The sequence below is a fragment of the Saccopteryx leptura genome, chromosome 3 (genome assembly GCF_036850995.1).
Source record: "Saccopteryx leptura isolate mSacLep1 chromosome 3, mSacLep1_pri_phased_curated, whole genome shotgun sequence".
Lineage (NCBI taxonomy): Eukaryota > Metazoa > Chordata > Mammalia > Chiroptera > Emballonuridae > Saccopteryx > Saccopteryx leptura.
The window spans coordinates 214,158,211-214,298,258 of record NC_089505.1 but is presented as its reverse complement, the minus strand read 5'-3'; the positions used below and the strand labels follow the sequence as shown (position 1 = coordinate 214,298,258).

The window sequence follows — 140,048 nt, the reverse complement described above, 5'->3', positions numbered from 1 at the left end:
TAGCTCAGTTGATTTGAGCATTGGCCCCAGATGGATATTGCCAGATAGATCCCAGTTGGGGTGCATGTGGGAGTCTGTCTCACTGTCTCCTTTCTTTTCACTTAAAAAATAGAAGTTAGATTCTCCACACTTAAGAAAGCTAGTGCCTGACCAGATGGTGGTGCAGTAGATAGAGCATCAGACTGGGATGCAGAGGACCCAGGTTCGAGACCCTGAGGTCGCCAGTTTTAGTGTGGGCTCATCTGGTTCAAGCAAAAGCTCACCAGCTTGAACCCAAGGTTGCTGGCTTGAGCAAGGGGTTACTCGGTCTGCTGAAGGCCCACAGTCAAGGCACATATGAGAAAGCAATCAATAAACAACTAAGGAGCTGCAACAAAGAATTGATGCTTCTCATCTCTCCCTTCCTGTCTGTCTATCCCTATCTATCCCTCTCTCTGACTCTCTCTCTGTCTCTGTAAAACACACACACACACACACACACACACACACACACAAAGAAAGCTAGTGATATAGCTCATATGTATAAAGTTTGAGACTTTCTTCACATTATTAGTTTTTATTAACTGCTAGAAAATAAAAGATGTTTGATTCTTTGTCTCAAATAAAGAAGAAAAAGTTGGATAGCATTACTACAAATTTTCTGAAATAAAAAAAGGTGGGCACATCACCTCAAGAGAGAGGCTGTGATTTTGGTGGTTTTGTCCCTCTTGTTGATAAGGTGGTCTTTGGAATTTTTAAGCTACTTACAAGAAATGAGAGTTAAGGATATTGAGAGAGTACCCTAGTCCATCTAAGCTGCTGTAACACAATAACAAAGACTGGATGGTTTATGAACAATAGAAATTTATTTTTCATAGTTCTAGAGGCTGGAAAGTCCAAAATCAAGGTGCCAGCATGATTGGTTCTGGTGAAGACCCTCTACCTGGTTTATAGCCAGGGCCTTCTTTTTGTGACCTCACTGGGTGGAAGGCATTAGAGATCTCTCTGAGTCTCTATTATAAGAACACTAATCCTATTCATAAAGGCTCCACACTTATTACCTAAATACCCCCCTAATTCCCCACCTCTTATTATCATCACTTTTGAAAATTAGGATTTCAACATAGGATTTTGGTGGTGGTAGGAAACACAAACATTCAGAACATAGCAGTGAATAATATTTGAATATTATTTACTTTTGTTTTCAGCAGAAAAATAAAAATAATTTTACTATAGAACAATTTTCCTGTGCCTTTTAAAGTTGTATTATCACTAATATTAGAATAACCTGTTCATTATTCTTGGGGTGGCAGAAACAAGATAATGAATTTAACCCCTGAATCTTAACTAAAACTTTCTCCTAAAACACTCATATACTGTTTTAGGCAGTTTTGGAAGAGAGGACAAAATAAAATGGTACATCCCCTGTATTTAGGGGTCTGAAACAGTGTGGAAAACCATGTTAAAAATATATATTTGACACGGATTAAAACAGCAAGAAAGACTTTATTCAAAACTGTTGCCATAGTGGACCGAGATAAAGATCAAGCTCAACTCAGAATAGAAAAAGGATGGGTGAGGATTTATAGCTAAGGAGCAGGGGAAGGAAATCAGGAGATGAAAAATTACTAAGAGGAGACACTAAGAGCTGGGGAATTCTTATTGGACTGACTTAACAGGATTCTTTCTGAAGAATGTTCAAGGACTTTAGAAACAAGGGTGGGAGGAGAGGAACTTGATCAGATATCAAGTGGCTGATCAAATACCAAGGATGGGAGGATGACTTAGCAAAAGTCTTTGCTAAAACTAGGCTGGGCAGACCAAAGCAGAGCTAACACCAAGGTTTAGGCCTAGTTAAGAAGAGATCTTCATAGGAGGCTGACTAAAGTTTGGTCAAGGAGAAAGTCTTTGCCAATGCCATGCAAATAAACAATTCCAAGAAAATGGAATAAAAACCAAAAGCAGTGATAATAGAAAAGAAAAAATAAAGATGGAAGAAATGAAAGGAAAGAAGGAAGAAGGAAGGAAGGAAGGAAGGAAGGAAGGAAGGAAGGAAGGAAGGAAGGAAGGAAGGAAGGAAGGGAGGGAGAAAAGAAAAAAGTGATACTAAACATTGTATGGCTACTCTGAAAGTTCCCTTTAAAATTTTTCTCCCCACACCTCTTTGATTTTTAGGAAGCTAACAAAACCAACCTCTCTCTTTATTCACATCTAACCAGCCATGCAAGTTCCTCTCCTCACTCTTCCCTGAACACACTGGTCATTCCTGTTAATCATTCCCTCTACTGATGACTTTCCCAGGATCTTTATTTCCAGATATCTCCATCTTTTCTCACAAAGAAACACTTGGCTTTTCTTATCTTATTAAATTCTTCATTTTCTACCTGTTTCCAAAACACACGCAGACACACACACAGACGCACACCATGTCTCTAACATCTTCAGATGCAGAAGGAAGGAATAACTTTAATATTTTTAAATTAGTTATCAATAATTAATATTTCTCTAGCAGAAACATTGAGTTTGAAGTGTTTTTGGGGCTCCAACTAGAGCAATCCAAAGGCAGCCAGGTGGGATTGAGAGAGGAGTCTGTGGTCAGCTGCATGGGGGCAAGGGGGTTCATGCTGGAGAATTTTGCAAGCTGCAAGAAAAAAGCAGATAGACTTCCATGAGGAACACCAACTTGGAAGGGCAGGTCAGGACCAAGAAAAAATTTTTAAAAGGTATGCCCAAAAGGAGGAGAAGAAACCAAGCACAAAGAACACCCTGACACTAACCATAGAGGTTTGGAGGAAAGAATAAATGTCAGTGTCAGAAGCTGTAGAGGAACCAAACACAAGAAAGATTGAAAGTGTCTATTAGGTTTGGCTGCCAATGGGTGAGGTGAGTGTGTGGAAGGTGGGATAAGGAAGTAGGGGAAGAAATGTGGGGAGTGGGAAGAATTCACACATTCCACAAACAACCTGGGCAGGGAAGCAGGATGGTGTTCACTCCATGGTTGACAAAAAGACAATGTTGACAGGATTGCACTGTGGAGGGAATGAATAGTCAGGTTAGCAGGTCAGATACAAGTAAGAGTGAGAGAGTTCATGGACTGAAGAAAAACAGCCCTGTAAACCACAGAGACATCATCTTGGATGAAGGTAGGCAGAGCCATGCAGCATGGACAAGTCTATTCAAACCAGTTTGTTCAGGTTGAAGTCAGAAGTATAGGATGGTTCCACATGGCTGCTGACTTGCTGAAAGTAGGAAGTGCTCAGTAAAACAGGAGCTTCCTGAGATGGTGGAGGGCCTTGAAGGGTGTCAGGGACAGAGGTCAGGGATTAAAGTCACTGTATTACTACTCCCATTGGTGGTTCTTTCTGATAAGAACTATGGTTGAGAAAAGGAGCAGGATAAAGCCACTGCCTTTCAAGATGTGTTCTTCCCCCTCACCTTCCTTTCCTTTGCCCACAAAGCCCCTGAACAGTCTCCCCATCTCTGGCCTCTGGAGGCACTTTTCTAAAAAGCAAACCTGATTATGTCATTTTCATGCTAATAACTTCACCAGCACCTTGCCTATGAGATAAAGAATCAATTTCCAAGCAGCACATGTAAAACACAACATGACCTGCTTTGGCACTCTCAGGTATTATCTAGATTTCTTCCCCAGAGACACCCTCCCTGATCACCAGCATAATAAAACCCATCCCTCCCTCCAGACTACTGCAACAGGTAGCCGTCATCTCTCACAGTATTCATCTGATACGACTTCATCTCAGTGGACTCCTCTCTCATTTACTCTCTGGTCACACTCTGAAAGATAGCTATTGTCCTCTTGTTTTACAGATGGACAACAAAAACCCACATTGCTTGAAATAGTAGTTCTTACTATTAATGAGTAAGCATTAGAAGAGTAATTTATTCCTGACTAGTTTGCACAGTGGATAGGGTGTTGGCCCAGCATATGAACATCCTGGGTTCGATTCCTGGTCAGGATACATAAGAATAGTGAACATCTCCTTCTGCCTCCTTCCCTCTCTGCTTTCTCTCCCTTCTTCCTTCTCACAGCCAGTGGCTCCATTGGTTTAAGTGTCTGCTCTGGGTTGCTGAGGATAGCTCAGTTGATCAGAGGTCATCAGCCGCAGGCACTAAAAATAGCTAGGTTGATTGAGCACCAGCCCTAGTAAGAGTTTTCTGGGGGTATCCTGGTTTGAGAGCATGGGGAAGTCTGTCTGATTATCTCCCCTTCTAATGAAAAAAAAAGGAATTTATGCACTGATGTGGAGTGTCTCAAAGACTCTGATTGTCCCAATATCACATGCTGTTGCCTCATAGAAAGAAATGAGAGCCCATCAGGACAATCTCAAGTGTCTGAAGGGTCTCTTCTTCTAAACATTTTACATTAGTTCTTTTTCAGAGCTCTATTTTTTTTTTGTCAGAGATTGAGGATTACTCCCCACCCCTAGTTGGTTAAAACTATAATTTCAACTATCTTTGGTTGATAATGAATTAAAATTTCACTGACCAAAGCTTTGGGTGGGAAAAGGAAAAAGAGAAGAAAATGCTGGGAAAGGTAGGTGTCAAATTTGGCAAATATCTTGAGCCCCTCTACTCTTCACCTTTTCCACAAAATGCTCAATGCACTATAAATAAATTTATTTTCTAACCACCATTTTTTTTTGTAAACTGAAGACTACAGGCACACAGAAATATAATTTTGCTAGTTAAGTGGTGCATCTAATATTACAAAATATTTTATGAAAAGAAATTATTAGCAATTTATTTTAAAAATTATTTAAGCTCTTTTCTCAGCTTACATTTTCTGCTTAAGAAGTCTAATAAAAAAATGTACGATCATCTTACCTTTAGTTCTTGTTCTTAAGATGTAAACAAAAAAAAAGAGGAAGAAATTTCAAGTCATTTCAATGACTGCTGGCTTTTCTATTTGAAGAAAATTATGTGAAGATATCCATTTTCAATGAGTTCTACTATATCTCTTCTAGCCAGAGAGATAATTGGAGAAGACACAACAGCAAGTTAACTCTTTCAAGTTTGGAAATAATGAGTTATATACCTGGGAAAAAAAGAAAATATTTAGTATTTTGTAAAGAACGACTGTTTTTGTCAAATCCATGGTTATATGGAGGGAAATGAACATACCGTAACTACCTCTGTCAGCAGAAGGAAGTGCCCTGAAGATGGAGCATTGAAGATTCTGACACGTTCTTTGACTAGACAAGGTTTGTGGTTACGTTTAGTTGAAAAATGACTAAGCCTATTTCCTGTAAAAACTATTAGCCCTCTGTTGGTCAAATAAGTTTGTAAATATGATATATATGTTTGCTTGCTTATAGTTTCCATTGGGTATGGGGGACAGGCTATAAGCAGTCAGGGTCATTAGAGCCTAAGGCTTAGTTTTAAGACTAAGCTTTTCTCCACACCCTTGACTGTTGCCTGATAGGGGGTGGTGCACTCTCATGAGGAATCCCATTATGCCTCAGATAAGTGACTTTGTATCAGAGACTTCCTTGTTTGTATATTGGATAAAAGGTTTTGATTTCTACACTATAAAATGGGGCAGAGGAGCCCATGCAGGAGGAGAGTAGAATAAGGCCACGTGGAGGAGAGGAGAAGCAGCCAAGATGGCGGAGTGCTGAGGGAGAAGCCAGTTTGTGCAGAGTTAGTGCAGAGAGAAGGAGATGGGGAACAGAGGTGGATAAGGCTGGTGAGGTAGAAACCTTTGATTCTAGGAAACTCGCATAAGTCAGTGGCTTTGGGAGCCCTGAATGGAAAGGGAAGTGTTTTCCCACTGTGTGTATTTCTTGCCTGCTGGGTGCAAGGTAGGATTAAAGTTAATGGCCCAACAGTTCTTTGCTCCATTGTTTCATTACCATCTGTGCAAATCAAATGTGAACCTGCATGGGCCAGGCAGCTGTGATGGTGGCTGTGGCTACTGGCTTTACATTCTCAATTTTTCAACTACAGGTTGTTTTTTTGTTTGTTTTTTGTTTGTTTATATGGCCTCGTACAGCTATCCCAAATATAAAAATTTAACCTTGAAAATATAAACTAAGCTCTTTTTGTGATTAATGTCCTAATTTTGAGAGAGAAAAATATGTATCTCCAATACCATTTAAATAAAGCAATAATTTATTGCCACAGAAAGGGAAATGATCTAAAATGACCAAAGGTTTGTTTGTTTGTTTGTTTTTTGTACTTGTTTATTAAGAGAAAGCTTCCAACTATAACATATAATTAAAAATCACTGTTCTTTGATAGAGAAACTAAAATAATTTAATAAAAACCATGCTGCCCAGAAAGAACTTTATGGCCCTGGCCAGTTGGCTCCGTGTGTTATAATGTACCACACCTCAGCCTCCTTCCTTCTCCCTGCACAACTGGCTTCTCACTCAGCATCCCACCATCTTGGCTGCTTCTCCTGGCCTCCTCCATGTGGCCTTTCTCTGCTCTCCCCTCTAATGCTAATCTCAGGAACCGAGAGAGCAAGCTCCCGGTCTGCCCCACTTTATACTGCAGAAATCAAAACCTTTAATCCAATATACAAAACAGGGAAGTCTCTAATACAAAGTCACTTATCTGAGGCATGATGGCATTGCACCACCCACATCAAAAAGCGTGGGAAAGGCTTAGTCCTAAAACCAAGCCCCAGGCTACAAGGATTCTGCCTGCCCACAGCCCGCCCCCAACACACATTAATATCACCTGGGCGATGGGTTTCCATGTGGGCAGTGCCATCTTTAACAAAGTGAGCATAATATATTTTATCTGCCCAACAGATATAAAGTACCTTACCCCAGATTCTGAAAGGCACTGTACCTTACTTTATCGGATTTACATAGAGACACTAGGTCCAGATGAATTTGAAGAGTTTTATTAAAGGAGGAGATTTATTAAATATGCCGCTGCATATGGTTGACATGGGGCATAGCAGACCCCAATCGTGTGCGCTGAGTATATTTCAGAGGCCCTTTGACCACATACAGGTTGGGGGATGTAAGGCCAGGAGCCGCCATCGTGGCCATTCACATGCAGGTTCCCATTGGATTCGGGCAGACGATAAAGAAATGGCAGAGTCAGAGGACGGGGGGCCATCCTATTTATTGGTGTCTCACCAAGACAGGCAAACCACAAAAGAAGACAAGGGAAAAGCAGAAAACCAGCTCTTCCCATGAAGGGCAAGGAATCAGGGAAGCCCTTGCAATTGTGATAGCAGGAACTGTGTGTCCAAGCTCCTGGTCTGTCCCACTTTATAGTGTAGAAAACCAAAATCCCTTAATCCAATATACAAACAAGGAAGTCTCTGATACAAAGTCACTTATCCAAGGCATAATTGGATTCCTCATGAGAGTGCACCACCCAGATCATACAATCAGTCAAGGGTGTGGGGAAAAGCTTAGTCCCAAAACCAAACCTTAGGCTACAATGACCTGGCCTGCTTATAGCCTGTACCCCACACCCAATATAAGTCACAAGTGAGCAAACATATATATCATATTTACAAACTTATTTGACCAATATTCCACCCCTTTTGCTTGCTTTACAATCTAAACCACAGGCATCTTCCATGATGGTCACTGTGCAAGGAGTAGGATACATTGCATAAACAGAAATAGTACCAACTACAACAATAGGATTAACAGATCAAAAACTATGGGCGAAATGAGAGAGCTGTCAGTGGCACCAAGAGAGACAAATCTTCTCCCTCTGGCAGAATACAGGCCAGAGTTTTGTCTGCAGACAGCACCGTAGCTGGCACCAGAGGCCACCCTGAGCGGGCATACCAAACCTTATTGGCCAATACACCAGCATCTTCTGGTTCTATGTGTAGTAAAATAGGGGAACTCATTATTGGCCATAAAGAAATTACAAAGGTGCCCTTCAAAATGCTGTCCCCTTGAGCACTTAAGGGATAATACACTTCTACCTTAGGTGGCCAGGTGCTGGTTGCCCAAGGAGTTAACTGGAGGTCCACCCATCTAACCCCTTTCCCCATGGTGCCAACAAGGCCACCCATCTCAGATAGGTTGCCATAGGCGCTCTGTCCGCTGCCACAAGCCCCATCCAAACCCCTCCGAGGTTACATGAACATCCAGCTCACAGGGCCTGGCAGGATCAAACACATTCAAGGTCTGTGCCACCTTGACAGCTCTCTTAGCAGCTGCAAATGAACCTTGCGCCTGCTCAGTCCAATCCCAGCGAATCCCCTTTCGAATAAGGTTGCACAAGGGGCGTAGTAACTGAGCCAAATGCAGTATAAATGCTCGCCAATACCCCAACAAACCTAAGAATTCCTGTAACTGTTTTACCGTAGTGGGCACGGGGTATGCTTGAATCTTATCTATAACTGCGTCAGGGATAACTTTTGTCTTACCCGACCAGACAACTCCCAAGAATTTAACAGATAACCCAGGTCCTTGTAATTTGTTCTCGTTAACTGCCCAGCCACATGCTTTCAAATGGGATAGCAGGGTAGGGACTGCTTGCTCCAATTCTGAAAGAGAATCACTAGTTAGCATAATATCATCAATATAATGGTACATGCGGACTACCTCTGGCTGTTTCCATTTAGCCAGGTCAGCAGCCACCAGCCCATGGCACAAGGTGGGGCTATGCAAATAGCCTTGGGGTAACACTGTAAAGGTCCATTGTCTCCCTTCCCAACTGAAGGCAAATTGGTCTTGACTCTCTGCGGCTATATCAATAGAGAAAAAAGCATTGGCCAAGTCTGCCACAAAGTGGTATGTCCCCAACTCATGGCTTAGCCGATCCATCATGTTAGCTATCGAAGGAACAGCAGCGTGCAAAGGGGGAACAACTTTATTAAGTTCCCTGTAATCTACTGTCATTCTCCAGGTTCCATCTGCTTTGCGCACAGGCCATACTGGGGAGTTGTAAGGACTGTGTGCTGGCCGGATGATCCCCACCTTTTCTAGTTCAAGGATTGTCCCTGTGACTTCTTCATAACCACCTGGCAGGCGGTACTGCTTGGTGTTAGTCACGCGCCGAGGGACGGGTAATTGCAAAGGAGAATGTGATGCATGTCCCCACAATACTGCCTTCACAACCCTGATCCGCAGCCTGAACTCCCCAGCTGTAGTTTCCAACCACAGTCCTTGCAAGACATCTACCCCCAAAATATATTCAGGAATAGGAGATACATACACCTTATATGGCTTAGGAGGCAGTCACCCTATCCCCAATGGAATAGTTATTGGCTTCACTTGAACAGTTTGGCCCCCATAACCGTCAATGGCCACTGGGGTCCCAGCAAACCGCTCTGGGTTTCCATAGAGAAGGGAACATTCTGCACCTGTATCCACCAAGGCCAACACCTGTTGTACATTGGAAGGGGACCAGTGGATAGCCAGTTCCACATGTGGCCTTCGGTCCCCGCCCATCCCCGTTAGACGGGTCCCTCGGCCCTTTTCCTATTCAAACTGGTACAGTGGGTCTTGGGAGTTCCCCTCTCCCTCGGCCGTCTCTATCATATAATCTTGTAACCGAGCTGTGCGTGCACCAAACGTTTTATTGGTAGCTGCTGGGGCCTTTCGTCTCAGTGGCTGGAACTTCTGTTCTGGTTTAAGCTGCCGCCAAAGCTCCAAAAGAATTTTATTAGACTGGCCATCCAATTTCCCCTTATCTGCTCCAGCCGCAATCAAGTCTACCCACATCTGTGTTCTGGTAACCTTTACAGGCCCGTTTCCCTTGTTAGTTGGGGGGAAATATAGGCAGCAGCCCTCACTGCTTTATGATCCCGAGCAGCCTCCAGCTGCTACCATCTGTGTAACTGCATTGATGGGCTGCCCCACATAGGGGCCCAAGATAGCCACAAGTGACCCAAAAAGGGCTGACGGGGAGCTAGCAAAAACAAATTCCCTCATTTTGGCCGTAAACACTTCCTCGTCTGGCCCACGAGACCCAGGGTTGAAAACAGCATTTTTCATACCTAGTTCTCGAAGGACCTTTACTAACTCACTGTAGCACTGCCACCGACTCATTGCCCCCCGCAGTTCTCCAGCATTCTTCCAGACCATACGAATGGCAGCCATCACCCATTCTAATAGGGTATGGTCTCCTGGGTTGCCATGGCAGTTCTGAAGATGCTGCCTCAAGGAAGAGTGTGTGGTAATGGTGGCCAATTTCTCCATCTCTGTTCTGGAGAGCATGATGCCATCCACCCCTATATCCCATAATCGTAGTAACCAGGCTACCAGGGATTCAGTAGGTTTCTGCCTAAATTGTGCCCCCAACTCCATCAGCTCTGCCTGGGTATAGGGCCGGACCACAGAGTGTTCCATTACCTGGGCTGGAGGTTGTGGCTGCCCCTGAGGGACTCTTTGTTGCTGGGTTTTTAACTTCTTGGCGACAACTGGTCGGGCTCTCAGTGTGCGTATGGCAGCTTCAGCCTGAGCCTTCTCATCCTCAGAAGAGGAGTCGCAAGCGCCTGCTCCCGCTGACTCAAAGCCAATCCACCGGCACGGATGCTGCTGCTCCTTTGGTGACCATTTAGGCTCCTGTGGCTGCTGGCTTTTGGCCAGAAGCTGAGACTCAAGCTCTTGAATCCGCAGTTGTTTCTCCAACAACTGCCGGTGAACACGTTCAACTTCCAGGGTAAACTGCAACTCGTGAACCCATAATTCCTTCTCCAGTGCTCGCTCCAATTCCAGCCTTTTCTGCCGTTCTATTTTCAATTCATACTGAAGCTTTTGACCTCGGGCAGTTTCCTCTTGAGTAAAAAACATGTAGCCCATGGCCCCTAAAAGGACAGCCATGGGGAGACAGAGCAGCAACCAGTACTCTATCCCACCCATCAAGGGTGGTGGCTCCATACCAATCTCTGAATCCTGCTGGAAACTACGCCAGTTGTAAGGCCAGGAGCCGCCATCATGGCCATTCACATGCAGGTTCCCATTGGATTCGGGCAGACGATAAAGAAATGGCAGAGTCAGAGGACGGGGGGCCATCCTATTTATTGGTGTCTCACCAAGACAGGCAAACCACAAAAGAAGACAAGGGAAAAGCAGAAAACCAGCTCTTCCCATGAAGGGCAAGGAATCAGGGAAGCCCTTGCAATTGTGATAGCAGGAACTGTGTGTCCAAGCTCCTGGTCTGTCCCACTTTATAGTGTAGAAAACCAAAATCCTTTAATCCAATATACAAACAAGGAAGTCTCTGATACAAAGTCACTTATCCAAGGCATAATTGGATTCCTCATGAGAGTGCACCACCCAGATCATACAATCAGTCAAGGGTGTGGGGAAAAGCTTAGTCCCAAAACCAAACCTTAGGCTACAATGACCTGGCCTGCTTATAGCCTGTCCCCCACACCCAATATAAGTCACAAGCGAGCAAACATATATATCATATTTACAAACTTATTTGACCAACAGGGGATCATGACAGCATGACACAATCATTAACAAGATTATAACATTTGTCTAGGGCAGAAGTCCCCAAACTTTTTACACAGGGGGCCAATTCACTGTCCCTCGGACCATTGGAGGGCTGGACTATAAAAAAACTATGAACAAATCCCTATGCACACTGCACATATCTTATTTTAAAGTAAAAAAACAAAACAGGAACAAATACAATACATAAAATAAAGAACAAGTAAATTTAAATCAACAAACTGACCAGTATTTCAATGGGAACTATGAGCCTGCTTTTGGCTAATGAGATGGTCAATGTTCGGTTCCATATTTGTCACTGCTAGCTGTAACAAGTGATATGATGTGCTTCTGGAGCACGTGACACGTGCATCCTGCATCACTAGAAGTAGTACTGTACATGAGCGCTGCCGTGCATTGCGGCGCCGCCACATATAGTATTCCAGGTCAGTGCTTCTCTCACTGACCACCAATAAAAGAGGTGCCCCTTCCAGAAGTTCTGCGGGGGCCAGATAAATGGCTTCAGGGGGCCGCATGTGGCCTGAGGGCCGTAGTTTGGGGGACCCTGGTCTAGGGGATTTACAAAGAACGTTAAAACTTTCAAGGTAATACAACCAAATCAAAGACATTCACAAATCCTTTTAGTATCTATTTCTCCTCCTTTGCCTAGAGGTACATGTTAATATCAGATTCCAGGAAGGGAGGGAGAGCTAAGATCAGTGTGGGGTGGTATGTAAAGTTTGCCTCTTATTGAAAGCAAAAGGGAGTTCTTCAGATAACCTTAATCCTTTCAGAGAATTTAAAACCAAATGACTCTAGTCATCCTTGCAAGTCAGGAGACTTCTATATTCTTTTCCCTTCATTTTCCAAAGAAAGGACAGGAAAGCCTGACCTTTTCCTCCTAGAATATTGTTGGGCAGATAAAATATATTATGTGCACTTTGTTAAAGATGGCACTGCCCACATGGAAGCCCGTCGCCCAGGTGATATTAGTTGCCCTTCTTGCTTGGGATGAGCATGATTATATTCATGTGTTTTGAGGGAGGGCTTTCACCTCAATGGTTTTAAAAGGAAGAGAGATCATGTTGTTCTGAGGGAAGAGGGATTACATTCTGGGAGGAGAGCAGAGAAGGGCTATGTGGAGGAGAGGAGAAGCAGCCAAGATGGCAGAGTGCTGAAGGAGAAGCCAGTTTGTGCAGAGTTTGTGCAGAGGAAGGAGATGGGGAACAGAGGTGAATATGGCTAGTTAGCTAGAAACCTTTGATTCTAGGAAACTCGGATAAGTCAGTAGCTTTGTGAGCACTGAATGAGTGCATTTTGGAACCCAGTTTGTGTTTTTACTTGCCCACCAGGTGCAAGTTAGGATTAAAGGTAATGGTCCACCAGTTCTTGGCTCCATTGTTTCATTACCTAATTTTCCGAATCTAATGTGAACCTGCATGGGCCAGGTGGGTGTGATGGTGGCTGTGGCTACTGGCTTTACAAATGCAAATGAAGAATAGGTCCACTTTGAGAATAAGGCAACATTAGAGTTTGCTTGAAGTGAGGTTGTGAGGATGGAAAAGGAAAATAGCAATTATAACTAGAAATGAGCTGAAAACATTTCCACACCAGTCATGAATCTGCTGGGTTGCAAAAGAATGTGAGGTTTTTTCTGGCTTATTTCTAGAGAGGTCACAGAGCTGCTGAGAGGACACACTGGCATGGGATGCTTAAGCTTCAGAGTGTCATGTGGGAGCAGCAGTGACAAGAATAAAGGCAGTGCCTGACCTGTGGTGGCGCAGTGGATAAAGTGTCGACCTGGAAATGCTGAGGTCGCCGGTTCGAAACCCTGGGCTTGCCTGCTCAAGGCACATATGGGAGTTGATGTTTCTAGCTCCTCCCCACCTTCTCTCTCTATCTCTCTCTCCTCTGTCTCCCTCTCTCCCTTTCTCTCTCCTCTCTAAAATGAATAAATAAAATTAAAAAAAAAAAAAGAATAAAGGCAGTGGACCTGGAATCTGGAGAGAGATATGAGTAGGATGGAAGGGAAAAGTAACATAAAGGTATCTATGACATGTAACAGTTGGATTGAACTGGATTGAAGTGATTTGGAATGTGGGAGCTATCCTGATGCATTCCTTCAAGCTGAAGCAGAAGTTATTTAGAAAGGTGTTTCTAATGTGAGTTTGATCACTGGAATAAAATATGAGTAGGGACTGCAGAAGATGAAGTATCCTGGTACATTGTGGAGATAGTCTCCAAAAATGGCTGCTGTCACTTCCTCTGGTTCTTTTCATGTTCCTTCTGCTTTTCTTTTCTTTTTTTTATCTTATTTTTATTAATTTTAATGCAGTGACATTGATAAATCAGGGTACATATGTTCAGAGAAAACATCTCCAGATTATTTTGACATTTGATTATGTTGCATACCCATCACCCAAAGTCAAATTGTCTTCCATCACCTTCTATCTGGTTTTCCTTATGCCCCTCCCCACCCCCCACCCCACCCACCATTACCATCACATTTCTGTCCATGTCTCTGAGTCTCATTTTTATGTCCCATCTATGTATGGATTCATATAGTTCTTAGTTTTTTCTGACTTACTTATTTCACTCTGTATAATGTTATCAAGGTCCGTCCATGTTATTGTAAATGATCTGATGTCATCATTTCTTATGGCTGAGTAGTATTCCATAGTATATATGCCTTCTGCTTTTCATGCTGAGACATGGAGTCTATTTTTCCTGTCCTTGAATCTAAGCAAACTGTGACTCTTTTAAGCAGAAAAATGCATTGGAAGTGACACTGTCAGCTAGTTTCCCAAAGCTCTTCAGCTTCCTCTTTCAAACACAGTATAAGAATCCAAATATTCTGTAAGCAAGTTCAAGCTAGCTATAGAAAGCAGTTTTAAAAACATGGGGGGGGGGGGAGAAATCTAGTTAGTCTCCAGTAGCTCTAACCATCCCAGCTTTAGACATGGGAGAAAAGAGCATATTAGATGTTCCAGCAAACACCACATAGAGCAGGGGAAAGTGGTATAGCTGAGCCCAACATAGATGGCAGAATTATGAGAAATAATAAACCAGAATTATGAGAAATAAATTTAGGCTTGTTAGACAGCAATAAACAACTGAAACACATACTAATGTGGTAAGGTACCAAAGAATTGCAAAAATTAATATAAGTATTTGTAAAGCCAGTAATCAGGGCCAGGGCCACTATCACAGCCGCCTGGCCCATGCAGGTTCGCATTGGATTCGGACAGTCGGTAAAGAAACAGCGGAGCCAAAAGCTGATGGGCCATAGCCTTTAATCCTACCTTGCACCCGGCGGGCAAGTAAAAACATACACTGGGCTCCAAAACCCAGTCACACTCAGTGCTCACAAAGCCACTGACTTATCCGAGTTTCCTAGTGTTGGGCGGATAAAATGTATTATGCTCACTTTGTTAAAGATGCCGTCGCCCAGGTGATATTAATGTGTGTTGGGGTGGGCTAAAGGCAGGCAGAATTGTTGTAGCCTGGGGCTTGGTTTTGGGATTAAGCCTTTCCTACCCTTTTTGCTGTAGGGCGGTACAATCCAATCATTCCTCAGAGAAGTGACTTTGTATTAGAGACTACCCTGTTTTGTATATTGGATTAAGAGTTTGGATTGCTACACTATAAAATGGGGACGAAGTGGGAGCTTGGCCGCTTGGTTCCTGAGGTTAGCATTATAGAGAGGAGAGAGTAGAGCCAGCAGCGGAAGGAGGCCACGTGGAGGAGGCCAGGAGAAGCAGCCAAGATGGCGGAGTGCTGAGTGAGATGCCAGTTTGTGTAGAGTTTGTATCTGGGATAAGGAAGGAGATGGGGAACTGAGGAGAAGAAGGCTGGTGAGCTAGAAACCTTTGATTCTAGGAAACTCGGATAAGTCAGTGGCTTTGTGAGCACTGAGTGTGACTGGGTTTTGGAGCCCAGTGTATGTTTTTACTTGCCCGCCGGGTGCAAGCTAGATTAAAGACTATGGCTCACCAGTTTTTGGCTCCATGGTTTCTTTACCGACTGTCTGAATCCAATGCGAACCTGCATGTGAATGGCCCTGATGGCGGCTCCTGGCTTTACACCTAGAATCAAAGGTTTCTAGCTCACCAACCTTATTCTCCTCAGTTCCCCATCTCCTTCCTTCTCCCAGATACAAACTCTACACAAACTGGCATCTCACTCAGCACTCTGCCATCTTGGCTGCTTTTCCTGGCCTACTCCACGTGGCCTCCTTTAGCTGCTGGCTCTACTCTCTCCGCTCTCTCATGCTAACCTCAGGAACCAAGGGGCTGAGTCCCGTTCTGCCTCCCTTTTATAGTGTAGAAATCCAAACCCTTAATCCAATATACATAATAGGGAAGTCTCTAATACAAAGTCACTTCTCTGAGGCATGATAGGATTGTACCGCCCTACAGCAAAAAGGGTGGGAAAGGCTTAATCCCAAAACCAAGCCCCAGGTTACAACCATCTCCAACACACATTAATATCACCTGGGCGACTGCCTCCTCATGTTATCTTTAACAAAGTGAGCATAATACATTTTATCCGCCCAACAGTATTTTAGGAGAGAAAGTCAGGTTTCTTGCCCAATCCTTTCTTTAGAGAATGGAGGGAGAAGGATATGGGAGTTTCCTGACTTACAAGGAGGACTGGATCATTTAGTTTAGCTATATTTCTCTGAAAGGAGTAAGGTTATCTGAACTACTTCTTTTCCCTTTCAACAAGAGACAAAATTTACATACCACCCTACACTGATTTTAACTCTCCCTCCCTTCCTGGAATCCTGAGAGTAAGGTATACCTCTAGGCAAAGAAGGGGAAATAGACACTAAAAGATTTATGAACGACATCACTTTGATATGTAAAACGACATCACTATTGTGTTACCTTAAAAGTTTTAACGTTTTTTGTAGATCCTCTGGACAAATATTATAAGCTTGTTAATTATTGTGTCATGCTGTTATGCCCCCCCCCCACCTTTATGTAATAAAAAGTATATAACCAGCCTCAGTTATATTTGACACTGCATGATTTGGGTCAGCTATACCCCATGTACGTCATATGCAACCGGTTTATTAATAAAACTCCTCAAAAATTCATTTGGACTTGGTGTCTCTACGTAAACCCGCAGAAGTAAGGTACAGTACTTTACAATACTACCATGAGACAAATAAATTCTATTTCACTCAGAGTAAATAGCTAGGAATAATAATAATGACTTCATGTTGTGAACTCATGTTGAATCATTTTATTTATGTCTATTATTATCTCAGAAAAGTGATGTAAGAATAAATAAAATGCAGTCTTTACCCTCAAAGAGATTATATTTTGGGGAGAGAGATAAATAATTACAATACATAATAATAACTCCAATATAGCAACCATTTGCTAAACAGCTACTATATTCAAGGTCTTTTGCAGTCATGGTATGTTGCCTTTCAGAAGTGAACAGTCTAGGTGGGGAAAGAGGGGTAAGACTTTTGAAGATCATTTCTTATGTGGTTAATGCTAAAGAGGCATGGGCAGCCAGACCATAGGGCAGAGCTCCTGGCCAAACTGTGCACTCAGGGATGAATCAGAGAGAAATTACTAAATTTTCATTAAATATTTTTTCTAAACTGACATGTAGATGGTTAAATTAATCATATCTGTAGTATCTTCAAATGTTCTTCCCTAGACATTTATTTATTTAATCCCTCTTCCACCAACTGCTGTTTGACTTTTCTCAGAACATAGTTTCTTAAATAACCATTCTTAAATGATGGTTCTTTTCTCTCCCAGACCCTTTGAATCACTGATTTTCAGACATTATATGTTCCACTTTTTTTTTTTTAAATCCCCAACTCTGAATGCCATGGCCTCACAGTATAATATCACCCACTACCAGTGTTGTTAAGATTGTCCCCAAATCCCTGGTCATTCCACTTCATTCCCTGAAAACATTAGCTCCTCATGCACTCTTACTCTCATCAGAAATCTTCCTGTTCTGATTCATGCTAATTTTAGTAATCACATAAATTAAATGGAACACACTCTTCCCCTTTTCCAAATGGCTTGTCCTCCACTTCAACTTCAGGAATTTATTCATATGGTCACATCCTAGACTTGCCATTACTAATATTTGCCAGGCATCCCACTCCCTAATATTATCCATTTCAAGCATCCCACTCCCTGATACTTACCTCCTATTAGCTTATTTCCTGAAATACACCAATTTTAATTCAACTGTAACCAACAAGGTCACAAAAGCTTATATTGATCTACCAAATTTTTAATGACCTCCCCCATGCTTGCATATTCCCACTTGAATTCTATTATTATTCATTATTATCACTCTCTTGCATATACCATTAGTTCACTTGCCAATCCCTTACTTTATAGTACTAGCTTGAAAAATACTAACCCTTATCTCTCTTTGCACATACACAACTTGACATGGCTAGAGAAAACACACAGCTGTGCCAATTAGCCTCGCTCACAATTAAAGGAGATGTCAATGCTTCTTGGCAACTATACTATATTTTTCTAGTTTATTTGGTTTCCCATTTTTTATAAAACAATTTTGTAGTGTTTCCTTTCATCTAAAATCTCCTCTCTCATCCACTGTCCCAGCTGATGATTGGGAAAACTACAGCAAGCAGGAGACAATTTCTACAAGCACTCTCCAAAGTATCTATCCACCCATCTACAAGAAATAGAGACACAGGTAAGGCAGTTTCCAAGGAGCTATCATAGAGAATACAGATCATGAGTAGAACTTGCTGGCTGAATATAAAACATGGGAGGAAGAGAATCGATATACAGTAGTCCCACTTTATCCACAGGGGATATGTTCCAAGACACACAGTGGATTTCTAAAATCATGAGTAGTGATGAATGCTCTATATACTATGTTTTTTCCTATACTTACTTACACATATACCTATGATAAGTTTTAATTTGGCACAGTAAAATGTTAACAATAGAACTTATAAAATAAAACAATTATAACACTATGCTTTAATAAATGTTATGTATATGTTGTCTCTCTTTCATAATCAGATGTTACTGAGTGGATACACTGGAAAAAAAGATAATTTGCATCCCTAGCTGGACAAAGTAGGATAGCATGAAATTTTACCACACTACTCAGAGCAGCAGGACAACAAACAATTTAAAACTTACGAATTGTTTCTGCGATTTTCTTTCTTTTTTAATTTTTTAAATTTATTTCTTAATTCCAGAAAAGAGAAACAGAGAGGGGTGGGGGAGAAAAGGGAGAGGATCAGGAAGCATCAACTCCCACATGTGCCTTGACTGGTCAAGTCCAGGTTTTTGAACTGGCGACTTAAGAGTTCCAGGTTGATGCTTGATCCACTGCGCCACCACATGTCAGGCCTGTTTCTGCAATTTTCTACTTTATAATTGGCTTCAGTTAACTAAAACCATGAAAAGCAACACTGTGGATTAAGAAAAACTACTGCAGAGGATGCTCAGATTCCTGCTTGATTATCAGGTAAAAAATGGTTTTATTATTCAAGACAGAGAGTGTGGTAGGAAGTGTAAGCTTAGAGAAACTAGAGTAAGTTCAGTATAAATAGTTGAGTCTTAGATGCAATGTACATCTTTAAATAAAGTTACCCAATGTATAGCTGAATATATAATTCTAGATTCAGAAAAGAAATCTCAGATAGTCAGAGAGATTTTTATCTATAGGTTAGCTGAGGTAACAGGCAAGGAGGATGTGCAGTATGAGAGAAAAGAAGATTCCAGGGACCTAGTGAGTTTTAAAGGAAGAAGACCTGGGACAGAGAAATAGAATCCATGAAAGCTGTGAAAAAAAGAAACATAAAATAGTGCTATGAGAACCAGAAGGCAATGATTTCACAAATCAAAGGGTGGTTTCAGGAAGAAAAGAGAGGTGAACAGTGTTGAATACAACAGAGAAATCAAACAAAATCGTCGAAAGTTTCCATTAGATTTGGCCATCCAGAGACTGCAGACCCAGAAGGTGGTGGAGTGTGATAGATAGTCACCAAACGGAGTGGAGATTAATGAGAAGGCAAAGGGTAGCCTGCCTTTTAAAGAACCTGATCTTGAACAAAGATATAATCTGTTGACTTCCTAACAATGAAAGGTGTACCTTACCCCACCCTCCACTACCACAAACTCATTTTCTTTTCCTTTATTTAGCCTCCAAATATAGCTATATCATAATTTTAGTTAAAGTTTTAGTGTTTGCACTATTATGACCAGGTAACTATTATTTATAAGAGAACCATGTAGTGCTATTTGACTGCATTTCTCTGCATGCACCAAGTTTTATTTCACTTGAAGCTAATACTTACTTTTTTTATTAGATTTCTCCTTATCTTTTATTAATTCACTTCTAAACTTTCCACCAGAAGTATAAATTACTGTCCAATGCATTCAACACTTAAGGAAATCTATCTACCTGAAAACATTCTTCCACTCAAATATAGCTTATCTACATTTGTCATCCTTAAATTTCCATTTAACATTTTTACCACTTTTCTAGGTTGGATCACTTATATCTGAACACTAAACTGTTTTCTTCTTAGAGAATGCTCTCTTTTTCTTTTTGGAGGTATACTTTTTCCAGTAGACCCCAGAAAAAGTGTACATGGGAGGTAAATATCTCTCTCTCTCTCTCTCTCTCTCTCTCTCTCTCTCTCTATATATATATATATATATATATATATATATATATATGAAAATCTCTCTTTTGTTCTATTTGCCTTTATATATATATATATATAAGATTATATATATATATATATAATCTCTCTTTTGTTCTATTTGAATACTTACTTGGTTAAATATAAAACTCTAAGGATCACATTATTTTTACTTCTAATATTAAGGACATTTCTTTATTCACTTTGTAGAGTAATTGGTAACTCTTTCAATCTGTAAACTCATGTCCTGTAATTTTGAGATAGTTTCTTTAATTATTTTTAAAATTGTTTTATTTCTTGATTTTCATTTTATAGGGTGTCTGCTTATTCTAATTTTATAGATATTCTTTTACATTAATTTAGGCTAACATCCTTGTTCTTTTTTTCATTTGCAATTTATTTAGCATTTTGTTCCACATTCTCAGTGACCTCTTATCAATCTCCAACCTTAATAGTTTGCTTTCCACTTTTTTTAAATTTCCTACTCCACTTTATTATGTTCTAATGTAATATCATATGTTTCTCTAAGAATATTGAAGTTTGTTTTTAAATATATTTTTTCTTTGGCTTATCTCCATTTCCTCCAAGGTCCATTTTGTGGTTAATCTTGACCAGTCATAGTAAAGAATTTTCTCAAATGTGTAGTGATTTTTCACTGTTTGCTAATATTTAAAAATATTTAAAGATTGCAAGATACACACACACAAACTGTCAATGGGTTTTTTGCTCTTACTTAGAAGCAAATATGTAAATTCTTAAATAAAATGTTAGTGAATTAAATGCCTAACATAACTTCTTTTAAAAAATATACTAGGATGAAGCAGAATTTTTTTCAGAAATGCAAGAATGGTTTGATATTATTAAAACATTAATATTTTCTAAGAAAAATGTTATTGATAATATCCATAGCTTCAGAAAAGTCATTGGATAAAAGGCAATATCAATTTATGTTTAAAAAATAAATAAATAAGCCCTGGCCCGATGGCTCAGTGGGTTAGAGCATCATCCTAAGGCGCAGAGGTTGCCAGTTTGATTCCTAGTCATATCATATACAGGAACAGGTCGATATTTCCTGTCTTTCTATCTCTCTCCTTTTCTCTCTCACTGGAATCAATGAAAAAATAATAATGGAAGGAAGGAAGGAAGAAAGGAAGGAAGGAAGGAAGGAAGGAAGGAAGGAAGGAAGGAAGGAAGGAAGGAAAGAAGGAAGGAAGGATCAATTTATGTTAAAATTAATAAAATTGGAACTGATAAAATTTGCTTAATTCAATTAACTACAAATGTGTACATATGATATAGATGTATAAAATAGTACTCTGCTTATTGGGAAAACACTAGGGCCTTCTCACTAAAGTCAAGAACAAGACAAGGATATCTATATTTATTATTATTTAACATTTATTGGAGGCTTAATTACAAATGTGATTAAATAAGAAAAAGTAGTTACAGACATTTCTGAGGAACAGAGATCTCTAAAAACACAATATAAAGGCCTATTTTTTAAATGTTTGCCCTATGTTATAACCTGAAGTTGTAACAATTATATCAGTGGGGTGTCTCCTTGCTATGTCTGTGTGCATCCTTCCATAAGAGAGGCCATAAGAAGATAAAAGCTGGTTCTCACAAGCCTCACGGAGAGTTACAGGTGTTGGTCTCAGAGTCCCAGCATGCGGTGTGATCACTATCAGTGTGGCATGCAGGTGGGGCTGGAAGGTCCTTGTGTCCTGCGCACACAGCACACACATCCTGTTTCCTGTTAGATATGTGGCTTGGTCATTCTCTGAATAACCTTGTATTGCTCATGAGCTAGGTTCTCAGAGTAACCTCCACTCAAAATGATGGCTTCCCCCAACACCTCGGTCTCTTCCCTCAGAGCTGCACTTCAGACCAAAGTGACAAATTATTTTTCTCTGAGTATTTAAAGCTATGTTTTAGTTCATTCTTGTACACTGGTTTTGCCAGTGTGCCACTTTAGACAAAGATGTTGATAGATTCAGAGAAGCTCACCTTTCTGCTTCTTGCAGAGATAGTCCTGGTAAGCCCACCATTCAGCCATTCAGCATCGCTATAAGGTGAGCTGCTAGTACCTGTCAGTGCCCAACTACCCATCCCTTGGCAGATGACACAGTGGGCATGCTCCAGTCAAATGCACATTTTCATCCTGTGGAGTGCTATTTCCTCCCTCCATCCTTACCCTAGTAGCCCAGAAGAAAGCCTGAAAATTCTTTGTACTCATTTTTTTGTCCTCTGAGCCAGTTCTAAGCAGTTCTGTGTTCTCTTGGAAGGACTGTGTCCTAGGCAGTCCTAGTAGAAAGTGCCTCCCTGCGAAAGTGTCCACAGTCTCCAAGAACTTATCAGGTGCCCCTGTTCAACAAGGATTTATGAAGAGAGAACATAATAGGGTCTTTCTTTGCTTTAAGAAAGTATAACTTGAACAAATGCTTCCAGTACATAACAGATACATAAGAGGTATTTCTTCATACATCTTACAGAGTTGGTTATTCACTGATTCTCTGAAATAAACTCCACAATTTATGGACTTCTAAAGTTATAGAAGACATAATTTTATTCTATCAGTAAAAGTTACTCATTGGTCTTAGTTGAAAATGTTTACACTTAAATTTAAAATTATGCATATTAATTTACAGGCATGTGAAGACCTCATATGTGTGCCTACTATTAAGTGGCTTTGTAGGAGAGGGAAGGGAATTCTTTTTCTGCTCCTGGATCAAAGATAAAAATGAAGAAAGTAGGCACAAAGTAACCTGATACTAAAAAAAGATTGGTGGAGAGAGACAAGATGGCACTGGAGTAGGCGGACGTACCAGCATCTACCTCCCAGAACCAAAGTGGATTAAAAACTAATTTTATGAACTATCAGCTGGAAAAACCAATTTTGGACTAAACTAAAAGGACTCTTCAACCAAGGAATGCTGAAGAAGCCACACAGAGACTGGTAGGAAAAGCGGAAACGCGGAGAGGGCTGCCCAGCTTCTCGGAGCGAACAGCAGCAGGGAGAGGCTCACGTGGCGGGAAGTGAGCTTAGCAGAGGGGAAAAGGTCCTAAGCCCCAGGAACAAAGCCCCAGCCTGCAGCCCCAGAGCCCAGAAGAAGCGTAAGGACAGTATTTAGCTGGAAACAAGTCAGGATACTATTTGAGAGAGAGTCTGATTTCTCAGACCCAGGATCCTTCTTAAAGGGACCGCGCAGAACATCTCTCTCACAAACACTCACCCGGGGCTCCTGGGGACGGAGGGAGAGGGGAGAGAACCACAGTAACAGGAAAAGAGTGCAATCTAGGAGGCATAGGGAGAAACATTTTGGGAGATAGCCACCCTAACCCCTGGGACGAGTCACTCCCCAAAGCTGAAGTGAATATTTCCCCCGGAAACAGCAATACCAGCAAAGGGAAGCAGGAGAGCAGCCAAACAAGCTCCCCCGCAGCATTCAGAGCAGAGTAGCATAGAAGGAGGGAGATTTCGGGTCTACAGTAGTGAGTCTTAGGGTCCGAGCTGCAACGCCCCCACCCACGCAGCTGAGGGCACACCGGAGAGCGGGCGGCAGCGGGAGACAAAAGCGCGGTTCTGCTGGCAGGGGCGGAAGCCGGCTGGCCACCAGTGGGCTCAGGTGTGAGCTCAATCTTGCCCAGCTAGGGAGAAGGGGGTGTGCAAAAGCGGCCAAGCTCAGCTGCCGGCAGCCTGTAATCCAGCCTCCGGGAGAAGGGCGGGAAACCTGGAAAGGGTAGAAACCAGCCCCGGAGAAAAAGTAGAGGAGCACATCCCTGCCCCACCCGTGCAACCCAGGCTTGCGGTCTGACTTGGTAGCCGGCTCCTCCCGCGGGGGTGGAGCCAAAAACCCAGAAGAGGCGGAGTTCTGCTACGGAGCTGAGCTTGAGCACGCAGCCCTGCCGACAGTAGAGCCAAGGCTAGCAGCTGTTCCTTGAGTGGGATCATCCTGCAAAGGCAGGGCGAAAGCTTGGAAACAGGCGGAGACCCGCAGCTGAACAAAGGTGCTCGCCAGTGTTCTCAGGGACCAAGCATAACGTCACACACAGGGGCAGGGCAAAGGCCAAGGCCACCAACCCTTGTGCCCCCAAGCACGTGATCACAGCCACTCCCGTGAAGAGAAAATGCGGAGGCAGAGAAATACAACACAAATAAACCAAGAGAAATTCCCAGAAAAGGACCTAAGTGAATCAGATATAACCAAATTACCAGATGCAGAGTTTAAAATAATGATTGTTAGGATGCTCAAAGATATTAGAACCACCATAGATGGCCATTACGAAAAACTAAATAAAGAGATAACAAATATAAAAAAGGACATTGAAATAATAAAAAAGAATCAGACAGAAATGACAAATACAATATCTGAAATAAAGAATACAATGGAAGGAATTAAAAGCAGGATGGATGAAGCAGAGAATCGAATCAGTGAGTTAGAGGACACAATAAATAAAGGCATGGAAGCAGAGCAGAAAAAAGAAAAGAGACTCAAAAAGTCTGAGGAAACTCTAAGAGAGCTCTGTGACAACATGAAGAGAAATAACATCCGCATCATAGGGGTTCCTGAAGAAGAAGAGAAAGAACAAGGGATAAAGACTTTGTTCAAACATATTATAGCGGAAAACTTCCCCCAATTAAGGCAGGAAAACATTTCACATGTTCAGGAAGCACAGAGAACTCCATTAAGGAGAAACCCAAAGAAACCAACACCAAGACACATCATAATTAAATTACCAAAGCTAAATGATAAAGAGAAAATATTAAAAGCTGCTAGAGAAAAAAAGACTATCACCTACAAAGGAGCCCCTATAAGGATGACTTCTGATTTCTCAACAGAAACACTTGAGGCCAGAAGGGAATGGCAAGAAAGATTCAAAGTAATGCAGAACAAGAACCTACAACCAAGACTACTTTATCCAGCAAGGCTATCATTTAAAATTGAAGGAGAAATAAAAAGCTTTACAGACAAAAAAAAAAACTCAAGGATTTCACTGCAACCAAACCAAGGCTGCAAGAAATGCTAAGGGACCTGTTGTAAACAGATCAAAGGAAAAAAAGAATATAGCAAAAGAGAAAAACAGTATTAAAGAAAAAAAAATGGCAATAAACAATTACATATCAGTAATAACCTTAAATGTTAATGGATTAAATGATCCGATCAAGAGACACAGGGTAGCTGCATGGATAAGAAAACAGGACCCATGCATATGCTGTCTACAAGAGACACACCTTAAATCAAAAGATGCACACAGACTGAAGATAAAAGGATGGAAAAAAATATTTCACGCAAATGGAAATGAAAAAAAAGCTGGGGTAGCAATACTTATATCAGACAAAATGGACTTTAGAACAAAGACCATAGTTAGAGATAAAGAAGGTCACTACATAATGATAAAGGGAGCAATCCAAAAGGAAGATATAACCATTATATATATCTACGCACCTAATACAGGAGCACCTAAATATATAAAGCAGACTTTGATAGACTTAAAGGGCGAGATCAACAGCAATACTATAATAGTAGGAGATTTCAATACCCCATTAACATCATTAGATAGATCCTCAAGAAAGAAAATTAACAAAGAAACAGCAGACTTAAAGGACATACTAGATCAACTCGATTTAATAGATATCTTCAGAACCTTTCACCCTAAAACAGCAGAATATACATTCTTTTCAAGTGCTCATGGTACATTCTCTAGAATAGACCACATGTTAGGGCACAAAAGCGGGCTCAACAAATTTAAGAAGATTGAAATCATATCGAGCACTTTCTCTGATCACAATGGCATTAAACTAGAAATCAACCACAATAGAAAAATTGAAAAACATTCAAACACTTGGAAACTAAATAGTACGTTATTAAACAATGAATGGGTTAACATGGAGATCAAAGAAGAAATTAAAAAATTCCTAGAAACAAACGATAATGAGCATACATCAACTCAAAATTTATGGGACACAGCAAAAGCAGTCCTGAGAGGGAAGTTTATAGCATTACAGGCATACTTCAAGAAGCTAGAAAAAGCTCAAATAAACAACTTAACCCTGCATCTAAAAGAACTAGAAAAAGAACAGGAAGTAAAGCCCAGAGCTAGTAGAAGGAAGGAAATAATAAAGATCAGAGCAGAAATAAATGACATAGAGGCTAAAGAAACAATACAAAGGATCAATGAAACCAGGAGCTGGTTCTTTGAAAAGGTAAACAAGATTGATGAACCTTTAGCAAGACTCACCAAGAAAAAAAGAGAGAGGACTCAAATAAATAAAATTAGAAACGAGAGTGGAGAAATAACAACTGACACAACAGAAATACAAAATATTGTAAGAAAATACTATGAAGAACTGTACGCCAAAAAACTAGACAACCTAGATGAAATGGACAAATTCCTTGAATCATATAATCTTCCAAAAATCAATCTGGAAGAATCAGAAAACCTAAACAGACCAATTACAACAAATGAGATTGAAACAGCTATCAAAAAACTCCCAAAAAAGAAAAGTCCTGGGCCTGATGGCTTCACAAGTGAATTCTACCAAATATTCAAAGAAGAACTAACTCCTATCCTTCTCAAGCTATTTCAAAAAATTCAAGAAGGAAGACTTCCAAACTCCTTTTATGAGGCGAGCATAATTCTGATTCCAAAACCAGGCAAAGACAACACAAAAAAAGAAAATTATAGGCCAATATCCCTGATGAACTTAGATGCAAAAATTCTCAATAAAATATTAGCAAACCGGATCCAGCAATATATGGAAAAAATCATACACCATGATCAAGTAGGATTTATTCTTGGGAGGCAAGGCTGGTACAACATACGCAAATCAATCAACGTTATTCATCACATAAACAAAAGAAAGGAGAAAAACCACATGATAATTTCAATAGATACAGAAAAAGCATTTGATAAAGTCCAGCACCCATTCATGATCAAAACTCTCAGCAAAGTGGGAATACAGGGAACATACCTCAACATGATAAAGGCCATCTATGACAAACCCACAGCCAACATCATACTCAATGGGCAAAAATTAAAAGCAATCCCCTTAAGATCAGGAACAAGGCAGGGGTGCCCCCTTTCACCACTCTTATTCAACATAGTTCTGGAAGTCCTTGCCACAGCAATCAGACAAGAAAAAGAAATAAAAGGCATCCAAATTGGAAAAGAAGAAGTAAAACTATCATTATTTGCAGATGACATGATATTGTATATAGAAAACCCTAAAGTCTCAGTCAAAAAACTACTAGACCTGATAAAAGAATTTGGCAAGGTGGCAGGATATAAAATCAATACTCAGAAATCAGAGGCATTTTTATACACTAATAATGAACTGTCAGAAAGAGAAATCAGGGAATCAATCCCCTTTACCATTGCAACCAAAAAAATAAAGTACCTAGGAATAAATCTAACCAAGGAGATTAAAGACTTGTACTCGGAAAATTATAAAACATTGATAAAAGAAATCAGGGAAGATACGAATAAGTGGAGGCATATACCGTGCTCATGGTTAGAAAGAATAAACATCATTAAAATGTCTATATTACCCAAAGTAATTTATAAATTCAATGCAATACCAATGAAAATACCAATGACTTACTTCAAAGACATAGAACACATATTCTAAAAATTTATATGGAACCAAAAAAGAACACGAATAACCTCAGCAATCCTGAAAAGGAAGAAAAAAGTGGAAGGTATCACACTTCCAGATATCAAGTTATATTATAAGGCCATTGTACTCAAAACAGCATGGTACTGGCATAAGAACAGGCATATAGATCAATGGAACAGAACAGAGAACTCAGAAATAAACCCACAGCTCTATGGACAACTGATATTTGACAAAGGAGGTAAGACAATACAATGGAGTAAAGACAGCCTCTTCAACAAATGGTGTTGGGAAAACTGGACAGCTACCTGCAAAAAAATGAAACTAGACCACCAACTTACACCACTCACAAAAATAAACTCAAAATGGATAAAAGACTTGAATGTAAGCCATGAAACCATAAGCATCTTAGAAGAAAACATAGGCAGTAAGCTCTCTGACATCTCTCGCAGCAATATATTTGCTGATTTGTCTCCACAGGCAAATGAAATAAAAGACAGGATAAACAAATGGGACTTTATCAAACTAAAAAGCTTCTGCACAGCTAAAGACAATAAGAACAGAATAAAAAGACAAACTACACAATGGGAGAATATATTTGACATAGCGTCTGATAAGGGGTTAATAACCAAAATTTATAAAGAACTTGTAAAACTTAATACCAGGAAGACAAACAATCCAATCCAAAAATGGGCAAAAAAAATGAATAGACACTTTTCCAAAGAGGACACACAGATGGCCAATAGGCATATGAAAAAATGTTCAACATCACTAATCATTAGAGAAATGCAAATTAAAACCACAATGAGATATCACCTCACACCAGTCAGAATGGCGCTCATCAACAACACAACACAGAATAAGTGCTGGCGAGGATGTGGAGAAAAGGGAACCCTCCTGCACTGCTGGTGGGAATGCAGACTGGTGCAGCCACTGTGGAAAACAGTATGGAGATTCCTCAAGAAATTAAAAATCGAACTGCCTTTTGACCCAGCTATACCACTCTTAGGAATATACCCCAAGAACACCATAGCACTGTTTGAAAAGAAGAAATGCACCCCCATGTTTATGGCAGCATTGTTCACAATAGCAAAGATTTGGAAACAGCCCAAGTGTCCATCAGAGGACGAGTGGATTAAAAAGCTTTGGTATATATATACTATGGAATACTACTCAGCCATAAGAAATGATGACATAGGATCTTTTACAACAACATGGATGGGCCTTGATAACATTATACTGAGTGAAAGAAGTAAATCAGAAAAAACTAAGAACTATACGTTTCCATACATAGGTGGGACATAAAGATGAGACTCAGAGACATGAACAACAGTGTTGGGGTTACAGGGTGGGGGGAGGAGGGGGAGTGGGTTGGGGGAGGGGAGGGGCACAAAGATCATGGCTTTTCAGCATTTGCCATATTCCCCACTTAATCTATAGACAGACAGCAAATATTTACATATGGTGTTCCCACTATAAAGACTGCTGTCTTAGGGACAAATGCTGATAAACTATTTCAGCAGTTCCTCCTTCTTCAAAGACTTATATGTCAACATAGAGCTCCATGTTTCATAGGACATACTCAAGCTCACTCCATGCTCCCTGGAGCTTAAGCACAAGGGAATGCCCCCCCCCACCTTTTTTTTTTTTTTGAGTATTTTTTCTTTTATTTATTTATTTTTTTGTATATTTCTGAGGATGGGGATGGGGAGGCAGTCAGACAGACTCCTGCATGTGCCTGACTGGGATCCACCTGGCATGCCTACTGGGGGGAATGCTCTGCCCATCTGGGGTGTTGCTCTGTTAGGACCGGAGCCATTCTAGTGACTGGAGCAGAGGTCATGGGGCCATCCTTAGTGCCCAGGGTGGATTTGCTCCAGTGGAGCCTTGGCTGTGGGCGGGAGGAGAGAGACGAAGAGAAAGGAGAGGGGGAGGAGTGGAGAGGTAGATGGGCGCTTCTCCTGTGTGCTCTGGCCAGGAATCGAACCCGGGAATCCTGAACACCAGGCCAATGACTCCGACGGGTCTACCATATCATGCTTTTTACTTAAAAAAAAAAAATTTACATTTCTTTTGAACAGGAGACACCAGACCTTTTTCGCCTGCAAACTACTACCTTCTTTATTAGATCTAGCTAATAACACTGTTCTGTCTTTTTTCCAAATAGCTCCAGATATATGGAAAAGATTTATATAGGCAGATGGGGATCCTCAAACCCTTCAGCGAGATCTTCTGAGAATGGCTTTTAAGATACCTAGAGGCAGAAAAAGCCCAAGAGAGATCAGGGGAACTACCAGCTTTTAGGATACACCCTTAAAGGCTCCAACACCCCAAAGGGGTCTCATAGGATGCCATCTGGGTCCTGCTTCAATAGTGGAAAGGAAGGTCATTGAGCTAAAGCCTGCCAGGCTTACACGCCTCTGCTGTGAGGAAACAGGGACACTGGAAGGTGGGCTTCCCCCTCGCTCCTCTAAGGGAGGGTTCAGTCTCTTCCAGCCCTGCTCCAGCCACCTATGACCTAACCTTGCACAGAAAGCTGGGGTTTGCCACTGAAGGCTGAAGGTGCGCAGGGCCGTGGGCCCCATCTACGATACTGTGGACGAGCCTAGGGTATTTCTTCCAAGAAGCAGGTAAACTGATCTCATTCGCACAAGGGCCACTTAACTATATTTTGCCTGAATAGTCAGGTTTTTTATTCTTCCCTCAAAGATCTCTGTTGTGGGTGTTGATAGTCCTATTTTCTGCTGCTTTGCTTAATATATAGTGTTTCCTTTATCCCTCCTACCTCAATGCCCCACTCATATTTCGGGCTGGGACCTACTCCTAATTTAGAGCTCTCTTTCCTCCTTTTGCCAACTTGTATTATGAATTTACCTTTGCCACCCAGCTTAGTGTATCCCAAGGTTCTCTTTACCAGGCCACAGTCACAGAGCTCCAGGGAAAAGCAACCTGGTCTTATCTCTCCAGGCAGAGGAGAACAGAAGCTCCATATCCACGCATGCTGCAAATGGCATTTTCCAGTCTACCTGAATCATTACCAGCTAGAAGCAGCGGTCATTGGGACTTGGACATGAGCTGCAAAGTATAGAATGGTGACAACAATTCCAGTGCCATGCGGACTTTTCCTGTAGGGAACTTTCCTGGACTCCTGCTCCCTGTGACAGCTCCTAACAGACTGAACTGTGGTTGGGTTGCATTTTTCAGGGATTTGGCATGGTGATGGGGCCATCTTGGACTTGGGGAACATGTTAAGGACACTACTCTTTTAGGGATTCTTGCAGTATGGGCCAAGAGTTTGCTTAAAGGCTTTTAATCACTGTAAAAAAAATAGAGGACTGGATGAAGAAGATGGGGCACATATACACCATGGTATATTATTCAGCTAGGAGAAATGGTGACATCAGATCACTTATAGTGGAATGGTGGACTCTTGGTAGCATTGTGTGGGGTGAAATAAGCGAATCAGAAAAAAACAGGAACTGCAGGATTCCATATATTGGGGGGACATAAAAGCGAGACTAGGAGGCATGGACAGGAGTGTGTTGGCTATGGGGGGTGGGGGGAGGGAAGGAGGGAGAGGGGGAGGGGGAAGGTACAGAGAGAACTGGATGGAGGGTGGCGGAGGATGATCTCTTTTCGGGTGATGGGTATGCAACAGAACTAAATGACAAGATAACCTGGAAATGTTTTCTTTGAATGTATGTACCCTGATACCCTGATTTATTGATGTCACCCCATTAAAATAAAAATTTATTAAAAAAAAAAAAAAAGAAAACATTAAAACCATATAAAATAAATATAAGAATATTTAGAATAAAACACTGTATGGCCTAAAACTAAATAAATTACATTTTAATAAAAACAAAACAAAACAAAAAAAACAAACATTAAAAAAAAAAAAAAAGATTGGTGTAGGATGACCCATACCTTTCTAAAATAGGTGAAAATCTACATTGAGAACAAGGATTAGAATCTTAAAATGAAACATACTAAAGTCATTAGACCAATGGTTCATTAATATATTTTAAAGCATATCTTTAATATGTACATTTAACACAAACAATAAAAATGCATATAATACATTTTGAAGTATACATAATAAACAAAGCATATTTTTATATGTATTAGAGACTATAATGATAACAATAAAATTTCTCCAATCATATATTTTCACATGTGAAACATGTCAATAATTCAGTTCTTTAATTTTTAGCCATACAAGAAGAACACAAAACTGTAAGCTCCACAATGATTAAATCACTTTCTGACACTGAAAATATCATTATTTCCTAATTTTTAAAAGCTGTTTAAAACAGTCTCTGCTTCAAACTTTTCTGGAAAATTTATACTGCACACATATGCTCTAATCAGCCTTCCAAATATTTTTCTTTGTTTCCCCATTTAAAAGAAAATTATTTAGAAAATTAAATGTAATGGGGAGACACTGATCAATGAGTATGTAGGTTTCAGGTAAACATTTCTATAGCATTAGAACTGTTGATTGTACCAACGTTTTTCTTTTCCTCTAAGGCCGGTGTTTATGTCTCACTGAATGTTTTCCTGGACCAACATGAATGAAGCCACCAAGAAGGCCCACAGTTCTGGGCTCATGTTAGGCAAACAGATATATGTCTTCTAATGTCAAAAATTGCATGTGTCCAATGAAAAAACATTTTTGGCCTTACTGGTATACTTCTCCTATTTACTTCTCTCTGTATACTGATGTCCTCAAGTATAACTGTCTCTTCTCCTGATCTCTTTTCTTTTTTGCTCTCTGGCTTCCATTCTACTCCACTGCTAAAAAAAAATTGATCTAAGTCATACTTAAGAGCAACAACAACAGTAATAACAACACTTACAGAGTGTTAAATCTGGGCTAAGAACTGTTGTAAATACTTTATTTATTCATGTGAAGTAGGTGTGATTATTATAAATTCTAATTTTACAGATGAGGAAACTGAGATACAGATCTGTTAGAAAAGAATTCAGAGATCACAAAAGTGAGTAGCAATCCCAGGATTTGATCTCAAGCATCTTAGTCGCACAGTTCACACACCAAACCACTCTACCATGCTGCTTCCACCTAACAGCATTGTAGTAAATAACTTTTAAAAATCAAGCAAGTAACCATCATTTCTTGTTGCTTAATAGCTTATACCCATCGCATATATAAACATTTATGTAAAATCAACAAGTTTTTTTGATCAATTTTGAAGACCTGGAGAATTATTTGAATTAAAATTTGTATTTCTCATAAAAGATAAAAAGTTGTTTTAGGTTGCTTTTAAGAAGTTCCCACAAATGAGACCCAATTAAGCATGGCCTGTGCCGTGTCTTCATGGGGCTCCGAGAACTACAGGCCTGCATCTGTGGTTGCAACACACTAAACACATCCTGAAGCCATGGCCCCATGACAGCAGCTCACACCTCACTCCTCGCTCTGCACACAGCCTGCCAGCAACCTCCCACATCCCATGGGCTGTCCATCGTGTCTAGAGGTAGGTAACTATCGTGCAAGAGTGATGGTGATGACATCATTCCAATTACTATGTTGCCTCTGGCTCATAGAAAATGCCACTTCATAAACTTAAATTCCTTTCGTTTAATTGTTAGCAAAAAAATTCTCAAAGATGTGCCTTTGTTGTAAGGCATAAGTTATTTTGCATAATTCCCAATCTCAATGTCCAGTTATAGAAGAGGGAGAAACAAGAGACCTGTTTCTTTTAAATTTCAAGGTCTTTTGAAAATACATGACCACAGCTCATGTTCAGTCATCCCTGGCAACCTTCCGATAGTTCATCACCAAACTATGAGTAGGATTTTCAAAGAGTAGAGTTAAATGTTTTGAATGATGCCCTTGGTTATGAACAGGCTCATCCACTCGATCTCCAGTGTCAGAAGTTCTTTCTAACACTCAGCCTTTCTAAATATCAGGACAGTGAAAGCATAGGCAAGACTTCTGGTTCATCACCACAAGGCTTGACCATTTTTGCAGGCATCAAATAAAGAAGATTTTTCCAGAACCTTGAGTTATAAGACAAAGATTTATCAGCCTTCCACTTCAGAACTCTATGAGATTTCAAAAGCTTTAATGATTGAGGCAAGAATGTGAAATCACTGAAGGGTGTAAATTCAATTAATATTATTTTAATTTTCCTTTCCACCAGTGCTTCATGGAGTCCACTTTCAAGTTCATACCTGACTTCATTAGACATGTAACTTTTACTTAAGACAATGATTAGTCTTCGACTTTTCTCTATCAGTGAATGGATTTCATCAACAACAGCTGAAAATGCAAGATGTGGAATATTCATTTAAGAGAACTGAAAAGGTGAGCATAAAGAAAAAATCACTTTGCACAGTCTAATTCCATATTATTAACTCCACCAATAAGTTTTTCTTTAAGACAAATCATTTATTCTCAATTTTATATGTCCATTTAAAGCAAATATCTAGGTAACAATAATAATGAATACTTACTTATCACTTACTCTATGCTACACCCTTTACTATGCCATTTTATGTACATTAACTCATCTAATCATCCTAATGACCCTATAAAGAAAGTATCATACTTGTTTTAAAGATGAGGAAGTCAGAGCACAGAGTGGTTAAATAATTCATACAGAGTCACACAGCTAGTAAATGGCAGAAGCAGAATCTGACCCCATGGTCTGGTTCTCAATTACTTGTTTCTAACTATTATACTATCTAGCCTTTAAATGTGTATGTAGGAGCATGTTAAAATCAGGACTTAGAAAGAAAAAAATAAAACACTGTCATTATTTTATATGAGGGTCTGACACATTCTTTCTGTAAAAAGTCTGATAATAAATATTATAGGGTTTGCAGTTTAGTAAGCTTGGGTCACAACAACTCACCTCTGCTGTGGTAACTTAAAAAAGCAAACCAGGACAACATGTAAGAAAATGTTTGTAGCTGTGCTTCAACAAAGGTGGCAGGTTCTTAGTGACCTATGGATTGTAAGTACATTGCCAGCCTCTGTTGTAGACCTCTATCCCTGTTCAAATAGAGGTTTTAGGCCCTGGCTGGGTGGCTCAGTGGCAGAGCCTTGTCCTGGAGCATAGATGTCCCGGGTTCAATTCCCAGTCAGGGCACACAGGAGAAGAGCCCATCTGCTTCTCCACCCTTACTTCTCTTGCTTCTCTTTCTCTCTATCTTTCTCTCTTCTTCTGCTGAAGCCATGGTTCAAAAGGAGCAAGTTGGCTCCAGGTGCTGAGGATGGCTTCATGACCTCTGCCTCAGGCACTAAGAAGAGCTCAGTTGCTGAACAATGGAGCAACACCCCAGATGGGCAGAGCATCAGCCCCTACTAGGTTCGCCAGGTGAATTTCGGTCAGGGTGTGTGCAAGAGTCTGTCTCTCTGCCTCCCCTCCTTTCACTGAATTAAAAAAAAAAAGATATTTTTAACCAAAACTCATTATAACTGAGGACAAACATTATTTTTATCTAAGAACTAAGAGGAAATCTATTTTTTCAAAATGACTACTGGATAATAATGGTAAAATAATAATGGAAAGTCAAGCAATAACACTTTCTGTGTGCTCAGAAAGACTTGACACACAAAAATACCACAGCATTGTATGCATCTGATAATTTGGCATATTATTCCCTTTGAGATGTTCAATATAACTAGGCAGTAGTATATAATATCTTTCTAATTTGTGAGATAAGAAAGAGAAGGCACAGTCATTTTTAAATTTACTGCCATATATTTAATGCCTAGTTCAGAATTTGGCACAGGAATGGCACTCAGTAAATGATGGATAAATGAAAAAAGGATGGTAACAATGAAGACATTTGTGTTACATCATTTGCAACACATCAACACCTATGACACCAACTTTCAAAGATTTGCTCTGAAAAACCAGAGAAAACATGGAAATGTTACTATCTTTGATTCTAACTGTGCTTTGCTTCGTGGTATGTGTGATGGCCATTTGTATTCATACACTAATTTAAAAATTGAATTCCATAACTCAAATATGATATGAACCAATCTTCCTTTATTTATTTTTTTCCAGCTGTCTTATGTCCTACTTTAATTTTATCACCCATGTCAACAGAATAAATAACAAGCATTTTCTGTGTTTATCATCCAAAAAATGATGTATTAAACTAGGATCTGGTGATACTATACAAAATATTATCAAAAGAAGTATTCTTAACTACTGTGGGGTATTTCTAAATAAATGCCTCATGATAAAACCAGTTTTGGGCCTGGTGCTAGAAATGGAATATTCAGTCCCTTTCCCCAAATTTCAGAGGACTGTGGAGTTCAATGAATAAATAGGGTCCCAGAGAAGCCATTATTTGGAACAGTGTAGTGAGTTGATTTTCTAACTATTCATTATATTAATTTGCCTGGTTCCTGGCTTGAGGACCATGTTTAGTCGGTTTTTTTAAAGTAAAACAAGGTTAAGCTCAGCTATCCATCTTACAAAAAGAAAGTATCCACTAGTTTTCTATGAGGCATTCTTTTTCTTACCTCCTCCAGGCACAACATCCCTTTCAAATATGCATAATTTATACCCAAAATGTTTTTCCAACACCCTGGGCAAAATCTCCACAGCAAAAGTGTGTTCCTCTCCATGCTCAGGCCGACATTCTCTTAGGTAAGACACAAAAGCATCGTATGTCTTTCCATCTAGGAGATAAGGTTTATTCTTTTAATGAGTGTGTAAATGAAAGTTTAGCTCAAATTTCAGTGAAAGTCACAAAAAATGGGAATGGAATTACTGAAAAAGAAAAGTTAAAAACAGCATCCTGGCCCTGGCCAGTTGGCTCAGCAGTAGAGTGTCGGCCCGGTGTGTGGAAGTCCTGGGTTTGATTCCTTGCCATGGCGCACAGGAAAAGCACCCATCTGCTTCTTCACCCTTCCCCTTCTCCTTCCTCTCTCTCTCTTTCCCTCCCTCAGCCAAGGATCCATTGGAGCAAAGTTGGCCTGGGTGCAGAGGATGGCTGCATGGCCTCCGCCTCAGGTGCTAGAATGGCTTGATCCACAGCGGAGCGATGGCTCAGATAGGCAGAGCATCGCCCCCAATAGACATGCCGGGTGGATCCCCATCGGGGCACATGCAGGAGTCTGTCTGACTGCCTCCTGCTTCTAACTTCAGAAAAAGATGAAAAACAAAAACAAAAACAACCCCCCCCACAAAAACCCAGCATCCTTCCGTCTACACTCATCAAATAGTACATATTAAGTACATATTAAATGTATGCAGTTCTTTGTATATTAATTGCACCTCAATGTAGCTGTTAAGAAAAATATTTTTGACAGTAAAATTGAAAAGCAAGAATGTTTAGGCAATTCCTAATACCCCTCAAATATTCTTTTGTTCTATAATTATTTTTTATGCATTATTCTTTATCTCTGAATTTTTAAATATCAAAAATAAGGAGTAAGTTCAATTATTATTGAAGACAAAAATATAGCATCCTCAAACCTTGTATGCTAATTGAGCAACCAATTAGCAAATGCTTTAACATGGCGGGAGACACAGACAAGACCATATAACACAAACAAAAGAATCAAAATAATCTTATCAGAGAATAAGAAATGATATTTGACATGCTTTCTAAAGGAAGGAAATTTTGAGTCAGGTTCTAAATAATATAATACATGCTAATTGGGATAGTAGATGAAAAGAAAAGTGGTAGAGGAAATGAATTATCTTTGTTCCATGGTCAATTTGTTAGGTGATAGAGTTAAATTTATGCTTAGGTCTAATATTGAGATTTAATAAATTTGCTACTGAGTTGAAGACTAAATATTATTAGATCCTTCATGAAAATGCAATAGGGTGAAACCATTTTAGGTCCATGTTTATGATACTTCGTTTATGCTCAACAGCCCAACCCAGTTTCTTTAAGAGAATCAAGGCTCACAAAACAATACTTTGTTTCTGGTAAAAGCTTCTTCAGTTCTACTGTAGCACTGTGACTCAGCAGTTTAAATCAGAACCTATTATTGATGCAAAGCAATTGTTTTGCAGAAGTGTATGTATGTGAATGATTGGACATTTTGGCTAAAATTGCAAATTAACATTCATATCAAAAATAGGTTAAAAATTGGTAAAAATACAATCAACAACAACAAAAAGTTGGGAAAATGGAGCCAGTTCTTAATATAATCAGTAAATGGGTCACCTGGATAATTCCATTAGAATGCTGTGAGATATAGTTTTCTATTAGTACATGAGCTAGTGTTTTCAATAGTAAAGTCATCATATCAGTGATTGAAACAGGCACCAAGACATGAGAAATAAATTAAGTATACTTTTTAAAAAGGTATATTTTTCTCATAATCATAATGTAACTAATTGCAATAAATTGTAAAGATAATTCAGTCAAATTTATATTGTGATGTAGCTTTCTTACCCATGAAAAATAAGTTTTTTCAACTATTAGCTTTCAAATTCATTTTTTCAAGCAGATAGGCCAATTTATACTGTAATTTACTTTCAACCCAATAATGAAAGTGTTGATGGCTTTAATAACTGACAAAGTAAAGTGCCCCATATAAGTAATTTGAAAGCTAATAAAATTCTTTGGTTCTGTATAAATGAAACCAAAATGTGAATGAATATTTAGTACTACAAAGAGTCAGACCCGTGTTTCCCAAACTCTGTGTGGTGAATAACCACGTTTTAAGTTAATTTTTTTCCATTTTGGTTGATTGGTTTTTCTTTCATTTCCAATCCTTCATAAACCAATAGCTGAAAACAGTTTGGAATAGTGGAGCAATAAAAAGTTGTTAAAATGTAAAAGTTTTCATTTTTGTGCTTGTATTTCCATTTTCACTTTCTCATGACTGATATCTGTCCAGGGATCTCACCATAAGCATCACTGCTGTGGGGTACAGCTCTAAGTGTCTCTATGCAATGCCACATTGAGAGCTAAGAAATGGGAATTAAAAAAAAAATCTGTGAATTGGGTCAAATACAACCAGAGGGGTAAACAAATCTTAGCTGAAAATCAGAATGAGAGATATTAGTCAATGTCCATACTGGTCTTGCAAGTGGAGACCTGGTAATAAGATATCAAAAACAGACCCCCCAGTTTGCTGATGCATCTCTCTACATAGCAAAATCACACACACATGCAGGCTGAAAGCTAAATTAATTAACTTTGCTAATTTTATATTTTAAAATTAATAGTTGTAAGTGTGAATAATACATCTATAAAAATCTCAAAAAATATAAAAATTATTTTATTAACTTGAAGTTAAGGAGAGCCTTTCTACTTATGACCACAAATCCAGAAACCATAAAAGAAAGAGTAAATTGAATACATTACAGAATCTTTCACATAAGCAAAATCAAATTTCAACCTGGGAAAATATTTGCATTCTATATTATAAGCAATAGGCTAACCTTTTAAAAATGTAAACTGCTCCTAGAAATAAACCAGAAAAAAGAGCTAACAACTCAATTTGAAAACAATGGGCAAAGGAAATAAATTAATACTTTGAGAAAGGAAAATACAAATGAATCTTTAACAAAGAGAAAGTTGCTCATGCTCTCGCATAGTAAGTGAAATGCAAATGAAAACTACATTGAGATACTACTTTTTACCTACCAGATTGGCAAATATCCAAATGGTTGTGGGTAATGCTATGGTGAAAAGTTACTTACATCATTTGAAGGTGGTAGGTCGTACAGTAGTATGGGGGGAAAATTGACAATATCTTTCAAAATAACAACTATATCTACACTCGGTATTTCCAGCAACTCCACTTATTCTGCACACATATGAAACAATGAATGTACAAAGCTATCTTTCACAAAAGGTTGTAAACAACCAAGGTGTCTACAAAAAGGGACTCAGTAAACAGTGGTATATCCACATAAATAAAACTCAGTAGGGTTTTATCCATAGTAATAAAACCCTAAAAAATGAGAGACCTTATAAACTAATATGGCGGAGTATCCAAGGAATAGTAGAGCAAAGTTCAGAATAGTGTGTGTTATAAAACAAGATTTGTTGTTTAAACAGAAGTGGAATAAAATTCTTATTTGTTTGAACATACTATTGGTGGTGGATGAGGTGGGAAACACAAACATAGGTTGGCTGGCAGGGCAATATTCTACTGTATAATTTCTGAGACTCTTTGTGCTTTGAAATATGTGTGTCCTGCACACACACACACACACACACACACACACACACACACACACACGAAAGCAAAAGCAAGTACAGTGGATTAGATTGATTGGTTAATCCAGTAATTATATTGAAACTTGAGGACTTCTATCCACTTTTAAAAAACAGGAGAACTGAGATGTAGTCACCAGACAGAAATAGTAAGTAAATACTGACAATTCTATAGGACTAGAACTCATGTCATTTGGCTTCTTGTTCAGGGTTCCTTCAGGTACATCATGCAGCCTCCTTTTCCAGGTTAAAATAATGAACCATGGTACAATTCAATTTGATTTAAATGACCTTTAATGAATGGGCATATTGTATAAGGTGCCCAGCTGGTATGTGAACAATCACATCAAGTCTCTGGGATCAAGCATCTCATAGGGCATTTAGGAGGACATAATATCCCTTAGTAAGCAACCATATCTGCTTACTAAGTTAAACTCATGAAAAATTTAAGCACATTTTATGGTAACATATAAGTAAGCACAAAAAAGGTAGCACAGATAACATTTATAATGGATGATACACTCAGAGAAATTTTTTCTATGGGAAAACCTCTACCATAGATTAAGTCAACAATATAATCAAAATAAGATGAAGATTAATGTTTCTTTATTAGATTTCTTAATGAAATCATAGGATAAGAAATCCCAACATTACCACATTTGTTACCTGTTAATGTTTCATCTCTTCCCATGAAATGTCTGTAAAATAGAGCCAAGTCAACTCTATAAATCACACCCACAATCACTAGGCACACAACAATCCCCAATATCAAAACAGCTATGATCATTCCTCTCGTGAAGACATGGCCTGGGATATCAATCAGATCTTCTAGAATGAAAAATATAATGGGAATAATTAATCAAAGAAATGTTACCACTGTCTTCCACCATTATGCTGCAGGTGTCAGTTCTTACCATTAGTACTAACAGAGTTGTCTACTCAACATGTTCCATTGAGTTACCTCATATTCCTGTTTTCAGTTTGGGGCAGTGGTCTTCTTACTCCCGTTATTAAAGAATAAAAATGTGTACAAGAATATTCAGAAACCTGAACTGAAAGCATTATAAGATAGTCTATCCCTGCCTGTGGAGGTATCCTAGGAGGTAATCCTAAGATTATAAAATACTAGGGTGAAATACAGAGGGACCCAAATGTCAATCTTAGAGAACAAGTGGTGAACATAAATGGAGCCTTTTAGTCTTGAGAGAGCAACCACTTGACTGAGATCATCCAGGTTCCCAGTCTGGCTCTATAACTTATTCTATATTCTAGGAAATGTCACTGGATGCCCTTAACTCTTAGTATCTTAATCTTTAATATGAAGCTAATAATTTCTGCTTCAACTACAGAGTTGCTTTTGGGGGGAACATTATATGACATTGGACATAAGTAGTTAACACAGCATCTGGTACACTGCTCTAAGAATTTTAGCTTTTTTAAAAATAAAAGTGTCTTTTGGGAAAAATTACATTTCTTAGATTGATTCAGTTTATGCTCACTATGGACAATATGAAATTATACAAAAGAATAAAAAGGATAAAATAATTTTAACAACCATTCCACAATGTGATTGTGGGCATTGCTAACATGCTAGTATATTCCCACTTGGTTTTTTAGTTTCCCTAAAAATATTGACTTGATTGAGATCATGTGGTCATCACTACTTATTGCACATTATGTCATAAGTAGTTCATTAGGTCTTTAAAATTATGATTTATAACATCCTAACATTTAGATTGATTGTAATTTTTTGTAAATATACATAATGCTGCAATGAACATATGCATAAGCCTTTATGCATGTTTCTGATTATTCTCTTAAAATAGATTTTAAAGGTTGGAGATTTCTAGGTCAAAGAGTATGAACATGCATGAAGTTCTTGACATTTTAGCACCAATTTTCAGAATAATCTTTTCAGTAAAACTAACTACCAAGATATAAGGAAGCAACCATATCTGCTTACTAAGTTAAACTCTAAATAAAGCCAGCCCCTGGAGTTCCTGCATCTTTAGAATATCTGCTTCTTTGTGACTGCCATGCAAATGCAAAAACACACACTTTCACACTGACATATATACTCTTGCAAGGATAATGGTGCAGTGGAAGACCCTATATCCTGGACAACATTTGTGAGCATAGCAGAAAGAGAAATGACCATGGTAGAAACTTCTAAGGCAGGGATAGAACAGTCAGGCATTAATTTAAGAGAGAGGTGGCTAGTGACCAGCAGTAATAAAAAATCCAGGTAAGGCAATGGACAATGGACAATAATGGATTTGAGCCTCTCCTTTACATGTGCATGGGCCAAGGCATGCACACTCACATGAGAACACTTGTAACAATCCCTACAGAAGATAAGAGCACTGAGTTAATTTCAAAGTTACTCAGGTCTGAGTTTTGACATCTTTACTTATTGTGTGACGTGGGATGAATTTCTTCACCTATAAAAGCTGATTGTAAAGATCAGGTTAAATAATGATAAAAGCTTAGCACAGAGCTTACCATCTAATACACATAAAGAATGTTAGCAAGTCCTGCCTGCAGAGGCAAGGCAGAAACCACAAAGACCTCCTTAGCGGGCTGGCGCAGGCAATGCCCACACTTGAACACCTGAGGCAGTGGCAGAGGGGGTGGTGGGCCCACAGACCTACTACACCTAGGGAACACAGAGGCCAAACCCATCAGACTCCTGTGGTCACACCATTCTTATACAAGACAAAATGAGGAGGTAGAGATGCAACCCAAACGAATCAAAAGAAATCACCCAGAAAAAGATTTGAATGAGTTGGAAATTACCAAATTATTGATGCAGAGTTTAAAGTAATGATTGTTAGGATGCTCAAAGATTTTAGATCAACAATGGATGGACATAAGAAGCACCTAAATAAAGAGATAGCAAGTATAAAAAAAACATTGAAATAATAAAAAAGAATCATTCAGAAATGACAAATTCAATATCAGAAATGAAGACCACACTGGAAGGAATTAAAAGCAGGGTGGATGAAGCTGAGGATCGAATTAGCAATTTAGAGAACAAGATAAACAAAAGCACAGAAGCAGAGCAGAAAAAGAAAAGAGGCTCAAAAAGTCTGTGGAAACTCTAAGAGAGCTCCATGACAACATGAAGAGAAATAACATCTGCATCATAATAGGGGTTCCTGAAGGAGAAGAGAAAGAACAAGGAATAGAGAATCTGATTGAAGAAATCATAGCTGAAAAATTCTCTAAATTGATGAAGGAAAAAGTCATACAAGTTCAAGAAGCACAGAGAGTTCCATTAAGGATGAACCCAAAAAGGCCAACACCAAGACACATCATAATTAAAATACAAAAATTAAGAGATAAAGAAAGAATACTAAAAGCTGAATGAAAAAAGCAGTCTATTACCTACAGAGGAGCCCCCATGAGGATGACATCTGACTTCTCAACAATAACATTAGAGGGCAGAAGAGATTGGCAAGAAATATTCAAAGTAATGCAAACCAAGAGCCTACAACTAAGACTTCTCTATCCAGCAAGGCTATCATTTAAAATTAAAGAAGAAATAAAAAGCTTCCCAGACAAAAAAAAAAAAAAAAACCCTCAAGAAATTCATTACAACCAAAACAATGCTGCAGGAAATGTTAAGAAGCCTGCTATAAACAGAATGAAGGGGGACATTAGATTCTAGTAAAAGAGCAATGTAGATTTAAAGAATAAAATGGCAATAAACAACTACATATCAATAATAACCTTAAATGTAAATGGATTACATGCTCTAATCAAAAGATGTAGGGTAGCTGTGTAGATAAGAAAACAGAACCCATACACATGCTGTCTATAAGAGACACACCTCAAAACAAAAGATATGGATAGACTAAAAATAAAGGGATGAAAAAAAATTCATTCAAATGAAAATGAAAAAACAAGCTGGGGTAACAATACTTTTATCAGACAAAATAAACTTTAAAACAAAGATTATAGTAAGGGATAAAGAAGGTCACTACATAATGATAAAGAGAACAATCCAACAGAAAGATATAACCAAAATAAATATCTATCCACCTAATATAGGAGCACCTAAGTACATAAAGCAGATTTTGATGGGTATAAAGGGCGAGATCAACAGCAATACTATAACAGTAGGGGATTTTAATACCCAACTAATATCACTGAATAGATCCTCAAGAAAAAAAAATAACAAAGAAACAGCAGACTTAAAAGACACAGTAGATCAACTGGATTTAGTAGATATCTTCAGAACCTTTCACCCTAAAGCAGCAGAATATACATTCTTTTCAAGTGCTCATGGTACATTCTCTAGGATAGACCACATGATAGGACATAAAACGAGTCTCAACAAATTTAAGAAGATTGAAATCGTACCAACCATCTTCTCAGATTGCAATGGCATGAAACTAGAAATCAACTACAGTAGAAAAACTGAAAAACACTCAAACACTTGGACAATAAATAGCATGTTATTAAATAATGAATGGGTTAACAATGAGAACAAGGAAGAAATCATAAATTTACTTGAAACCAATGAAAACGAACATACAACATCTCAAAATTTATGGGACACAGTAAAAGCAGTCCTGAGAGGGACTACAGGCATACAGGCATACTGCAAGAAGCTAGAAAAAGGTCAAATAAACAATTTAACCTAGCATCTAAAAGAACTAGAAAAAGAACAGCAAGTAAAACCAAGAGGAAGTAGAAGGAAGGAAATAATAAAGATCAGAGCAGAAATAAATGACATAGAGGCTAAAAAAACAGTACAGAGGATCAATGAAACCAAGAGTTGAGAGCTGGTTCTTTGAAAAGGTAAACAAAATTGAAGAACCATTAACCACACTCACCAAGAAAAAAAGAAAGGACTCAAATAAATAAAATTAGAAATGAGAGAGGAGAAGTAACAACTGATACAGCAGAAGTAGAGAGGATTGCAAGAAAATACTGTAAAGAACTATATTCCATAAAATTAGACAACCTAGACAAAATGGACAAATTCCTCGAAACATATAATCTTTCAAAAATCAATATAGAAGAATCAGAAAACCTAAACAGGCCAATTTCATCAAATGAGATAGAAACAGTTATCAAAAAACTCCCAACAGATCTTGATAACATTATACGGAGTGAAATAAGTAAATCAGAAAAAAACAAGAACTACATGATTCCATACATTGGTGGAATATAAAAACGAGACTAAGAGACATGGACAAGAGTGTGGTGGTTACCAGGGGTGGGGGGAGGGAGGACATGGGAGGGAGGGAGGGAGAGTGTTAGGGGGAGGGGGAGGGGCACAGAGAACAAGATAGAGGGAGGCGGAGGACAATCTGACTTTGGGCGAGGGGTATGCAACATAATTTAATGACAAAATAACCTAGACATGTTTTCTTTGAATATATGTACCCTGATTTATTAATGTCATCCCATTATCATTAATAAAAATTTATTTAAAAAAATAAATAAAATAAAATAAAATAAAATAAAAAAAAACTCCCAACAAACAAAAGTCCTGAGCCAATGGCTCCACCGGTGAATTTTACCAGATATTCAAAGAAGAACTAACTCCTATCCTTCTCAAGGTATTTCAAAATCTTCAAGAGGAGGAAAGACTTCCAAAGACTTCCTTTTATGAGGCAAGCATAATACTGATTCCAAAACCAAGTAAAGACTCTACAAAGAAAGAAAAATATAGACCAATATCCCTGATGAATTTAGATGCTAAAATTCTCAACAAAATATTAGCAAACCAGATTCAGGAATACATGAAAAGAATCATACATCATTATCAGTTGGGATTTATTCTAGAAAGAAAAGGCTGATATAATATCTGCAAATAAATCAATGTGATTCAACAAATAAACAAAAAAAAGGATAAAAATCACATGATAATATCAATAGATGCAGAAAAAGCATTCGATAAAATCCAGCACCCATTTTTGATCAAAATTCTTAGTAAAGTGGGAATACAGGATTATACCTCAACATGAAAAAGGCCATCTATGACAAACCCAAAGCCAACATCATACTAAATGGGCAAAAATTAAAAGCAATCCCCTTAAGATCAGGAACAAGGTAAGGGTGCCCCCTTTCACCACTCTTATTCAACAGAGTTCTGGAAGTCCTAGCCATAGCAATCAGACAAGAAGAAGAAATAAAAGGCATCCAAACTGGAAAAGAAGAAGTAAAACTATCATTATTTGCTGATGATATGATACTGTACATAGTAAACCCTAAAGTCTCAGTCAAAAAACTACTGGATCTGAGAAATGAATTCAGCAAGACAGAAGGATATAAAATCAATAGTCAAAAAATCAGTAGCATTTTTATACACCAACAATGGACTGTCTGAAAGAGAAATTAAGAAAACAATACCCTTCACTATTGCAACAACAAAAAAAATAAAGTACCTAAGAGTAAATTTAACCAAAGAGGATAAAGACTTGTACTTGGAAAATTACAAAACATTGTTAAAGGAAATCAAGGAAGATACAAACAAATGAAAGCATATACTGTGTTCATGGACAAGAAGAATAAACATCATTAAAATGTCCATATTGCCCAAAGCAATTTATAAATTCAATGCAGTTCTTATTAAAATACTGATGACATACTTTAAAGATATAAATCAAATATTCCAAAAATTTATATGGAACCAGAAAAGAACATGAATAGCTTCAGCAATCCTGAAAAAGAAGAATAAAGTGGGGGTATCACACTTCCTGATATCAAGTTATACTACAAGGCCATCATACTCAAAACATCCTGGTACTGGCGTAAGAACAGGCATACAGAACAATGGAACAGAACAGAGAACCCATAAATAAACCCATACCTATATGGACAATTAATATTTGACAAAGGAGGTAAGAGCATACAATGGATTAGACAGTCTTTTTAACAAATGGTGTTGGAAAAATTGGACAGGTACTTACAAAAAAATGAAACTGGATCACCAACTTACACCATTTACAAAAGTAAACTCAAAATAAATAAAAGACTTAAATGTAAGTCATGGAACCAAAAACATTTTTGAAGAAAACATAGGCAGAAAACTGTCCGATATCTCTCATAGCAATATATAAAATATTTGCTGATTTATCTCCACGGGCAAGTGTAATAAAGGATAGGATAAACAAATGGGACTGTATTAAACTAAAAAGTTTTTACACAGCAAAAGACACCATTAACAAAATAAAAAGACAACCCACACAATGGGAGAATATATTCGCTAATATGTCTGGTAAGGGGTTAATAACCAAAATTTATAAAGAACTTTTAAAACTCAACACCAGGAAGCTAAAAAGTCAAATCAAAAAATGGGCAAAAGAAATGAATTGACACTTCTCCAAAGAGGACATACAGATGGACAATAGGCATATGAAAAAATGTTCAATATCACTAATCAATAGAGAAATGCAAATTAAAATCACCATGAGATATCACCTCACACCTGTCAGAATGGCGCTCATCAACAAAACAACCCATAATAAGTGCTTAAGAAGGTGCGGAGAAAAGGGAACTCTCTTGCACTGCTGGTGGGAATGCAGACTGGTGCAGCCACTGTGGAAAACACTATAAAGATTTGTCAAAATATTAAAAATGGAACTGCCCTCTGACCCAGCTATTCCACTTTTAGGAATATATTCTACGAATACCAAATCACTGATTCAAAAGAAGAAAAGCACCCCCATGTTTATTGTGGCATTGTTTACAATAGCCAAGATGTGGAAACAGCCCAAGTGTCCATCAGTGGACAAGTGGATTAAAAAGTTGTGGTACATATACACAATGGAATACTATGGGGCCATGAGGAAGAGGGATATCTTACCTTTCGCGACAACATGGATGGACCTGGACACTATTATGCTAAGTGAAATAAGCCAGGCAGAGAATGAAAAATATCATATGACCTCTCTCATTTGAGGAATCCAATGAACAATGTGAACTGAGCAACAGAACAGAGGCAGAGGCAGGATCAAAGGGACCAGAGGGAAAGCGGTCAGAGGGAAAGTAGAAGAGAAAATGGGATCAGAGAAGGGAAAGAGATTAATGAAATTATATATACATAACAGCATTATAGAGAACAGCAAATTCTGGAGGAAAGGTGGGAAGACATTGGGTAGAGGAGGTATGGGGGATAGAGGGGGAATAAAGGGGTGGGGGGAGATATATTCAGTGTGACACTTTAATCTATGTAAACTCAAATTAAAATCATAAATAAAAAATATATATATATTAAAAAAAACAAAAAAAGTATGTGGTGTTATGCCAGCAGTGGCCCCATACATCTCATGTTCACTATGTTTCTTGACTGCATTGTAATCTCATGTTGATTTGTACAGTAACAGGCTGTACAGACGTGTAGCATGGAGCAATAGGCTATACCATATAGCCCATATGTATAGTAGGCTATACCAGTTAGGTTATATATTATATACTCTATCATTCTCACAATGACAAAACCACCTAAAGATGCATTTCTCAGAATGTATTCTCATCATTAAGCAGTGCATGACTATCATTAAAGCAAAAAATCTGCTAGAGAGAGTCAAAGGCAGATTTGAACATGCAGAAGAATGGATTAGCTAAGTGAACTAAGCCTGTCACAAAAAAACAAATACTATATGATTCCAATTATATGAGAGACTTAGAGTAGTCAATATCATAGAGACAGAAAATAGAATGTTGGTTGACAGGGCCGGGGAAGAGAGGGAAGAACAAGATGGTTTCAGTTTACAAGATGAAAGAGATTTGAAATGGATGGTGGTGATGGTTACACAACAAAATGAATGATTTTAATACCACTGAACTATATACTTAAAATTGTTAAAGACGGTAAATTCTGTTATGTGTATTACAATAAAAAATTGAAAAAATACATAAATTAGTTAAAATGTTGAATATTAAGCATAATAGAACTAGATTATCAGTATTATATATTATGTAACCTTTGATTTGTATATTGCTCTAGGAAAAAAAAGAATGTTAGCAATTATTAGTAATGCATATGGTAGACTGATAGATTTAGAACAGTGTTCTAGATGAGTTAGAAATGGTATCTGGGATATCACATCTAGAGAGGGTCTTCTGACCTTAGGTTGTCTCTCTCTCACTCTTTCAGTTTCTCATTAAAGCCAAGACATAATCCACATGCTCATGTTTCTCTCTCTCTCTCTCATCTATCTTTTCTGGGTGTGTCTTTCTCTAGCATATCTATCTCTCTGTCTCTGTATACTTCTCTGTCTCTCTCAGACTTTAGCCTTCCCCTACATATCCAGGAGTGGATGGCCCAGTCTGGGAATGATTACTAATAATTGTAAAGCACAGCTTTTTGGTCCAGACATAGCCATTTTCTAAGCAATTTCCAGGGCAAAATGCTCTGTGTTGGAATTGTTTGGTGGAGGACAGAGGCAGAGGACTCTGGAATGCTCCAACAGGTATACACTGAAAAACTTTGAGTCCTCTGATTAGAGTCATAAATGGTCCACTTGCCAAGTTTAGGGACTAGTCCAAGAAAGGAAGGCCCCTGTTAGTTAGTGTTGAATGAATGACCACACGCAAGAGCCCCCTATGCCCAATGCCTAGCTAAGGTAGGCTGGAGACAGTAATTACTCTTAGTATCATTACCCGCATCCTACACTGAGTTACACAACTCTCCTCCAGTTGTTATAGGTATACCAGAGCCACCTTGACTGCCTTGTCTAGGATCCTCAGCCACCAGCATCTTTGTTTCCAAGTTCAACCTGCCTCCCTGCTCTGGGCCCCTGGCTTCTACACAGGATTGGAATATGATTGAGGGAAAAAAATAAACTTTGTGTTGTCATTCTCTGCTTGGAATCAGGGCACAAGGTATTCACTTCTTAGAAGCTTCATTTCTGGTGTATAAAATGGGGATCATAATCTTTGAGGGGTCTCTCAGCAGCAACATTCAAAATTTCCAAATTTTGAAATATTTATTCCAAAAATAAAACTTTGCCACACCTTTCTTCAACAAGATGAAGCTTCTGGTATCTGTAGCTCCCTCGCTGGCCACAGTGCAATTATATAAAATGTTTAGATTTTTTTCATTAATGTTCTCAATTCTCAATATTTTTGAAGCAAGCCACTTGCCTTCTGAAGACCTGTAAGAAAGGAAAATAATTTAGCCATAGACTTTGTTCACTGCCAGCACATTATCCATTATCCATGAGAGAGGATTTCATATATGCAAAAACTCAGAGGCAGCAGCTCAGCTGACTCGTCATATTTTTCCCTTCAGGAGGGAAATCTTAAAGTGTGACCACAAGGAGCCGTTGCCCACTCTTCAGGAAGCATCAGGGTCAACAGACACAGCCCTTCTGAACTATCTGGGGAAGGTGCTATGAACTACCTAGAATGAAATGATGCTGTTAAAAATACAAGAAAATAGCCTCTCTCTTATGTATGTTTTCTATTTCTCCTCTCCTTACTAAACAATGTTTCTTCCACAGTGAAGTCTCTAACAAGTGCGATAAGACCGCAAATTGTTCAGCATAGACAGATTCATATCAAGTTTGTCCGTGCAATACTAAAGATTACTTTTATTTTGTTCAGCAGTTAAAATAAATTTTAAAACATTTTTCTCAGATACCCCTCGGGAAGATGAGAAACGCTAATTCAGTTGTTCAGTGAGTATCAGAAAATGACTTGTGAGCACCCCTAGCCACAAGTTTTCTTTCTCTTCTTAAAGGATTCCAGGTGTCCTGTCATTCAAAGCAAAAGCTCATGCTAACTCCTTCCTCTGCAGTGACAGGCTCTGATGGTACTGTGTTATTTTGCATTCACCTGAAATGCCTATAAGCAAGTGCCTCTAGTACCTAGGATATGGTACTACTGTAGCCTCCAACTATTCAAATACATTTAAGAAGATCAATCTGTATGGAAGCCATGAACGCAGGAATACCAAATAGCCAACTCATTGAAAAATCTGGAAGTAAGGCACACAAGGCCACTGGGAAACCAAAACAAGTGACATAAAAAAAGTTTATACACCCAACTATAAAAGAGATCTCCTCACTCTCTTAGCTTAGTTTAAGCTTCATTTTTAATAAGCTTGGTACATTGGTCTTCAATCTCTCAAAAAAAATCAACAAGAGAGTACTAGAAAGGGAAAATGCAGAACTCCAGGGGAGTACAGGTGCTGAGAAGATATAATGGCAGGATGGCCACGCAATTCAGGGGAAGCAACATTCTGAGCACCAGTCACGTGCCTATAAACAAGTATCAGGAAGAGGCGGCAGACAAGAGTCAGCAAGAACTAAGAACTGCCAGCATGAGGATAAAGAATATTTTCTTAAAGTGTAAAAAGCAGAAAGAAACCTCAACAGTGCAACTAAAGTGATACAGATCTTAAAATCACTATTCACTAGAACCTGAATGTATCAGCATGTTCATAATTACAGTAATGACCCAAAGTCACTCAGAAACATTTAAATGACCATAGACTTGGCATATTTTGTTTTAATAGGTCTGATCATTCCTTAATAGAAGAACATAGATTATTTACATATTAATAGAAGACATGTCATTTGGGGCATTTCGCCCTAATGCTACCTCCTAGATATTTATATAGAATCATTGTGCTGTTTGTTTTTTCTACTTATTCTTACTGTATTTCTAATTTTGTGAATAGATTCTGACAAGAAAATATTACAGTGATAACTGCTCAATGTCAATCCAGGTGACTGGTAATTTAAATTAGTATTTGCTTGAGACAATCTCTGGAGACACTTCCATACTTTATAAAATTTCTCAGTACTCTTTTAATTGCTTTAACAAAGAAAATCACTCTAAAGAATGCTCTAAAAAGGAGGTACAGACTATCTCTAAAGAACAAATGACTCTTCTGTGTGAATTTCAGGATTTCTCAATTTTTTATAATGAATGATTTCAACAATGAGAAAAAAGAAAGTCATATGTATAAGCGCAAGATGTAGATTGGCCAGATAGAAAGAGACAGCCTCCCTTTGACCTTGCTTGCACCCAAGGTCCTACAGGAAAAGGTACTGATAAGTCACTTTGCAACTATAGACTCCCAGCTGCTCTCATAGTGACATGTGGGCAATATAGCTAGGGACACCGACTATACACAAGGGCCCAAATTAACTTCTACAGGTCATAGTCTGCTGACCTGGTCTTTACTATGGCACAGTAATAAAAATAAAGCACTGAACAGAATTTTCAAAATTCAAAAATTATAGCCTAGGTTACCATTCCTTAATAAAGATGCAGGTACAATCCACATCCCCATCAGACCCTGACTGAGCAAAAGCTGCTTTTGCAAGATAACACTAAAGAGTTCTTTGATTTAGATTTCAGCAATAAATTTCTGTATGATCATCAATACAGATTATGGGAATTATAATTATATAATATGTAAATTATAATTATAATCTGTACTTATCTCAAACATCCTATTAGCTATTCAGAAGTCTGAAGGTTTTTTTTATATTAGGTATGTATGATTCAATAACATTTACATATTATAATATATATTCAAATATTACATAACCATACTGAGTTCTTATTTCTTCTTCTTCATGTACATTAGAATACTCTTCATTTTCTTCCTGGAAGTTCCAATAAAGCTTATTCTTTTTATTCAACAAAGCAGAGCAGTTGAGCTGTACATCGTTTCCTAGATAAAAGTCGACAACCAATATTTTGATTGTAGAAACTCAGATTTCCCGGAGGTTTAACTTAATATAATCAATACATGTCACCCTAATATATAATGCTAATAAGTGCTACATTTCAGAAATAAAATAGATGCTGTGTTTTTAAATATTAAAAATTTTATAAAGCAGAGAAAATAGGTATCAATTACAGGTCATCACCAAAATATAAATAAATTGGTTTCTCTTCAAATGTTTATGTTTTGGTAAATTATTAAAACATAGGTTGGCCGGTAGACTTTCTTTTCAACACACAATTCAGTAGGCAGTGTCAAACTAACACTTTCATTGCAATTTTTAGAAGAACAAAATGAATAAGTCACAAAAATTAAATTGTCAGCTAAAAATTAAAGACATGAAAGTGCAGGGAAAATAAAGCGAAACAGTTGAACCGAAAGGCATTCAGGAAAAAGCTTTGCCAGCTGAGCTGAGATAGCCAGCCATTTTACTTTCTGGGAGAATTTTCTGTGGTTTGAACAACACAGAGGACATCTCAAAAAGAAAACAGAGTCCTGTGGAGATTTTGACAGCCACAGGGCTGACAGGATAACTGTGAAGGACTTGGGCAGCAGAGTAGACTGCTCAAAGGCTTAACAATTTCTCCTATAGTCTCCTGGTACTTAAGAGGTAAGTCCCACTGGAGGAAAAGACCTGCAACAAACACAGGAGTGAAGTCTCCCTCCAGCTATCAGAGATGAAAGGCAGATTGAATCAAACATCATTTGCATTCTAGCTACCACCCAGCCCAGTTCCTAAATGGACTGAGATCATCAACTCCCACTATTTGCTTAAATTATTCAAATATGAATAATTTCTTCAGCATATTCTCACTGAGTTTTCTTATTTAAAAATGACCATAGAGAGAGACTATTAGAGAAAAGTCACAAATAGGTGAATAGAACCCTAATCAACAAACCACAGGCAGTTCCAGACTGTTCATTTTAATCAGTTTAAAAATGGCAGTATCCAAAAAATGACAAGCTTTTTCTGCTTTTGTAATGTTCATCACTAAATATGGAATGCACACACATTGATGTAAAATCAATCAGGTTTAGCTTTGAAAGACTCCATCCCCCCCATTCATAAATGCAGAATATATGTATGTCAAAATATACCTAATTCTACTCCAACATGGTTGAGCTTTGGTCCAAGAACAACTGGAATTATATTACTGTGATCTAAAAGTAAAAAAAAAAAAGTGTATTAGTACTACACTGAGCTTCTCTAAGACAAACACTTGTTATAACACAGTTATTCCACAGAATGAAGTCTAAAAGTCATCATTTTACATTTGTTTTAGACATATTTGCAATATATAGTGGTTGGAATGAATTTTTTTTTCACTTTTCATTAACCTCAAAGCTCACACCACTGGAGAAAGCACATTGAATTTAGTTTTTCCTAAATTCAAATCTGTGGCTTCTGCTCATTGCAGCAAAAACCTGAGGAAGACTCTCATCTCAGGAGATAATCAACCTTGCAGGACTTAGAAGAAACAGAGTCACTGAGAAGTGCCTTTCCACCTGCCATTATTCCTTTCATATGTCCTCTCAACTACTGGGTGCAAGATCATAACTCAGGTGAGGGAGGCAAGGCAATCACGCTTAGGAGCTGATCTTCCATCAAAGGACCCTGGGAAGAGGGCCCCTTCAGTATTGTGCACTGAGTGTCTCACCTGAGTCCTGGCCCTGTTAGGGTACCCACACCATTAAGCTCAGCTCTTCTTTTCTCCCTCAGTGACTTCTGGCCCCATCTGGAGGTACATAAATATTTTGCACCTCTATTCCCATCTAGTAACTCTTAGGAAGTAAATAACCCCCCAGAGCCTGCTACTGAATGCTATAATACAGATTCGAGTGGCTAGTATTTGCAGAGCACAGAAAGAAGCTGTGGTACATAGCCTACTTCTTGTGGCTCCTGTTATTGGCACCAGCAACTTTCTCCATGACATGGACTTTCCCTGCTAGTACATCTGGTATTTTGGGAGCATTTACAACTAATGTCTGGAGCAGCCTTCGTGGGACTTACAGGCTCTCAGCAAACAGAATGCCTGATCATGAGGAGTAAAATATAACTCAGGAGCTCTTCTGCAGCATGCACACCTACACTTGATCAGAAAGTGCAGTGCTACAGGGTGAAGAGTGGAGAAAAAAGTGGAGGAATATGTGGGCAAGATTGGAGGATGAAACTAAGACAGTGACAGCCCAGCAAGTTCAGGTTCCTCAGAGAGTCAGACTCACTGAGCAAGTCTGGAATTCACCTAGGCAGGCAAGGAGGGGCTGAAATGGCCCCAGAGAACTACCTCTCAGGTCTGAAAGTATTGATGAATAGAAGTTGTTTCAAGGACAGAGAAGTAGGAGGTAAATTTGTGTAAAGGGGGAAATTCTGCTGATTATGTTCTTCTGGATCCATCTCTAAAACTTGAAGTTTATCATTGAGAACCCAAAGCAGCACCAGGTTCATATGTCTGGTGCAAAGTGAAGGGTACGGTTCTATTTAACATAACAGAAAGAAGAAAACAACCTCAGTGTATGTCCCTGGCATGCCTAGCCTAACTATGAATCAAAATGGCACAGAGATTGTCAGCAGCAAGAGGAAACATCACCAAATCAGCCAGAGCAGGAGATGAAGAAAATGATAGGTGGGAGTCAAGAGAACCATGATTCAAGGCAATTATGCTTACCACAGGTTGCTATGAGGTCTACATTCATGACTGCAGGTGAACTATATAATAAAGACAACATAGAGCAGGTGGGAGCTTAGAGTCCCATTGTCTTCAGCATAGCTCATTATACCTCCTGACAATTGACTTTAATTCTAAGCTTTACATTTTAGAAGAATCATGATACGTGGGCCAGTGGCGCAATGGATAACGCGTCTGACTACGGATCAGTAGATTCCAGGTTAGAAGAATCATGGCAAACTTCATTAAATCCAAAGGAAAATGGCCACAATGGTTAAAACGCTATAGAGTTCTTGTTGAATGAGGCACAGTTGAAGGAAGTGTTATTGGCTCAATAGTTCATTCAACAGACATACAATGATGCCTACTAGTGACCAAGAGCCAGGTAAGTGTGGAAGATGCAAAATAAAGAAGGGGACTCAGTTCAATCTCTCCTTTCCAGGAGCTTCTCAGTCTACTGGCAGAGACAGACACACGACCCAAATTCTGACAGCAATCAGAAATATGAACAAGAGGACATGAGAACATGGAGGACATTATAGACATTTGAGCTGAGTCCTAAAAAATACAGCTGGCATTCTCCAAAATGACAAAGTTAATAAGGTGGGCAGTTGAAGCAGAAAATAGCGTGTGCAGCGGGGGTGAAGGGCAGGCAGCCAGAGATGGTGATAACAATAGTGCTTTCACTGTCCCTGGCACCTTCTCAAAGTTCTACACACATTCACTTCCTCAGTCCTCAAAGCAGCCCTGTGAGGGAGGAACCTGAACTATTCCGTTTTACTGTGCTGAATCTGAGGCACAGATAGACAAGTAATTTAATTCACCCAAGGTCACAAGCTCACCGGGCTCTTGTATTATAAAGATGATTGAATTAAAGTATATCTGGCCTATAGTAAGTGCCCTTTTGATAATTAACATCTTTATTCCTTCCAGGGAGGAATAAGAGAGGAGCTGATGGGTGAACAGCAAAGCTAGATGGGGGTGTAAGTGTTGGTGGTGAAAGAGTCAAGGGACAAAAAATTTATATGAAATTAAAGGTATATATATGGGAAAATAAACTGAAAATTTTAGTTTTGTAATATATATATATACATACACACACACATATATATATGTATATATATATACATATACATATATATATATATATATATAGAGAGAGAGAGAGAGAGAGAGAGAATGTAAGATATTTGAGTTTCACAATTTAATTATGATTCCCAGGTTATGGGTTGTGACAGGCAGAATAATGCCCCCCCCCCAGAAGTTGTTCACATCCTCATCTCTAGATCCTGTGAATATTATACCTCCCATAGCAAAAGGGACTTTGTCATGTGATTAAATTAAGGATTTTGAAATGAGGAAAGTATCCTGGATTACACAGGGGGCCCAACATAATAACAAGGGTCCCCATAAAGAGGAAAGAAGATGGGTCAGAGTCAGAAAAGGAAATGTGATAGTTGGAAGCAAAGGTTTCAGAGGGAGTTAAAGATGCTACACTGCTCGTTTTGAGAATGGAGAAAGTAGCCAAGGAATGCAGGTGGCCTCCGGAACATGGGAAAGACAAGGAAACCCACTCTTCCTCCAGAATCTTCAGAAGGAACACAATCCTGCTGAAACCTTGACTTTAACCCAACAAATCCATTTCAGACTTCTAAGACCTTCAGAGCCATTAGATAACAAGTTTGTGTTGTTTGAAGACACTGAGTTTATGGTAATCTATCTATTAGCGCTGTACGGAGTATAGCTATGTCAATGGACAGTTAAAATGAAGAGGAGAAATGTCCAAGCAAAGAAGCTCACAGTTTTGCTAGTCTATGGGAAAGAATGTTTAGGGTAGGGAGCCCACCAACCTCCAAATGCTCGAATGAGCTACCAGATTTAATCTGTGCAGTTACTGAGGAGAAGCTTCATGAAGGCATATTGGACTCAATGGGGAAAATATGACCCTCAACAATCAAATATTAAAATATGGACTTGTGTGATTTGATGATCTCAATTGTAGTTCCCAACATGCGAGTCGTTGATCAGGTATTGGCTGTGCCATAAGAAGGGTGTCTTCACTCGGTGAGATTTAATTGAGTTACCTCTGAGGTCTCCATCACTAAAAAATCCAGGCTTTAGTTATTCCATTATATATAGTCTGGTTTTCTGATAAACCAGGTCAACAGCCATCATTTCCAAATGTTCAGCCCCTTCCACCAACACACCTGTGTTCCTTACATTCTCTTCTCAGAGCACCCTGTCCCCAGCATGTCCTCCTATCATCTGCTGGTAATCTCTAAGACCCAGCTCAGGCAGAATTCTCTACCTGTTTTTCCTCTGGGGTCCCTCCATGCCCTTAACACCTCACAGATGGTTCCAGGTTCACAGAGAGCTGACCCTTGAATAACACAGGTGTGAACTGCGTGGGCCTATTTATATGCAGATTTTTCCAACATATACTATAAATGTATTTCCTCTTCCTTATATTTTTTCTTAATCACATTTTTTTCTAGTTTTATATATTCTAAGAACACAAAACATGATGCATGTAACATATAAAATATGTGTTAACTGACTATTTTATCAGTAAGGCTTCTTTTGATGAGCTAGCTATTGGTAGTTAAATTTTGGGAAAACCAAAAGCCATGCCCAGATTTTTTACTGTGTGTGGGGATCAGCATATCTAACCCCTGTATGGTTCAGGGTCAACTGTACTATGATACCTCTATGTGACTTATTACCTCTTCTGACTATAATCAAATTCCTTGAAGAGAGTATATTGCTCACTTCATTTCATATTTCCCTGCTTCCTTTTTCTCCCAGTCCTCAGGAGTTTATTAAATACAGACATCATTGATAAATAGTTATTGAGTGACAGCATATATACTTCATAAAAAAGACCCCACAGTTATTCAAATACCAAATAAAAGAGTGGACTTATGAAAAAGACACCTTTATGAACTTTTAATTACTACCCCCCCCCAATTTTTAAGCATAGTGAATAATGCCAACGTGGTATCAACCCTTATTTTGAACTAATGATGTGGTTGGTCCCAATTCCAACTAAGTTGCCCATGACTTCCTGTACTGCTTTAGAAAAAAAAAATATTGTTTTACTAAGGCATATTTACTTCCTCCCAATCCTAAAATTTCTCTTACCTTCAACTATTGTTATATTGAAGGTATCGGTGACATTAAATAGTTTTGCATGATGATAAAGGAAAAACATGCAGGTGTAATATCCCTGATCTTTAAACTCTGCATTCTTCTGTAATTGATTCTTATTGTACTCTATCATTTCACAGTTCTGTTTAAAAAAAAAGTTAAAATATTTTAAGCAAAAGCAGTATTGTATTACAATAATTCAAAATTTTAAAGTTTAAGATCTTTAGAGAAAGAGGGAAACTGAATGAAAACTAGCAGTTTTTGAGTCAATGTCCCAGCGATATGGCACTGTAATTCCTAGAATAATGAAATATAGTCCCATTACTGTTATTATAATTATCAGTATTAATGCACAGTGGGAAGTGGAATACAGGGAACACTGTAGCAACTTTTATCATTTTCTCTTAAACTCTCTCTTTTACAGAGAGAAGGAGGGGGAGAGGAAGAATGAGAAAGAGGCGGAGAGCAAGGGAGAGAAGGAGAGGAAAAAAAGACGGAGTGGGAGTGGGAGGGGGATAAAAAGAAGAACATACTATAAAAAATCCCTGCTTGGGTCAAACCTGGCACACAATTCTATTTCTTAACACTTTCAGTCTCATGCTATCCTGGGGGTGGGCAATGGGTGTGGGCGCAGTTACTCAGAGAACTGAGTACTCAGAAGACTACCCATCCTTTTGACGTTCTGCCGCCAGAAGACAGTGGACTGATTAGAAATACATCAAGAATATTCAGGTCTATAGAATATATTCACATACCTCTATCACACGTTCCATCTATGTCACAGGAATGAATAACAACCAAAAACCCACCTTCTTCAATACAGCCGCCAGTCACCCAGTGATAGGTTATGAAGCAATATAAGAACTGGATGGGGAAAATGGAACCTACACTGCTAAACCTGACCATGTGCCACTGTTCCGCAAACACCAAACAAGGAGACTTACTGCCCACAGGCTTTAGACCTCTCTGAAAGCTGCCAGTGTCTGGCCGCTGTAGCTGGGCTTGAGGGTGCCTAGGATAGGCTGGGGAAGCACCCACATGCGTACCTCACATCAGAGAACTGTTTCTGTTCTTATATAAACCCAGAATGACTTCTATCCAACCCATACAAAAATATCAAAGATTCTTCATTTTTTTTCTCCCATCAGTTGTTTACTGATTAGCTTCCTTGTTCCCCTCTCCTCAGTCAGGTCATGATCTGTAAACAGACTGTGAATACTCAACCATGAAGTCAACTTCTCTAGCTAAAACCATCCTCAATCATCTATTCTCTAAATTTAACTATCTGCATGTTGGGATTTCTTAGAACCTGGTACACTGAACCTCAAATTCATATGTGCTATCAAATGTGCACATTCGACAGAAAATGGAGTCAGGTAAACTGGGGACTGACTCTGAAATTTAGAAAACATTTTGCATAAGAGCTGTCTTTGAAAAATAACAAGTGAACAGTGTGTAAGCAAAAGGAACAAACAGAAATTTCCAGGAAATCAGAGTTTCATCTTTCCCAAGGCCTTCTGGCCAGACCATCCTCTCTCACTGTTCTTCAAGGTTTCCATGACTGAGGCATGTTTTTAAGTTTGTTCTTCTATAGAAAGAATATAATTGTGTTTTATGTGTGCATGTATATTACTTACATATGTGTGTATATTTGTATACATGTGAGTGCATATGTGCATGTTTATATATAATATACTCATAATTACATATGTAAATCTGTATACATAATCACACTGAGGGCAACTGTGCTGTGTGAGGTCACACAGCTTATGATATAAAAACAAAAAAATGCTCCATAGTCACCAGACCCTCATTTTGGAATTTTGTTTTTTCTACCAAGAAAAATATTTAAAAATGTTACCTTATACAATGACGTTCTGTTGATCAGTTTTCGATAGTAAATATGTTCACAGGAGACCTGCAAACGTTTTTTAACTTCTACAGACTTATTCTTAACTCGTTTTTCAGCAAAACATCTATCTTTACTTCTTCTGATGACATGTAATTCCCATTCATGAGTATAATTTCTATGAAATAAAGGTTTAAAGATATAATTAGTACAGAGACTTTATAAATACCACCCTTAAGTAACTGATCCAGTGACATTATTTTTTTTATTTCTGTATAAAGAGACTCATATATTGCTCTTTAAATGCTGCTCTGCCTCTTTTTTGGTTCACTATAGCAAGAAATTTAACTGTCATAGGATAGGGGTAGAAGTTGATGAAAGAGAAAAACCTGAACAGTCCTCATTTCTCTCTCTCTCTAAACACATACACACACACAACTTACTGCAGACCATAATCATGAATTTCAGGACAGAAATGTTTAAAACTTCAATGATTTTGATGATAAACAAGTCCAGAGTTTCTTAACCCAAGACAGGAGAGAAGCGATGGTTTCATGAGGTCTGTAAACACACTTTTGAATTTGTTTTCCGAATGTCTGTTTTTCTTAGTTTATTCTGATTTTTTACTCTTACTGTTAGTTGCCCTCAGCATATCCTATTACATGATGTGCCTCACTGAGCAAAAGTTAGTTTAAATCTATATTATTGTTATTGTTTCTTCTAATCAGAAATTAGAAATCTAAAAGAAAAAATATATAATAAATATTGTTTTTTTAAAAATCTTTAAAAAATTGTTTGTAGTCTGATGTTTACTTAAACTGCATATGTGATATATAATTCCTATACTGAACACAACAGACACCTATTGTAAAGTTGTCCTGTGTGTCTGAGAAATTTGTATCCACTGTATGCTCTTCTAGTTCCTCTTTAAGTCTACAATTAGATGTAAAAAGACTAGTCAGTTCCAGGTATTATACCATGTATGAGCAATGGAGATGACTATTTTCCTTATGTTCAATGAGAAAGCCTTATTTCAAGTTAAGTTAAATAACTCTCCTAAGTCACATGCCCGGTAAGCAATAGGGCCAGGATGCACACTCAAATCTCTATGGCCCTAAAGCTGGGAGTGCTTTGCACAATGCTATGTTATCATAATAGATTTAAATCTGGCTCTTTCCCTTGGATATGAATTTATATAAGAATAGCTGGGGCTAGGGAGAGAAAGAATGAATCTTGGCAGACATCCTAGAGTTAAAGGTAGTGGGTCAGTGGCCATGGAACAGCATGAAGCTACTGGATCCTTGGAAAAGATACAGAATTCCATTGGCGGCAGCCTCTTCTCAAGTGTGTCTGTAATGGTCCTCTGACTTTGGCCTTGCTGTACTGAACAGAGATGTATTTCTGGATCTCTCTGTCAAGTTGTTTACAAGGAATGAGGTGTATGCATGTTCCCACCTCATCAGGTCATATTGTTTTCTACCTCTGCAATCCTCCGCTTCTAACAATCAACTAATACTAATAGTGGAATACCTCCAGGTCCAAGGCACTGCACCAGAATGATGAAACCATGTGCTATGTGGAGTTCAGAGGCTGGTGTAAAGCTAAGGATAACAGACCTAAAGTTGGACCATCCACACTCCCATCAGGGCCAATCATCTTGGTTGTAAGAACCACTCCTGGCGACACACAGAGGGGATTTAAGAAAGTCTAACCCATTCTCCTGAGGCCTTTGACTAAGCCAACCTGGCTGCTTGTCAGCCTAGAACCTGATAAGACTCTGTAGATGCTTTTCTATCTCTATTTCTTTGCCTCTATCATCAAAAACTTTCTTCTGTGTCCCCTCTCTTCTTAGTGGATTACCTCCTTAAAATTTGATCTGACAATATGACTTTTACTGCAGAATTATAGTATTAGTCTCCAAAGGTATTTGATCATTAGCAATAGAGTTCTGAACAATTAAAGGACTACAGGTCATTCTAGAAGCAGGGTCTGGTCATTGGCAAATTCCACACAAAACCACAAAAAAGCCTCATGCACACTTCTGTGGCAATCACAACATACTGTTCACAAGTTGTACTATATTTTAAAAAGTCTCTGTCATCAAGGTTTCCAACTGTCCAAAAGACCTGCTCCCATGTAGGCTGCCATTTATTTTCAAAAAAAATATTCAAGGCTGCTCTTTCCACTATCACTTTAGTCTCATCTGACTCATCAGCCTCCAATACCCTTCAGAGTTTATCATCACAGCCTCTGTGAGCCACCTTGGTTTCCCATCTTCTCCTAGCCTTTTCTTTGTCCCTTCATGCTTCTTTGACCTCCTACCTGTATCTGGTGTCTTCACTTTTCTTCCAAATGCAGGCTATCTATGTGATCTACCTTCCATACTAAAGACAACCAATGTCCTATGTCCCTGTTTGTCTGCAAGTGACATTGGTAGATGACTGGCTCTTTCCCTCGGTTTGCTCTTTCTGCTATGTCCAGAATACTTTGTTCATGTAAAGCAGTAGTAGTCAACCTGGTCCTTACCGCCCACTAGTGGGCGTTCCAGCTTTCATGGTGGGTGGTAGCGGAACAACCAAAGTACAAATAAAAAGATTTAACTATAGTAAGTTGTTTTACAAACATTTATTCTGCCAAACTTAGCAAAAATCTGACATAAAGTACTTGGTAAGTAATTATTATTATATGCTTTAACTTGCTGTAACTCTGCTTTATAAATTTTATAAAGTAAAGTTACTTCCCTACTTTATAAATCACCATTACTGTGGAACCGGTGGGTTGTTAGAAAATTTTACTACTGACAGAGATACAAAAGTGGGTGGTAGGTATAAAAAGGTTGACTACCCCTGATTTAAAGGATGTCTTTATTTAATCAGGATTCAGAAGTTCATTTTCTCTATCCCAATTGAGAGTATTCATTACTTTACTGTAAAAAGACTCAGTCATGACCCATTTCTAGAATTATCTCTTCTGAAAGGCCACATAAAATTCATAGACTAAAAAAAGAGTTCTTGAAATTTTTTTCTGACTCTTGGGGGTTCCTATATATGAAAACAAACCAAAATGACCTCATTTTCTGTAAAACCACAGGACTGATATTAAGGTTTTACTGTGATAATAAGGTTATTTCACTGGGATGAGAAGGTTTTACTCACTCTGCTTTCAAAAGTAATGTTGATAAGAATCAGAACTCACTCCAGAGGTGCTCAAAAAAAGAAATCTGCTGATTGGCACCATCACCATTCCCTTGGCCCTGAGCTATTTTCTACAAGTCGGTTTCAAAGCTTTATAAAATACATGCTTCACAGATACATAAATGCATAGATAACATTACTGAAGTACCAGATAAATACTGTCATCCATGTTCTCTCTAACAGTTCATCACATAGAAAATTCCTTCTCCAAGTTACTCCTTCCCCATCTCATCAAATAAAGTATAAGGAGAACCACATTCAATAATAATCATTGACACACCCTATTGGTTGCTCTCTTTTTACAAAACTATGTTTCTGATTCGGGGCACCTGGCAGTCTCAGATTGTCACGAGAAGACTCTACCAAGTCCCTTCAGTGCTCCTCTCGCTTACTGGCCTCAGTTACAGCTCTGTAATTGGCTAGCACATATACACACAAATCCTTCACTAGCACTGCCATCTGGCTCTCAATAAACACTTGACAACGAGACTAGATTGTATCTACACCAATTCCAACCTCACTGCCCAGCCCTAGAATACCACCCAGGAAACTGACACTGCCCTTCCCCCACACTACTACATGTTCATAACATCATGAAGCCCTAGCCGTTTATTTACTTGACCAGAAGCTCTAGACAACAGGAATAGCTGAATTTTAGAATGAATTTCATTCCATCTTCACTTATCTTGGTCAAGAATCCTCTAAAAGTAAATCATTTTAAAGTAATCTCCTTTCATTGTCTTCATTTCATTAAAATCACTAAGAACATAAACACAGGGAACCCTGGCCAGTTGGCTCAGTGGTAGAGCATCAGCCCAGCATGTGAATGTCTTGGGTTCAATTCCCGGTCAAGGCACACAGGAGAAACAACCATCTGCTTCTCCACCCTTCCCCTTCTCTCTCTCTCTCTCTCTCTCTCTCTCTCTTTCTCCCTTCTCCTCTCACAACCATGGCTCAAATGGTTTGAGCAAGTTGGCCCCTGGTGTTGAGGATAGCTCTGTAGCCTCACTTCAGGTGCTAAAATAACTCAGTTGCCAAGCAACGAAGCAGTGGCCCCACATGGGCAGAGCAGCGCCTGGTAGGGGCCTTGCTGGGTGAATCCATCAGAGTTTATGCAGAGGTCTGTCTCTGCCTCCCCACTACTCACTGAATAAGAAATAAAAAGTAAATAAATAAAACTGTAAACATGGGTACAACATTTAATTTTTCAATAATGAAGTATTTATTTCATGTTGTAGGAAGAGTAGGCGAGACAAAATGAATGGATTATCTGACCTTTCAGATTACTAAATATTTAATTTGCTGAACAAAGTCTTTGGGTGCTATGAAACATACTAACACAAACAAAAACCATACTTACCCCATTTGCAAAAAGTAAAATCCATTGTCTTCCAATTCAACTGGCCAAAACTCCAAAACATAATCATGCAAAGTAACTCTTGGTGAACTGCTTGAGCTTAGCTCAACACGTTCATGTGGCTTGTTGCCTTTGTACCATTTTATGGTGGTTGACTCATTCTCATGTTCAGATGGAAATAAGCAATATTTCAAATAGAAAGGTTCTCCTTCAACAGCAGTGATATTATAACGTAGAGTACAATGTCCTTCAAACGAGTCTTCAAAATAAATAGATAGATGATAGATAGATAGATAGATGATAGATAGATAGATAGATAGATAGATAGATAGATAGATAGATAGATAGATAGATGATAGATAGATAGATAGATAGATAGATAGATAGATAGAAAAAAATTAAACACAGAGTGACATAGGTAATTTTCCAGCACTAATGTACTTTAAGAACATAAGTGAGGACAAAGCTTCTAACAACTTCTCCCAAACAGGAAGGCTTCAGATGTTAACCTACCATATCTAGAAGAGAGATAAATGTAATCTTTTTTTCCTATTGATTTGAGAGACGGGGAGAGAGGAAGAGAGAGAGAAAGAAACATCAACTTATTGTTCCGTTTAGTTGTACACTCATTGATTGTTTCTCATATGTGCCCTCACCAGGGACTGAACCCACGACCTCAGCGTGCAGGGACAACACTCTATCCACTGAGCCAACCAAACAGGGCTCAGTGTAATCTTTTAAAATAAAATATTACACATGGCAACTTCCTCATAAGGCAAACCACAAATGTCACAGTGTTGCCACACCTTCCTGAAAACATTCCTAGCTGAGGATCTCCATGGAAAAAAACCCCAGAAACCTGGAGAGTTCAAAGTCTGTCATTGTCATTATCAGAAATTTCACCTATCTTGCACTTTACCAGTTTATCTAGTCCATCTACTCCCCAGGTTAGTGTGGAAGTGGTTAACCCTTTGAGTAGTATGAAAGTTCATGTATGTCCCCTGCCTCCTGCCCATCCAGATAACAAAAACTTTTATTTTAAAATGTGTAAGGTAACATTAGAAAAAAAAAGACAAATGTATGTTCTTCTTGTTTCCATAAATTGGTTATCAAACAAACATGATTTTAAGTAATAAAACTGTAACTGGAATTAATTTCATTTTTGAAAAAAATTCATTTCCAGGGTTCAGCGAGCATGAAAAAAAAACTCACTACTCAAAGAATTCAAGATTATATGTTTGTTAGAGTGAATGTAAATTCATTATCTCTCTAGTTTACCCTGTGTCTAATCAAGAATTGATTAATATAATATCACTCCAAATCTGGTTATTTGCCATACCTCCAACTTGAGTCCCCTGCCTCTCTCAACTAACCCAGAGACTCTGGATTTGAAAATGTATCTGATTCCTTCAGTTCCACAGGGTCATCATTTCCCTCCTTTTGTACTTCTGATAGTTCAGTCAGCAAAAATAAATGGCCCTTTCCCATATTCTGTCCTTGGGTGGCTCCAGGATGCCCTTTAACCTCATTTTGAGAATGAGAATCTTTAAATTGAGTAGAACATTTTCCTGAGGGCATGACAAAAAAATGTTTTTTCTGTTTTTAGTTTAGGGTTTATTTTTCAAAGCAACAGTTGGGTTTTAACTCACTGTTGTTAACCACAATGCCACAATGTAAAGAGGAAGTGGCACAAATGGTAGGAAATCCTTTCAAAACATGAATATCAAAGCTGCCTCAAAGAACAAGATGAACCTTGTGTGTAGTGCTTGTTATAGAATCTCTGTTCTACATTTCAATACTTCAACATATAAGATGTAGTACACATGTAAACAGGGGTGTTAGTTTTAATTAACACCCAAGAGGATGGCAGGCTACTAACAGTTTAATTTTGTCTTGTTTTAAAGATGCAGATATACATTTAATAAAGAGCGCAAATCATAGGATGAGTGCTGTTCGTGCCTGGAATCTGTGGTGTATCGTTATGTCTATGACAGGCATCCATGTGGCTGCATGCACAGTGATTTGTTCTATTTTTATAGCTATAGCGTATCCAATTGTGTTAGCATGATAATTAATTTATCCATTCCATTGGTCCTGAACATTTGGGTTATTCCCTGGGTTTAGCCAATCCTTAAAAAGCTTCTATAAACACCCATCCTGTGTTTTTGATAGATATATATGTGACTCATTTCTCTTTGGAGGTAGTTATTTTTTGAAGAAACTTAACCTGGAATACATACTCTCCAGCTATGGATGGTTTTCAGTTGTAAATTCTCATTCCCCAGACAGCTAACAGTGGCATATATAGACTATTATGTTTAAACCTACAGACTTTGTTGATTAAAAAAAATGGTTTTTATTGGAGAAATAAGTAGAGCTCAAAGTGTATGGACTCTTCAGAAGAAACACTTCCAAAAATTATTTTGAGATTGAGTAATAATGGAATGTCATCATCTAACTTCAACTAGGTTAAATGAATTCTACATATAGATACTGTCATGTCTACCAGGAATGAAGCATCCATGGAAGATGTTCTTCAAATACTTAAAGGACAGAGAGCTGAGACCTTCACAACCTAACAAAGCAGGTTGTATGGCTGTTTCGGAACCTGAAACACATTTTTTTTAAATTAATTTATTGTGTTTACATAGATTCTAGTGTCACCCCAAATACATCCTCCCCTACCCCATGTTCCCCAGTACATCCCCCCATCCCTCTCCCCATAACGCCCTCCCCCCTTCCCTCTGGGATTTGCTTTTCTGCTCTCATCCCATCCTATTAGCCTATCATCCCCTTTCCCTCTGTCTGCTTTCCTTCTGGATCCTGTGATCCCACTTCTGTCTCTATTCTGCTCATCAATTCTTATTGTTCGTCAGATTCCTCAGATGAGTGAGATCATATGATATTTTTCTTTCTTTGCCTGGCTTATTTCACTTAACATAATAGTTTCCAGTTCCATCCTTGTTGTCGCAAAAAATAATATTTCCTTCTTTTTCATGGCTCCATACTATTCCATTGTGTATATGTACCACTGCTTTTTAATCCACTAGTCAACTGACAGGCACTTGGGCTGTTTTCAGATCTTGGCTATTGTAAACAATGCTGCCATATACATAGGGGTGCATTTCTCCTTTTGACTCATTGATGTGGTGTTCTTGGGATATATTCATAAAAGTGGGATGGCAATGGTTGGGTCAAATGGAAGTTCAATTTTTAATTTTTTGAGGAATCTTCATACTGTTTTCCACAGTGGCTGCACCAGTCTGCATTCCCACCAGCAGTGCACATCCTCGCCAACACTTATTCTGTGTTGTTTTGTTGATGAGCGCCATTCTGGCAGGTGTGAGGTGATATCTTATTGTGGTTTTAATTTGCATTTCTCTAATGATTAGTGATGTTGAACATTTTTTCATATGCCTATTGGCCATCTGTATGTCCTCTTTGGAGAAGTGTCTATTCATTTCTTTTGCCCATTTTTTGATTGGACTGTTTATCTTCCTGGTGTTGAGCTTTATAAGTTCTTTATAAATTTTGGTTATTAACCTCTTATAAGACGTATTGTTGAATATGTTCTCCCAATGTGTGATTTGCCTTTTTATTTTGTTCATATTGTCTTTAGCTGTGCAGAAGCTTTTTAGTTTGATATAGTCTCACTTGTTCATCCTGTCTTTTATTTCCCTTGCATGTGGAGATACATCAGCAAATTTATTGCTGCGAGTGATGTCTGAGAGCTTACTGCCTATGATTTCCTCTAGGATGCTTATAGTTTCATGACTTACATTTAAGTCTTTTATCCATTTTGAGTTTATTTTTGTGAATGGTGTTAGTTGGAGGTCTAGTTTCATTTTTTTGCAGGTAGCTGTCCAATTTTCCCAACATCATTTGTTAAAGCGACTGCCTTTACTCCATTGTATGCTGTTACCACCCTTGTCAAATATCAATTGTTCATACATACATAGGTGGGACATAAAAGTGAAACTAAGAGACATTGATAAGAGTGTGGTGGTTATGGGGGTTAGGGGGGAATGGGAGAGGAAAAGGGGGAAGGGGAGGGGCACAAAGAAAACAAGATAGAAGGTGACAGAGGACAATCTGACTTTGGGTGATGGGTATGCAACATAATTGAACGACAAGATAACCTGGACTTGTTATCTTTGAATATATGTATCCTGATTTATTGATGTCACCCCATTAAAAAAATAAAATTATTAAAAAAAAATCAATTGTTCATAAAGGTGCAGGTTTATTTCTGGGTTCTCTGTTCTGTTCCATTGATTTCTATGCCCATTCTTATGCCAGTACAAAGCTGTTTTGAGTACAATGGCCTTATAGTATAACTTGACTTCTGGAAGTTTGATACCACCCACTTAATTCTTCTTTTTCAAGATTGCTGAGGCTAATCATGTTCTTTTTTGGTTCCATATGAATTTTTGGAATATTTGTTCTATATCTTTGAAGTATGCCCTTAGTATTTTAATAGGAATTGCATTGAATTTATGTTACTTTGGGTAATAAAGACATTTTAATGATGTTTATTCTTCCCAGCCATGAATACGGTATATGCTTTCACTTGTTTGTACCTTCCTTGATTTCTTTTATCAATGTTTTATAATTTTCCAAGTAAAAGTCTTTAATTTCCTTTGTTAAATTTACTCCTAAGTATTTTACTTTTTTGTTGCAATAGTGAAGGGGATTGTTTTCTTAATTTCCTTTCAGACAGATCATTGTTGGTGTACAAAAAAGCCTCTGATTTCTGAGTATTAATTTTCTATCCTGCCACCTTGCTAAATTCCTTTATCAGGTCCAGTAGTTTTTTCACTGCAACTTTAAGGTTTTCTATGTACAGTATCATATCATCAGCTAACAATGACAGTTTTACTTCTTCTTTTCCAATTTGGATGTTTTTATTTCTTCTTCTTGTCTGATTGCTGTGGCTAGGACTTCCAGAATTATATTGAATAAGAGTGGTGAAAGGGGGCACTCTTGCCTTGTTCCTGATCTTAAGGGGATTGCTTTTCATCTTTGCCCATTGAGTATGATGTTGGCTGTGGGTCTGTCATAGATGACCTTTCTCATGTTGAGGTATGTTCCCTGTATTCCCACTTTGCTGAGAGTTTTGATCATAAATGGGTGCTGGATTTTATTGAATGCTTTTTCTGCATCTATTGATATTATCATGTGGTTATTGTCCTTCCTTTTGTTTATGTGATGAATCACATTGATTGATTTGCAAATATTGTACGAGCCTTGCCTCCCCAAAATAAATTTCATTTGATCATGATGTATGATTTTTTTCATGTACTTCTAGATCCGGTTTGCTAATATTTTGTTGAGGATTTTAGCATTTAAATTCATCAGGGATATTGGCCTATAGTATTCTTTCTTTGTGTTGTCTTTACCTGGCTTTGGAATCAGAATTATGCTCGCCTCATAAAAGGAGCTTGGAAGTCTTACCTCCTCTTGAATTTTTTGAAATAGCTTGAGAAGGATAGGAGTTAGTTCTTCTTTGAATGTTTGGTAAAATTTGCCTGTGAAGCCATCTGGTCCAGGGCTTTTGTTTGTTGGGAGTTTTTGATAACTCTTTTAATATCATTTGTTGTAATTGGTCTATTTAGGTTTTCTGATTCTTCTAGATTGATTTTTTTTTGTATTTTTCTGAAGCTGGAAACTGGGAGAGACGGTCAGACAGACTCTCGCATGTGCCCGACCGGGATCCACCCGGCACGCCCACCAGGGGCGACGCTCTGCCCACCAGGGGGCGATGCTCTGCCCCTCTGGGGCATTGCTCTGCCGCGACCAGAGCCACTCTAGCGCCTGGGGCAGAGGCCAAGGAGCCATCCCCAGCGCCCAGGCCATCTTTGCTCCAATGGAGCCCTGGCTGTGGGAGGGGAAGAGAGAGACAGAGAGGAAGGAGGTGGGGGTGGAGAAGCAAATGGGCGCTTCTCCTATGTGCCCTGGCTGGGAATCAAACCCGGGTCCCCCGCACACGAGGCCGACGCTCTACCTCTGAGCCAACCGGCCAGGGCCTAGATTGATTTTTGAAAGATTATATATTTTAAGGAATTTGTCCATTTCACCTAGGTTGTCTATTTTTTTGGTATACAGTTCTTCATAATATTTTCTTATAATCCTTTGTATTTCTGCTGTGTGTATTGTTACTTCTCCACTCTCATTTCTAATTTTATTTATTTGAGTCCTTTCTCTTTTTTTCTTGATGAGTCTGGCTAAGGGTTTATTGATCTTGTTTACTTTTGCAAAAAAACAGCTCTTGGTTTCATTGATCCTCTATATTCTTTTTTTTAAGTCTCTATGTCATTTATATCTGCTCTGATCTTATTATTTTCTTTCTTGTACTTCCTCTAGGCTTTACTTGCTGTTCTTTTTCTAGTTCTTTTAGTTGCAGGATTAAGTTTTTTATTTGAGCTTTTTCTAGCTTCTTAAGTTATGCCTGTAATGCTATGAACTTCTCTCTTAGAACTGCTTTTGCTGTGTCCCACAGATTTTGAGTTGTTGTATGCTCATTTTTATTTGTTTCAAAGAAATTTTTTATTTCTTTTTTGATCTCATTGTTGACCCATTTGTTGTTTAATAACATGCTGTTTAGTTTCCAAGTGTTTGAGTGTTTTTAAGTTCTTTATTGTAGTTGATTTCTAGTTTCATGCCATTGTGATTTGAGAAGATGCTTGATATGATTTCAATCTTAAATTTGTTTAGACTTGTTTTATGCCCTAATATGTGGTCTATCCTAGAGAATGTACCATGCACACTTGAGACGAATATATATTCTGCTGCTTTAGGGTGAAAGGTTATAAAGATATCTGTTAAATCTAGTTGATCTAGTGTGTTTCTTAATCCTGCTGTTTCTTTGTTAATTTTCTTTTTGAGGACCTATACAGTGATATTAGTGGAGTATTAAAATCTCCTACTATTACAATATTGCTGCTGATCTCTCCCTTTATGTCCATCAAAATCTACTTTATATATTTAGGTGCTCCTATATTAGGTGCATAGATATTTATAATGGTTATCTCTTCCTGTTGGATTGCTCCCTTTATCATCATGTAGTGTCCTTCTTTTTCCCTTACTATAGTCTCTGTTTTAAAGTCTATTTTGTCAGATATAAGTATTGCTACCCCAGCTTTTTTTTTTTTTTCATTTCTATTTGCATGAAATTTTTTTTCCATTATTTTACTTCAGTCTATGTGTATCTTTTGTTTTGAGGTGGGTCTCCTGTAGACAGCATATTTACAGGTTCTGTTTTCTTATCCATTCAGCTTCCCTATGTATTTTGATTGGAACATTTAATCCATTTACATTTAAGGTTATTATTGATTTGTAGTTGTTTATTGCCATTTTTTTCTTTAAATCTATATTCCTCTTTTACTATATATATATCCCCCCTCCCCAGTTTGTTCTGTCTACAGCCTCCACTTAACATTTCTTGCAGCATTGGATTGGTTGTGATGAATTCATTGAGTTGTTTTTTTGTTTGTTTGTTTGTTTTTGTTTGTTTTTTGGTCTGGGAAGCTTTTTATTTCTCCTTCAATTTTAAATGTTAGTCTTGCTGGATAAAGAAGTCTTGGTTGTAAGTTCTTGTTCTGCATTACTTTAAATATTTCTTGCCAATCTTTTCTGGCCTCAAGTGTTTCTGTTGAGAAGTCGAATGTCATCCTTATGGATGTTCTTTTGTAGGTGATTGACTGTTTTTCTCTTAGAGCTTTTAATATTCTTTCTTTATCTCTTAGCTTTGGTATTTTGATAATGATATGTCTTGGTGTGGGTCTCTTTTGGTTCTTTTTTAATGGGGTTCTCTCTGCTTCTTGAACTTGTGTGACTCTTTCTTGCATCAATTTAGGAAAATTTTCATCTATAATTTCTTCAAAGAGCTTCTCTAGTCCTTGTTCTTTCTCTTCTCCTTCAGGAACCCCTTTTATGCAGATACTGTTTCTCTTCATGTTGTTACAGAGCTCTCTTAGGGTTTCCTTGAACTTTTTGATCCTCTTTTCTTTTTGCTTTTCTGCTTCTGTGTTTTCATTTATCTTGTCCTCTAAATTGCTGATTTGATCCTCTGCTTCATCCAGCCTGCTTTTTGTTCCTTCTAGTGTTGTCTTCATTTCTGATATTCTGTAGTTGTCATTTCTGTCTGGCTCTTTTTTATGATTTCTGTGTCCTTTTTGATGCTACATTTTCTTTATTGAGGTGTTCATTAAGTCCATCCATTGTAGTTTAGAGATCCTTAAGCATCCTCACAATCATTATTTTATACTCTGCATCTGGTAATTTGATTACTTCTGATTCGTCCAGGACTTTTTCTGAGGACTTGCCTTGTGGAAGTGTATTATTTTTGCTTCTCTGCCTACCTATTATTCTCTGTATGACTTATAGGCTTCTTCCAGTTGTAATCTCCTTACCTAGTAGAGCTTATTTGAACACTTGATTTGTTTGTTTTCTTCTCAGTTTTTGTAACTTGGTGGTAATCTTGTTACTGATCTCAGCAGAGGGTTTATTTGAAACTTTATCCAGGAATGTGGTGGGTGTAACCTGACACTCTGAAGGGTGAATCTGCCAGCTTCTTTCCGGGGGCAGGGTGCTTTCTCTGCTTCAGTGGGAGTGGTGTATCTCAGATCTCCATGGAGACCTGAGTTACTTCCCTTCTTCCCCACTTCCAGTTTTCAGCTATGTCTTGTTGTGCTGACTGGAACTGGAGAGCTTTCTGGAGGTAGGTCAACTGGAACCACTTTAGGCTTGTGCTGTGTGGAAGGATCAACCCCTCCCCAGCTATGGCCATCTCTACACTAGATGAATCAGCTTCTCATGTCATCCCATGCATTCCTCTGCCCCTGACCATCTGTCTCTCTCTCCCACTTTCCTTTTGAAAGACAAGCCAGCCCTCTCAACACACCTCATTCCCAGGTCCCCAAGCAAGTGGCTGTGAGCAATATTTTCTGCTCTTCTCCTTGTAATGAGAGCCTTTCTGAATCTCAGCCTCACCTCCACTTCACTCCTGGAAGCAGGAGAGCTCCCACCATGCCCCACACTCCCTACCAGTTTGGTGTGTCTTCTTCTTTGCTCCTTGTTTTTTGAGACCTGTTCTTTTAGTCTAAAGTTGGTTTTTCACGCTGATTGTTCCTAAATTAATTTGTAATCCAGTTTGGTGGTGTGAGTTGGGAGTCTGTGCATCTGCCTACTCTGCTGCCATCTTGGTATCTCTGAAACACATTTTTATTGTAACCTAGAAGTAAGGTTATTAGTGTATGTCTGCAGGGGGGAGGACCATGGCACACACTTTCCTGCAGCTTGCTCTCACACTCAGCATTTTTTAGCAGGTCATTCCATATCATGAAAAGGAGATCTATCACCTTCCTTTAATATCTGGGTCATATTGCATTGTATGGATCTCAAGAACAGATAGATCCATTTAAGTAAATATATCCTGAAATTGGACTTGTATTATTTGAAAGCATCAATAACTTTACAAGTCTTCAGTGGCCATTCTAAAAGTAGGGGACATGGGTTCATGTGTTTTCTTCTCCTAGATAAAAAAATCAATATCTGTGCCCCAACATTCTTCTTTAAATCCACAGAAAAACCTTGCTAATCCATCATGGAACTCTTCTTCAAATAATTCTGATGTGCCTTACCTATGGTAGTGCAATGGATGAAGCATCAACCTTGGAGTGCTGAGGTCACTGCTTTAAAACCCCAGGTTTGCCCAGTCATGGCACACATAAGAAGCAAAGAATCCTAATGAGGTCTCAGAATCTTTATCAATAAAAGTCATAAGGCAGTCACTGCTAATAAATTAAAATGTATTAATGTATACCTTTATAGCAGGTATTCAACAACTGCTATAAAGCCTCAAGATTTTTAGCTCAAGTTTCTTTCAAATATATAGCTCCAACTCTAATATTTCCCTTAAAATCTGCACTTACATCCTTCATAGAGGGATCTTAGCCTTCATTTTGGAAAGGAGGTAACTAACACGTAAACTTTTCTATAAATCAGTAATAAAGACAGCTGTGACCTAGTCAGTTTAAAACAACATGAAGTGGATTTTCATCTCAGACAAATGTAATTTATTTTAAGATGCAAGTTTTTACATCCTGCTTTCTCTACATAAACGTAGAAGTCCAAATCATTTTCTTTTCAGTAAATCCATATGATTCTTTATTTTATCCCATTCCTATGAATATCTATTCTCTATGTCAGAGGCACCAAAATTTTAAATCACAAATTTTAATAAATTTAGCATCTTCAATAGCACCTCCACATAAAAAGCAAAATCTTGATATGTCCTCTAGATGACCAATGATATGTGTGTGAGTAACTACTTTATACTTACCAGAGGTGCTTATACACATAAATGTAAAAAATGCCAAAAGTAGTTGTCCACGATGCATGTTTTAGGATTCTGCTTCAAAAGTTTTTCTGGAAAACAGAATAAAACAGGTTCAGATAAAACTTTCAAATAAAAGCATACCTTTTATTATGAGCAAGGTTTATAAAAATCTTCTGGCACACAGAATTTTAAAAAACGGGCTCAGGAAATTAAGAGATCAGAATAAGTGGGAAGGGTGCATTGGGACTCATGCACTAGGTCTGACTATGTCATAAATAATCCCATGTTCTTATTCATCAATACATCTGATAAGGGATTAATAACCAAAATTTATAAAGAACTTCTAAAACGTAACACCAGGAAGGTAAACGATCCAATTAAAAAATGGGCAAGCCTGACCAGGCAGTGGCGCAGTGGACAGAGCATTGAACTGGGATGCGGAGGACACCCTGAGGTCGCTAGCTTGAGCGTGGGCTCACCTGGTTTGAGCAAAGCTCACCAACTTGGACCTAAGGTCGCTGGCTTGAGCAAAGGGTTACTCGGTTTGCTGTGGCCCCACGGTCAAGGCACATATGAGAAAGCAATCAATGAACAGCTAAGGTGTTGCAATGAAAAACTAATGATTGATGCTTCTCATCTCTCTTCATTCCTGTCTGTCTGTCCCTATCTATTCCTCTCTCTGACTCTGTCTCTGTAAAAAAAAAAATGGACAAAAGGACTGAATAGACACTTCTCCAAAGAGGACATACAGATGACTAATAGACATATGAAAAAATGTTCAATATCATTAATCATCAGAGAAATTCTAATTAAAGCCACAGTGAGATATCACCTCACACCTGTCAGAATGGCACTCATTAACAAATCAACACACTATAAGTGTTGGCACCGGTGTGGAGAAAAGGGAAGCCTCCTGTACTGATGGTGGGAATGCAGACTTATGCAGCCACTGTGGAGAACACTATGGCATTTCTTCAAAAAAAATTAAGAATAGAACTAACTGCCTTTTGACCCAGCTATCCCACTTTTAGGAATATATCCTAAGAATACAAAATTACTGATTCAAAAGAAGATATGCACTCCCGTGTTTATTGCAGCTTTGTTTACAATAGTCAAGATCTGGTAACAGCCCAAGTGTCCATCAGTGGAGGAGTGGATTAAAATGCTGTTGTACATATACACAATGAAATACTACACAGCCAAGAAAAAGAAATAAATTTTACCTTTTGTGACGGCATGGATGGACCTGGAGATTATTATGCTAAGTGAAATAAGCCAAGCAGAGAAAGACAAATATCATATGATCTCACTTACATGTGGAATCTAATGAACCAAGTGAACTGAGGAACAAAATAGAGGCAGAGGTGGGGTCACAGGGAGCAGAGGGACAGCTGTTAGAGGAAAGAGGGATGGGAGGAGGGGATGGGAACAGAGAAGGGGAAGGAATTAGTGAAGTTATATATACATAAAACATAGATACAGATAACAGGACAGCAAATCTCAGAGGGAATAGGAGAGGGAGTTAGAGGGAAGGGGCATAAGAGGGGACATGGGGTTAGGGAGTGAGGGTGTTATATTGAGTGGGACACTTGAATCCATGTTAACACAATAAACTAAAATTAATTTTAAAATTTTAAAATAAAACTAATAATAATAATAATAATAATCTCATGTTCCTTTTATACTAGACATCTAACTTTACTGGACTGAGGAAGCAGAGCATCATCGAAGAAGCTTGATTTCTGGGGCATACATGCCTGGGATGGCATTTCAGCTTGCACCTTGACAAACTGTGTGAATTTGGGCAAGTTACTTGAAAGTCTCAGAATCTGTTTGCTCATTCCAAAATGAAGCTGGTAAGAATAGCTATCTCCAAAATTACTGAATGATTAAAGTAGCTAATGTTTATGAAGACTTCCTGGGTGCATAGTAGCCTCACAGCCTAAAATAATTCTCTCACCAATTATAACTCACTTCCTATACTAAAAATAAAAAAAAAAATAAAAGGAAAAAAAAAAGAGTTAATGCTAAATTCTGGATGAAACTTAATGATGAAGCTGCCAAACTATTTTTTTTAGATCCTTTCTTCTTTATTTTATTTAGAAAATCAACTTTAAAAGGATGACATTGATCAATAAGAGTACATAGCCACTCCTGACCAGGTGGTGGCACAGTGGATAGAGCATCAGACTGGGACGCAGAGGACCCAGGTTCAAAACCCCATGGTCGCTGGCTTCAGTGCAGGTTTATCTGGCTTGAGTGTGGGTTCACCAGCTTGAGCAGGAGGTTGCTGGCTTGAGCATGGGATCATAGACATAACCTCATGATCACTGGCTTGAGCCCAAGGTCGCTGTCTTGAGCAAGGGGTCACTCTCTCTGTTGTAGCTCCCCCCCATCAAGGCACATATGAGAACGTAATCAATGATCAACTAAAATGCTGCAACGAAGAATTGATGCTTCTCCTCTCTCTCCCTTCTTCTTCTTTTTTTTTTTTTTTTGTATTTTTCTGAAGTTGGAAACGGGGAGGCAGTGAGACAGACTCCCGCGTGCACCCGACCGGGATCCACCCAACATGCCCACCAGGGGGCGATGCTCTGCCCATCTGGGGCCTTGCTCTGTTGCAACCAGAGCCATTCTAGCACCTGAGGCAGAGGCCATGGAGCCATCCTCAGCGCCCGGGCCCACTTTGCTTCAATGGAGTCTTGGCTGAGAGAGGGGAAGAGAGAAACAGAGAGGAAGGAGAGGAGGAGGGGTGGAGAAGCAGATGGGCGCTTCTCCTGTGTGCCCTGGACGGGAATCGAACCCAGGACTCCTGCACGCCAGGCCAATGCTCTACCACTGAGCAAACCGGCCAGGGCTCTCTACCTTCTTGTCTGTCTGTCCCTATCTGTCTGTTGGTCAAATAAGTTTGTAAATATGATATATATGTTTGCTCGCTTATAGTTTGCATTGGGTGTGGGGGACAGGCTGTAAGCAGGCAGGGTTGTTATAGCCTAAGGCTCAGTTTTAAGACCAAGCTTTTCCCCACACCCTTGACTGTTGTATGATGTAGGGGGTGGTGCACTCTCATGAGGATTCCCATTATGCCTCAGATAAGTGACTTTGTATCAGAGACTTCCTTGTTGTATATTTGATTAAAGGTTTTTATTTCTATAGTATAAAATGGGGCAGAGGAGCCCATGCTGGAGGAGAGCAGAGAAAGGCCACGTAGAGGAGAGGAGAAGCAGCCAAGATGGTGGAGTGATGAAGGAGAAGCCAGATTGTGCAGAGTTAGTGCAGAGAGAAGGAGATGGGGAACAAAGGTGCATAAGGCTGGTGAGGTAGAAACCTTTGATTCTAGGAAACTTGGATAAGTCAGTTGCTTTGGGAGCCCTGAATGTAAAAGGAAGTGCTTTTCCACTGTGTATATTTCTTGCCTGCCGGGTTTAAGGTAGGATTAAAGCTAATGGCCCACCAGTTCTTGGCTCCAATTTTTCATTACCGTGGTGGCCGTGGATACTGGCTTTACTGTCCTTCTCTCTGTCTCACTCACTGTCTCTGTCACAAAAAAAGAAGAAAAAGAGTACATAGCCAAACCATTTACATCAATCTTTATGAATAATACCATCAAGCATTTGATGTAATTTCCAGGAGATAATAATCAATAATATAAAGACAAAGGAGATAATAGGTATGTAAGGAAAGTACCAACTGTTCATAATGAAATTAGAAAATTTCTACGGTTTGAAATCAACCACTCCACACACACATGCACACACACACTGAAGTGTTATTAACTATTTCCTCCCTTATTTAGGGTAGAATAAAAAGTGTTATTTCCTGTGGTTAAGATTGACACAGCCTTGTAACTAGCACTGTTGGGTTTTTTTGGTTTGGGTTCATTTTTTGTTTTTTGGGTTTTTTTAAGTTTTAAGGTCTACTAAGAGATGAAGTTATTATAAGATAACTCAACATTCTGATAATTTAACTCTGAGTTTCAATATAAAACATGTTAAGATTCCAGTATACAAATTAGCTGATATTTGCACCATTCTATGTATGTGTATATAAAGTTATTAATGTACTTATTATAGATTTAGAAGATTAAAATATTAAATTATAAAATCATTTCCAAAAGAAAAACTTTTTAAAAATATCATAAATATTTTAATTAAAAAATACTTGTAAGGGGATATATATACTAAATTTCTTACATACAGAAATTCTGGAGATTCTTTTAGTGTTTTGTTTGATGTTTATATTATTTATTTTGCTTTTACATAATTATTTAAATTATTTTCTTTCTTTAAAGATTTTTCCTGATTTCTAAAGTAATATATGCTAATTATAAAATTTATATAAAATGAATATTAAAATGAAAAAAATCAACATGTATCCTACATTATTTAGCATGTTTTCTTATAGTTTATATTTTTTCAAATAACTAAGATGATGTTTAAATGATTTCCTATTAATAATTTCACAAATATTTTTGTCAACATAATTATAATTGTCACATAATAAATATTCTTTCATTTGGATAGATTATAATTTACAACATGTATTTTATTATAAAATAATCCCATAACCATCTTCTCATGTAAGGGAGTTTGGATCAGTTTTTAAAATATGGAATCTGGTGCCAGACTAGCTAGGTTTAAATTCTCACTGTACACTTTATCAGCTGAATAATGCTGGACAAGTTCTGTTCCTCAATTCATTTATCCATGAAAGAGAATAACAATACTACCTCCCACAGCTTGTGTGGCAGTTACATGAATTACTGTTACAAAGTGTCTGGTAAACAATAAATATCACTTAAAGGTTGTTGTTATTATTTATCTATACTTCTTATTATGTTCTTGATGTTACTACATGGAAGCACAAAGATTATATTTTCAACATGATAAATTCATACTGCCAAACAACACTCCAGAAATCTTATAATTCATACTCTTTCAACAGTGCAAGATAATATCCACCTATCACATTCAAGTAAGCATTGAGAATTCTCATTCTTTAAATCTAATTAAGTATTCAAATTAGTATAATGCATCCCATGGTCTTCTTAATCTGCATTTCTATTGGTATAAAGAAACCAAAATATTAATCATATATTTTTTATCTATTTTTCTTTCCATGTTTGTGAACATGCTTTTATGACTTTTGTCTTGTTTTTAGATGTTTAGTGTTTTTTTTTACAACTTTTTATTTAGTTTACCTTTTATGGTAATTCTTCTTTTGATGTTTTAACATATGGAAGATTTTATATTTATGCAGTCAAGCCTATTATTCCTTTGATTTATTACTTTTCCATTACTTAACATTTAGGACATATCTTCCCCCTCAGTGATCAGATAAATGCTTATCTGTATTTTTTTTTTTCATTTCTATGGCTTGATTGGCTTTTTTTTTTATTTAATTGTTTTTATCCATTAACATGTAATTTCCTTTTTTGGTATGCAGATCAGGTGAACTCCACATGTTCTCCCCAAGGACCTACTAATTTCTTTTCTATCATGAAGATAATAGTCCTGTCTTCCTTTTACAGAAAATTATTTATTTATTTATTTACTTATTTATTTATTTTTATTAAGTAAGAGGTGAGGAGGCAGAGAGACAGACTCCCACATGCACCCCAACTGGGATCCACCCAGCAAGCCATCTATGGGGCAATGCTCTGCCCATCAGGGGCTGCTGCTCTTTTGCTTGGCAACCAAAATATTTTAGTGCCTGAGGAGAGGCTGTGGAGCCCAGGGCCTACTTGCTCAAACCATTTGAGCCATGGCTGCAAGAAAGCAAGAGAAATGGAGAGAAAGAGAGAGTTAAAGAGAGAGAAAGAGAGAGAGATAAGGTGGAGAAGTAGATGGTCACTTCTCCTGTGTGTCCTGACCGGAATTGAACCCAGGACTTACACATGCCAGGCTGATACCCTACTGCTGAGCCAACCAGCCAGGGCCAGGAATTATTTTTAATCTTAAAGAAATTAAATACAGCATGTTTTCTCAAGTGCAAATACATATTAGCATGTGTGCCCATATACACACATACACACACACACTCCTGTCTCTACTCTCCTCATATTGCTTGGTTTTTCTACTTGGTCTGCTTGCTTGTTTATTTGATGAATAAATGAAGGCATTAAATTAATAAAGGCAAAATATATGCATTTGGAAATCTTAGCTGAGCATCTGATCCATTATCATATCTGCATAATCTTCTTCCTATGAAATGGTTCTTAATCATAACACCTTGGAAAGTACATTTTAAGAACTGGTGTGAAATCTAAGGTCTCATTCTCACTTGGAGCGTAAAAAAACCATGATACCTGGATTCCACCCAGCCATCTAAAGTATTCCCAGCCTGGGTATTCCTTTCTTTCAGAATTTTATTTATTCACTGTAGAGAGAGGAGAGAGAGAGAGAGAGAAGGGGGGGAGGAGCAGGAAGCATCAACTCCCATATGTGCCTTGACCAGGCAAGCCCAGGGTTTCAAACTGTTGACCTCAGAGTTCCAGGTCGAAGCTTTATCCATTCTGTCACCACAGGCCAGACTCAGCTTGGGCATTTTGATATGTAAAAATCCTCTAAAGAATTCTAATACACAGCCAAGGTAGAGAGATTAATCTTTACATGTAAAAGTAAGTTTAAGATTCCTTAAAGATAAATGCTTAATAATATTGTAAGCATGTTGAATAAATATGCTTATATAGTTATGTATATATGTGTATGTAAATATGTAGGCATGTATGCACACGCACACACATGTGCACACAAAGAACACTCACAAACTTACCCTACATCACCAAATGACATGAAGTTTCCTCTAAATGAAAAAGTTCTACTTCAAAAATTGACTTAGGGTGATGGTCAGCTACAAGCTGATCACTCTCTTAGACCCCAAGTTAGTGCAGCCCAAAGCCCCCACCAGAGTGTCCTTATGGTCATCTCTTGAGCCCCTGTTTCTGTCCCACCACTCTTATGTATAGGCTCTACCCTGAACAATGTGACCACTTTCTAGAAAGAATAATTCACTGAAACTCATAGTTGTTAAGCCACTTCAAAGTTCTTTTTGATGAGGAACCTGATATTCAACCAAGTGAAATGATAAAGTCCAGACTACAGAGAGTTACACCACTGACTCACACATAAATAGATGTAGATTATCTCAATGTTAATCATTCTTATTAGCAAAATATAATTGAGCATCCCCTAAGATAAACTCTCTTGATGGAAATTATTAACCCAGTGATTATAAAAAAATAATTCTTTCTCTACAGTGTTTGATGTATTATGTGGTTTACTCAGCCTTTGAAATTATAAGGTAACCAAATGCAAAGAGTAGTAAATGACCTTGGACATATATACGCATGTACATACCTATGTGTGCGTGGGTACACACTTCTACACTAAAGAGACTTTTCTGCGGGATTCATGCGGGATTGAGTTTCTTATTTGTAAATCCAAGAGAATCACTGCTACCTCATAGACCTTGTCACACTAATGTTCATTGTTATCCTCATGCTTTCCCCAACTTCACTTAATGCATGCTAGTGCTGGTACCTGGACAAGCCTCCCCTCTTCTCACACCTGCCAGGTCCCCTCAGTTCTTGCCACTTGGCTCAATTGCTGTTTTTCAAGGAAGTTCTTCAATGGCTACTGCCCAACAGCCTTCATCCAAACCTGTACCACACTGTCTTTCAATTACTCAGAGAGGCCCATCTTTACTCCCGCTCCATGGTGGCATCCCCAAAAGCAGAGACTCTTTCTTCCTATTGTGTGTTCCCAGACCAGTTGTTCATAGCCCTTACATGTTTATTTGTGCTGGAGGAGTGAGAGGGGGGTAGTCACACTATCCCAGAACCTGCATCAAGCTAGTTTCCCCAAATTTATATTCTCCCATCACATCCAAAGCCCTTAGGTTGAGAAATTATGCCCTGGATTTCAACATTGCAAAGAAAATGGGTGCATGCTGAGATCACAAGAATGGATCAAAGGAAGAGGGGAAATGAATACAATCATGTCAGTTGTCTCCATCTGGCTGGGATTCCCCAGTCAGGAGCCTAATAACTCTCATGCAACCTTTCAGGGGTTCTAACTCCTGGAGGCACCTTAGCTTAAAGGCAAAGATTTGGGATCAGGAAAATTTAGATCTGGAATCTCTCACCTAGTAGCTGGATGCTCTAAGAGAAATGATTGAATTTTTCTTTATCAAGAATAATAATAGTGGTAACTTCATTTGGCCTTAGGAAGATTAAGTATAAACAATGCACCCAAATATTTTTCCACAGTGTCAGACACAAATTAATTGCTTAATAAATAAAAACTTTCACTTTAGTTGTTCTCACTCACACATACATATATACTAATATTTATTATAATAAACAATAGTATGATATACAATAACAGACATTATAGAATAGTATTGTTTCAGAGACTTAAACACTTTCATCTTTTTTACTGGAAAAGTGAAAACAGCTAAAATAAGTGAGAGTTTTCATTTATTTAGCATTTAATTTGTGTCTGAAACTGTATGAGCACAATTAGGTGCATTATTTTTACTTAATCACTATTAATATGCTTAATAAAAAGAAGTGAACCAAAGGCTCAGTCATCTTTCCTAGGGCATCCAGCCTAAGTAATAGATCCCAGATTCACACTTAGATTTTTCTAATTCTCAAACCTTTTTGCCTATAGGCTAAGGTGCTTTCAGAAGTCAGAAGCCATGCCAGGTTACATGACAATTATCTGACAGAATTAACAGACTTAACAGCTATGACTCCAGGTTCATGACTGGGCAATCCTAGCCAGATGGAGACTCCTGACAATGACTGTATTCATTTGACCCTCTTCCTTGATCCATTCTTAAATTGATTTGATGTTCAGAATACTTGCCCAGCAGGCGGAAGAGAGTGGTGGGAGGGGGTACCGATGGCAGCGCTGTCCTTACCTTGGGACGAGTGTCACAGAAGCTGGGGCGGGGCGGCTGTCCCGCCTTCACACTGGTGGCAACGCGAGGGGCAGGAGTTGAAAAAGCAGGTGGGAAAAACAGTAGGTTGCCTCCCTAGCGCTGGGAACCGAGAGAGAGAATGAGAGAGAGAGAGAGAGAGAGAGAGAGAGAGAGAGAGAGAGTCGCAAAGGTGTTTAGAGGGATGGTTGAACAAAGAACACAAACAGAAAGTACGAAGAAAGAAAAAGCCTCTGGCTGTGAAACGGTGGGGGATGGGTTAGGGCGCTGCTCCGGGTCTGGGGGTGCTGGAGCTGGGGTAAGGCTCGTGCATCTGCGAGCAGAGCCTGGGAGCGCGGGGCTTGGCAGCGCTGGGGCAGGATCGCGGCGGCGGAGCTGGAAAAGCCGGAGCTCCGCCCTGGTGCCGGTAGGCACCCTGCTGGATCTCCTGGGCTGTGGGTGATAGCCAGTGACCTGCAGGGCTGGGAGATGGCGCTGGTGGTGCGCTTGATTAGGCGCCTTTGAGGCCCAGCGCTGTGCGAACCTTAGAGGGTGAGGAGGAGTCAGCCTGCACCCAGCCTGAGGGATGGGGATGCTCTGGGGAAGCACCTGAGAGGAGCGCAGATGTGTGGAGGTGAGAAGTCAAGGCCAATAAATTAATTAAAAACGTAGTTCCCCAATGTTAGAACTTTACTTTCTGTCCCAAGGAAAATAGGAAGTCGTTTTGCAGATATTTCCCAGAGGCAGATGGTCTCAGAGGGGCCTGGCCCTGATGGTCTTGAAGATATACCAACGACACCAAATAGGCCCACATTAATTGAACTTGTGTTAACATCAGAAGAACACGTGGGGAGGGGAGGCTGTCCTGCCAGCGGGACTCCCCCTCCTGCACTTTGTTACCATCTGCATAAACTTTACTCCTTGCATGGTTACTTACAACCAGTGGTGGGATTCAGCTGGTTACCACTGGTTCGGCAGAACAGATACCTGAATTTTTATTGAGTTCAGCGAACCAGTTGATAAACTGGCACTAATAATTAGGGTTCTTTCTTAGGTGAGTAGCTTCCCAGGCCAATGTGATTTCCCAATGTGGAAATCACAAATTTACATTCCTTATTCTTTTTGACATTTATCTGTGCAACAGCATATTCTAAGCACCTGTAGTAATGTTCATTCTGTCCATATGTGAAAAAAATTGCAAGTGAAGATGCCAATCAAGAAGCAATATGGAAATATCTTAAATAACAGTTTTATTGTTTTTTTGTCAGGTATTATTTAATGTTTTTTCTTTATATTTTAAAACTCTTTCTCATACCATAATCTAGTTTTGTATACCTCTTTTATTGTTCGTATTTAAGTATTAAATGCATGAATTAATAAACTACCTTTCAGTATATCTTTTTTTATACTTAAAACAGTCATTAGGGCAGAGAACTGGTTGTTAAATTATTTGAAACCCACCACTACTCACAGCCCCTGAACCCTGTAAAAGGAGTCACCACCATGAATGTGTAAGGTAGGATTTGAGCGTTTCTAAGCTCCCTGCTTTCTCAGCTTGCTAGCAATCTGAATAGAAGACACTTTTATACTACTCAGACCCAGGTTCTGTGACTCACCAGCAATGGGCAACGTGAAGCTCAGCTTATTTTGGTAACAAAACTGAGAGGCTGAAGCTGCTGGTGTGAAAAGCCAGGTACTGTATTCTGGCAACTGTCTGAGCTCTCTGTGAGTCTACAGCCCGAAATCCTAAACTATCAGAGCTGAGAGAGCCCTCAGAGCTGTTCTTCTCCATCCTCTCATTTCTCAAATAAAGAAACGGATACTCACAGAGCTTAGGTGACCTGGGACGTGGTATGTAAGTTTAAGAAAAGGAATGATATAGAAAAGAACTTAGCATTATCATGACCACCCCTTGAGGCCAGCCCTGTCGAGGTCTTCTGAAGTGTTTTCCTCCAGGTTCTCACAGTAGTCCTTAAATCATATACAACAAGGAAGGAGTGTGCCTCACTCACCTCTATATCCTCCCATCACAGTCCTTGCTCTCCCCACTGCTCCCAGAGAGATATTCATCACGTTTACAAAATGTAAACATCTGTTACATACTTGCAAAGGAGCTGATAATATAGGGTTCAAATATATTTAAAATAAGAAATATGGGTCAAATAAAAATCAAAGGTATTACTGAATCAGAAAAGAGATTATATAAATTCTTTGCTATGCTATTCTATATACTTGCTGTAAAAAGATTGCCAATTTGGCTCTAAGATTTCAAGAAACTAATGTAAAGAGGGAAATAAACTGAGCTCCAAAATGTCATGTCCATAAATCAGTATAATACATCGGTTATTTGAGGTAGATGGAGAAGGGGGAAGGAAGGCATATCTATGCTGCTAGTGAGGCTGGAGAGAATTTGTTCTTTAGAGGTCCTGTTGAGAGAGGACATGGAAAATAATTGACATTACAAGAAACACAGTGAAGTGGAATAACAAGTGCTGCCACTTATTGAATTCTTACTCTGATCCAAGTACTAGAACATTTTTCCCTAATTTTTTTTCCTTTCTAATTTTTATTAAGTGAGAAGCGGGGAGGAAGAGTGACAGACTGCTGCATGCACCCCGACCGGGATCCACCCAGCAAGCACCGTACTGGGAGGTGCTCTGAACATCTGGGGCCGTTGTTCTGTTTCTCAGCAACCAAGTTATTCTAGCATGGGGCCAACTTTCTCCATCTGAGCCATGGTTTCAGGAGGAGAGGAGAGAGTTAGAGAGAGAGAGAGAGAGAGAGAGAGAGAGAGAGAAGGAAAAGGGGTGGGGTGGAGAAACAGATGGTCACTTCTCCTGGGTGCCCTGACTGGGAATCGAACCCAGGACATCCATTTGCTAGGCCATCATTTTACCACTGAATCAACTGGCCAGGGCTCCCCCCCCCATTTGATTAGCACAGAAATACAAATAGTTTTTGGTATGATTATTCTCATTTTATTTAAGGTAACTAAGTTTTAGAGAGGTTAACTAGCCCATGGTTACACAGAGAATGACTTGTTGATTACAAATTCTATGTTAACCAATCAACTACATCTTTTTCATTAGCTATTTTTTTTAGTAATTAAAAAAAATCAGATGTCACCACATAAAAGTACAATAATCTACCAGAATAGGGTAAGCAGATGTAGCAAATAAAGATAGAAGATGCACAGGTAAGTTTGAATTTCAGGTCAATTCAGATGACATTTTATTTTCTGAATTCAGTTTTCATCAATGTCTTTCATTTTATCTGACAACTCTAATCAAAATAGTATAAATTATAGGGTATCTAGAGGGATGTGTAGCTATAGCTCCTTTAGGCAACTTTCCAGAAATATGATTCTTTTCAGGCAAGATTCTGCAAGGTATCAATTGCAGTGAGTTCAAGATTACACTTTCTGCAAAGGGTCTGCAGTACAGTTTTGTTTGTTTGTTTGGAGGGGGAGACAGTTAAATACAAAATTGTACACTTGACTAAGCAGCTCAACTGAGGGTAGACCCTATTCACTTGCAAAGTCTGAGCTCTGATAGGACTTTCTGCCTTAGCTGTCACAGCTGGGCAAGGTGGCCCCTGAAGGCATGTGAACTCCAGGGATGTTTTGATGGAAGTTACCTTGACTGTGCAAATTACCTTTACTTTTGACAAAACAGTTCTGTCAAAATGCCTGTTAATTTTATAGAAATGTTACAACAAATGAAGTTTCTTAAGTTAAAAGTATTTTTAATTGGGACATATAAGATACACTGATATCTTATATGATTCTGATATCACTGCAGAATTATTATCATGATAACTATTTAAATTGGCACAACTTAAAAATCTAACAATAAATAGTCACAATCACTATAGCACAACCATGGGATAAAACACTATGAATATTTTAACATGATAACATCTAAATGTGTCAAATGCTTCTATCATGATGTTAAGTAGAAAAAAACATAAAAACTACACAGTATGTAATTTCAGCTACATAAGTGGTATGTTTAAGTATGAATTAACTTTTTTACAAAATGAAAATACATAATCTTAAGATGATAAATCTATGATTTTTTTGTTATTTTCTTCTTTTATACTTTCAGTTCTATAATTTTTATAGTGAAACTTTTTCTAAAGCGAATAATATATGAAAGAAATTTTAGAACTGAAAACAACTTGATGATAATGGCAATTGAATTAGATACTCCAACAAAATTGGCAATATTGAGATGATAAAACTAAGCTCTGATCAAATAAAATATACTAAGTTCTGGCGTGGTAGAACAAGATTTAATACCAATGGTCTGCTCAAGGGAATCTGAGTGTTCTTCCAGCGTTAGTAAAAATTTAACTTAAAACTTTGAACTAGGCCCTGGCCGGTTGGCTCAGTGGTAGAGCATCAGCCTGGCATGCGGAAGTCCCGGGTTCGATTCCCGGCCAGGGCACACAGGAGAAGCACCCATCTGCTTCTCCACCCCCCCCCCTTCCTCTCTGTCTCTCTCTTCCCCTCCCGCAGCGAGGCTCCATTGGAGCAAAGATGGCCCGGGCGCTGGGGATGGCTCCTTGGCCTCTGCCCCAGGCGCTAGAGTGGCTCTGGTTGCAACAGAGCGACGCCCCGGAGGGGCAGAGCATCGCCCCCTGGTGGGCAGAGCATTGCCCCTTGGTGGGCATGCCGGGTGGATCCCGGTCGGGCGCATGAGGGAGTCTGTCTGACTATCTATCCCCGTTTCCAGCTTCAGAAAAATGCAAAAAAAGCAAAAACAAAAACAAAAAAACTTTGAACTTGATGTTCAGAATGTAAAATATTGATGATGAGCAAGGAGAGGGTAAGCAGAGGAGGGGGGGAGGAGGAGGGCACAGTGAAAAAATCACTGGCCACAATGGAGAAAGGCCGGCAAAGAGAAAGGGGAGGAAATGCAGGTTAGAGAGAGGGAGCCTGAGGATAAAAATATGGAATCATTTATAACCACCCAGAATCAGGAAAATGGAAGTAAAGTTTCTAGATGAATACCCTGGCCCTTCCTACTCCTCAAGCCCCAGCTCGCAGTCCAGCACAGTGATGCAAACCAGGTAGCAGACGTCCCCATCAACAAAACCTGGCATACCAGCATATCCATGCAGGCCCTACTGCTCCTGAACATTCAAGGAAGCCAAACTGGAAGTCCTTCTTGGAAGTTTGTTTGGCACAGGCATGTGGTACCTCACATGCTTCCAGAATCTGGAATTCAGGGACCGCTTTCTGGCCACATGGTCTTCCCTCCACTTGATGGTACCCTGCACTTTGACCAGGTGCTGGAGGGAACCTGGAAGCTCTGCAAACAGCAGCCCGCCTTGCTCACTAGGAGCCTCCATTTCAATCAGGATTGGCTGGGAGTCATTCTGGATGAGGGCGCTGTGCAAGGCAATCTCTTGCTCATAGACAAACTCCCTGCTGTGTGCAATCTGAGGTGTCAGGATAAAAATGTGCCGCCGGCTCTTTCGGATGTTGGTTTCCACTGAAGTAGCCACATCTAGTAATCAAAGACATGGAGAAGTAACCTGTTGTTGCATTTTTAAGTCTAATGCTTCAATCATAAATGTTCTGAACTTTAAAAAAAATGTTATTGTTATAATGTGGTGCTAGATTCTGACACTATCAATACACTTACTCAGAAAAGAAGGGATACACTTGGTTAGAGAACCCTTTGTGTGTGTATTAACCTTTCACTGTGAGATCAGCCCCCAGGATCTCTTCTTTCCCAGAATCCTTTGAGTTACATCCAAATATAGAGGTATTTAGCAAGAGACAGAATTCATTTAAAAGGGTTTAGAACTCTCACATTAAAGACAGCAAACTCAGAAACTTTTATTCCTCTGAACTGACTAACATCTCTAACAAGTCCTGGATTACTTATTTCTCTGTAATCTCTGTTTTAGAAGCTGATTGGATTCAGACTAGACAAATCTCAAAGCAGATGGATCCCCTTGGCAACTCAGTATTTATAAAGCATTTGCTCCATAGTAATTTCAACTAACTTTTGGATGGACTTAGAAGAACATGTAAAACACCCAGTTCTCCCTGCAAGGAGGTGACAGCATGATTAAGGAAAGCCAACCATGACAAAGCAATTCAAGCTACTATATTAAAGAATGGCAGCAAAATCTGCCAATTTACTTAGTCTGAAATAAGTAAGTAAATGTTCAGTAGAGCCAGATAGAGACCTTGGGTCAGTCAGGATCCGAACAGAAAACTTGGCACACTCAAAAGGACTAACGAAAGAGAGTTTGATAAAAGGAGAATTTATAAACGATGTAGGCAGAACCCAGGGAAATCAATAATAGATGCTGCAGAACCCCACAGCTGGTAATATAAGGGAGCCATGACACCCTCTAGTGTGCAAGGGAGAAAGCAGTTATGGAATTCAAGTAGTGGAAAAGCTTGCAGAAGGCCAATTGATAGGAGCCCTGCTCCAGGAGAGACAAGTGCAGCTACTCTAGCAACTTCACCCAGAAGGGGTAGGAGATGTGCTCTTCCCCTCCAGAACTTCTTGCAGTGCCTCCCATTGGCCAAATCCAACATGGAGCAGAGGGCAAGAGAGTGATGGATTCCATAATCATTAGCCACCCAGGGCCACTGCATGAAGTGAGTTGTAGAGTAGATTTGAAGAAGCAAATAAAAGGTAAGTAGCTCTAGAAGAAATACACTGCATCAGTCATTAATTTTTCTAAAGAAAGAATAAAGTTAGGTGGTGTATTGTTGAATTTTGAATTTTATTTTACTACAGTTGAGGTAAGATCAGAGGACATATTTGAGGAAAGAGGAGTGGAAAATCTTTCCAAATGATAGCAGGGCCAGAAAGGCAACACAAACATGAACATCAGAGAGCTAGCACTCACATTTGGCTGGGAATAGGTGTAAGTAGGTATAAGGTTGATGGACCTGAAAAAGAAGAGATGAATAGCTTGTGGCTAGATGTGGCACATGGTGTGATATCACTAATAGCTGGAGTCCCTGCAACTTCTTGAGTAGATATATAACATGGAAAGAGCATTTGTTTGTGCACCATGACTCATTACTCTCTGCTCTCACAGGTAGCCTATAGGAAGAACTGGAAGAAGATAAGAGTCTTAAGAGAAGACTTAGATTATAGTTTTGTAAATTGTTCATTTTACAAGTCTCCCAAGCTATTACTAGGCTACTGACATTACTCTAATATTCCAGGATAAACCAAATTCACCTGCTGTGTATACCTTTCAATCTATTGGCATGTGTATTCCTCTTTTCAGTAAGAATTCCAGTTTAAATTCACAATCTACTAAACATTAACTTTATTGGACTTACACTCATGATGTCCCTCCTTCATTAGCATTCCAAATGCTTTCTGGTCTCTGAGGAATTCAAGAAGGGTAAGTAGGGTTCATAGGCATGTGCCATAAATATAGAGGGAAGATAAGAATGACTACTGAAATGCTGGAATTGTGATACAACTTTCAAAAGTGCATAAAATCAACTAGGAATATTACAAAACAGAAGACACAGTTTTATTCGTTCTTATGGAAATATAAATTTGCAAATGTTTCACCAATATAAAGAAAATTATTCAACACTATAAATACTCTAGGCAATGTCTCTGGATATTAGTACAAAATTCTTTGGTTTTAGTCTTCCTTCAAATCTTCTAGAGAGAATTATGAGATGTTGAGTAATCTTTGTGGTGGACATGGGAAGTAAATTAGGGGCAGTGCCCTGCTAAATCCACATACTAAGGGTGCCTTGCCTGTCTTTACATCCTTGACACTACTGTGAAGACATCATAATCAGGGTAAAAAGCGACAGGAGGAATACAGAATAAGTATCTCCCTTTTTCTGGAGAAATATTCAAAATCTCTGGTCTTAAGGCCTGGAATAATGATTCTAAGTCCTCACCTAATGCAAGCATAAGACCACCCATTCCTTAACCTTCTGATGAAGTGAATTTCTGTCCTTGATATATGTTAATAGCATTACCTTCTCCAGGTAGTAGATCTCGCCCATAAATGCACAAGTTATAGCCATATTTATTTTCAAGAACATCAGGCAGAATCTGGTGAACAAAGTACTCCACAGAACTGGTCACCTCCAGACTATCTTTGTGGTTCCGTGGATAGATAACATAAGCATCATAGATCTTTCCATCTGAAAATGAGATAAAAAAAAAGTACAATTTTATTACTTGGTTTTAAAAAGTTATTTTTCATCACCAAGTTTTATGGTTATTGGTGAATGTATCCCACCCCTTAAAATTTCTAGAATTTATAGATGATGACAACAGTCTACTGCCACAAAATGTCATCAGAAAATAAATATTAATTCCAAAGTCCTTTTTATTGTACCTGACTGAATGATAGAGAATAAGCAAGAACCTGGCCAGTTGAGTTCAAACCAGATTGTCACATTTAATCAATTCTCTATTAACAAGTATCTATAGTTCTGGATAAGGTATGCTGTGTTGGGAAGACCTCAATTTTACCTCTTGTTTTCTCCATACTTCCCCCAAGGAAATGAAAATGTTAAAGACTAATGAACAGTGGCAAAGGAGTAAAAAATTTTAAAGGATATGAATTTCTTGCAAACTCAATAATTAGCCCTGTTAGGGTGAACCATATGGAATGTCTACAGTCCATCTGCCCCCAAATGAAAGACCAATGTTCATAGAAGGCTGAACTGTCTTCTTTTGTGTGTATGTTCAAATACATAGGCAAGACTGTATGGAATAGGGTTCCTGCACTCTGATGACCTTTCTAGCCTCTTCATATCTAGGAAACAGGAACAATATAGCTGTTTTGAATTCCATAATGTTTACCAATATACATTTTCCAAAATGTGTAAACCTTTCTGGGCCTAGGGCAGAGTTTGTTATTGGGACAAATAACTATCTTACTGGGGAAGAAATTTGAATTTTTGAGATGCATCTTAAAACCACAAGGAATGACAAGGCAAGATGAAGCATAGCCTCTGATTGGACTCATAAGGGTTTACTAATTATATGCTGGTAAACAAGGAAAGCTGGGTTTTGCAGTATAGCTCTTAAGAGATTAAGAGATAAGTAACCAATAACCATCTTGGGACTCTTGCTTTTGAAGAACTTCAAACTTGCCACTTACCTTTTCTAGTTTTGTATGGTCTAGCTATGTCCCTCCAGAGCAGAATAACCTCAATCCAAAACACTTTTAGCATTATCATTGTGACATTGATTAATATTAACAATATGCCAAATCCTGCAAGTATATAGTAGATGCTTTGATGATCAACTATTCAAAAGATAGGGGGAGGACAAAAAATGGTCATTATTACTATGAAAACAAAGTAAAATAAACAAACACATGGCTGTTTCCCTCCATTGGGGGTACAAGGGGTTCATACAACAGATTCCTACTTGGAAATGTCATAGATACTCTTAGAATTTGTTGAGCCCATATTATGTGTAAGACTAGGCAGAAGTTTTAAGAAGGAGTGCTCACTCCATGCTGGATTGGGCAATGAGGACTTCCCACAGGAAGAGGTCCCAGAAGAATAGGTAAAATTCATATTGCTTCAAAAAAGAAATGTATTTCTTCTGGCAAGAGAAAATGCTTTTGAGCTCAAGGGCAAAGATGAGAATGTCTTCTGAGGAACTTGAGTAATTGAATTTGGGGAATTAATGGAAAATGCGATAAGAAAGGTGGGTCAGGGCTAGGTTCTGGCCAGAACCAAGACTCCAGGTAAAGTATTTAATCTTTTTTTCTGAAGATCCTGTGAGCTATTAAAGAGTGCTGAATGAGTTGCTAACAGTGAAGGTGGTCTTCAAGCAGTACTAATCTGATGGCTGTGGAAGTCTTGTTTCTGTGGAAAGAGACTTGAAGTAGAATAAATGGGAAGTTTCTGCCCTGCTCAAAGGGAGTAAGCGGTAGGAGGGCTCAAACTTGTGTAATAGTGAAAAAGGAATAGACTAGCTTAGTGTTTGGGGGCATTATGAAGAATCAACAAGTCTTGGAGACTTCTTGAATCTGGAGTTGATGGCTTAGGAAAGTAGAGAAGAAACAAGAGCCTTGTAATCCTCTAACGTTGTCTGATGGAGAAGTCAAATAACTGGGTTATAGGTCCCGCATACCGCTAACTTATTTTACACTGAACACTATTTAGTCATCACTGAACTTTATCTTGTGCTCATTGCTTCATAAAATACATATGCAATATGGTCCCCACCTTCAAGTATTTGTAACAGGTATATAAAAATTGACTATAAGGACTGTGCTTCTTGGTAATATTTTTGGTGTTTTAGGTTTACTTCCCTCTTTAGAACTGTTAAATATCATAGATCGCAAATAGTCTCACTTAACGATGTACATGAGAGGAATCTCAAACGAGAACTGGTCATATAGTTTTCTTTTGATTTTCATTTCAAATCTCAAAGCATGGGGATCCCAGGTTTAACACAGAAAAGCACTGGCCCATAGTCAAAAATTCCCCCCATTGTTCATCAGCTTCCTATGTACTCAGCACTGCGAGATCACAAATGGCCAAGGTGAAGTGATTCAAAGTGGAGAGGTAAGGCAAGGGAAGGGGACAGAAAATTATCGGAGAGTTTACTGTCTGCACCATCATCAGATTAAATGCTAAATACAGTACTTGCTAAGCATATCATTTCAATAGGATTCCTCCTCAGCTCACTTTTTCCCAAACTCCTATCTGGAAGCGTGCAGGGAATCTACCCTTCTTGTGGAGATTGTTATGAAGTAACTATGAATATTGTTGGCTATTTTCAACAGAAGGAAAGAAGTTAATTCAAGACATTAAAGAAAGTTGAAGTTCAGTATCTTCCTAAGCATTAATGGCTTTATACATGTATAAATAATTTTTTTAATATAATAACAGAGCACTAAATACTTTCCAGTGCTTCTAAATAGGAAAAACTACATGTGTTTGAATCTTGATGCTATAACTCAAGTACTTGGCAAGTTATTCAACCTCTCTTTGCCCCAATTTCCTCATCTTTAAAATTATGTGTTAGTAACAGTCTCTTCCTCATGGAGTATTGATTTTTTAAAAATGTGAATTAGGTCCTGGTACATAGGAAACAATAAATAAATGTGTCATTTTGTTTTTATGATTACCAAATATTTATTGAATTATATTTAATAATAATTTTAAGGTTTTGTTTTAGAAATTAAAGACAATGCTGTAATTTCTTTTATTCTACAATTAGAAATAAAGGAATTTATTGTGATAATCCGACAATAGTAGCAACAACTTTTGTTTAACTTACACAGTTGTTGAAACAAAGTATAACCATGTTGATTTGAAAAACAGGTAAAAGGTAGCCAATACAAATAAAAGAATAAAATCCCCAAGTACATTTAAGGTGAAAATGACTCCATTCCAATGTAACGAGAGAACATTCGTAAAATGACAACATAAGCAATGCATAAGAATAAGATCTCCTTACTAAAATAGGCAGAAATGAAATACTTTACCTTTTTGCTTATTTTGCCAGTCTCACTAAGAAAATGTGTGTGTGTGTGTGTGCATGCGTTTATGACACAAAATACATTATAAAAGGGAGCACGTTTATAACATTATAAATCAACAGAAGATCATGTTTACTGTTTGCTGTTGGTGTGTTTTTTACCCTTCAGTAAGGCACGGAACGCTGATCAAATTAGAAAGCAGAAGGATGACCAAGGAAGCAGCTGAGTGTGGAAGAGGAGCCAAAAGGAGGCAGGAGAGGGGAGAGGATGGGGGGGGGGAGGTAGAAGGGGGGGGAGGTACAAGAGGTAAGGGAAGGGATGGAGAAGATCAGAAGAGGGTAGTGGACTGGAGGTAGATGGGGACAGATGGGAGGAAAGAAGCAGGAGGAAGGCAGAAGAGGAGGAAAAGGGCAGGGGAAGGGAGAGTTAGAAGAAGGAAGTAAAGCAGTAGAGAGGCAATCAGACAAACAGAAACATCTTGAGAAAACCTAACTGCAGACGGTCAGTTCTCAAAAGGAGAAGCACATTTTAAAAGATGGTCCACTTCTGTTGTCTTGATGGAATCCTGTGGAACCACTCTGCAACACCTTTTTCACTAAGGAAATGATTTCAGGTTATGGCTAATACAACAAACTCGGTTAACCAAAGTATCAGAAACACTCCTTACTTGACTTTTTTCTCCTTAGTCTTAGGGTGTGACTTCTCAAGCCATGCAAATTAAGGGCCAGACAGTTGTAGCTCAGCAACAAATCCTCTTCTGTCACATCAGCTATTCTTAAACTGGTGCTTAGACAAAGCTGTTCATTGCTAGAACTAAGAAAATAACTAATTACTTTCAAAGCTTACTTTGCATTTTCAAGCAGGTGGGAAATGAAGGGAGTGTTGAACAGCAATATAGAAATACCTTTGATTTGGCTTTTGCTCCTCTTGAATTCTTGCTTCACCAAAGTTTCCAACTTTGCTGTTGTTAACCTCCCATAGAACTTGAGCCTCAAGCTGAGAGCCTTCCCCAAAGCAAGCAGAGCAAATCATGTTTGCTGTTTTTCCTAGATGAGAAGTTTGCCAGTAGAATTAAATTTTGTACATAGTATTTAATTTAATGTGAAAAAATTGTTGATCACCTTGTCATGAATTGATCACCATTTCCATTCCTCATCTTTGCACCTTCCCCTTTCTATGCGCTTCTTTTGCCTCCTCCTTGCCCAGTTGTCTTTATTTAACTCACAATTAGGTTTGAAGCTGAGCTCCCTTCCATTCTCACCAGAAGATGATACAAAGAGACAAATAACTCTACTTTCACTAACCCCACATTAAAATGTAATATTCCCCTTTACTGGAACTTCTTTTTAACTGCTCTTCCACACGTTTCATCTCTTTTTGAATTCTCATCACTTTCTAGGTAAGTAAAACTGTTCCACCTGCCTCAGCTAACATTCCAATATGTAACTTTCCAGCAAGAGCCCTGTCCATTCCAATTCCTTTAACTTGAGACTTTCTCCTTTCAGATGTGAAAGCATAAAACTGCCTTCCTGCAGCTGAAGGCACAGGGAAATGCATTCAACCATCCTTTCTTGAGCCCTCGGTTCCTGTGTCTAGAATGAGGCATCTGAAGAAGGATGAGGAGCTCAGCATCCCTCTGATGGGGACAAGGGTATAAACAAACAATTAGAGCACAAAATATTCTCATGTTCTGGTGGAAGGATTGATGAAGTGACATGAAAATATACAGCAAGAAAGCATTGCAGGGAGCAGGGCTGCTGTACTGCATAAGTAAATGGTGGCCCTGGGCTCCATTAAAAAAAGACTCTGATCATACCCTCTGACAGCAAAGGAGGATGGCATGGGGGATTTCACAAAAGAGGTGATATTGGAGTTCAGTGTTGAGAGATGAGGAGTAGGAACATGAACAAAAGCAGACAAGAATGTGAAGATGCTGCATATCAGTGTAACAACCAGTGTCAGTGTGATGTGAGCACAGGGTACGTGGTTACAGATGGGTCAGGATGCGGGTGAAGACCTGGTCATGAAAGGACATTCCACAAGCTAAAAACTTTGAGTTGTACCCCACCTCTAGTGAGGAACCAAGAAAGGCAGAAATTGATAGAGTAGAAAGTCTGGGTTCTCATCTATCTTATTGATTATTCACAATTTGGGGCACATATTGGTCCTATCTGAGACTATTCACAAGCGTAAAGTGGGAAAAATTTCTACATCCTGGAGAGAAGCCACATGTGAAAGCATGAGTTATGAAGTGCAATACATGTATAAATGCTTTGTATTGCTGTGATTACATGTTCTTGATATTAGCAAGTGCCCAAGGCAGGTGTTTCCACCCTTGACATCTCAATTAACACTCAAGATCCACTATGTTCATTGCTTAACCCCAACTTGGGGAGTTCAGACCAAGGGTGATTTTCCAGGCAACATTACAGCATTCTTAAAGTTCTCTTACCAATTTCCACATCCTTTGTTTCATTTTGTGGAGGTGCTATAATTACTGGAAAGAAGGAGAAGCTTTTCTCATCTTAAAAGACAAAAAGAGAATATAAATATTAGAACAGCATTTGGATGATCATTAATATAAAACTTGTATTTTCATATTTCTATTCTATTTCATAACAGTGTTTCTCAAATTTTTTGACAATGACAATAAATATGCACACTTAGAGACACACACAAATGAAATAAAAACTTTAACGGTAATACTTCCTCTTACCACCTATGATGCTGTTTGATATTTTCTATTCTTTTATCTCTTTAAACAAACACCAGTATAACCCATGAAATTAATCATATGACCTAACAGTTGTTAGAAAACTACAATTCTACAGAAAGAACATCACACTATGGAGAAGAAGAGTTCAAAGGACCCATGAGAGTGATAAACACATAAGTCCACACTTTTGCTCATAGCTTCCCACCATGGTGACCTATTCTATTTGGAAATGCTAATTTCCTGTGGCCCTGATGCCCAGAGACCATGAAAAGGAACCCTCTGGACCACTGCTGCATTTCCACAGACCTTGGTTCCCACTGATTTTAGGATACTATATATAATTAAGAACCCCTGTGAATTTTTGTGTGCATCTATGAGAGGAGCTTGTAGAAATGTGATCTGTTGATGTTCATTTTGCAACAGCAGAGCTTTTAATAATTCTAAACAAAACTTCTCTCCACACTACTGCTTTGCCCTCAGAAATCTGCCATACATACAGGTGCTTCTTCCTCTCCATCTATAAGTCAAGGTAGGGCTAGGCTAAGGAGACCCTGACTCTTTATAGATGTGATATTCTTGATTTTGAGTCTTTGCCCTAAATGAGCTTTTATAGAATTTAAAGTAAAATTTAAGCAAAATTAGAATTAAATGACCTACTGGAGGTCTTTGATGATGTTGTAAGCATTGCAAACCAGGATTGAAAGCCACTCAACAACACATATGTGTCTTTATGAAGCTTCTCACTCAACTTCTAATCCAGTTAGCTACTGTAGAGTTAAATAAACTTTTTTCTATCTACAAAATTTTTAACAACAAATTAGGAGAAGAAAGGTTCATCTTCCTCTTCAAATAGTTGAAGTGCCAGTGAAAAAATTTAAGTTAGCTTTCAGATCACATCATCTTTGAAAAAGTAAGTCAAAAATTAAAGAACACATGTGTTTTGGGGTTAGTAGTACAATCTCCCTCTGAAATTTCTTAAATCTTGATAGTGGTCATGGTAGAAAATGTGAAAAACAAAACGAAGGAGGAAAAGGTATCAGGGAGGAGGAAAAACTATAAGAAAATCAACAAAAAGGGCCCCATTCCCCCCCCCACCTTATCTTCTGTCAAATATTCTATTTTGTTAAATTCAGTAACTTACTAAGAACTGTGAATGATCTGGTTGCTGTCACAGTGTAATCCATTCCATTTTCATGGTGCATAAATTTGCATGTATAATCACCCACATCCTTACTTGTTGCATTATCAATTAGCAAATATGTCTCATGTGTATAGTACCTTGACCCTTTAAGAGCATTACAATTCTGAAATAAGAAATGCCATTACACTTTCAGTAATTCTTTACTCTTATTTATTTTGTATAATTTTCATTTATTTCCCCATAATGTCCTTTACCTTAAACCATTCAACAGGTGCAGTCCAATTGTAGAGGGTAATGGTAGGACAATATATTTTGGAATTTTTTTCTGTTCCAGAGGTTGTTGAATATATTAGGTCATCTGGAATATTGCAATCTGGTTGTTTTTTATATATGGTGACATTCACATATCCAGTCTTATTGAAGGTGGGACTGTTAAAATAAATCAAACAATTTCAAAAAGTTATTAAATATCATAAAATAACTTTATCCAAATCTAGTTTGTACTAATCATTGTTTTTCTCCTTAAAACAATTGATCTATAGTGGGTTTTTCTCATTTAAAAATAATCATTAAGGCCCTGGCCGGTTTGCTCAGTGGTAGAGCGTCGGTCTGGCGTGCAGGAGTCCTGGGTTCGATTCCTGGCCAGGGCACACAGGAGAGGCACCCCTCTGCTTCTCCACCCCTCACCCTCTCCCTCCTCTCTGTCTCTCTCTTCCCTTCCTGCAGCCAAGGCTGCATTGGAGAAAAGTTGGCCTGGGCGCTGAGGATAGCTCTGTGGCCTCTGCCTCAGGTGCTAGAATGGCCCTGGTTGCAACAGAGTGATGCCCCAGATGGGCAGAGCATCCCTGGTGGGCATGCCGGGTGGATCCCGGTTGGGTGCATGCAGGAGTCTATCTGACTGCCTCCCTGTTTCCAACTTCAGAAAAATACAAAAAAAAAAAATAATAATCATTAAAATCTAGGGTTTTAAATACTATTTATTACATTCAAAGTAAAACATAACCCTTATGGCAGCCCCAAAAAAGACTCCCTCAACCATTTCTTTATACATTCTATCTGTTGTAATGCCAAGAACCCAATATAATAAAGATAATTCATATTTATTGAAAATTCACCATGTAGCATTCATGATAATAACATTAACTCCTTTTACTCCCACAATGCTTTGAGCTGGGTATTATTATTATATGCAGTTTACAGATGAGGAAACTGAAGTACAGAATAATCACCTGCAGGCTTCACACAGCTAACTAGCGATAGAGCATGAAATTGAAACTGAAACTTAGCTGTCTTCAGAATGTAGGCACCTAACTATACAATATCCTGCTTTTTAATACAGTTCATCTGACATTTCCTATGTACCAAATACAGGCACAAAATCAAAACTTTTAACAGTTTGTATGTAGAGCAAGTAATTTATAGACATACAATTTCATTTGATCCTCTTTAGGTGACCTCTCGGGTGTAAGGCACTAGCCACTAATTACCCCTTTACACCAACCACATGCCTTCTTTTGCCCATCACCTAGGTCACTGTCTTTGTTTTTGTTTTGTGCAACTTTTTTTGTACTTCCAGCCAAAACTGAGTGACTGAGTCTTGGTCTTGGCTCTCTTGATCAGAAAGGGAAGAAAAATGAGGGCAGGTCAGACTATTGACTCTTAAAGAAAAGAACAAGCCTGAGGATGATGGTGGCTGATAGTACCCTCTGATAATACAAGTATAAATTCCAGAATCTCCAACTTTGGCTGGGAGGAGCTTAAGACGTTCTCCTGAGGCAAACACACGCTCTTCTTGCAGGGTGGCAATACTTTTGTTGGTTTTTGAGTAATACCAATACACAGGGTATTGAGATTTTCCTTGTCTAGGACACTTTACAATTAAAGCCTCATTTTCTTGGCCCCAGGACAATTTGTCTGCAAATAAAAAAATATGACTATTATTATGAAATGATCATATAAAAATATTACAATTCCTATGTTCTAAGATATTCTCCTCCAGGATGAAATTAGACATGAGTCATACTTTGTGATACTTTAACTAGAAAAAATAAATGAATTATTAAGATCTTTTAGGAAATATTTTAATGGATACTACAGATTACTGAATTAATTTGAAGCTAAATCCCCCAGACTGCTCCAGTGGAAAGGCAGCCACATCAATCTACACAAAATATGTTGTCAATTGACAAACACAATGCCTCCTACATGCAGGGACCCTGCTATATTTTGACATGTCTGAATGTGAAAAACTAAAATTATAATGCATTTATGAGGAATTTGTATCCATAGATTTGTGATGAAGAATAACTGTAGAGCACAAGTAAACATTCCAGGTTAAAATTCAACCAGAACTACTGCATATGCACTTTAAAACAAGGTAGATGTCCTTAAAATTATTTGATTAAAAAATTTAAATTATAGTTGAAAAGCAATACTTACAAAACTGAGCTGCTTCAGAAAGTATAAGAACTGTTAGAATTGCCAAAACCTGACGTCTCATTCTCAGTTGATTCATCTAGAGTAAGTGTTAGTAACTGATGTTCAGTATTATTCGAGTTAAATCCCTGACCAATGATGGCAAAGGTCTCTCTGAGGAGGTGATGGTGCTACTTAAGATTTAACATCGGAAAGAGTTGTCTGTGCATTTTCTGTAAAATAAACCATACAACATCACATACAAAATATTTTTAACCATTAGTTTTAATTGCTTAATAACACCCAGGAGAATTAATTAATCAATGGGTCTTGACAATCTATAAATATGATAACAGGAGGGTTTCAGACAAGCATGCCTGTGTAGAAGAACCTCACATCGGTCATGCTATTTCACCATCCGATGACAATGTACTGAAAGAAGCTAAATTAAAAGAAAAGAAAAGAAATTTCTAATTTGTGAAAAAATTAATGTCATTAAATTTTACAGACCCTGAAAAATACAATATTATAAATGCTAATATAAACTTACAAATGTCCATACAGGTTGGCAGCTGTGCTCATATATGACCCACACTCGGGTACACAGGCTAATAGTCATCAAAAAATGACTAAAGAATATAGGAAAGGGATGGGTGAAACATTAATCAAATAATTGGCTTGGGCACTATACAAAATCCTTAAAAATTTGTCCCTGCCTCAGTTTGTCCCCAGGACTCACCAAAGACTTTCTAAAAATATTTGAAAGTCTGTGGAAAACAATTACCATACTTTTCTTTGCTCTTTCAGCAAAAGAATCACTTAACTATATCTTTTTTCTTAAAAAGGTCTGGCAAGTGATGGAACCAATGTAGAATTTGGCAAATATAAGAATAAACACAACTACCTTTACTGTTTTTCAAGAAAGTACATTCCCTCTAAACCTGAATTATTAATACTTTTCTTAGTAAACATATGGGAAAGTTTTCATTACAAACTATAGATAAGTAATTGATGCTTACCCAAACTGAAGGACAGAACGCAATGAACTCTAAGATAAGAACTGAGCTCAGAATAATTTCCAGCCTTGTGGCTCCTTCCTTCCAGACTTCTCATGTATAAGCACTCTCTTTTATTTTAAAGGGAAAAAAGACATCCTAAAGTCATCACTCCACCCACTCAGAAATTTTATTTTTCACCAAAATTTATGACTTGTTCAAAAATGCTCTTATATCATGTACCAAGAATTCTTAACCTTGGTACATAAATATTTAAACCTAAGAAGGACATTTCTTTAGAAGAAGTAATCAAATTACCTCCCTCTATTTTAGCATCAATTTCTTAAACTAAATAATGCTTGCTGTTTATTGCCCTCATTTTATGACCCTTTCAGCTCTTATAAACTTGCTATCTTGGGGTTTTGAAACTGCTCTTTCAGATAATTCCTTGACACTGTCTGGCAGGCACTGGCTGGACAGGCTCGGCCAGTCTTGGCAGATTGGTGCAAACATGGCGACAAGCCATGAGAAGTAAGCATGCCTTGAAGGGGGCCTAGAAATGTTCTGTTTGCGGTACAGAATGTGACGCAATTTCAACCAAAAACAGATTCCAGCTTCTCAGATTTAAGACTATGTTGAGCTCTCTTTTGAATGGAAAAAGAAAGTTTTTCTAATGAGTTCAGGGAACCAGAAGGATGCTGTGATTAAGAAGGCACCTCAAAGGCAGTGACAGGAAGTGTTAGTTTCAGCTGGAAAGAAGTCACGGGGAGGGGGGTCAAAATTAATCAAGAAGAATATTTATTTGTGGCTTGTTTGAGCTGTGGGAGGTCATGTCTTATGGACAACAACCTTTCCAAGCAAAGGCAAAAGAGAGGTTATGTAGGGGAGTGGTTGACTCAGGTTGCTGACATCTGGTTAGGTTTGTCCATTTGCCTGGCGGACATTCTCACGGTGCTCTCAGGGATGGAAGGTTCCTTTCAGTCTGAGGTTAGAACTTACAGAAACTATCATGATTCATGTCTAGTAAGTTATTTTTACAACCTTACTGAAACTGGCTTGGGGTTAGGCTATTATAATTTTGTAAGGGTCAGTTATTTTCGTAATCTTAACTGGAAATGGCTACTGCTGGTAACAACCTTTAGTTTAGGCCTAAAAATTCTCCCCTGTTGTCTGTGGAATTAATCTTAGGAATATGGCCAAATGTTTGTCTTCTGTAACTTCTCCATGCTGAGTTTGTTTGCTTTTAAGTGAGAGGAAGGGAGATAGTGAGATAGATTCCCACATGCACCTCAACTAGATCCACCTGGCAAGCCCCATCTGGGGCCATGCTCAAATACTGAGCTATTTTTAAAACCTGAGGCTGATGCATTGGGACCAACTGAGCCACCCTCAGTGCTCAGGCCAACACTCAAACCAATCAAGCCACTGGCTGTAGAAGGGGAAGAGCGAGAGAAGGGGGAGAAGAAGGGGAAGAGAAGCAGATGGTCACTTCTCTTGTGTGTCCTGACTGGGAATCAAACCCAGAAAACCATACACCAGTCAACGCTCTATCCATTGTGCCACCACCTGGTCAGGCATGGGACAAGCTTTTTAAGGAAATGGAAATAGGGGAATGGTGGGCAACCATAACAAATTGAGAGGTATCTCAGACTCTGGCGCCTATGTCGTCTAGCATTGGATCTGGGGTTGAGGTGAGGGAGTTGGGGTTGGAGGAGGGACTGTTAAACAGAAGCTCAATGAAGATGGTATCAGGGGAGGGAGAAAGCAGGGAGGGTGTATAGAGGGTAACAGTGGTGTGGAATTTGGTGAGGATATCTTGTCCAATGGTGAGAGTGAGGCATCAAAAAAGAATATGGAAGGAGAGGGTAGAAGGGTGAGTTCCTAGGTGACAAAGGAGGGAGGTGGTGATCAGCAGGTTGGAGGGAATACCATCGGCCCCAATAATAATTCAGAAGGAAGAACGAGACAGCAGTCCCGAGATTTTGGAGAGTTCTGAATAAGTGGCCTATGTGTCTAATAGGAAAACAATGGTCAAAGCTCCACCATTCTGATGGTGGATGTGGAGGCCTATGGCGAGACCAGGCTCTGTTAGTCTTGTTCTTCCCCCAGGATACCAAGAAGCACAGCTGTATCCAGATCTATACCAGGGGAGACTGGAGCTGGGAAGGGATGGCCTATATGCTTTGAGGGGCTCGTGGTCAGTCTGAGTTCCAATGGCCCACAAATAACACAAATTAGGCTGAGCTTGGTTGGTGGCGTAGGTTTGGGGCAGGAGTGGTGGCAATGTTCCTCCTGTCTACACTTGAAACCAGGTCTCTGGTGGAGGGCCAGACAATTTCTGCTGAAATTTTGGGGGACCTTTTAGGCCTTTGTGTGGTTTTACAGCCTGTGAGACCACCTGGGCAAACACCTAGCCTGGGTTTGAGCTAGTCTCTGTTCCTCCTTCTGATTATTGAAGACCTTAAAGGCCAGGTCTAGGAGTTCCATCTGGGAAGTCTGAGGGCCTTTTACTAGTTCATTCATTTTGGAAATTTTTCTATCTGGGTATATTCTTCTTTTAGGCTCTGTAGAAATTACAGAGAGATCTATATAGCTTAGGGTCATCCCTGCGAGCCATAAAGGCTTGAATATATGGAACCTCCATCCATTTCCCTGGGACTGGAAAAGAAAGTCTGGCTGCAAGTTGACCAGTCAGCTAAAACATGACCTAAGGGTCCTTTGTGGAACTGAGATAAAATTGTTTATTATAAAACAAAATTCAAGACACAGACAAGAGTTGAAACAAATGAATATCTGCAAACTAAATCCTCCTAAAGGAGGGACTGAGACACAAATCTTAGACTCTTATCTTACACCAAAAAGTATAACAAATGATGTTTACAAGGTCCAGATGACAAAAAGCCCAAATGACAAAGACAGGATTGCCAGTGTGGGTAGAACAGCAGATTTCAGACACTAGACAGAAGAGAGCTCTCAAACTGAAACTGACTTCTACTTCACAGACCTGATACAAACAAGACAAATACAATACAAGGACAGGAGTGATGACACAGAAATAAAACCTAAGCAAACCTAATAGCAGAGCTGCTCCTTGACCTCCAGCACAAGAGAGAACAAATACAGAGTGTAACAATTAGCATGGCCAGATGTTACAGGATACAAAACAAAGAAACAAGTTCAGGATCCGCAATTCTATTCTATTTAAATTTAAATGAATGCTTCTTAAATATTTCCATTCCAAAGCAAATATGTCCAAAGTATCTAGATGCAAGAATGAGAGTATTCTACCAAGTGTGAGCAATCAGAACAGTACATCCTGATGCTTTTTATTCATTTAATTTTTTGAACCAGCATTTTCTAATTTTGTATGTAAAAAAAAATTCTAGTTAATTCTTTCTATTTCTGTTAAGTACTATCAAGTAAAGATTTTCTTTTTTGTAAATTTATTCATTTTAGAGAGGAGAGGGAGAGAGAAGGGTGGAGGAGCAGGAACATCAACTCCAAGGCAAACTTGACCAGGCAAGCCCAAGGTTTTGAACTGGTGACCTCAGCATTCCAGATTAATGCTTTATCCACTGCACCACCACAGGTCAGGCCAAGGCTTTCTATTAATTGAATCTCCTAACCCTTGGTGAGAGCCTCAGTTTGGTGGTGAGGGAAGGTATTGAGATCGGAGGCATAAGAAGGAGGTAGAGGAGGAGGAGAAAGATCAGGGGGGTTTAGTTGGAGGAGGGTGGGAGGAGGCAGAGGTGAGGAGTGGTGTCTCTGCTTTCACGGCGAGTAAGGACAAGTCCTAGCAAGCTCAAAGAAGGCCAGAGCATAGGGGACCTTGCTCCGTTTTCCCTGCCTGCAGGGAAAATTATCAAGATCCCAGAAGACATCGAAGTCGAGGGTCTTGTTGGTAGGCCTAGACTCGCCCTTATCTAATCTATACTATAGCCAGGCCATATTACAAAAGAATATGAGGCATTTGCAGCGAAGTCTAGTCTAAATAAAATATCTGCTTTGAGGTGGCTCATGAGACATCCCAAGGGAGAATCTTTGGGCAGAACTGAGGAGGACAAAGCTCCCTCAGTGAGGTAGGATTAAAGGAAAAGTCCAAAACTCAAACCTTCTGAGGGCCTCCAGAGGGAGACTAAGGGGCATCCCCACAGAGTTCCCTATGGCCCAGGTACAGGGAATAGCTGGCAGGGGAGTGAGCATCCCTGGTACCCACAAGCTGAGGGACTTGATTCCAGGGCTGGGTAGGTCTAGTATTAGGTTCTCTGTTGGAAGTAGGAGGCAAATCTACCTGAGTTGGATGGGAAAAAATAATTGGACTTACCTTTGTCTCTGCAAGCTCTGGGCCGACGAGGAAAAGGAGTGGACAACAGACTTCCCGTACAGGCCACCAATATGTTAGGTATGGCCAGAAAAACATTATGAAGGATCAAAATTGTTTTAAAAAGAGTATTTATTTGAAGTTTGTTTGAGCAGTGGGAGGTCGTGTCTTAAAGACAACCTCCCTGAACAAAGGTAGGGGAGAGGTTATGTAGGGGAATGGCTGGCACAAGTTGCTGGCATCTGGTTAAGCTTGTCCATAAGTCTGGTGGATGTTCTCATGAATGTTGTTTCATAATTCATTTGTGCCCTTGGGGATGGAAGGCTAGAAAGCATAAAAACTATTGTGATTCATGTCCAGTTAGTTATTTTTACAACTTAACTGAAAATGGCTTGGGGCTAGGTCATTCTGATTTTGTGAGGATCAGTTATTTTCATAATTTTATCTGAAACTGGCAGCTGCTGGTAACAATTTTTGGCTTAGGCCTACCAGGAAGAACATAATAATTCTTGGGCCCCATGTAAAACAAATATTAATTACAAATTTGGTTTTAGCTCTACATAGTTATGGCTCATACATAGGTATGGCTCTATTATGAGTAAATTCAACTTAATTTTGAAACTCAGCATATCCCAGAAGGATCTAGGGACTAATTCCAGACCAACACAGAAGTAGTAGTAGTAGTCGTCGTAGTAGTAGTAGTAATAGCTAAGCTTTTTCTAGAACTCTATGCTAAATATAGTTTGAAGTGACTAACATGTATTACCCCCATTGTCATGACAAACCAATGAGGCAGATACTATTATTATTATCCCCATTTTATAGATAAGGACACTGAGCTACAGAAAGTTTAAGCAATTTGTTCAAGTCACATACTGCTAGGAGGCAGAGCCAGAATTTGAACCCAAGCAGGCTGGTTTCAAAAGCTAGATGCCTAATCACTGAATCATGATGCCACCAGATGAGGAATGTTAAGAGAGGAAGTGTTACAACAGAAGAGTGGGTTTTTGGAGTTTACTATAGCATTTCCCTTCACCCCTAACTTTCATCCCCAACTGTGACTAGGAATGCTCTTAAGCAGGCTTCCCTATCTGCAAAGCATTAATCAGAGTTTGGACATGAGTCATGTGCTCTGATAGAAAAGATACAGTCTTGTCATTACCAGAAAATTCACTGTGAGATGTTTGGCATAAGTACAAGAATAAGGTCTGCTTGCTGTTATTCTCAAGTTAGTTATCTAAATTCTTATGATCAAGATCACATGAGTTTTGGCACTGAGACCACAGAATCAGGAGCAGGCATGCATGGGACAGTGTGAGCTCTAGATAATGTTGTGTTAAATAAAATAGTTTGAACTCGAATGTTCTTAGACTTACATTTTGTATCTTAAAATATCTTTTTAAAAATTTTATTTAGGCAGTTATTCATTAAACTTGGCCATGTTTACATTGCTTTCTTAATTTTAAATAAGGTTTCTTAGTTCAAAATAAGGTTTCAGTTAGAATTTTAACATAATACCTACAAAATCTTATAGAAGCATTTAATAAAGTCTAATTATTATTATAAAATAATTCAGTCATCCATTCAACAGTTAAGTACTGTCACTCAAAGTACAATACTGTGAGGTACTTATCAATAACATCATTAAAACTTTACAGATGAAAATAAACACCAAAGGATGGGACTGGTTAAATAGTTTGGCCCAGCTCACCTAGTTGTGTCTGTGGTTAAACCAGACTTGTTGAACCTCAAAGCCAAGGCTTTTCTCTCTCTCAAAAGCTAGATGCTTTTGTCAACTAAAAAAGAGAGCAATTGGAACAGTAAAGCTTTTCTTCTTATATCAAACAAAATAAACTAATCTAACTTTCCTTAAACCTCTTCTTTATAAAGAACTAAACCATTTTGGCTTCTAACTATTATGACACCATCCAATACAAAAATATAATAGTTTATAGTAACTTAACAGACAGAATTTGAAAAGAAAAGACTTAATAAGTAAATAAAATAGATTTTGATCAGCCTTCAATTCCTGCCAAATTAATCAGAAATCCTCTAGTGTCATTTATTTTTTTCTGTTTTGGGGCTGACAGTTTTGAAATATTGCATGTCTCTATTCATAATATAATTCTCTGATATTTTCACTAGAAAACAAAAAAACCAAAATGAACAACAACAACAACAACAAAAACCCCACCATTGGCAGTGTAACAGCTAGCTGCATACATTTGGAATGCAGCACCAAAATGTTTCATAACTTCAAAAGTATCATGCGAGGCTTCTCTAAAGGTCTCTTAGCTGCTGCAGTAGCTAAATAAAAATAAAAATGTCTCACTTTTTAGAGCTGGCCACCTCTGTTCTCATCTTACTGTAAACCATGTCAAAATCAAGTCATTTTTGTCATGTTAAATACATGAATTTAAGTGGGTCAGGTTCTTACTCAATAAGGGAGAGATTTTTTATTTTATTAGAGAGTATTTTAGATGCCACTTTCCTTCTGTGTTTTCTGATGAAATGTTGGTAGAGCCTGCTATAAGAGATGGGGGCAGAGCCTGTGTGTGGGATTGGGGGCCCAGCCTCTGATTTGAGAGAAGGCTCTGGGCCCAGCTCCTGTGTCTCCTCGACCCAAGGACTTATTTTTTTATTCTTCTTTGCCACACTCCAAACTCTAGGAGTATTTATGCTCAGCTCTTCCCCTCCACTCTCCCTTGGGCTTCACCCAATTCTTCCCTTTAAAAACTAGAAAAAAAAACTGGTATATATGCAAGGAAAAGCTAGAATGAAAAATACAGTATCTCCAGAACTAAACTCCTGATCTCCTGCAACCCTCCTTCCCTCTCTTTCCCCTAAGAAAAGCAGTTTCTCCTCTAGTCTTTCTTATTTCCGTGATGGCAATACTATCCTTTCACTGCTCTAGCCACAGCTCTCCACACATGATTGATTCTTCTCTTCCTCACAAATCTGAGATGCAATTCATCAAGAAGTCCAAAGGTTTCACTTTCAAAATACATCCTCACTGAAACTACTCTCTACCACCACCTCCAACACCACCTTCTTGCCTGAGCCACATCATCTCTATCCTGATTTTTATCAACAGCTTCCCACTGTTTCCACTGGTGCATATCCTTAGACTCCTTTCAGTACAGAGGGTCTAGATACCCTGGTAACACCTAAGTTGAATCATATAGGCCTCCAATGTCCTTCTACTTTACCAAAGGAAATGTCAACACACTTGCAGCACCTATGAGAGACTTTGACATCTGAGGCCAGCCATCTCCTCTCTGACTCCTCTTCCACAATTCTGTGTCCTCCTTGCCAATCCATAAATGCACTATATTGATCCATCCTCAGCCCTCCTCTGTGCTTGAAGGAAGAGCAAGCTCATTCCAGTTATCCATAAGACAAGTCTGTCAACTTCTTGGTCAGTGCTTTGAATCCAAGAATAGACTCAAATGTAGGTAGTAAATTGATTTCTTATAATAGTACCAACACAAGTCCATGGGGAAAACAGTGTTTTCAACAAATGATAGTGGAAGAACTAGCATTCTATATGAAAAAAAATCTTTATCTCATTATATATACAAAAATAAAATCAAAATGGATTATATAGAGAGAATTTTAAATAGTAGAGAATCTTCATAACTTGAAGTAAGACAAATTTTTCTTATACTGATACAAAAATCATTAATTGTGAAAGAAAAAGAAATAACTTGGACTTCAAAATTAAGAACTTCTTTTCCTCAAAAAACATAAATAAAATTTGAATAAGCCACACCACAGAGTCAGACAAAAAACTTACAATTTATACATTTGATGAAAGATATGTATTTATAATTTATAAAGAACTCTTATAGGTTAATATAAAGAAGACAAAATAACCCAATTAAAAGAAAAGAAGCCTTGGAACTGAGATTTCACAAAAGAAAATGTATCAATAGCCAACCAGCACATGAAAAAAATGCTCAAATTCGTTAGTCATTAGATAAATGCAAATAATTAAAACCAAAATTATATTATACTTCATGGCTAAAATTATAAAGACTCACAATACCAAGTGTGGATGAAAATGGGATGTGATACTACCAGAACTCCCATACATTGCCAATAGGAGTGTAAAATGGTAAATGACTTTGAAAAATAGTTGGCAGTTTCAATAAATACTTACAGTTGTAATCCAGGAATTCTTCTACTAAGGATTTACCCAAAAGAAATAAAGACATGTACCCACAAAAAAAAATTGTACACAAATGTTCATAGAAGCCTGATGACCATTAACATGCATGTTAAATTAGTCTACGTGGATAAACTATTTTCTATTCGACCATAAAAGCTAATCAACAATAACAAAGAAGGAACTACTGATTCATGAAATATGGATGCATTCAGAAACATTATGTGGAGTGGAGGACAGGTGTAAAAGAGCATACACTATATGATCCCATTTATATAATGTTGTAAAATGCAAAACTTCTGAGTGATCACTTGGGACAGATGATTAGGAGGGCCAGCTAACTATAGAGAAGCATAAGATAAATTTATGGGATGATATTTTCATTGAGAAGATAGTTTTATAGGACATACATTTGTCAAGCTTTATTGAATTTTACACGTAAAATGTGTTTATTTTATTGCATACACATTTAAATGTCCATAAATTTATAAACAGAACAAAACAAAAAGTTAACATCTACTCTTTGACTTCATGACTGCCTTTATGGGATTTATTTAAGAGAATGAAAGCACGTGTCCACAAAACATTGATAAATACAGTATGTTCATAAATGCCATATTCATAGTTCTAAAAACAGAAAACAATCCAAATGTCTATTGACAGGATAATACATAAGGAAAGGCATTGAAAACTGTTCAGCAATAAAAAAGAGAGAATTACTGATATAATATAATAATAAATCTCAAAAATATCACATGCTATAATTTTGAGTTTGTTACAAGTTAAAAATTAATAAAAACCTTGCCCCTCTCTCCAAAAACAGTATGCTAAGGAAGAGAAACCAAACACAGAAGAGGGCATACTGCATAGTACACTACGTGAAGTCCAACGACAGCATAATGTGATTATCACAAGTGTGTGCTTGAGATTGTGAGAATTTGATTGGAAAAGGTTAGAGAGGCACTTTCTTGGAAGAAGAAATATTTTCTATGTTGATCGAGATGTTGATTACATGTGTGAATATAATAATAAAATCTCTTTTAACAGCTAATATCTGTGCTTTTAACTTAATGTTAGTTATTTATTAATGAAATGTAAAATAAAATTGTCATGTTTTTTCCACATATGTAATAAGAAGAGAACTGTACTGAAATTGAGATCCAGATTCATTTGTGAGATACCATGAGATATCTTCACTAAAGGCCTCACCAATATTTTATCATCAAACTTTCCATAATAAGTAATCTGTAGAGGAAAAATATCAACGTTTTTGGTAAATAGTTTAAGAACAAGTTGTCCAGAACAAGTTCTGCAGTCTGTCTTTTCAAAAAAAAAAAATCTTACACAATTTTCCCCACTGAATTTATTTCAGTTTTTTCATCTGAGATTAAGAACAATCAACCAGCCTTATTTGTAGCTTCTTGTGAGAGAAAACATGGCACCCAAAGTATTTGACAGGAATGGCACGAGTAGACACTGACCAAGCACAAGGACACAGGCCACCGCGAGGGAGCTGCACTTAATCCTTGTGTTCTCTGGATTGGGAGGAGGTCTGAAGGAAGGGCAAGGGAGGGTATTGGGAGCACTGAGGTAGGGGTTATTGAGTAATCAGTAAAGAACAATGTCGGTGTTTTAACAACTAGTACTGTTATACATATAAATTCTGCAATAACTGGCTTTGTACAAGCAAAATGCTGGAACTAGACATCCAATGAGGACTTCTTTTTAAAATGTCCATCACCATTCTAGATCCTGGGTCTACAGAAATATACCAAACAGAACATCAAAGACCAAAAATACCTGCCTGTGCACAACTTATATCCTAGTGGAAAAGGAGAACAATAAAAACATAAATAAGTTAAAAATATTTGCAAAGTATTTAGATGGGATATATTTAGAGAGAAAGGGAAACAGAGGAGAAAAGTAAGGAGAGTCAAAGAGGTGCAGTTGAAGTAGGATGACCTGGGAAAGCTAACTGGAAAGGTGGATTCAATAAAAAGCAGAGCCCAAGCAGAAAGGGAAGGCAGAGAGGAGGTCCCAAGGCAGAAGTGTAACTGGTGTGCTCGAGGAGCAGCAAGGAGCCATGTGACTTCAGCAGAATGAGAAATGACAGAGAGATAAGAGCAGGTCAGAGATATCTGGTGACCAAATCATGCATGACCTCATGAGTCACTTTGAACACTTTGGCTTTCTTCCAGCAAGTTGGAAACCACTAGATGTTTTCAAGCCAAGAGATAGCATGGCCTACCTAAGTTTTAAGGGAAAACCCTCTAGGAGTTGAAAATACTTTCAAGGAAGACAAGGGATAAAGGGAGTGGTGGGATTCAAATAATTTAACAACCAGTTCTCTTCCCTAATGACTGTATTAAGTATAAAAAAAAGATATACCGAAAGTTAGTTTATTATTTCATGCATTTAATATGTAAATATGAACAATAAAAGAGGTACAAAAACTAGATTATGATATGAGAAAGAGTTTTAAAATATTAAAGAAAAAATATTAAATAATACCTGACCAAAAAACAACCAAACTGTTATTTAAGATATTTCCATATTGCTTTTTGATTGGCATCCTCACTTGCAATTTTTTCACTTATGGACAGAATGAACATTACTACTGGTGCTTAGAATACACTGTTGCACAGATGAATGTTAAAAAAGAGTAAGAATGACAATTTGTGATTTCCACATTGGGCGGCTGCCCAGGCGCCCACCTTAGGTTGCAAGTGCTATCTTAACAACCGGTTCACCAAACTTAACAAAAAATTAGGTATTGATTCTGCCAAACTAGTGTGAACTGGCTGAATCCTACCACTGGAAGGAGGAGAACAAGTGGTTTTCTCTGATGTTTTTTGAAAGTTGGTGTTTATGTCAGCAGTGATCTAACAGAAACTTGTTGGAGAGAAAAACGCTTAAATTTCTAGAAAGCAATGCTCATAAAAATTGAAATGAAGCAATTTTGAACATGACAGCCCAGATTCTTTCAGAATCCTACTCAAGAAGAGTCAAGATGAGAGAATTCACAACTGAAGTCCCCATTCTTACCTCTATGCTCACCATTTCCACAGAGTAGTGAAACCCAAGGAAACTCATCTCTCCTGAATGTGAGAGTCAAGACAGTCTGTGATTCTATTTAAAGCTTACGAGTATTGCTCAGACAGAGAATTGAAGACATGCAGATACCAGTTAGCCAAGCTTCCAGCAGACAGTAGCTGATATTTTTCTGACCAACTAAGGACTCAAGGTGAAGAAGACTTTAGAAAGTGCTGGTTGGTGCTGGGGGTAGGTAGAGAGTGTGAGGAGTGTAGAGTGCATCCAGGAACTTCAGATGCATTGGCGTCATCCTGTTTCTCTTTTCCAGGGATAAACCACACTCATGAGAGCCTTGGTTGTGTTCAGTGAGACCAAAAGGGTAGAGGCTCCAGTGCACAGTGACTCCACCTTTGGTCCCTTTATCACTTTTACTTCAAGGTTTCTGAGAGGGGGTTTGGGGAAATCTTGATGCCCAGCTAAGAGTGACCTCAAACAGGCACTTATCCAGATAAACCATGTTTAAAGAAGTTGTTCGAAGATGCATGAGATCTTGGATAGGGTCTATGTTGTTGAAATTTGAAGTTATCCACTTTAGGAAGAAGCTTTCATCGAAATCTCAGTTACATTCTAGTGGACCTTATCTCCACTTTGTGTTTTTCCATCAGGACACTGTCTCCTTTCACCTAAGGCTCAGCCACATGTAGCGCCACAGCTGATTCCACTGACTAAACCCAACCATTCTATGTTCATATTCAGTCTATGCCGCCATGAGCATAAGCTCTTACCAGTACTAGCATGAATTGCTGCATGCACAGTATTTAAGTGATCTAGGCCAGAATTTCACCCTAGTTCACAGAATTATAATACGAACAATAAGATATTGTATATGAAAAGCACTTGGCTCAGGGTCTGGCAAATAGCAGACTCTCAGCAAATAATTACTGGTTGCCTTTACTGTTATGTTACCCTAAGTGTGTTAAAGCCAAGTTTGTTCCAGAGAGGCTAGAGTCTCCCCATCCTTTACACAAGTCCCCTTCATCACCACATTTTATCCATAGATATTTCTATAAAGAAGATATATAAATGCACAACAGGTAGGTACATGAAAACATGCTCAACATCACTAATCTTAAAACAAATATTTTTGAAAAACCTAGATAACAAATTCCCTACTGGAAAAGTAGGTATCTGAAAACCAGACAGCCCAGATATTCTTGAGCTGTGAGTCCACATTTCCAAACACCAAGACATCCAGTTAGGAAAATACTTTGGGACCAAGCTCTTTCTCTAAACAACCTTTCAAGAACAGAGAAAACCTAATATTCTGTTGAGGATTTGTCAAGTTTAAATCAGCAGCCACACAGCCTGACTACAAGGCACAAAGATAAGAGTTTCAGGGCAAGAAAGTAAAAATAATGATAATAATGAAGGTTTACATCATTAAGTGTTTATTGTCAGCTGTTTATTGCCCTGAGTACTTTACATCTACTTAATCTTTAGAAACCAGCCTCTGAACTTGGTATTTGTAGTAATATTCTAGTTTTATAGGTAAAGAATACAAGGATTAAAGAAGTTAAGTGCGTTACAAATAGTTATGCATCAAATAAGTGTAAGAGCTAAGATTAATTGCAGTTCTGCATAAGTCCAGAGCTTTCTGTCTCAAATACTCTACAACGAATAGCAAAAATGGGATAAGAGTGTCCATATTGAGATTTGGGTGGCAATTACACATAAATAGGTTTGGCCTCCAAAGCTAGTAAAAAGTGGCTGCAGCTAGAGGTAAGCATTCCCTATTTCTCTGCTCCTGGAAAAAATTAGAAGAAAAAACTGACACTCAGTGGAGTGAGCTCCTCCATCACTGACTATACACTTTGTTGAGCTGCTTTCAGGGAGAAAAAAAAAATGGGCCAGAACATGACCAATGACAAACATAAACTTAAATCACTTATTCACTCACCACCCACCGTTCCTCAAGCCAGCTCCAAACAAGACTGGCCCTTATCAACCCACCTCTTCCTAGCCCTCACTTTTGTTTTCTACCCCATATTTTCTCTCTCTGATGGTAGACTGCTCTCCTGACACAACATACCTCTCCCTCATCCCTTTGTCCTGCAGCTCCTTACTTCCTAAGTTCTCTTCCCTCCTGTACCACCTAAAGAGATCCTACTTCTGGATTCTAGTGGATTCCATAAAGAATGATTCTGGAATGTGAGCACCCCATATATACATTGCAAGTCCCCTTCCTTACTTACCTTCCATCAGACATTCTCTAATACCTGGAACAAAGCTCCAGGTTATACAAACAAGTCTTCCAGTAACTTGAGTCTATAACTTGGTTTTCCCAAGATTCCCACTGGTAATAGTAATTATTCATAAACAAAAAATTGATATAAAATATTATTTTTATCCCAAATTTTTGTTTTAAAACCCCATTCTCTTTGAGATAAAAGCACTTTTGAAAAATACCCCTAAAGACACTTACCATCAATGAGTGGAATAGAGCCCCTTCTTCCTCAACTTCTTACCAACAAGTGTTTATTAACTCTAACCAGTCTCTAACAGCTCTATGCTAAAAACAAAAGCCAACCTTCTTTAAAATCCTCCCATTTTTCTTATCAATGAGGACACAGGAACCAGGTTACTGATAAGATGAAACCGATAAACTGTACTGTTCCTAAATGTCAACTTGTTTTCACTAGTCTATTTGAAAGATCATTGATGAAGCTACACTCCAAACTTTCATATTATTTCAATAGGTGATCATATTTTACTCCCCAGTAGGTGACTTTCTCAGCGAAACCTCCCTGACTCCATTTAGGCGGATGGTTGGGGACTCCATGCCCTGAGTGTGAGGTGGCAGCTATAACTTCCTGAAAGCTTCAGCTTGAGGGAAACAGTACACACTTCTGCAGCAAGCTTCACTGTGGATGCCTTCATGTTGATGTTTTGAAAACTCTGATACATACTGGATGTTTAGTTTGTGCTCGGTTCTGTGTGCAAGCATTGTGTGCATGCTCTCCTGTGCACTCCTCAGAGACTCATAAAGGCTGATTAATTCCCTCCCTCAAGGTAACAACCTGTGAAAGTAAAGCCAGAACCCAAAGCCTCCACAACTGGACTCTCCACATGCCACCAAATAGCCAGTCTTAGATGGTTATAATACAGATTTGTGGGCACATGTTAGTTATTAGAATTATGGATAAACCAGTTTGACTCTATGTGACTTTTTTTTTTCAAAATGTTGGTGACTTTCAAATAACCAGGTATACCATCTGCCAATAAACTCTCTAATATAGTAGAAAGAGCATGAGCTTTAGACAAAATCTGGTTTTCTTCTTACTAGCCATGTGACTTTGAGAATATTTTCTAACACTTCTGAATCTCTTTTGAAAAAGTTATTGTTAACCAGTACGGTTATCACAGAGATGAGTACTGAATGGAATATGAGCGTATTTTATTCAAATTGCCAGAAACCTAACAAGGCAGGTGGCCTCACTGCATTCAAAGTCTGCCTTAACAGTTTAAATGACTGGTTTGCATATATATTTTGGGGAGGTTACTGATTTATCACAGAGCATGCAGTTAGTCACATAGCAGTGCACAGGAGGTGTAAGACAGGTCTGCTAGAGTGCCTTCCTGGGATGTTCTTCTAAAGCCAGCTCAGGTCTATCTTACATCCTTGCTGTTATTTCTAGAACAACTGGGGCCATGATTCACCTGAGAACTTCCTGCAGGAGAACTCCTTATATTTCTTAGTCAACAAAGTAAAGATTAAGGTTTGTGACTTAAGCTTCTAGTTATCTACAGTGCCTTAACTCCTTATGGGAAATTTTGTGACTGAGCCCTTACAATAAATTTTTCTCATTTAACCACATACAATATTAAATGAATAATATATGCTAGGGATCAATCATATTAATGAATACAGTGGCTTTTTGATGTTTCATATACTCAATCTATTTCACCCACTACAATTGCACTTAAAAAACTTCAAATTTTATTTTTCTTTATATTTGCATCTAGACCAAGAAAGCCAAACCACATCTACCTTTGGTTCATTTTCAACTCCTCCATAAGTAACCTTTCCCCCTTTACAGCACCTTTGTCCCACCACTTACCTGGTGGGAGCATCCAACAAACATGTTGACTCTTAAGACTTGCTGCTTTATCTCTCAAAGAGTGAAAAGTTTCTTGGAAAATAAAACCTCTTAAAAGCTTTATAAATATAAATGTCTAATAGCTTATAAATGACTCTCAGCATCTATAAAATAAAGAAAATTGTAAGATAAGTGGTTTATCTAAGAAAATTGTATGCAAATCAAACACATAACCAGAAACTTTACTTTCTTATAAGACTGCCCTTGTGTGTCTGTACCTTACTCTTCACTTGATTTTCTTGCTCTTAATCATATTTAACAAGAAATAAAAACTCAATCTTATTTTATAGTCACATTAAGATTTATGACTTCATTTTTGGTAAAAATATATTTTAGTTCACTTTGCTGTTTGATTTTACTGAAGCAGCTTTAATAATTAGCTTCTACTTATCCTAATATAATCTATATAGGTCAAATACTTTAGATTCAGTACTCTCTCATTCTTTGAGAAGTTAAAAATGAAAACCAAGCATGAAAGCTAGTGTTTTATCTCCATTTCCTCTTACTCTTATTTCAAGTTTTTTAAAAAAGTTTCTTGTTTAGGCCCTGGCTGGTTGGCTCAGTGGTAGAGCATCGGCCTGGCGTGCAGGAGTCCCGGGTTCGATTCCCGGACAGGGCACACAGGAGAAATGCCCATCTGCTTCTCCACCCCTCCCCCTCTCCTTCCTCTCTGTCTCTCTTTTCCCCTCCTGCAGCCAAGGCTCCATTGGAGCAAAGTTGGCCCTGGGCACTGAGGATGGCTCTGTGGCCTCTGCTTCAGGCACTAGAATGGCTCTGGTCGCAACAGAGTGACCCCCTGGATGGGCAGAGCATCACCCCCTGGTGGGCGTGTGGGTGGATCCCGGTCAGGCGCATGCGGGAGTCTGTCTGACTGCCTCCCCGTTTCTGGCTTAAGAAAAATACAAAAAAAAAAAGTTTCTTGTTTAGCTGAGAGTTTACAGAGGTACTTGGTTTTGAGGTTGAGGAATAAGAGTTATATTGATGCTATATGGTAAGCTGGAAGGAAAACAATACGTTTGTTCTGAAAAATTAGATTTTCATATTCTTTCTGTCATGCTTCCTCTTATCTCTCTCTCTCTCTCTCACACACACACACACACACACACACACACACACACATATCCCCTCTTTCTCCAAAAGAAATTAATGAAATATATTTAGTCAATGATTTCTATAAAATTCACTTAGTACTCTTTATATTTTAAGAAGGTTCAAGGATTAACTAGACTTGAGTGATTTACAATAGAATAGATAGCTAGAATTTCTAAGGCCCCTATATAACAAAAAGGCATCTTTACTAAGTGTGACAACCAACCTCCGAGATGGCCTGCAATGAGCTCTGCCTCCCATTGACCACATCCTTGTGCAGTACCCTCCCAAATTCTACCACCTAGGTCAATGTGACCAAAAAATATAGAATAAGCCACTTCCAAGATCAGATCACAAAAAGCATGTGCTGTCATGAAGACCTCTCTCCTGAGAGAAGCCATATGGTGAGCAACCTTGTAAAGTGCTCCACGTGGAGAGGTTCTGGAGCCTCCTGCCAACAGCCATATGAGCAGGTTTGGAAGCAAATTCTCCAGTTGCCTCCAGCCAACAGCTTGACCACAACCTCATGAAACACACTAAAGTAGAACCACCCAGTTAAGGCATTCAGATTCCAGACCCAAAAAAAAATGTGTGAGATGATAAATACTTGTTCTTATCACTTAAGCTAAATTATAGAGTAATTTGTTATCTAGCAATAAGTAATTAATAGCTGACAATAATATATCTACAACTATTTTCCTTGTGTATCTATCAACAAAAAGGTAGAGACAGGGGTCCTTGCTAATAGAAAACAACTTTATCTCTATGGATGTTTTGCATTGTACTTCACTCAGAAAGTTGTCAGAAATCCAAAATCTACTCCTACTGAATACACCTTTTGCTATCTGTGTTGTCAGGAAGCTGTTCTATTGTATCTCTTGGATTTCTGTTATCAGAAGAAACTTCCTATCTTAGAGATAGTTTCAAGGTTCTTAAAAGCACTCCTTTCCTAGTCTAATCAGATAAAGTATCTTCTATTCTACATGATGATTCTATATAGTCAACAGATCTTTGTCCTGTGTCAGAAGAAAACAAATTAGTTTGATTATATAAAATGACATTTCATCATGCTACCTCTAATTTAGGATCTGACATATCGATACTTGCTAGCAATGGCCTCAGAAAGACTTCATGGGACAGGTCTCTATGGACAGTGAGATGACCCACAAGGGGCTTACCAGGAGAACAGCAAGCAGGCAGCAGAAGTTGCAGTAAGAAAGGCAAGGGTTAGCTAGATAAGTGCGTGGGAGTTGGGGCTAGATGTTGGGCAGGGAGGTTTGAATGGATAGGCAGTTTTTGCCTTGATCAGAAATGTTCTTTTATCATGGCCTTTGTTCTCTGGAATCTTAAACAAATGCTTTGGCTTCTAACAGTAAGAACATAAAAGGAAGATCTAATCTACAGGTTATGTTCTCAATATTTTTCCATGTGGTGGCTTTTATTCTTTTGTGTCTCAGTCACATCCCTCACCTTCTAACACTGTAAAAGCTTGAGAAGAAAGGCTGATCTGTAAGTTGTGTCCTCATTCTTTCTTCCTATTTAGGTAAATGTTAACTTTTTCTTTGGTCTTATACATATTTTATGATAGATTACCTTCTGATATAAATTCTAGATATTTTGAAGCAATTTAATAAAATTTAGATTTAGGAATGAAAGAGGATTGTGGCAGGAGGAAAATGAAGATAGTTTAACAGGATAATACAACTTGCATTTTTTCAAAGTCATATTAGTCATTCACTTGAAATTATTTTTCTTCAAGATCCTAATTTTCCTGAAATCAACTTCCCTAATTAGTGACACATTTTTTTAAAAAATGTATTTGCTGATCTACCTGTGTAATATGTATCACATAATATCTGAAGAAGCCACATTGAGACTGGTAGGAAAAGCGGAAATGCGGAGAGGGCTGCCCAGCTCCCCAGAGTGAATGGCAGCCTGGAGAGACTTGCAGGGCAGGAAGTGAGTTTAGCAGAGAGGGGAGGATCCTGGGCCCCAGGAACAAAGACCTAGCCTGCAGCCCCAGAGCCTAGGAGAGGCGTATGGATAGTATTTAGCTGCAAAACAAATCAGGATACTGTTAGTGAGAAAAAGAGAGATTTCTCAGACTCAGGATTCTTCTTAAAGGGACTGTGCAGAAAACCTCTTTCACAACCACTCAACTGGAGCTCGGGGATCGGGAAGAAAGGAGAGCACTGAAGTAGCAGGAAGAGAGTATAATCTAGGAAGCACAGAAAGAAACACTTTCAGGGACAGCCACCCTAACCCCCGGGCTGAGTCACTCCCCAAATCTGAAGTAAATATTTCCTCTGGAATGAGCAATACCAGCAATGGAAAGCAGGACACCAGCCAAAGAAGCTCTCCCACGGCGCTCAGAGCAGAGTTGCTTAGAAGGAGGGAGCTTTTGGGACTACAGTATTGAGTGTTAGGGTCTGAGCTGCAGTACCCCCACCCACACTGTTCAGGGCTTGCCAAAAGGCAGGCAGCAGCAGGACATGGAAGCACAGTTCCGTCGGCAGGGGCGGAAGCTGGGCTGGCCACAACTGAGACCCAGTGTAAGCTGACAGTCTGCCCAACTCCCCACTTCACTTGCCTGATTAGGTTGCAAAAGGCTGTTAAGCTGTGGTGCTGGATTGTTTACACTACCCCCCATGTTCCCTGGAAAGACTGGAGGCATGTTTTTTATATCCTTTATTTGGTATAAAGTTAAGATTATATGTATGGTGGGGGTTTTGGATTGATGGTTAAACATAAAGACTTGTCTCTTGAAGCCTTTTGGATTTCTATAAAAGAAGAATATATGGCAATATTTAAAAAGCTTTGAACATTTTGCTACAATTTTCAACATCCTATTTCTGTGAATTAGGATTTTCTACCCTCAACACAATTAAGAGTAAAAAGAGAGGAATTCTTCAATGTATTGATGAGGAAATGAGAGTTTGCCTTTCAAATATATGTTTAAACATTGAAGAAATCTCTAGGACACATCAGGCTCATGTTTCTCATAAACACAAGAATGAAAAGTCTTAACACATTCATGCCGAGACCTGCTGAATTTACTAAATCTTACTATGTATCTATAAATATAAAAAGATAACTTTTTTGTTTTTTTAATTTTTAATTCATCTTTTTTATGAATTCTAAAAAGCATAACAAAAAATGTAACATAAAAATGTTTTTTAATGTCAGAATAAATTTAATTTTGTCATATTTATTTCATTTAATTACCATAAAAGCATGCTTGGACTTTATATTTTTTTCTTTAATATTTGACTTAATTGTTATAACATATTTCTCATAAATTTGTATATAGTGGGCCTACAATTATTTGTAGGATTTTAAATGTGCCTCGACTTCAAAAAGTAGAGCATCATGCCCTGCCCAGTTGGCTCAGTGGTAGAGTGTCGGCCTGGCGTGCAGAAGTCCCGGGTTTGATTCCCGGCCAGGGCACACAGGAGAAGCGCCCATCTGCTTCTCCACCCCTCCCCCTCTCCTTCCTCTCTGTCTCTCTCTTCCCCTCCCACAGCCGAGGCTCCATTGGAGCAAAGATGGCCTGGGCGCTGGGAATGGCTCCTTGGCCTCTGCCCCAGGCGTTAGAGTGGCTCTGGATGCAACAGAGCATCGCCCCCTGGTGGGCGTGCCAGGTGGATCCCGGTCGGGCACATGCGGGAGTCTGTCTGACTGTCTCTCCCCGTTTCTAGCTTCAGAAAAATACAAAAAAAAAAAAGTAGAGCATCACATGGCATGCAGATGTCTAAGGTTCAATTTGCAAGTGGGGCAAACAGGAGAAGCAGCCATCTGCTTCTCTCTTCCTCCCTGTCCTCCTACTCTTCCTCTCCCCTCCCCTCCCCTCAGCCACCACTCAATTAACTCCAGCACTTGCTCCAAATGGGTATTGCCAGGTAGATCTAGGTCATGAGCATGCAGGAATCGATCTCCCCTCCTCTCACTTGAAAAATAAAAAGAAATGAACAACAAAAAGGAATAAACAAAAAGGAACCAAAAAAAGGACATGCTGATACATGCAGCAGCATGAATAAATTTCAAAATAATTATACCAAATGAAAGAAGAAAGACAGAAGAGAGTACATGCTGTATGATTTCATTTGTATAAAATTCTAAAAAACAAAATCTCATTTATGATAACTGAGAAAAGATTAGCATATAACTGAAGAATGGGTGGGAGAAAAAAGAATTTCAATAGAATGTATGGAAAATTTAGAGGCTAATGAATATATTAATTATTTTGATTAAAGTGATGGTTTCACAGGTTTATATATATGTCAAAACTTGTCAGACTGTACAATTTAAATATAGATCAATTATAACTCAATAAAGCTGTAAAAAAGTAGAAGGTTTCAAATGGAATATAAGTTAGGATCTTACTTTATTACCATCAACATGTACATTTCCAAGTATTTAAATGCACACATGCAGATCTACATACATGTACACACACACATAAACATTTTCAGGAAACAGTAACTCTAAAATCTTGGCAATGTTTATCTGCATGAGTAGTAAGCAAATGATTTTTGCATTTCTTTCTTTGCCCCTCTGAATGTCCTACTTGCCTACAAGGAATGTGTTATTTGTAAACATGACAAATATGATTCTGATTTTAATTTATGATTTATGAATATTTCTTTTATTACATACATAGTATTATGTCTACATGGTAGTAATGATGAATATTTCAGTCTCCAGTCTGAAAAAATAAATTATAAACTTGAAGGCAGATCCTAAAACATAAAAAATGTGGAAGTTTTTGCTATTCAATAGTCAAGACTATAGCCCTACGGCAAGGACATCACAAGAGTTAAAAGATGATACCCTAAGCAAAAGATAACCTTCAGATATCCCTATTTATATCACAGGTTTTCCTTTTTTCTGCACGTGCGCGTGCACACACACACACACACACACACACACGCACACACACACTTTTTTTAAGACATTCTCAGTGAGGGCACATTGGAAAGGTTCTGAATTTTAGCTCTGAGATTTGCATGGTGAAAAGAAGAACATGGTTTAGATGAGCATAAGTGGTTATTCAACACTTCTAATTCCAGGCAAAATTACCTGTTCAAAGAATCCTTTTATTTTAATGACTCAAGAAAAAGAAATGATGGCATAATGTATGATTTAGTAATGGCATGTGAAGTCTGTTGCTTCTCATTGTGGGAAATTCTTTCTTTTATCACCTACTGTAATTTATAAGCATTTTACAAACTGTTTTTCAGTTTCCTAGTGCAATTTAAACCATCTTTATTCCAGATAATCCAAACCCTCTTTGGTCAGGTCTAGGGATGAGCATGGATCTTAGTTATTGAATCAGTGCTAAGATGACCCTTGAGAAAATATGCAAATATAACAACTGTTTGTCATGCACCTTCTATTTATTTACCCGAGCAACATTTATCATGCATGTTCTGTAGTCCAAGTCATGTCTTATATATTTAAAAGAATAAGATGGAATAACAGACAATTCCTATATTCATGGAGACATGATAACCAGATAAAATACACGAGAAAGCATTAAAAAAATGTATAGCTACCACCACATAATTTTTTAAAATTTTGTATTCCAATAAACTTGCAAATAGCAGTATCTTTCCAAATATAAGACTTTCTGAGATGAGAGATGTTCTTTGTGGGTGGAGCCCACTTGCACATTGGCCACATGCCTTGGCTCTGCACAGGGGTGGAATGAAGCCCAGGAACAAGCGAAGACCTGAAGCTGGGCAAAGGTGCTCATCTCTGCCCTTGGTACTGAGGCTTGTGGCTGGGGTGCGACTCACAATTCCACCCACAAAGGCAGAGCAAAGGCCTAGGCTAGCCTAAGCTTGTAAACCTGGGCACATAAACATAACCCCTCCCATGGAGAAGAGGTGGAAACTGCAGTGACAGCTACAGAGGGCTGGGGCAAGCAACACCCATACCCAAATGCCCAAGGCAGTGGCAGAGAGGGTGGCGGGCATGCAAACAGACCACACCTAGGGAACACAGAGGCCACATCCATTGGACTCCAGTGGCCAAATTCTTCTTATAAACAGAAAAAACGGAAAGGCAAAGAAATGCAACCAAAATGAATCAAGAGAAATCCCCAGAAAAAAACCTGAATGAGTCAGATATAACCAAATTACCAGATGCAGAGTTTGAAACAATGATTGTTAGGATGATCAAAGATCTTAGAACAACAATAGATAGTCATTAATATCACCTAAATAAAAAGATAGCAAATATAAAAAAGGACATTGAAATAATAAAAAAAGGAATCAGTCAAAAATGACAAATACAATATCAGAAATAAAGACAACACTGGAAGAAATTAAAAGCAGAATGAATGAAGTTGAGGATCAAATCAGCAAGTTAGAGAACAAGATAAACAAAAGCACAGAAGCAGAGCAGCCAAAAAGAAAAGAGGCTCAAAAGGTCTGAGGAAACTCTAAGAGAGCTCTGTAACAACATGAAGAGAAATAACATCCACATCATAGGGGTTCCTGAAGAAGAGAAAGAACAAGGGAAAGAGACTTTGTTCAATCAAATCTTAGCTGAAAATTTCCCTAAATTGAGTCAGGAAAAGTCCCACAAGTTCAAGTAGCACAGAGAACTCCATTAAAGAGAAACACAAAAATATCTACACTAAGACACATAATTCAAATACCAAAGTTAAGTGATAAAGAGAAAATATTAAAAGCTGCTAGAGAAAAAAAAGTCTGGCCTAACCTGTGGTGGCGCAGTGGATAAAGCGTCAACCTGGAAATGCTGAGGTCGCCGGTTTGAAACCCTGGGCTTGCCTGGTCAAGGCGCATATGGGAGTTGATGCTTCCAGCTCCTCCCCCCCTGTCTCTTCTCTCTCTCTCTAAAATGAATAAATAAAAAAAAATTAAAAAAAAGAAAAAAAAAAGTCTATCACCTACAAAAGAGCCCCCAAAAGGATGAGATCTGACTTCTCAACAGAAACACTTGAGGCCAGAAGGTAATGGCAAGAAATATTCAAAGTAATGTAGAACAAGAGCCTACAACCAAGACTATTATACCCAGCAAGGTTATCATTTAAAATTGAAGGAGAGGCCTGTCCTGTGGTGGCACAGTGGATAAAGTGTTGACCTGGAACATTGAGGTCACCGGTTCAAAACCCTGGGCTTACCTGGTCAAGGCACATATGAGAGTTGATGCTTCCTGCTCCTCCCTCCCCCTACTATCTCTCTCTTTCTCTCTCTCTCACTCTCTCTCCTCTCTAAAAATTAATGAAGAAAAAAATTTTAATTGAAGGAGAAATAAAAAGCTTCCCATACAAAAAAAAACAAAAAAACCTCAAGGAATTTACTACAACCAAACCAATGCTCCAAGAAATGCTAAGGGGCTTGTTCTAAACAGATCAGAAGGAAAAAGGGATATAGTAAGAGAGAAATACAGCTTTAAAGAATAAAATGGCAATAAACAACTACATATCAATAGAAACCTTAAATGTAAATAGATTAAATGATCTAATAAAAAGATATAGGGTAGCTGCATGGATAAGAAAAAAGGACCCATACATATGCTATCTACAAGAGACACACCTTAAAACAAACGATGCACATAGACTGAAGTTAAAACAATAAAAAAAATTTTCACACAAATGGAAATGAAAAAAAAAGCTGGGGTAGCAATACTTATATCAGACAAAATGGACTTTAAAAAAAAGGCTATAGTAAGAGATAAAGAAGGTCACTACATAATGATAAAGGAGGCAATTCAACAGGAAGATATAACCATTATAAATATCTATGCACCTAATATAGGAGCACCTAAATATATAAAGAAGACTTTGAGGGACATAAAGGGCGAGATCAACAGCAATACTATAATAGTAGGGGATTTCAGTACCCCACTAACATCACTAAATAGATCCTAAAGAAAGAAAATTAACAAAGAAACAGCAGACTGAAAGGACACACTAGATCAACTCAATTTAATAGATAGCTTCAGAATGTTTCACCCTAAAGCAGCAGAATATACATTCTTTTCAAGTGCTCATGGTACATTTGCTAGGATAGACCACATGTTAGGGCACAAACATGGTCTCAAAAAATTTCAGAAGATTGAAATTATATCAAGCATTTTCTCTTGATCACAATGGCATGAAACTAGAAATGAACCACAACAGAAAAACTCAAAAATACTCAAACATTTAGAAACTAAATAGCATGTTATTAAATAACAAATAGGTTAACAATGAGATCAAAGAAGAAATAAAAATTTTTTAGAAACAAATGATAATGAGCATACATCAAGTCAAAATTTATGGGACTCAGCAAAAGCAGTCCTGAGAGGGAAGTTCATAGCATTACAGGCATACCTTAAAAAGCTAGAAAAAGCTCAAATAAACAACTTGACCCTGCACCTAAATGAACTAGAAAAAGAACAGCAAGTAAAAGCCAGAGGTAGTAGAAGGAAGGAAGTAATAAAGATCAGAGCAGAAATAAATGACATAGAGGCCAAAGAAACAATACAATGGATCAATAAAACCAGGAGCTGGTTCTTTGAAAAGGTAAACAGTATCGATGAACCTTTAACCAGACTCACCAAAAAAAAGAAGAAAGGACTCAAATAAATAAAATTAGAAATAATAGTGGAGAAATAACAGCTGACACAAGAGAAATACAAAATATTGTAAGAAAATACTATGAAGAACTGTATGCCAATAAACTAGACAACCTATATGAAATGAACAAATTCCTTGAAACATAATCTTCCAAAAATCAATCTGGAAGAATCAGAAAACCTAAACTGACTGATTACAACAAATGAGATCGAAACAATTATCAAAAAACTTCCAACAAAGAAAAGTCCTGCGCCTGATGGCTTCACATGTGCATTCTACCAAATATTCAAAGAAGAACTAACTCCTATCTTTCTCAAGCTATTTCAAAAAATTCAAGAGGAAGGAAGACTTCCAAACTCCTTTTATGAGGCAAGCATAATTCTGATTCCAAAACCAGGCAAAGACAACACTGCCTTTTAACCCAGCTATCCCACTTTTAAGAATACACCCCAGGAACACCATAGCACTGTTTCAAAAGGAGAAATGCACCTTCATGTTTATGGCAGCATTGTTCACAAAAGCAAAGATTTGGAAACAGCCCAAGTGTCCGTAAGTGGATGAGTGGATTAAAAAGCTTTGGTACATATATACTATGGAATACTACTCAGCCATAAGAAATTATGACATTGGATCATTTACAACAACACGGATGGACCTTGATAACATTATACTGAGTAAAATAAGTAAATCAGAAAAGACTAAAAACTATATGATTCTGTACATAGGTGGAACATAAAAATGAGACTCAGGGACATGGACAAGACTGTGGTGATTAGGGGGTGAGGAGAGGAAGATGGTGTGAGGAGGGGAGGGGCACAAAGAAAACCAGATAAAAGGTGACAGAAGACAATTTGACTTTGGGTGATGGTTATGCAACATAATCACAGTCACAATAACCTGGAGATGTTTTTTTCTGAACATATGTACCCTGATTTATCAATGGCACTCCATTAAAATAAAATTTAAAAAAACACAACAAAAAAGGAAAAATGAAACCTGAATGATAAAAAATGGCTCATTATATGTGCCTGTCTTTAATATTTTTAATACAGTAAGAAACATTTCCAGTCAGCTAAAATATATTTAAAAAAATAATCTTGATAATTTACAAATAAATAATGCAAGTGAACTGTAAATGTACATGAAGGTTCTGAGCTATCACATCAAAAATGCATTTTAAACAATCATTGTATTTTTTATTTAACAAACTAGTAAAGATCAGAAAAATGATTCATGTTTACCCCTGAACAAAGGAGTTAACTTTTTAGGACCCATTGTTGACTGAAAAAACAAACCAGAGAGGAAATCGGTGTCTCTTTCACCAAGGCCCCATCAGACTAGTGACACCTGCTAGAAAAGCCTCTGAATTCCTCAACTCCACTCCTTTTGCACTTGACACTGGAAAGACAACTGTGATCATGAAAGGATATTTTGAACAGTTTCAAAAGCCTGCTAAAAAGACAAGGCTGCCATGTTAGAAGCTCAGCTAACAAGCCATCAGATAACCTTCTTGGTAAAACCAGTTTTATCAGCTAATATCTGTTCAAAACACTCAGTAGAAGTCACTGTTGAGAAAACTGGGTAAAATCCTGATCAAAAGATAATTTAAAGGATATCTGTCTTAGTAACCCTCCAGAAAAATATACTCCCAGCTAGTGAACAAGGGTTTATGACGTATTAAGAGAATTCAATTCAACTTAAAGACAAAGATAAAACGCAAGATAAAGGCACACAGGCTTTAATTCAGTCACTTCAGATGAGTAGCTGGCCCAGCCTAGATCCAGCTTAGATGGGTACCGAATGACCTTGCTCAGTAAGGTGAAGTCTCCAAGACTGTGTAGTCCAGACATCAGCAGGGAACAGCAGAAGAAGGAGAAAGGGTCTTGGAGACTCAGCCCCTTATTTTATTTAATTTATTTAATTTTTAATTTTTTCTTATCAAGTGAAATACAGGAAGATTTTCTCATGCGCCTGAATAGGATCCACCAGGCAACCCCTATCTGGGGGCACTACTCAGTTGCTTGGCAACCTAGTTATTTTTAGCACCTGAGGCAAGCCATGGAGCTATTCTCAGTGCCAGGGTTCAACATTCTCATTTGAGCCATGGCTGTGGGAGGAAGAGAGAGAGAGAAAAAGAAAGAGAGAAGGGGGTGGGTGTGATGGAGAAGCAGATGGATGTTTCTCCTGTGTGCTCTGACCAGGAATCGAACTCAGGATTTCCACATGCCAGGCCAATGTTCTACAACTGAGCTAACCAGCCAGGGTCTTAGCCCCTTAGATATTTATATGAGCCGGCCACCATGCCTGTTTAAGTCTTGTAAGTCTTGTTCATTAACAAGATGTAATTTCAATAACATGTTTACATACATTTTTTGTTTTACTTTTATCATTTTCAAACACCAGAACTATCAGCTCACTACAGCCACAGTTATCAACTCCTGGTCAAAATATGTTTACATCTGCACTCCTGGTCAAAACATGTTTACATTTCCTTGGAACTTATTCAATAACAAGTTTGCTGTAACAATATCTAAACCCAACTCCCTCATATGACAATCATGACTGGTGATGTTATAGGCTATGAACAAGGCCACACAGCTAATTTGTAGCAAATTTAAGAACAAGCCCAACAATGCTACTGAGTCAGAGTTCTTCACTCCAAGTATTTGACTCTTGACTTTTGATTTTCCTTTTGTCTCTAGGACCATTGCTTCACACAAGAACACTCTAATTCTTTAACCTAGAGGAAGTCACCTAACTACTAATATGTCACAGAGGCTTTATCTATAACATATAACAAAGAGATTATAATAAGCTGCTAGATGATATAATGTGTAAATAAGATGATGTAATATATAAATAAGATATGATAATAATGTAAAAAAGTGCTAGCACAGTGTCTGGCAATAACAGACCCTTAATAACATTAGATATCCTTTCCAAACTTAAGACATTATTCCCAAATGATGGTAAACTAATCATTTTGGAGCATAGATTATAATTAATTATATGTACTTCTCCCATAGCAATAAGAAAAATTGGAAGATGTGAACCATTGTTAATAATGGAAATTCGTGTAGAGGGGCTATTTTAAAAGAAGAAATCACTTGTTAGTGTCCTTTCTAATCATATAGCACATGGATAGCACCCTTTGCCTAAATATAGGATAATTTTTAATTCTACAGCTAAGTCTTTATCTTGATGTTTAAACAGCAGCAGAATAAAAATTTTAAATAAATACTTCTATAGATAGAGGTATTATATTCCCTAAAAAGTACCAAAGTTCTTGGCAAGCATTTAGCACTTATATTAGAAGTTTGGCAGAATGAGTCAAGAGTGGATCAGTGGTAAGCCAGTTCCAACTATGAGGGTGGGGACCATACCAATGGAAGAGCAGCAAGCTGGGAATCATCCAGGATTTCGGATGACTCCATGAATCAAACTCATCTGTCATCCCCAGAGCCTCTGACGCATGCATTGTTACATGAGAAAGGAATAAATATGTCTTTTTTGAATTACTTTATTTTTGGTATCTTTTTTTCTATCCTGACTAAAGCAAAACACATCATATATGCAGAGTAACTAAGTGATTTTGTTCATGACTAACAGACATTAAGTAGAACTTGCATAAGGAATGTTTTACAAGTATCTTCCACAGTCCTATGTACAAGAGTAAAGATAAGGACAAAGATAGAAGAGATGATACTAACAGGGAATTAAAACTTCTTTTATGTGAACTAGTGTCACCCTAATAAATTCAATAAAAAAATCTAAAATAATAAAGTAAAACTACTTTTAAATCTCTGATTTGCTCTTTAGTCTATTCCTTTTCCAACTATTGATAGTTTTCTGAACAGCTGCTTTTTACTAGAATCTCTGCTAGCTAATTTTACAGACAATCTCATTTAATCCTCATCAGAAACCCTTGAATGCTTCCTTAGTTTGTAACAATCCCAGACATCACTCTGCAAGAGAAACTATTTTTTTCATTTTGTTTATTCTGGGACCAGGACTTTGACTCTAAGATGTATCTATGTGATCATACTAAGTATCTTTATGTAACAATTAAGGCTTCTTGAACTCAGAATATTATGTAATATTCTAATGGAATGTTAAAAGTCAAAACTCATATGCTGAAATGAGAAGTATCTGCAATTTATTTTACATATTTTATACAATTTGTCAGTAGAATGACCTTGGACTTATGACCAAATATCAAGGCAAATTTATGAGTCAAAACCATAAGTAACTGGGTCATGTTTTACTATTAAGAGTTTGGAAGCAGAGGAGGGAAAATGGTGACAGAGTAGGCAGATGTTACAACTCCCACCTCCCAGAAACAAAGTGGATTACAACTTAACTTAGGAACAATTATATCCAAAAACCAACTTTGGACTAAACTAAGAGGAATCTACAACCAAGAATCACTGAAGGAACCACACTGGGCTTGTAGGAAAGGCAGACACACAGAAAGAAATGCCCTTCCCACAGAAGTGAGAAGCAGCCCAGAGGGTCTCTCATGGTGGATTGGATTTCCTGGAGAGCTGTGGGCCCTCAGTCACAGGAAAGGAACCCTAGACCCTAGTCCCAGAGACTACAAGAGGCATAAGAACAGTAGTTAGCTTAAAGAAGAGCCAGTTTACTATCTGTGAGACAGAACTGTCAGACCCAGGCTCCATCTTAAAGGGACTGTGCAGAAAACCTCATTCACAGCCACTTACCAGGGGCTCCAGGAGCAGGGTGTGCTGAGAGGACTGAAGTTGTGAGAGGAGAGTGTAGTCTCAAGAACAAAGGGAGAGACTGTGGGGGACAACCACACTGACCCCTGTACTGGGTCACTCCTCAAACCTAAAGTGCCCATTCTTCCTGGGAGAACCAAACCAATAGAGGGAAGCAATTAGCCCCCCACCAGAGGCTCTCCTGCTCCAGTCAGTGCAGAGAGACACTTAGAAGCAGGGGATACATCAGAATCACAGGATTTGAGTGCTAAGGTCTGGGCTACATGCCCCCCCCTCAACCTGCTGAGTACCCTCTGAAGGGTGGGAGAGCCAGGCTGCTGTGGCAATTGCTGCTCTTGTCCCACATGGCACAGAGCCCAGTGAGGCAGCCTGCATGGCATTGGCAGGGGGTAGAGCCCAGAGAGGCCTCCTACATGCCTGTGGGGGTGGAACCCTGCAGAGTGAGGCATCCCTGCACCTGTAGAGCAGCCAGAGCTGTGGCCTGTGAGCCCATGACAGTGCCCAAGTGCCTGAGGAGGTGAAGACAAAGGGGGGCCTGCAGAAAGACCTCACTTCAGGAACAGAGAGGCCATGTACACTGGCCAAGAGTAAATAAAAGCAAACCTAGGAGTGCAGCTGATAGTACATTGGCATCAGAGCCCAGCAAAAGCAGTCACAAATTCTGGATCACCTGTAGCTCCAAGAAGGTTGATAAGGGCCAATCAAAAGCAGTGACCCCCACAGGTCTGCACCAGGTCTGGCCAGGGAGGTCCAGGGCTGGCACATCCAGTGGCCAGATATGGAGAGCATCAGCTAAGTAACTAACAACCATAGTTAGAGTGGTATCTTAAGGAAAAGCTCCTCAAAGCTGACCCATCTAAGGCATAGAAAACACTGTCACAAACAACAAAAAGTGCAGTAGCAACAGACAACTAGCCAACAGCAGATTACAAACAGCTGAAGACATCTGAAGAAGATTTAGAAACAACAAAACAGAAAGCTGGAAGCAGACACCACAAACCTTATACTGACCTAGCTACACAAACAACACATTCAAAGGTGCAGTCTATACAGAGAAAATGAGAAGACAGAGAAACACAATTTAAATAAATCAACAAGAGAAATCCCCTGAAAAAGATCTGAATGGAATAAAAATAACCAAGATATCCAATGCAGAGTTTAGAATAATGATTGTTAGAATGCTCCAGGATCTTAGTGCAATAATGATGGACAAAATGAGCAGCTAAACAAAGAGATAGCTGGCATCAAAAAGGACATTAAAATAATAAAAAAAGAATCAATCAGAAATGACAAATACAATATCAGATATGAAGACCACACTAGAAGGAATTAAAAGCAGGCTGGAAGAAACAGAGAAATGAATCAGCAATTTAGATGACAGGACAAGCAAAAGCACAGAAGCAGAACAGCAAAAAGAAAAGAGGATCAAAAAGTCTGGGGAAACTCTAAGAGAGCTCTGTGACAACATGAAAAGAAACAACATCTGCAAAATAGGGGATCCTGAAGGAGAAGAGAAAGAACAAGGGATAGAGAACTTGATTGAAGAAATTATAGCTGAAATGTTTCCTAAATTGATGCAGAAAAAATCACACAAGTTCAAGAAGCATATACAATCCCATTAAAGAGGAACCAAAAGAGACCTACACAAAGACACATCATAATTAAAATACCAAAACTAAAAGATAAAGAAAGAATACTAAAAGCTGCAAGAGAAAAGCAGTCAATCACCTACAAAGGAGTCCCCATAAGGATTACTGTAGACTTCTCAACAGAAACACTTGAGGCCAGAAGAAAAAGGCAAGATATTCAAAGAAATGCAGAAAAAGATCCAACAACCAAGACTTCTTTATCTGGCAAGACTATCATTAAAAATTGAAGGAGAAAAAGAAAGCTTCCCAGACAAAAAATATTTAAGGAATTCATTACAACCAAACCACTGCTGCAAGAAATGTTAAGGGGCCTGTTGAAAAAAAAAGGGGGGGGGAATCTAGTAAAAGAGAAATGTAGATTTAAAAACCAAAATGGCAATAAACAACTACATATCAATAATAACCTTAAATGTAAATGGATTAAGTACTCTGATCAAAAGACATAGAATAGCTGTATGGATAAGAAAACAGGACCCATACATATGCTGTCTACAAGAGATACACCTCAAAACAAAAGATACACATAGACTGAAAGTAAAGGGGTAGAAAAAAATATTTCATGAAAATGAAAAAAAGTTGGTAAGCAGTACTAATATCTGACAAAATATACTTTAAAACAAAGGCTATAATAAGGGATAAAGAGAGTCACTACATAATGATAAAGAGAGCAATACAACAGGAGGATATAACCATTGTAAATATTTATGCACCTAAAATGATAGGAGCACTTAAATATATAAAGCAGATTCTGATGGACATAAAGGGTGAGATCAACAGCAATACTATAATAGTAGGGGATTTCAATACCCCACTAACATCACTGGATAGATCATCAAGAAAAAAATTAACAATAAAACAGTAGACTTAAAGGACACACTAGATCAACTGGACTTAATAGATATCTTTAGAACCTTTCACCCTAAAGCACCAGAACATGCATTCTTTTTCAAGTGCTCATGGTTCATTCTCTAGGATAGACCATGTTAGGACACAAAATGAGTCTCAATAAATTTAAGAAGATTAAAATCATATCAAGCATCTTCTCGGGTCACAATAACAGGAACCTGAAATCAACTTTCTTGTGATGGTCTTTGCCTAGGCAAACAAGTGCAGTCCTACCCTCGGGGACATTGTGGAGGCTGAGCTGGCCAAGGCTTGCAGCCAGGGCACACAAACACAGTCACACCAGTGGAGTTGAGGCAGAAGCTGCAGCCACTGCTGCAGTGGACCAGCACCAGCAATAACCATATCTGAACACCCAAGGTGGTGGCAAGCCTTCAGAAAGACCACACCTAGGTAACACAAAGACCACATCTATTGGACTCCTGTTGGCCACACCCCTCTTATACACAGACAAAATGGGAAGGCAGAGAAATGCAACCCTAATGAATCAAGAAAAATCCCCAGAAAAAGATTTGAATGAGTTGGAAATAACCAAGTTATTGGATGCAGAGTTTGCAATAATGATTGTTAGGATAATCAAAGATCTTAGAGCAACAATGAATGGAAATAACAAGCACCTAAATAAATAGATAGCAAATATAAAAAAGGACTTTGAAATAATAAAAAAGAATCAGTCAGAAATGACAAATACAATATCAGAAATGAAGCCCATACTGGAAGGAATTAAAAGCAGGATGGATGAAGCTGAGGATCAAATCAGCGAGTTAGAGGACAAGAAAAACAAAAGCACGGAAGCAGAGCAGTAACAACAACAAAAAAAAGAGGCTCAAAAGGTCTGAAGAAACTCTAAGAGAGCTCTGTGACAACATAAAGAGAAATAAGATTAGCATCATGAAGGAGAAGAGAAAGGACAAGGGATTGAGAATCTGATTGAAGAAATTATAGCTGAAAAATTCTCTAAACTGATGAAGGAAAAAGTCATACAAGTTCAAGAAGCACAGAAAGTTTCATTAAGGATGAACCCAAAAAGCCCAACACCAAGACACATCATAATTAAAATACAAAAATTAAGAGATAAAGAAAGAATACTAAAAGCTGAAAGAAAAAAGCAGTCTATTACCTACAGAGGAGCCCCCATGAGAATGACATCTGACTTCTCAACAGAAACATTAGAGGCCAGATGGGATTGGCAAGAAATATTCAAAGTAATGCAAAACAATAGCCTACAACTAAGACTTCTCTATCCAGCAAAGCTATCATTTAAAATTAAAGAAGAAATAAAAAAAGCTTCCTAGACAAAAAAAAAAAAAAAAAAAAAAAACCAAACCAAACAACTCAAGGAATTCATTACAACCAAACTAATGCTACAAGAAATGTTAAGGGGCCTGCTATAAACAGAACAAAGTGAGAAAATAGATTCTAGTAAAAAAGGAATGTAGATTTAAGAAGAAAATGGCAATAAACAACTACATATCAATAATAACCTTAAATGTAAATGGATTAAATGCTCCAATCAAAAGACATAGGGTAGCTGCATGGATAAGAAAATAGGACTGGACATATGCTGTCTACAAGAGATACACCTCAAAACAAAAGATACACATAGACTGAAAGTAAAGAATTGAAAAAAATAATTTATGCAAATAGAATTTTAAAAAAGCTGGGGGAGCAATACTTATATCTGACAAAATAGACATTAAAGCAAAGGCTATATAGTAAGGGATAAAGAAGGTCACTACAAAATGATAAAGGGAGGAATCAAACAGAAATATATAACCTTTATAAATACCTATGCACCTAATACAGGAGCATCTAAATACATAAAGAAGATTTTGATGGGCATAAAGGGCAAGATCAACAGCAATACTATAATAGTAGGAGATTTTAATACCCCACTAACATCACTTGATAATCCTCAAGAAAGAAAATTAACAAAGAAACAGCAGACTTAAAGGAAACACTGGATCAACTAGATTTAATAAATATCTTCAGAACTTTTCACCCTAAAGCAGCAGAATATACATTCTTTTCAAGTGCTCATGGTTCATTCTCTAGGATAGACCACATGCTAAGACATAAAATGAGAGTCTCAACAAATTTAAGAAGATTGAAATTATACCAAATATCTTCTCAGATCACAATAACAAGAAACTAGAAATCAACTACAATAGAAAAACTAAAAAAGAATCAAACACTTGGAAACTAAATGGCTTGTTATTAAATAACAAATTGGTTAACAATAAGATCAACAAAGAAATTTGAAAAATCATTGAAACAAATGAAAACAAACATACAACAATTCAAAATTGATGGAACATAGCAAAAGTAGTTCTGAGAGAGAAGTTCATAGCACTACAGGCATACATTAAGAAGCTAGAAAAAGCTCAAATAAACAATTTAACCTTGCATGTAAAAGAACTAGAAAAAAGACAGCAAGTAAACACAGAGGAAGTAGAAGAGAGGAAATAATAAAGATCAGAGTAAAAATAAATGACATGGAGGCTACAAAGCAATACAGGGGATCCACAAAACCAAGAGCTGGTTCCTTAAAAAGGTAAACAAGATCGATGAGCTTTTAACTAGACTCACCAAGAAAGAAAGAGAGGATGAGGATTCAAATAAATAAAATTAGAAAAGACAGTGGAGAAGTAACAACAGACACAGCAGAAATACAAAAGATTGTAAGAAAATGCTAGGAAGAAATGTATGCCAAAAATTAAACAACCTAGGCGAAATGGACAAATTACTTAAAACATATAATCTTTCAAAAATTAATTTGAAAGAATCAGAAAACCTAAACAGACCAACTACAACAAATGATATCAAAACAGTTATCAAAAAACTCCCAACAAACAAAAGCCCTGGGCCAGTTGGCTTCACAGGTGAATTCTACCAAATATTCAAAAAAGAACTCCTATCCTTCTCAAGCTATTTCAAAAAATTCAAGAGGAAAGAAGACTTCCATACTCCATTTATGAGGCGAGTATAATTCTGATTCCAAAACCAGGCAAAGACAACACAAAGAAAGAAAATTATAGGCCAATATCCCTGATGAGTATAGATGCTAAAATTCTCAACAAAATATTAGCAAACCAGATCCAGCAATACTTAAAAAAAAATTATGCATCATGATCAAGTAAGATTTATTCTGGGGAAGTAAGGTTGGTACAATATTCATAAATAAATCAATGTGATTCATCACATAAACAAGAGAAAGAAGAAAAACACATGAGAATATCAATAGATACAGAAAAACCATTTGATATAATCCAGTACCCATTTATGATCAAAATTCTCAGCAAAGTGGGAATACAGGGAATATACCTCAATATGATAAAGGCCGTCTATGAAAAACCCACTGCCAACATCATACTTAATGGGCAAAAATTAAAAGCAATATCTTTAAGATCAGAAACAAGGAAAGGGTTGCCTCTTTCACCACTCTTATTCAACATAGTTCTGAAAGTCCTAGCCACAGCAGTCAAACAAGAAGAAGAAAGAAAAGGCATTCAAATTAAAAAAGAAGAAGTAAAACTATCATTACTTGCTAATGATATGATACTGTACATAGAAAAACCTAAAGTCTCAGCCAAAAAACTACTAGACCTGATAAATAAATTCAGCAAGGTGGCAGGATATAAAATTAATATTCAAACATCAGAGGCATTTTTATACAACAACAATGAATTGTCTGAAAGAGAAGTTAAGAAAACAATCCCCGGCCCTGGCTGGTTGGCTCAGTGGTAGAGCGTCAGCCTGGCATGCAGAAGTCCTGGGTTCAATTCCCAGCCAGGGCACACAGGAGAAGCACCCATCTGCTTCTCCATCCCTCCCCCTCTCCTTCCTCTCTGTCTCTCTCTTCCCCTCCCGCAGCTGAGGCTCCATTGGAGCAAGGATGGCCCGGGCGCTGGGGATGGCTCTGTGGTCTCTGCCTCAGGCGCTGGAGTGGCTCTGGTCACAACAGAGCGACGCCCCAGAGGGGCAGAGCGTCACCCCCTGGTGGGCGTGCTGGGTGGATCCTGGTCAGGCGCATGCGGGAGTTTGTCTGACTGTCTCTCCCCATTTCCAGCTTCAGAAAAATACAAAAAAAAAAAAAGAAAAGAAAACGAAAACAATCCCCTTCACTACTGCAACAACAACAACAACAAAAATAAAGTTCCTAGGAGTAAATTCAACCAAGGAGGTTAAAGACTTGTAATCAAAAAATTATAAAATATTGATAAAAGAAATCATGGAAGAGCCTGACCAAGTAGTGGCGCAGTAAATAGAGCATTGGACTGGGATGTGGAGGACCCAGGTTTGAGACCCTGAGGTCACCGGCTTGAGTGCGGGCTCATCTGGTTTGGGCAAGGTTCACCAGCTTAAGCCCAAGGTCGCTGGTTCGAGCAAGGGGTCACTTGGTCTGCTGTAACCCCCTGGTCAAGGGACATATGAGAAATCCATCAATGAACAACTAAAGAGCCACAACAAAGAATTGATGTTTCTCATATTTTTATCTCTCTCCCTTCCTGTCTGTCTGTCACTATCCATCCCTCTCTCTGACTCTCTCTGTCTCAGCCAAAAAAATATATATATATCAAGGAAGATACAAACAACTGGAAGCATATACTGTGTTCATGAAAAGGAAGAATAAACATCA

The 140,048-nt window shown here is 38.4% G+C and overlaps 2 protein-coding genes across 2 annotated transcripts; both read right to left on the bottom strand.

Annotated features, from left to right (window-relative positions):
• Positions 1-33,428: 33,428 nt before the first annotated feature.
• IL18R1 (interleukin 18 receptor 1) lies at positions 33,429-84,477 on the bottom strand. Its single transcript, XM_066372296.1, has 11 exons — positions 84,028-84,477; positions 75,103-75,188; positions 64,764-65,019; positions 60,222-60,387; positions 58,355-58,502; positions 53,646-53,708; positions 52,373-52,493; positions 49,820-49,959; positions 40,511-40,672; positions 36,177-36,335; positions 33,429-33,953 (listed from the first exon to the last, which is right to left on the bottom strand). The coding sequence occupies exons 2-11, from the start codon at positions 75,158-75,160 to the stop codon at positions 33,598-33,600; spliced, it is 1,629 nt and encodes a 542-aa protein (XP_066228393.1). The 5' UTR covers positions 75,161-75,188; positions 84,028-84,477; the 3' UTR covers positions 33,429-33,597.
• A 4,132-nt stretch (positions 84,478-88,609) lies between these two features.
• On the bottom strand, positions 88,610-102,873 carry IL1RL1 (interleukin 1 receptor like 1). The gene is made up of 11 exons (XM_066372295.1): positions 102,785-102,873; positions 101,790-101,998; positions 101,054-101,264; positions 99,605-99,779; positions 99,351-99,513; positions 97,946-98,017; positions 96,398-96,539; positions 96,161-96,306; positions 93,151-93,297; positions 92,015-92,182; positions 88,610-89,537 (listed from the first exon to the last, which is right to left on the bottom strand). Exons 2-11 carry the CDS (start codon positions 101,863-101,865, stop codon positions 89,152-89,154), a joined length of 1,686 nt encoding a protein of 561 aa, XP_066228392.1. The 5' UTR covers positions 101,866-101,998; positions 102,785-102,873; the 3' UTR covers positions 88,610-89,151.
• Positions 102,874-140,048: the final 37,175 nt, after the last annotated feature.

Bases quoted from the DNA above. Each gene is read 5' to 3' on its own strand.
- IL18R1 (XM_066372296.1), bottom strand. From the start codon at position 75,160: ATGCATCGTGGACAACTACTTTTGGCATTTTTTACATTTATGTGTATA. The intron at 52,494-53,645 runs GTATATTTTGAC...ACTTTTATCTAG, and splicing joins CCATGTTGGAGTAGAATTAG to GAAACGATGTACAGCTCAAC. The intron at 33,954-36,176 runs GTAAGAAAAAGA...TTGCATTTTCAG, and splicing joins GGATGTTGTGCCTGGAGGAG to CTGTTGTTGATGAAATCCAT.
- IL1RL1 (XM_066372295.1), bottom strand. From the start codon at position 101,865: ATGAATCAACTGAGAATGAGACGTCAGGTTTTGGCAATTCTAACAGTT. The intron at 99,514-99,604 runs GTAAAGGACATT...TTCTTATTTCAG, and splicing joins CACCTGTTGAATGGTTTAAG to AATTGTAATGCTCTTAAAGG. The intron at 92,183-93,150 runs GTAAGTGGCAAG...TCTCATTTTCAG, and splicing joins ACCATACAAAACTAGAAAAG to ATGGAAAGATCTATGATGCT.